Raw genomic sequence first — 141,150 nt, forward strand, 5'->3', positions numbered from 1 at the left:
ATGACGATGCCTTCCAGAAACATGACAGGCACATCGAGAAATAGTGGAGGAGAGCCGGCCCCTGATGATCAAATAAGTGATGGCATGGATGGAGGATATGAGGAGGGAGATGGAGTTCATGCAGGATATAAAGAAGGAGAATGTGGAAGTTAGGAGAGAAAGCACAAAGGCAAGGAGGGTGGCGAATGAAGCCCTTTATGCCTAAAACGCGTTGTGACAATAGAACCTGGAAATGCAACAAAAGGCCAACCAAGCCCAAGCAACTCTCCAGGCTCAAGCGGAAAATCTCAGGCATTTGGAGGGGGAAGTCGCAGTGGAGTAGTCAAGGGATTTCAACCCTTCATGACGGCCATGTTGAACACGGAAGTGAACCTTTTGATCCCAAGGATACCACTATTCAACGGTTCATCAAACCCTAATCAACACCTAAAGAGTTTTTGTGTCTAGATGGTTATCATCGAAGGAACTAATCAAGTGAAGTGCAAGCTCTTTGTTGGAACCCTGACGATGTTTGTGTTGGATTAGTTTAGTGGATTTTCGGACAACTACATCGCACGCTTTGACCATTTTTCTTATGCTTTTGTTGCACAATTTGCGGCCAACAAGGAGAAAACACTACTGACGGTCAACCTTTTCGATGTACCTAAGCAGTCGGGGTAATCTTTAAAGGAGTTCCTAACGAGATTCAATGGGGTGGTCGTCTGAGTGACCAATCCGAATGAAAGGATGGTTATGACAACTTTTTGCAAGGGATTGCGACTAGGGCTATTCGATGAGTCACTAGTCCGTCAACAGCCAGACACTATGACAAACATTCACTCTCGAGCGCGTTCCTTTGTTTAGGATTGAGCACTAAGCCCTATTGAAAAGATTTCCTAAGACCTCGAGGGAACTGCTAAGAGACATAGGAGGAGGATGTAGAGGTCATGACCAGACAAGACACATACGAAGGAAGAAATCCTTGACCCAATACCCTTGACCATGCCACAAGAGCAAATGTTGAGGGAGGTTGCAATGAAGGAAAATAGGGAAGACACATTCTTGACCAAGTCAGCTAAAGGGGACCCACATGGAGACAAAGGAAATAATTTTGTTATCACTGATCCAGAAATGATGGGGCAAAGGAAAGGAATGAGGAATCACAAGACTAGCACCAAACTAAGGGACTATGTAAGTAATTGAGCTAGTATATAAAGAATAATTGATAGTATTGTTATTTTTATGCAAGTTGTGAGAATTATCTCGATTCTATTCTCTCTCTCATACTGTCTCATTCCCGGAATTTGCATCCGGAGAACTCAAGCTGAAAGTGAGTTTTAATTTCAATCAATATAGGTACTATTTTCCATCTCATCATTTTTGTTCATTACATAGGTGTACAATACAAACCTAATAATATATCCTGCGCAACCGAATAATAATTGGGCCCTGACCGAACTAAATGGTGTGAATTTCACAAGACTTACGAGCATGATTCTAAAAATGTTTTGCTTTGATTCACCAGATCAAATATCTCATTAAGAAGGGGCCTTTGGCATGTATGCTCCGCCTCCACCTCCGCTAACCAATAGAACTTCATCGGCACTGGCTCACCAACAGGGATCCCATTTGCTTATAATAAAGATGAGACATATACCTATTGGTGGAATGATAAAGGATATTGGGTACCTCTTATGAAGAAAATCACGAGTCTTTATAACAACACCTTTGTACACTTGCATACTTGGTACGGAGTTGACAAGATCAAATGTATAAGCATCTGTTCTTAAGTATCCAATTATGATGGAAGACCTTGTTGGATTCATGCTTGAGGATCGTCAATAGTTACAAATAATTCTATATCACAAAATTAGTTATTTATCATAATGTAAAATATAATTTATATACTTAAATTTTTTATTATTATTAATTTTAGTTACAATATATATTGATATATCTAATAGTATTATTTATTATAAATTTTAATTATATCAAATAAATATTTATATTGGACAAACTAAAATATTAATTCAAATTCTCTTATATCATATTTTTTTAATTATATATTTGTATTTCTTATAAAAAAATTAAAAATATTCAAAAGAGATAAAAATAAGATATATTCAATTTTTTCTATTAAAAAAATTTATTCATTTTTTCTAAGTTGTAACTAAAACTGAAAAATAATTGAATTTAAAATAAAATAAATAAATAAAAAGTAAAAACAAAGAAACGGTAAAGTAAGAAAAAAGATAAGATTGAAGAGAAATATATAGAGTATATGCGTGTGTGTACATATGATAATTTTCTTGAATAAAATAGTAATATATTATTATATAGGGAGCGGAAAGGAAAAAAGCGAAATAGAGAGAGATATTGGAGTTGGAGCCCAGTAGTATTTTTGTAATTTTGTGTTGTCTGACGGTGGCTGGTAGTATCCGAGTCGGAGTCCGAGTCGACTCGCTGCGATCTCATACACTCATTCCTTCTCTCCGACCCACAAAATCAAACCTATTTTTTTTTTGTTGCTTTTGCTTTGTTGTGTTCTCTTCGGAAGCGGAATCGATCAATCCCTCACCTCATTGCTGAGATCTGCAAACTGGCTATGGACTACGAACCCTACGACAGTAGCGGTAACCCCTCTCTCCTTTTCCAGTTCCACTTAGGGATAGGGTTTCTCTCTCTCTCTCTCTTTCTTTCTTTCTTCAATTCCTTAGGTTTTTTTTTCTCTTTCTTCCGAATCGAAACTCTTTCGGAGAAATTAACGAAACCACAACAACTTACTGCCATGGATTCGTTCCACAGTTTTGTTTCTTTCTTTGTGTTTTCTCTGTGTGTTCGGTTTTCTTCAATAAATCGCTACTGAGATAAGCTCTTATTTTGGTTCTTGCTCGTTTGCCTGCTGTGACCTAACATTGGGGGGGGGGGGGGCTAATTGAAAAAACGAAAGGACACTATGCTTTGAGTTTTGACTTCTATGAATTGAATGTTTTGTGCTCACAAGATCCTCGCTTGTCTCTTTTTCGCACTGTTCTTTTGAATGGTTTACAGTGATATTAACCAACTTTGAATTCAAGTTCAGAATGATACCATGTGTGAATGCGTTCTTTAATGGGTCAACTGCTTGAATTAATGCATTGGAATAATTCGTACATGGTGAGAAGTTGGTGGTTTCTGCTATTAAGTTTTCCCCATTAGCAAAAGCAAAAGCAACATCTATTTGATTGTTTTGCTGTGTTGGTTGTGTTGTGTTGTGCTGTTACTACTGCGACTTTGTATGCAGAGAAGTATTAGTTACAATGTGTTTCCTGGGCATGAGTTTGATTTTTCTCCAGTACTGAAAAATATAGGTGTTGTTGAATGGTGATATTTGCTTCACAGATTCAAGGTTTGGACTTGGTTGTAATGATTGCAGGAACTGATGATGACCTTCCACCAACCCATCAAAATAGAATTTCCAGGGGAGGAGGAGGACGTCTGGCTGGGAATGGGAGATCTGCTGTTGCTTCAATTCCTTACCCAAGGATGTACGGTGAAATTGATATGGAGACCCAAATTCATCAGCTTGAGCAAGAAGCATACAGTTCAGTTCTAAGAGCTTTTAAAGCTCAAGCCGATGCCATTACTTGGGTATGTTTTATATCTTGTTTCATCAAATATAGTATTTTTGAATTCTTTTATTAGGTGTAAGTGACTGCTACTTGACATGTATTTTCTTCAGGAGAAAGAAAGTTTGATTACAGAGCTGAGAAAAGAACTTAGATTGTCAAATGAGGAGCACAGAGAACTTCTAGGTCGGGTTAATGCAGATGATGTGATACGGAGGATAAGGTCTGATAAAATAGTGAAGCAAGGTTTTTTGTTGGTCTATCTGTGTTTTCGAAATGAGTTTGTCATGACTTTCCACGTATGCACTGTTATTATGTTGTTAATAAATGCTTTGCTTGATAATGATAACAGGGAATGGAGACAGGCAGGTGGCCATCAGCCTGGTGTACTTAGTACTGGTCAAGGTCTTCATGATTCAATTCCCAGTCCCACAGTCTCTGCTTCTCGCAAAAAGCAGAAGATTACACCATCTGTACCACCATCACGATCTTTTGGTGGGCCTTCTCCTCCTTTTCACCCCCAAACAGTGACTGCGCCCCACCAACCATCTTCTTCTGCAGCGAAACGAGGATCTGCTCCTGGGTCAAAGGGAAAGAAGCACAAACCTGTAAGTTGGTTGTATATATACTTTGGAGTGCTCTTCTTTTCTTTGTTTATATGTTCGCTGAATTTAGGTTTGGCAAGCTTATTGTGTTTTGTTCTTTCATTTCCAGGGTCAAATATTACCTGGTGTCTCTTCAATGAAGCAGTATCCTTCATCAGGACCAGGTGGAAGGAATCAAGTATCTAATAGAGCTGTCATGGGTGAGCATGCTGAGGGAGCATCATTTGATTCGTTGGTTGGTAGGAGAGTGCGGACAAGGTGGCCTGACGACAATAACTTCTATGAAGCTGTTATCACGAACTACAATCCAGCCGATGTATTTACTGCCCTGAAATACTTAGGAATTTGTTTTCCATTAATATGTAGCTTAAGTGTTTACTTTTATTCCTAACTTTTCAGGGACGACATAATTTGGTCTATGACATGGGGAGTGCAAATGAAACATGGGAATGGGTTAATCTATCAGAGGTATATCTGTCCTCCTTTTGGTGGTAACTCATTTAATCTGCCGATTGATTATTTTTTAAAACTTGTTGGTACTTTTTAAGTTTTTTATAACACTTGATATAAGATGCATGATGAATGTTACATAAATTGGAGTATTTTTTGTGTTTTAAACATTGAGTATTTTTATTCCTTGCTATTGTGGCTGCTATATGGTCCACTATACTGTATAGTTAAAGAGTGTAAAAATGCTGGTTGGCTGCAATAGGTTGAAAACTTAACGAAAACCCAAATAGAGGGCAATAGTAGAGGGTAGCTGTACTGTATTGAAGAAGATTTGTGAAAATCCCAAGGCTATGTTTTGGACTGTGGATAGCTAATGATCGGTGGAATGGAATGAACTTATGAACTAAAATTTCTATACCATTGTTTGGATAGTTTGTGATAAAGTGTAGTGAAGTTTCTATTTCATTGTTTGGGAAGTGGATGGGAATGGTAATCCTTATTTTTATTATTACTATTAGTGTTATTGCTTTTATTATACCATTGCTTCTTACCCTCAAATTGGGTGAAAGAAAAATAGGAGGATTGGATGTAGTGAGAATGCAGTACATTCCATTAGGTTCCATTTCATTTCATCCCAACACTTCAAACAATGACAACTAATATCATTCCATACCATTCATCCTAACATTTCATTTCATTTTTTCCCCATCAATTCAAACATGAGCTAGAGACTTAAAACATCCAATTTGGGTCTTCCAGGTGCACTTTACCCTTTTAATAAGGGTAATTTAGGGTTTTCATCCATTCACTGACCAACATGTCTGCTATAGCAGCTATTCTATATACGTGATCTGTCCAAAAAAAAAAAAAAATTCTATATACGTGATGGATGCTACACTGAAACAGCATGAGACATCCATCTAGGATTGAGGACTCTGCTTTTCTACAGTATTTTTTTTTTCTTATCAAGACTTCTATCTTTAATTTGGCAGTTCAGGTGTGTTTGGCTAGACTGAAATTCCAGCACTTAATTCATTGCTGAATTTATAGTGAAGACATAATGACATATTAAGAACCAAATTTGTTATCTTTAGAAATATTTTCATTTTAAATGCTGAAATTGTGTTTGATGGAAATTATGAGTGGTTAATATAATGAAATAGGAAACAGGAATATACCAAATGCTGAGTGGACAGAAACAAACTATTTTAATTTGGTTTGATTTTGGTAAGATGGAAGGATTGATCTTCCTATGTATTTTCAACATTTAATAAAATCTAGAACATGGTTTTGAAAAATTTAGTCTTGCTGTTGATATGTTTAACACTTGTTAATATATTGTTTTTACTAATTCAGATGCAGTATTTTAACTGCAGATATCTCCTGAAGATATTCAGTGGGTAGGTGAGGATCCTGGAATCAATCATCGTGGGGGTTTTGGGGGCCCTGGTCATGGGATGAATAGGTCTGTTGGACGAGATGGTGTTCCAGGAGCTGGAAGAGGTAGAGGAGCTGCAAAGGGGCAATCCAGAAAAGATTTTTTGTCATCACAAAATGGCCTAGGAAAGAAGGTGCATGATGATATACAAATACTTCACACAGACACACTAATCAAGGAGGTAATAGAAAACAGTTCAATCAGGAAATTCATTTATTTAGATAGTTTGATCTTTGATAGCTTAAATTGATAGCTTAAATTGATAAAGCAATAAAATATAATGCCAAGCCCTAATCACATACAATATAGCAATTCACTTGCTGTGTCAGACAAAAGTTTCCTACAGAGTATTCTCTTTCTGCAAACTGCAACACCTTCTGCCTAATTACAAATATCTGCTATCAGTTATTTTCTATGAATAACTTCAAAGAGGCAGTTTTTAATTCTAATACAGAACTAATATGGAACAGTTAATGCAAGATAAGTTATTTTCTATCACATTCTAAAAATACATGACTTCTCATTAGAGTTATTTATTAGTTCCTTTCAATCCTTTATTCAATATATTAAGTTTCTGGCGAACTTGACAGGTGGAGAGGGTATTCAGTGCAAATCACCCTGATCCCCTTGAAGTTGAGAAAGCAAAGAAAGTATTGAAGGTAAGGGGACAATTAGATTTTGCCATTATATGTACTTAAAGCTATTGACTTATTTAATTTTCCTGCAAATGCAATGTATATGCCTGATCTTTATTTCATTTAATGCAGGATCATGAGCAGGCTCTTATTGATGCAATTGCAAAACTTAATGATCTTTCTGACGGTGAAAGTGGTACATCTCAGTTTCAGTATCTCATTGCAGTACTTCTGATTTTTGTCCTTTCCTAAATAGCCCTCTAAATGGTAGTAATTAATTGTGGGTAGCTGTGTGGAGTTGTCGACTCCAAAATTGCTACAGTGGTATAGCAGATCTTAGGGTGTCCGTTCCACCAAATGCAGCTTCTAGAACGAAAATACTTAGAAAAATGTGAAAAACACAACTAAGAATCCTAATAGGTTTATATTTAGTACCATAAACAAATGAACAACATTGATGAACTTTCAATACTCCGAAAAAATCCATCATGTTATCATAACCAAATAAGTGTCTGTTTAGATTAACTTATTTTGATGAAATAATATATTTTTTTCTAAGCTTCCTAAGCATCTTTTGGAGAAAAGGAAAAACCCCAAAAAACCAATACCAAACATGAAAGAGTATCACTAAAGGATGGTGATTTGAATTTCCAAAAGAAAAGGACAATGATGCCTTTTTCTTTGTTGAATAAATTTTCAATTTAAAAAATGTGATGTTTGGCATTCTTGTGTAGATCTTGTTTGTAGGAATTTGGGGTTGTAACAACCTTGCCTATGTGGCAAGGAGGGTAGGAAAGACAGGAAACTGTAGAAGCAAAAACAAAAATGGAGGAAAAACCGGAAACGTAGGGGGAGAACATCCATCCGATGATTAGATTTTTTGGGGGCTCTGGGCAGGGAGGTTTGCAGACCCTCAATGATCTACACTCTTTTGTTTTATTGTTTTGTGAATGATTCTGACCTCTAGTTGAGCTTTATCCCTATTTCTCTGAAATAGAAATCATAGTTTCCACCAAATATTTTATTACACAAGATAGGCCACATTTGGGCACCTTATGAGTTATGAGCACCTCAAAATGAACGAGGGATAATGCTTTTTCATAAAGCTGCTGTCAAAACAGGGCTAAACAGCCATAGTGGGACTTGTCCGTAGAAGAGCAGGCATGGCTGGAAAAAGGGCACAGATGGGCTTGATTAAAAGATGTCTGGGCTGTGGGGTTTCTCTTTCTCCTTGTCAGAGGGCATAGATTTTTCCTGTTTGCTGTAGTGGGCTGTTTGTTTATAAGATCCTGGGCATCTAATGCTTATGCCATGATGGCAAGATATGATGTCTCACCTGTGGCTTCCAGAGGCTATGGTGCAATGTGTCTTAACATCATGAATCATTGCAATTAATCACTCTGCTCTAAATTAAATAGAGGGGACATTATTTTGGTATTGAATACATGCCTATTTGATTGCCCATTCATAAATAAATTGGAAGGTACAAGTACAACACTGCATTTCTGAGCTTGCAATTTGATTTGATTTTCACTTGGAATGTTCGCTTAGAATGGTTAGTCTGTCCTGTTAGAGATGTTGACAAGTATAAAATTAGTTTGTTAACAGATGTCTAAGGACGTATCGACTGACGACATGAAAATAGGAAGGCCTGTGGTAATGTAGTGTGATGTAAAGTTTTTATTTTCACTTCATTATGTAGTAGGAGTGCTCAAAATTTATTTCTGGATTTGTAAACGCATTTCTCTTCACCTTCAATTGTTCTACATCAGTGTGGTGATTTTCATTTCAAACTTCCCTCCTTCCCATGTGCCATCTCAAACAAGCGTGGCTCAGTGGTAATAAAATTGAGGTGAGGATATGCAATGGCATGTGATAGTATGATACAGGGTAGAAAATGAAAGCATGGCATACTACACCCAATTTTCTACCATTTTGGCATACACAATCTTGTTATTATTGATCTGAGACGTCCACCTTTTTGCAGTATCGATGTTTCTTAGGATGGTTGGTTCTTTTAAAAAAATAAATGAAAGTAATGTCAATAAAACATAAAACAAATGCGTTTTACAACATTCTGTACTATTCAAATTAAACAGAGTGATCAATTCTGGAATCATCTCTCGTTTATCAAACCAACCTTGATGTTCTTATTGTTTATACAGATGGGGCTGGCCACCATTTCTCACATGCTCAATCAATGGATCGAGAGTGATGAGGACCTGTTACTTTGTACAATGAGCAGAGGAGGCATTATGATAGCATAATTCTGGAAAGGGTGTATTTCTCTTGTATTATCACATAAAGATTATTACCCTCTCTAACAGTTTATAGCTGTAGGCATGGTTCTTGTGGATTAGGCATTATGTAGGATGGCAAATATTGTAGTTTGGTAATAATTATTTATTTCGGTTTGAAAGATGACCCAGGACCAGCTGATGATACTTGTATAATTCTGTTTCATTAGTGATTAATGTGTGGTAGAGTATAAATTCTTGTATTTGATGTCACAAATTGGTGTCCACTCCTCAAGTATGTTTCCAATTGACCTATGAATCCTAATGTGAAAAAATGACGTTCTTTTCTTTGGAGTGGGGGGACGCTTGGTAGGATCCGGATCCTCTACATTCCCATGGTGCAGTTGCAAATAAATCTAACCATCAAATTTTGTAAAATTTAATTTTAAATGTTAAATTAAACAGTGTGAAATTAGTAGTATTGATAAATGAGAACAGAGTGTGAAGTTAAAGTAGATCGTATGTTCTTTAAAAAAAAAGTAGGTTATATGTAGTCATTAATGAGAAAATTAATGTTTGATATTTTAATACTTGTGTAATAAATATCAATTGTTGATAATTTTTTCATTCACGATTTGCATTACGTAGTATTTATTTATTTTTCTTTCTTTTATCTAAAGTAAGATATTCACTCCAAAGGATCTGATCTTTACTTTTTAATCCACTTAGAACCATTGATATGGTAATTGTCAATTTGTAATACATACAAATGTATACGAAATGAATAATCCGTAATACATACAAGGTATTCTAGATTACTCAATTTAGAATTATGAGTTTTGAATTCGATCTTGACTTCTATTCTCTACTTTTATTTCACAATGGTCATGTTCTTCAACTCCTTCCATCTTGCTGGACTTCCGCCACCACAAGAAGGTGTGATGCAGTGAAGAGAAAGATGGAGAGAAGAAGAGGGTGAGGTGGATGGTTTTCGCCGACTACATCACAATAACGCTATTTCTAGTAGGAACACAAAATATAATTTTACATTTTAGAATAAACATTCCGGGGAAAAAAAAAAGGAACTGCAGGAAATAACATGAAAAATGCAGAAAGCAATAGCTGTGACTTTGAAGAGGAAAGTCACCATAACTTGTTCTTAATTTTTTATTAAGTTATTATTACTATCATAAAAAATTTATTAAGTTGTTAGCAACTTATTTAAGTTTATTCTTTTTACACAAAAAGAAACTTATTTAAGTTAATATCTACTTATATAAATCACTAATTAAGTTGTCAACTTATACAAAAATAAGGGGATGTCACAGTGACTATCTTTATTCAAGGTCACTGAAATATTTGTGTTCAATTTATCAAAGTTTTCAAATCTTATGGTTGATTCAACCAATTCAATTCGATTTACGGGCTAAATGGGTTTCAAAATTATTGTTTTATTCTTTCATAAGCTAATTTGACTTGACTGAACCTACGTAGGTTGAGGATTTGAGGCGAGTTAACCCGGTATAGTCGAGCCAACCTGTGTTAACCTTTGTTTTCTAAGGTTTTAATTTTAAATATTTTAATGGTTTTAATTTTCTAATATTTTTATGTTATTTTAATGGTTAACACAAAGTGGTAGTGAGTTCCTTAATCAAGTGGTACAAGATCAAATCCTGACTTTGTGTATGAAATAAATTGTTTGTGTTAAAAGAGAAATATTCATAGGACCATTGGCACAGCACATAATGTCAGTTAGTAGCGTACGTAGTTATGCCAGTTAACAGTAGCGTTTGGTAGCAACGTGCCTATATTTGGCGTCAATTCACGTCCACACAAAAGCTACTTCTTGTTGTAGCTTCCAAATTCACCTATAAGTGTTGCTTGGAAACTTATTATGAAGGGAAGAATCAGGTTAATTTGGAATGTAGAAGCAGTAATTAATAGTTTCTGAAAAATTACATCTAAATTGTGGAAAATAGCATCCAAAACATGATAGTAAAAGACTCACGTTTTAGCTTTCTGTCATTACAAATTCCACTCACACTACAAGTCTGACCAAGCATCTGCTATTGGCTTCTTCTTTGAAATACATTATTGATCAATGGCCTCTGTGCAGATCATGTGTTCATGTACTAGCCATGGTCAACATGAGGGTTCCATAAGATATAGTAAAAAGAAATTGTATTCAGTTAGAGTAGTTCTTCCAAATTTAGAGGAAGCTGAGTGTTAGTAGCTGGTGGGGGCATTGGTGGTGGCCTAGTTTTGGCACTGGCTGCAAAGCATAAAGGGTATGAAGTGAAGGTATTTGAGAAGGATGTAAGTACTTTCAGAGGGGAAGGTAGGCACCGTGGCCCAATTCAGCCCTTGAGTGGTGCTCTTGCTGTGTTGGAAGCCATTGACCAGAGTGTTGCAAGGCAGATAATGGAGGATGGTAGTGTCACTGCCAATAGGACTAATGGCCTTGCTAATGGTGTATCTGGGGACCGGTAAGTTATTAAGTTTGCTTTTGCTCTCTCTCTCCATATATGAAGCAATGATATGTCTCATGTTTGATGTTAGATACTTCTTGTCAAATTAAAAAAAAAATCTTCTTGGACACATAAAAGTTACTTTTAAAAAGATGAACATACCATCAAATTATTTTTGTTATGTTACTCATTTGATTTCATTAGAATTACTCGTCTTTTTGACCATTGGATTAAAAGACAGATGAAAAATAATTTTTTAAAGTTACTTTAGAGTAACTTAATCCCTCTATTTCTCTATCTATATTTGTGTATTATATCCCACTATCCTATATTTAGACATTGATAGTCTCAGAAATCAGAATGTCTATATCAGAATCAATGCAATGCATAATAGATTACTCTAATTAATTTGTGTTTGAATATATGATTGAAAGAAAATATTGTACTGTAACTCATAACTGACAAGACTTTAAGTATATATTACGATCATGAGTGTAAGGAAAAGTGAAAAATTGTAGTATTATGATTTTCCTAATCGAGGTTACAAGCTGTTTATACAAGAAAAGGGAGTTGCTGACTCAGCTAGAAAACCAACTAACTAATGCAACAGAATCTTCACTGTTCTAATTGAAGCTAACTAAAAACTAGTTATTCTATCCTAATGGGTACTTATTAACTGAGTCTTCCAAGGCTTGTAGTTAAAGAAGTCTTTTGATGTCTTGGTTTCTTCCAATTTATTGTATTTTCCTTATGGCATTCATGGAAGGTATATAAATTGTCTTGGTTACTTATTAACGGACGTTTGAAGCAAAATGAAGTTTGCAGAAGCATCCAGACCATTCCTTTTGCAAAACTAAGTTTGTACACCATTAGATTTACTTTGGAATTTGTGCACCGCATTTGAACTGAAATCCAAACATACACCTAGTTGTTTTGTTTCTTCTCCTTGCTTTTGCCATTAAATTTATTCTGTTTGTTTTCTTAGGTGCGTTCGAAACTGTTTGGGAGGCAAGAAGCAAAGTACTCGGGTTACACATGCTACAGTGGAATAACAAACTATGTGCTTCCATATATTGATGCTATTGGGTAGGTATTTCACTCCCAAATAACATGTTAGGAAAATGTTATAACTTATAAACTATTCCACTATTTAAAGTTTCTGTTTTGGTGATTGAACTTGAAGGTACAAGGTTTTCTTGGGCTTGAACCAGTACTTTGTTGCTTCAGATGTTAGCCAAGGGAAGAAGAGGCTTTTGGATCTCTCTTTGGTAATTGGTGCAATGAAGTGATTGCACTCATATCAGAAACACTAGAGCACATGATTCTGCAGAGGGATATATGTGACAGAGGCATGATCAACACTTGGGGAATTGGGAGAGTGACTTTGTTAGGTGATGCGGCACATCCAATGCAACCTAATCAAAGCATCTTCTAGAGTTTGGGATAGATGAAATAAGTGCTCTACATTTATTTAAAATGACATAAAAATCAGAGATTCCTTTAGCACAACTATTAAAAGTGTCAACCATGGTCTTGCAATCAACTTCAAAGCAAACATTCTGCATCTAGTTGTCATTGATTTAAGTCATAGCTTGATAGCACAAGCTTCAGCTTCATTAGATGTAGGAAGACCTTATTCCATAATGATTAATGTAAAATATAATATTATTCTCCTCATTCCATAATAAATGTTGTTTCAAGTTTTTTTACAAATTCCACTCACACAAGCATCTGCTAATGACTTCTTCTACCAATCCGTTATTGATCAATGGCTTCTGTGCAAAATCCTGTGTGCATGCACTAGTCAGGTTCAACTCCAGGGTTCAATTAGATATAGATATGATTATGGATACCCCCATCACCATGACAAGATCAGTAAGCAAAAGTATTATTCTGTCAGAGTAGTTGAAAGTGGGAATGAGGTGGTTCTTCCAAATTTAGAGGAAGAGAAGAAGAAGAAACTGAGAGTGTTGGTGGATGGTGGGGGCATTGGTGGCCTTGTTTTGGCTCTGGCTGCAAAGCACAGAGGGTATGAAGTGAAGGTATTTGAGAAGGATTTAAGTGCTGTTAGAGGAGAAGGTAGGCACCGTGGCCCAATTCAACTCTTGAGCATTGCCCTTGCTGTGTTGGAAGCCATCGATCAGAGGGTTGCAAGGCAGATAATGGAGGCAGGCCGTGTTACTGGCAATAGGACTAATGGCCTTGCTGATGGTCTATCTTGAGAGTGGCATGTTATTGTCATGTTTGCTTTTAATTTCCTACTTTTTTGTCACTTGTTGGTATTCTTTGTTTTAAGCAGAACATGAAACTTCAAAAAGAAAAAAAAAATGGTATATACTACATTAATATAGGACACAAGACCTGACCCAAAGGTAAAACAACTAAAGTTTAAGCTTGTTGACTAAAAGGTGTCATATATCACTCTTTTCTTTAGAGTAAAGAAAATATCTCTCAATTTTTACATTAAGCCTCATTTTCTATTGGGTCGGCCTGATAGGACAAAACTTGGAAGAAACTGCCCAATTGAATCTGCTGATGAAATTTACTTCTTGAACATTCATTGACAGAGTGAAACATCATCAAGGAACGGAGTAATTGTTGACAACAAGTTTCAGCTAGGCAGAACTTAAGCAAAAAACATATATGTGCACAAATACATGTCTAGTTAATTGAGAAAAAAATAGCCACCCATCTCAAACTTGATTAATTATTATATGTACGCTTGTTCAGTTTGAAGGAGATATGAATCCACCTTGTGAGTGGGATAAAGCTGTTTGAGATGATTAAATATCAGTTCTTCACATGCTTTATCAGTTTCCGTGACCAAATCAACTTGAGCCTTTTGAAGACTTGTAGTTGAAGAAGTCTTTTGTACTGTAACACATATACCTGACATTAATTATGGGGACTTGTTAGTTGTTATGTTAACTGAGCCTTTTGAAGACTTTTAGTTGAAAGTCTTTTGTGAGGTCTTGGATTTTATTGCAATTTTCTGTATATTGCGTATTTCCAATATGGAAGGTGCTGGGTTAAGGGGATTTGATATATAAAAATTGTGTTTTGATTGTCACTCTCTTTTTCTTTTTTCACTTCAGGTTCAGTGTGTTTGATCTTTTCACTCCTGCTTCAAGGAAAAGGCTTCCTCTTACCCTAGTCATATGTAGAATGGCACTGCAAGATATATTAGTGAATGCAGTTGGTTCCAACATACTTAGAAACAAATCTAAAGTTGTGGATTTTATTCAGGAGCCTAGCAAGGTTTGAGTTTCTCTGCACAACTAATTTCCGATTTCTTAAGACTTATGTTAGTGGTTTTCTATTTTTAATGATGTTTTCATTCACATCAGATTAGAGTGATCCTTGAAAATGGAGAGCACCATGATGGTGATATTTTAATAGGAGCAGATGGAATATGGTCAGAAGTAAAATATATCATCCTTCCCTTCTAGTTTTATTTACAAATGAGTTCCTTCTTTTCCTTGCTTTTGCCATTCAATCTATTATGTTTTGTTTTCTTAGGTGCGTTCGAAACTCTTTGGGCGGCAAGAAGCAAATTACTCGGGTTTGACATGCTATAGGTGGTGGGAATTGGAGTAGGTGGTTACCAGGTAGAGGTGGCTTTAGAGGTAGAAGTTTTCGGGGTAGAGGAGAACACGCTGGTTTTGGTTCGACAATATAAATCGCTTAGACTGCATCTATTTTTAATATGATTGGTATGCATATCAACAAAAAACAACAATGTTCAGTCAATAGGTTTCAGGCAAAGCAGTGTTCAGTTAATTAATGTAGTGTTGCAGTGTTTAATCAATAAAAAACATGTAAATTAATGTAGTGTTGCAGTGTTTAATCAATAAAAAACATGTAAAATGTATTTTTTTTCTTTTATTCATTTAAAAGAAATAGTACAGTAGAATCTTGTTTAAATTTTTTTATTCCAATAAAATTATGATTTCCTTGTGGTGAGGGGGTGTCACAAAAAATAATAACAAAAAAAAAAACTTAAACAATAGACCATAGATTCTATTGTGATAAAGGGGTGTCAAAAAAATAACAATGGAATTGTGATTTTATTATTATGTCTGAGGCGATAAAAAAATATATAATAACATCATGATTTTGTAGTATAATATACAATGAAATCACGATTTCTTTGTGACAAGGGGTGCAAATTTGGTTATGCAATGAAATTATGATTCCATTGTGTATTTTATTCAACGAAATCATGATTTCAAGGAAAGGATATTTTTAGAATAAAAAAAACAAAAAACTTTTGGCCCCTTGAAAACGGCCAAAAGCAATTTCAATGGAGCCAATAACTACCCCCTAAAATAAAAGGGGCATTACTATTGGCCCTTACCAGCAAAGAACAATTATCAAAATAGTTTTCCTCACTCACCTAAAATATTAACTCTTACAATTATCAAAATAGTTTTCCTCACTCACCTAAAATATTAACTCTTTCCTTTTCATTCCCTTTCCTTTCTTTATTCATCATTCTCCTCTCCCTCTTTCCTCTTTCCCCTCTCTTCACTTGTTGGTGAAGGGTTTTTTTTGTAAACACAATGAAATCATGATTCCAATGTTTTTGGATTTACAATCAAATCACGATTCCATTGAATAACACATTTGTAACACAACAAAGTTGAGATTCCATTGTGTTACAAATTCGACCCTTATGTAACACAATAAAATTGTGATTTCATTGTGTAATAATTCATCTAACACAATAGGATCATGATTGAATTTGTCAATGGAAATCACTTTGTGCAGGTATACATTATCCACCAAAGATACCATTTATTTTTGTAAGCTAATATTGATTTATTTGCTAACTTTGTCTTTTGTATGATATTGTAGCTTTTTTAAGGGATAATTATCTCTTGCCTTCCATTGTACAACTATGGAGAAAGATATTACACACCCGAAGTTCATTCTTAGCAAAAGCCTTGCATGAGACACATTCAAGTTTTCAACTCAATACAATTTCAATTAGCTAGAAGATCTCAATATGTAATAAACCTTTCTAAGGATTGAAATAATTTTAAATGTTCAATGTGTATCCAATTAATTTTATGGATATGTATCTCAATATGTACTATATAGTAGACATTTTTATGAAATTTCATTTAATCATTAAGCTTTTTCTCTCCCTGTGAACACTACTTCTCTGTTTATTTTTTCACAACAAAATACACAATAAAATCAGGATTGAATGCATAATGAAATTTACCTCTAAAGTCACCTCTGTCTAAGCCACCACTATCATTCTTACCAATAGGTAGCTTAGACAAATGTAGCTTTAGAGGTAATGGAGAACACAAATCGAGATTTTGTGATTCATTTTCTTTTTTATTCAATTTTTAAAAAAATAATAGAATAGAATCCCAATTTCATTGATTAAGTTTTTTTTTATTACAACGAAATCATGATTCTATTGTAATGAGGGGGGTGCCAACAAAAATAACAACGAAATCTCGATTCCATTATGATAAAAAAACTTAAACAATAGAATTGTGATTCTGTTATGATAAGGGGGGTGCCAAAACAAATAATAACAAAATGTTGTGATAAAAAAAACTTATACAACAAAATTTTGTTTTCGTTGAGATAAGGAAGTGCCAAAAAACATAACAATGAAACCATGATTTCATTACTGTGTCTAAGGCAAAAAAATATACAATAGAATCGTGATTTCATTTATAATATATAATGAAATTACGATTCCATTGTGAGAAAGAGAGACAAATTTGATTATGTAGTGAAAGTATCATTCTATAATACATTTTATTCAATAAAATTGTGAAAGAACATTATTCAATAGGACCAATAACAACCCCAATAAAAATATACTAGCTTTGGGCCCAATTAGAGGGAGAGTCCAATAGTCCATATGCTTGCTTTCGGATCTGAAGCCCAGTTATTTTAGGGTTGGAAAGAATGCAGTGCGGCGCGGCGAGTGGCTTACATATAAGTTATAACGACAAAGGGTGTAAGCGAAACACCCATTCAACATTTTCTCTGTCTATCTCTCGTTGTAGCGTAGCGCAGCAGGTATGTTCCCAACCATTTCCTGCGTTCTGTTCTGCTCTGTTCGGTTATGATAGATCCGTTAGTGTTTTCTCTTCCGTTTTGCTTTTCTTATGAATGAATGAATGCATGCTTATATTTTGAGTGAATTTGACAGTTGAATTTGGAAAACAAGATGTCTCACCGCAAGTTCGAGCACCCGAGACACGGTTCCCTTGGCTTTCTCCCAAGGAAGCGAGCTTCTCGTCATCGCGGAAAGGGTGATCCTCTTTTTTTTGTTTTGTTTTGTTCGTTTCTGTTGTTTACTTTCAGATTTAAATGATGTTGTTAAGGGTTTTCTTTTCAGATCTAAAAACATTTAAACTGATTTGTTCGTTCGAAAGTTTTTTTTTTATTCGTGTTATCGTCACTTCCTTGTGTTGAGTGAATGAAATTGCTTCCGTAAAAAAAGTGACTAATCAAGGCTGGAATCTCAGAAACGGCTCGTCTTGCCAAAATCCTATCAAAGGTTTTTGGAATGGAAAACATATGAGCTCGAGAATTGGCATACATTTTGCCATAGGCCTTTGGTTTGGAAGCATTTCTTCATCACTACCGGGATTTGGCACTGACACGTGGAAATTTTAACAGTTTTTTCTATTTAATTCACTGAATTGAATTTTGTAGCAGGATTTATACGAGTTTGCAGTATTCATCCTATACTATAGAATTTTTTTAAATATTATTGAGGTTTTTAAGTTTCGGGTGGTCGTTTGAAATATTGATTTTGAATTATATTGATATGTGTTAATGATTTATGCACTGAAACTTGGAAATTAAACAGTTTTGTCTATTTAATTTATTGAATTGAATATTGTAACAGGATTGATTCATGTTTTAAGTACCCTTCAATCTTCATGAAGTATTTAAATTTTTTATGATATTATTGATCTATTTAAGTTTTGGGTTTTGTTTGCAATGTTTATTTTGAATTAAATTGATTTGGGTTAAGATTTTTTTAAGTGGTGATTTATTTTTGGACTTTTTAATTCTAAAAGTACTTTGTAATAAAAAACTTGTATAAATTATCCAACTTAATCAATTTGGGCGTTGAATCAGTTTGGAATCAAATATGTTAAACATAAATTAATCCAAACATATTGCAATGAGTTATGATTTTATTCCCTTTGGGGGTAGGGCTTTGCAATTCACAGACACAAACACATGTTTTTGGTTTGTGTGTTCTGTATTTTTGTATTCATTAACATGTAATTTCTTTACTGTGTAATTACATAATCCCAACAATTATATTTGTTGTTGATTGTCTTTGGTGGGGTTTGTCAATTTTATAAATATTATTTCTTAACGGATGGTACACCATCTCTAAAATACACTATTGTTTTTCTTCTACCTTTGTACAAGGTAAGCACTTGTAAGGGTTTTAACTTTTAAAAATCATGCTGTCTAATTCCTCAGTCTGTATACCCTACACTGCATGAAATAAGCTTCCGTCAATATGTTATGTTTGATAATTCTTGTGACATGTCTTTCAATTTGCTACTGCAGTGAAGGCTTTCCCAAAAGACAATCCTAGTCAACCATGCAGGTTGACTGCCTTTGTGGGCTACAAAGCTGGAATGACCCACATTGTTAGAGAGGTTGAGAAACCTGGATCAAGTAAGCATGATTTTTTTTTAATTCCCTGAAGGTGGGAAGAGACAATTGTATTTGCATTGAATTGTTTAACTATAGCTTTGGAAAAGAAGATTTACAAGTGTGCTAGTAAAAGTCCTAGTGATTAGACTTGATCCAAACTCTGTTATTTATGCTCTCACTTATCTTGGGTAGTTTGCTTTCATGTATGTAAATGACTTTGTTGTAATTTTTTGTATTACTAATGTCTCTTAGGAAATCTTAGATTTCTGAGTATTTTTCTTGTTTCAATGTGAAGATGGTAAACTATTTTAAGTTGAAAGTATCTAAGTTGTAGGTGTTTTGTATGTTTTAAACATAGTGAAATCAACTTCCAATGATTTTTTCTCAATTTATTTTTTTGTATAATTTAGGTTTTAATCTTTCACTTATCTATATTCCATGACCAGCAAATTACATGTATCTAATATTTGAGATGCCTTCTATAAGGATGTTGTTGATTTCCTGTTTTAGCATTCTTTTTAATATCTCCATCTGATCAATTCTTGGGCTATTATTTTCTTTTACCTTTGTGGCTTGTATGTTTCTTGCTTTGTACGTGATAACATTTTATGCTGTTTGTAGAGCTTCACAAGAAAGAGACATGTGAAGCTGTTACTATCATTGAAACTCCTCCATTGGTTGTTGTTGGAGTTGTGGGATATGTTAAGACACCTCGTGGCCTTCGCACACTCAATACTATTTGGGCTCAGCATCTAAGTGAAGAAGTCAAGAGACGATTTTACAAAAACTGGTGCAAATCAAAAAAGAAGGCCTTTACCAAATATTCAAAAAAATATGAAACCGAGGAGGGAAAGAAAGATATTGAATCTCAGCTCGAGAAATTGAAGAAGTATGCAACTGTCATTCGTGTTCTGGCTCATACTCAGGTAAAGGAATTGTTTGGATTGGATTTTATTTAAGTTTGTTTTTCTTTCTGTAACTTTTGAATTGATTAGTTGGTAGTTTTTCTAGCCAGGCATAGTGAAGCATAGCACAGAATGTGTCTCTTTGCCACCATGCAAGCTTGGTTCTGGTTCATACATCTGACGATATAATTTTTTAGTCTTATAGTGTTCCAATATATTAAATATAGTCCGTGTTCAGTTTTGTTATGTTAATATAATGGTTTCGTGGTATTAAATTGTTTTTCTTTGTTTTCTGAAGATAAGGAAGTTGAAGGGTCTGAAACAGAAGAAAGCACATTTGATGGAGATCCAAGTTAATGGTGGGACAGTAGACCAGAAGGTGGACTATGCATACAGCTTCTTCGAGAAGCAAATCCCAGTGGATGCTGTTTTCCAAAAAGATGAGATGATAGATATCATTGGTGTGACTAAGGGTAAAGGTTATGAAGGTGTTGTAACTCGTTGGGGTGTCACTCGCCTTCCTCGCAAGACTCACAGAGGTCTAAGGAAGGTTGCTTGCATTGGAGCTTGGCACCCTGCTCGTGTTTCTTTCACTGTTGCCAGGGCTGGTCAGAATGGATATCATCATCGCACCGAGCTGAATAAAAAGATCTACAAGGTTGCAAAGGCAGATCAAGAGTCACATTCAGCCATCACTGAATTTGACAGGTACAGGTGTTTTTTTGTTTCTATTTTGGTGATTATTATATCAGATTGTGCAGTATTTGATCATCTTGTTTGCTAATGACAGGACTGAGAAGGATATTACTCCTATGGGTGGGTTCCCTCATTATGGGGTGGTGAAGGATGATTATATTATGGTGAAGGGATGCTGTGTTGGACCGAAGAAGCGGGTTATCACTCTTCGTCAGTCGCTTCTCAAGCAGACATCTCGGGTGGCTCTGGAAGAGATCAAGCTCAAGTTCATCGACACCTCCTCCAAGTTTGGACATGGCCGCTTCCAGACCACTCAGGAGAAACACAAGTTTTATGGTCGCTTGAAGGCTTAAATTCTTGTTTTCCGGATAACTTGTGCGATGAAAATTTTTGCAGCAAAACAAGACATTTTAGTGGTGTTTTTTGTTGAGTCAGACAATGGGTACAACACATTCGCAGAGTTGTGTTTCTTTTAGTTTGTGCTTTGAACAGTTGTATTTTTTCCCCTCTTTTATTATAATATCAACTAATTTATTATGGCTAATATTGCATTCATTTTCTTTTTTAAATTTCTATTTGATCAAATGGTGGAGTGGTACATGTGTAAGCAGCTATATATCAGAATTTCATTGTGCCCATGGTTTAAACAACCAAACTATTAAAATTTGTTTGTATTTTAAATCCAGTTTATATTGTTTTTGAAAATGGTTTAAATTTTTTGAACCAGTTTGAAATCAGTGTGAAAGCCGGCTTGGTTTTAAAATTGATTTTAATCAATCAGTCTTCTAACGCAGTGAACAACATATGGATTCGTTAAATGAAAGAAAGAGAATTTTAAACACTTGTTCGCATCATGGTAAGTTTGACTGTGCATAAGCTCTTGAAGGTTGGTTCGGAACGTTGAAATTCTATTGAACACTGAACAAGGCAACCTCCTTCAAATAAGTGTGAAATGAAACCTGGGAGGGAGACCCCAAAGTTAATAATTAACTTCGACCAAAAATATAAATAAATTAAGAAGTATAGTTTTTATTCAAAATTATAGCATTTTTATATTTAATAATATTAAAAAAAATAGTTTCTTCTATAAAATAAGTTAATTTTTTCCCTCAACATGTGCTTCTATACAAACTCTACCAAACTCAAACAAATTTTTATAAAATAAAGAATATTTTAATAGTGATGCTCTATTTCTCAAGTTGATGTAATTCATATAATAATAATAATTATAAAAGTCATTAAATTTATGTATATATTTATTTGTGATGGTATGATGATGAAAGTCTTTGCCTTTATTACTTATTAGTGTATATATTATTTATAGACGTAAAATATATATTTTAGTCTCTTAAATTTAAAATAAGTTTATTTAATATAAAATATATAAATTTAATTTTTCAAAGTGTACTCATACGAACATAATAAATAATTAGAAGATATACAATTTTTCATTTGAATTGTTGTTATTATATCAAACTATACAATTCATTCTGCATCTACTTATTCTACTAAAATTTTGTTTTGTTCTTATTTTAATAATTTACAAAAATTAATGAAGAAATATTTAATATTTCAAACAAACATCAAATCTATGTGTTATATATTTTTTTTTTCGTAATCATCTGATTCAGCTCTAACAAATTGGAAGACTAGTAAAACATTATTTTTGCTAAAAATAAAATTCAGATATGTATATACATTATACTTAGAGAAAGTGATATATTATATAAAAATATTGAAAGAAAAATCTTGCTCCGGCGGTTCATTTGATTTGAGAGTTGGGAGTTGAATCCTCTCTGATTCGATGACGACCCGAATCGCGCCCGGTGTGGGAGCCAATTTGTTGGGTCAACATGCCGCCGAGAGGAATCAAGATGCCACTGCTTATGTCGGAAATCTCGACCCTCAGGTAACTATTCTTTCTCCGCACTCTTCATTTCTTTATTGTCACTTCTCCTAAGTTCTAGGGTTTCTGCTGCAGATATGTGAGGAGTTACTATGGGAGTTGTTTGTTCAGGCTGGTCCTGTCGGTAATTTCTTTTTCTCTTTTCTTTCTTTCTTTCATTTTATGTTTCCTACAAACTCTTACTTTCATTTCTCTCAGTTAATGTCTATGTTCCCAAGGATAGAGTCACCAACCAACACCAGGGTTATGGTTTCGTTGAATTCCGCAGTGAAGAAGATGCTGACTATGTATGCTACTCTTCTATTCTCTTTCCATCTCACTCTCTAACCCTAACTAACACATTCTCTCCATTTTCTGCAGGCCATCAAGGTGCTTAACATGATTAAGCTTTATGGCAAACCCATCCGTGTCAATAAGGTATGAAATTGTTCTTGTTCCTGTGTTTGCTTCCCTTCTGAATTCAATTTTTATTTTCTTCCTTTTTAATATTTTTTGCATGTGTCATCCAAAGTATTAATCAAAACAAACAGCCATTTACCGATTCATGATTGCCGTGAATCTCCATGACCACTTCTTCTTGAGGGATGTTAGTTCTCTTGTATCTCAGTACTCGATGCTTATGCATAGCCTTAGAATGGGATTATCTTTCTCCTTCCACTTAAGGGATGCATGCAAGAATGACAATGCGTGCCATGCAATTTTGTTACATAACCATTATAGTGCCACCATAACACTATAATGTGGCATTTTTCGACACCTCTGCCGTAGGCAATTTGTGAAGGGAGGCTCGCTATGGCGTGCTTATGTGACAGAATTCTGGCATTCTGCCTTTGATAACCTTGGTGCTAGGTAGTATTGAACTTTTATTTTACCAACCCATATCGTATGCAATTCCCAGATAATCATTCTTTATAATTGAATCTCTCTTATTTTTTGCATAGTGATTATTCTTTTCATATCTGTATTTTGTTTGTACAAACTATGTAGTACTCTGTTCAATTTCTGCTATATTTCTTCCTTGTAGTAATGTAGTTGTATCAACACCCTTGTCACTTGATTAACAAAACATTTAGTTTTCATGCTGTTTGATGGATTTTATGATTTTTTGGTTCTAGGCATCCCAAGATAAAAAGAGCCTGGATGTTGGTGCAAATCTTTTCATTGGCAATCTTGATCCTGTAAGTAACCAAATTATGCAAGTGTTAATCAGACTCATGCAGTTATGCATTGAATTCAAGACTTAAACATGAGTGTTCCTAATGTTGTTGCAGGATGTAGACGAGAAGCTCTTGTATGATACTTTCAGTGCATTTGGAGTTATTGTTACTAATCCAAAGGTTTTTCTCTTTAAATATTATATATCTAATTTCATCATGTTTGTGTCACTTAAGTAACAGTATCCAGCTAGTAGCAGTTGCTAATACTTTTCATGCTTTGCCATTTTCTTATCTCTCTATATTAGCATTTACCGATTTTTGTTTAAAAATGTTTGGTATCAAGCCAATGACAATTAAAAATAACCACCACCTGAAAGGATTCATTTCACTCAACATTATGTATATGATCTGATATTCAAGGCTTTTTGTTGCAGATCATGAGAGATCCTGAGACAGGAAATTCCCGTGGTTTTGGCTTCATTAGCTATGATTCATTTGAGGCATCTGATTCAGCCATTGAGGTATGCCTCAGTCTAGTGTTTGAGTCATTTGTAGGAATATAGTGTGAGGCCAACCTTTCATTCTTTTGTTATACTTATTCAGCACATGTGGATCTTGAATTGGAACTAACTCACTAAAATATATAAACACTCCAGAACAAATAATAATATATATGGGTTGGCAATCATTTATAAAATCTTAAACTCATTGACCAGCTTGTGGTGTATGTAGTCTTGGATTCATTTGTAGAAAGCATTGTTGGGAGGGTTTCACCCTCTAGGGCTTGACTGTACCTTGAGAGATTTGTGTCTCTTTTACCGTATGGGAGAATACTATAGGAAACCAAAAAGAGAAAAAAATCCATTGGGGCTATATAAGATCCTGTATTATAAAGTGTAACATCAATACCCAAAAGGAAATATTTACAACTGTTTTCATGTTTCATGCCATAAACAAATGGTAACAATAAGATAGCAAACTATATATTGAATCCATCGAAATTCAAGGTTCCAATAGTTAATATCTGACTTCCTCATCAATGCTTCATGATTTGTTGGTATCATTGCATCAACGGTAGCTTTCTAATATTTCCTGTTTGAAATTCTAATATTTCTTGTCTTCTCTAATTCAAACGGATCAAAATGAAAAGAAACATGGTGTAGTTTAATCTTGCAGAAGAGGGAACAACATGAGGGAAAAGTCACAGACTGTTTTTTGTCTGCATCTTGAAACTGAAATAGGGAACAACCCCATCACTAGTGAAGAGTTTAAAGAAATTAAAAGTTAGATAATTTTGTATTTTCATTTGTATTACATACCATGTTTATTTTTACTTTTTGGTGTAATGTGGGGCAAAGCCCAAAGGAAAAAGACTACTCAAAGCTACAGTTAGAAACCCCATTACTTAATTTTTTATGCCGATGTAGTTTTTCAAGGAATATAACTTTAGGAGATCTTCTAATCTATGTAGGACAGGGTTGTGTGACCAGAAGCACAAACCCTTTGTATATTCAAATGCTGTAATGCCCCTTCTAAAGAATGAAGACTATTGGGAAGCATGCTTATATTGTTCTGTTAACTCTTAAGGTTAAATTGGATGGAAGGGTTGAAGTTGACATTATTAATGTTAAATTAAAGTAATATAATTTAATAAATTAGGATGGAAAAATCAGCCCAAGTTATAAATGAGGGAGTTTTATTTTTTATTAATGTATTTGTGAAAATAAATTTATCTGTTTCAATTTTGTTGTCTGGGTATTCAAATCATTCGTAATAGTAGAATATAAAAGCATTCCCACGCCACTGATATTGAATTTTTCTATATTTTGTAGGCAATGAATGGACAATATCTTTGCAATCGTCAAATTACAGTGTCATATGCTTATAAGAAAGACACTAAGGGTGAACGGCATGGTACCCCAGCAGGTGAGGTCCTTTCTTGCTACTAGTACTATCTACTTTTTGGGATTAATTCATGCATATTGTTTGTTTTTGTAGTATCTGGCTATCTGCTAATATTTCTTCTATGGTGCAGAAAGAGTTTTGGCTGCAAGTAATCCAACTACACAGAAGAGCAGGCCTCATACTTTATTTGCCAGTGGACCTCCAACACTTCCCAGTGCTCCTCAGGCTAATGGGGTTGCTCCAGTGCCTCCCCGACCCTTTGTTAATGGGGTTGCTCCTGCTGCAATTCCTACCCTCCGTCCACCACCCCCTCAGGCTGCTGCATTCCAGCCTATGCCGGTGCCTGGACAACCAGCGTGGCATCAGCAACAGCCAGGTCAAACAATGTTATCACCCGCGATGCCACCACCTCAAATCCAGCAGTTCAGGCCACCTCACCCTGGTATGCAGCAGATGCCACCACCTCCACAAGCTCCACCCAGGCCTCTTCCTCCACCATCAGTAATGGCAAGTCAGCCACCACCTGTTTGGCGACCACCACCCCCTCAGCAGCAGGGTGGACGGCCTTTGCCATACCCTCAGTCTGCAATGCTGCCTCCACCACCTCCCCAGTAACCCTGTTATGCCACCGCCTTTGAATTGGTGGAATGCAAATCGTATGGAATGTTTCTGATCTGAATATCGGGATTTTTGCCCATTTATTGTTAATTTGTATTGCGTTATATTTGTGAACTAGTGTAGATTGTAATATGAACATCCTAGAGAGTCAACAATCATAAAATTATCCCTGCCTAGAAAAGAGAGACTTTTGAGTTTTGGCTTTACCGCATGATATCCTCATTTTATCATGTTTTCTTGTACGTCGGCCTCTAGATTGGTAGGTTGCCCTCTGAGATGCACAAGATAATTGATGTGTTCAGGACGAAACAACCAAATGCCTATAATGGAGATTATTGAGTTGCAGACTTTAAGTTCTTGTCATAGACAGGGCATTGATACGGGAAACATTAAATTAATGTGCATGGCTAATTTTGGCAATGTCAGTATGTAATAAGCATGCATGAATAGTTTTAAGAAAAAGAAAAAAATTTATTACTTTTTCCTTGGATAGATATTTTTCTAAATTTTCAGAAGTGTGTTTATTTATTATTTCTATTTATTATTTATAAAGGCATTAGAAACCTTCTTTGAAGAGTATGTCTATCAATTGTATAGAAAATAAGTGAAGAGAAATAGGATGGAAAAATGTGTTCTAACTTTTGGATGAAGAGAGAAAATAGAGAATTTTATTTTTGAAAAAGTGAGATTCACGAAAAGTTATTTCCCGTCAAGTAAAGAGAAAGGAGAAAAAATAATTGAGGTCATAACTTTGATTTTATGTATTATGTTTAATTTGTCAATTATTGTATTAAAAGTTGTCTAATACTCCCTCCAATCAATTTTTATAAGAATTTTACACAAACATTTTTCTTATAAAAAGGACTGGAGTTAGGATCATGCATTTTTTAGGGATGACACTATATAAATACTTATTATTTAGTAGTGTAATAGTAGTAGTATTTAATTGACTTGGTTTTAACATGGTGTGATACGATACACAATTTTGATCTTTGTTATTTTATTGGAAATTTAAATGATGAAAGTTTCTTCATTATTTATATTTAATAGTTGAAAAAATGTCGTTATTAGTTGATTTTTTTAGCTTTTCTTTCTTCAATTTTTTAATATTTTATTTAGGTCTGTAAGGTTAATCCGTCAACCAGTAGCGAGCCAATATAGGGCAGAAGCATACCACATATTTCACAAGCTCATTTATTTTTTGAGCTAACCTAACCAAAGCCAACCTTGTGGGTTGAAGGGGTGACGACTCAAGGCCTAGGGATTGAAGAGTCCAAAAGAAAAAATAATTACTATTATATCATTCATTCTCTTAACTTCTGAACATGAATAATTTCTTAAGTTTCCAAAACTCAATGATTAAAACTTTCAATATCTTTGATTTTTAATCTTGCTAATCATTGAGCTAATAAGTCACATGGTTAACTTCCGATTTTTTATATGTAGTAAAAAGTTTGATGATTGTTCATTATAGTTATAAGAATTCATTACCTATCCTATTACTTTTTTTTAAGGAGAAGAGTTTTAAGATATAAAATATAATTTATGCATCTTTTATATGATAAAGAAAGTTTTGGTGCCATTTTCCCCACCAAAATTAGAGACACTTCAGACAATTCGTTTTTATGTTATATTTATATCTCACAATAAAAAGAAGAAAATAGTGTGATGTAAGCATACTGTTGCAAACATATCAATCAAATCACTATTATAAGCTCCTTAATGGAAAAGAGAGATATCCTGATGATTTGCTGTAATATCCTCTCATCCATTGAATAAAAATTGGCTAACACCACACAAAATGCTTAAAATGTTTGTTTATTCTTTTATACATACCAATTGCTTAAAGAGACAGAAATTTTTCTATGAAAAGCAAATTGTAGCTTTCTATAAACTGGGAACATTCGGGCAATATGACTTACATCTCCTTACATAAAAGACCTTCATCTTGACCTCCTTCTGCGATCATTTGTAACTTGTCTTGAAGTTGAAACACGAGTGCTTCCTCTGCGAGATGAAGAAGGGTCCAATGTACTAGTCTCAGTCTGTATGTTATTATCTGTTGTCTGAATTTCTGAGCCAATATTAGCAGTGGTGTCAACATTCCTACTAAAAGGAGATGTAGAAGCTGCAGGTGTGGAATCAGTTGCAGCAACATTCCCATTATGAGTTGAACTTGTATTGACACCATTTGTCTGGTGATTATGAAAATATGACTCAAGGTCCTCAACTAATCTTTCAGCAGAATCCATCGCAGAATTTAATGCTGATGAAAGGGATGAAAATGAAGCAGCTCCTTGCACTAACAAGGTTGAAATTGGAGTCTGAGAGGAACCAGTACCTCGATCATTGCTTGATGGCGGGCGAGATTGAGCGAGCAAACCATTATTCCTATCAGTTGCAGCATTGGGGTTTTGTGACTGAACTCGAGCTCCTAACCCACCAATAAGGTGATGAAACCGCCGGATATTTAGGATTACAGAAGAAGATGCTCCCTGACTTATTAGCTGCTGCCTAAAACTCTCAATTCTGGGTGCAGCGGGTCGAGGAGGAATTCTCAAACCAGCTCCTTTCAATCCTGACTCACAACTGCCATCGGCACTTGAATTGCCATAAATCGGAAAAATGCCAGTTTCAGTGACCTCTCCTTTACAAACAGGGCATTCCCTTGCATTTGAATAGACAATTTGCACCTGATAGAAGCATGGCCAACAAAACAAATGACCACAGCAGGTCAACACAGGATCTCTTGCCCTGTCTAAACATATATTGCAATCATAGAAATTTCCAGTGCTTCCCCCTTCCTTATTGGCATCTGTTTCAATCCTCCCCAATGCCTTAGCTACTAAATGGGCACCTTTCCTTTTGAACCCTCTCCCACTTTCAACGACTCTTTCCTCAACTTCCCGGCTCGGCATTTCTTCTTCACGAGCATCAGCTAGCGCGCTGGTTTGTCCAGTAGAGTTGGTTATTTGGATTGGAGTGTGAAACAGCGGCCAACTCGAATACTGCCTGGTTCTGGAAGTTATCGCTTCAAGGCGCCTAATACGGTCCTGCACATGTTCATGGGCAGATTCTAGTTCTTCCAACAAAGAATCAAATTCATCTGGAGAAGCGTGAGTTGGATCCGATGGCTCCTGATTCAAATCAAGCTCCATTATACATACACCTTGAGTTCTTTTTTCAAATTATGCAATCAACAACAATTCATATGCATCAAGACCCTAATACAATTTTGAAAAACAAAATAAAAAATCAAATTCAGATGCTCATGGATTCAAATAAACATAAACAGTTATTCTCCGACATAAAATACTCAGTTCCTGACTTGCTCAAACTAGAGGAACCTCTTATTCTCCATTTCTCAATCACCCAAAAATTTATATTCCACTAAGTCTTAAACATATACAGTTCATTTTTCATGTTTATGCAATCAACCACATTTCACATATACCCTGAGTTCTTTTTCCAAGTTTATGCCATCAACCACATTTCATATGTATCAAGAGCCTAATTCAAATCTTGAAAAATAAAAACAATAAAAAAATAAACTCAGATATGCTCGTGGATTGAAATAAACACATACAGTTATTCACCAACATCAAAAACACTAGAAAAATATATTATTCTCAACTTCTCATATACCCAACAATTCATTTTGCACTAATTCTTTGACATAAGTGACTTTGAACGAAATGCAAAAATTCATGACCCAAAACAATGATAATAACGGTAAACTAAACTGAATCGGAAGAGGAAAAACTCTAATTGAATAAAAATTGTGAATGAAAACAGAAAAGTGAAATTGAGTGAAAAGGGGTAAGGAATTACCATTGATATGAGGATGTTGTTTCGTTGAATTTGGGTGAATCGATGATGAAACACGTTGGGGTTTATTTGTATGATTCCAAAGCGCCATTCACATAATAAACATGGGAAGAAGACATACCTAATCGCTAGGTTCTCTAAAGTTTTGATTTTGCAATTTGCAATACACTTTCAGTTTTGCTTCTTTCCCCCTTGTTAAATACAAGAAGGAGCATTTAATACAACCTAAGCAACAAAAAAGTATTTTTCTTTGGTCTAATTATAAACAATAATCGATTTAATATCCTTAATTTGTTATTAATTCTATATATTAAATACTCACTCATTCAACTTTAAGAATTAACATTAAATTAGACTATTGCTTCACTTATAATATTTAAATTTAAGAATACTTTTAAAATAAAATTTAAATTTATAATAATATTAAATGTCGTCATTATTTTTTTTGGTGTTGATGATTTATATTAAGTTATTTTGAATAAAAGTAGTATTAGATCTTTAAAAAAAGTATTACTTTATTTTTTCATATTGTTAATTCAACAAAGTATTAATTTTTATTAATTATTTTTATTATATTTTCACCTAGTCAAAGGAGAAGGTATTAAATGAGAATAAATTACCCAGTATTTAAATTTATGATCATATTAAATGTGATCGTTACTTTTCTTGATGTTGATGATTTATATTAAGTTACTTTGAATGAAAGTAGTATAGATCTTGAAAAAAAGTATTGCTTTATTTTTTCACACTGTTAATTCAACAAAGTATTAATTTTTATTAATTATTTTTATTATATTTTTACCTAGTCAAAGGAGAAGGTATTAAATGAGAATAAATTACCGAGTATTTAAATTTATGATAATATTAAATGTTATCATTACTTTTCTTGATGTTGATGATTTATATTACGTTACTTTGAACAAAGGTAGTATTAGATTTTAAAAAAGAGTATTGTATTATTTCTTTCACATTGTTAATTCAAAAAAGTATTAATTTTTATTAATTATTTCTATTATATTTTCACCAAGTCAAATGAGAAGGTATTAAATGAGAATCAATGATTGAGTATTTAAATTTATGATAATATTCAATGTGATCATTATTTTTCTTGATGTTGATGATCTATATTAGGTTACTTTGAACAAAGATAATATTAGATTTTGAAAAAGAGTATTGCTTTATTTTTTTCACATTGTTAATTCAACAAAGTATTAATTTTTATTAATTATTTTTATTATATTTTCACCTAGTCAAAGGAGAATGTATTAAATGAGAATAAATTATGAGTATTTAAATTTATGATAATATTCAATGTGATTATTAATTTTTTTGATGTTGATGATTTATATTACGTTACTTTGAACAAAGATAATATTAGATTTTGAAAAAGAGTATTGCTTTATTTTTTTCACATTGTTAATTCAACAAAGTATTAATTTTTATTAATTATTTTTATTATATTTTTACCTAGTCAAAGGAAAAGGTATTAAATGAGAATAAATTACCGAGTATTTAAATTTATGATAATATTCAATGTGATCATTACTTTTCTTTTTAATGTTTATAATTTATATTACGTTACTTTGAAGGTAGTATTAGATTTTGAAAAAGAATATTGCTTTATTTTTTTCACATTGTTAATTCAACAAAGTATTAATTTTTATTAATTATTTATATTATATTTTCACTTAGTAAAAGGAGAAGATATTAAATGGGAATAGATTATCGAGTATTTAAATTTATGATAATATTAAATGTGATCATTACTTTTCTTTATGTTGATGATTTATATTACGTCACTTTGAACGAAGGTAGTATTAGATTTTGAAAAAAAGTATTGTTTTACTTTTTCACATTTAAAAAAAAATTATTTGTTAATTCAACAAAGTATTAATTTTTATTATATTTTCACCTAGTCAAAGGAGAAGGTATTAAATGGGAACAAATTACCAAGTATTTCAATCAAAATGATTTATCTTAAATGATTATATTTAAAGACAATTTCTCATGCAATTTTTCATAACACATATATAAGTAAAAAAAGATCTTGTATGTTCGACTTAAAGCAAATGTAATTGATTTTCTTATTTAATGTTATCATTAATAAAATATCATTCATTTAATTCTAATTATATTTTCAATGAATCCTTTTTATTCATGACAAATAGTTTCAATGAATGCCATTTTAAAAATAACCTTATTTTTTTACTTAAGAGTAGGAAACTTAAATAATATCAACTAACTTATTAGTTATTTTTACTTATACATGAACCAGGAAGAAATATTACAACCCATAATCTATGTTACTTCCTCATGTCCTATCTATAAGACTCAACGAGTTTGTTCCTTTTATAAGATATGAATTCATAATGCTCTTTACATTAATTATTTTTAAACAAAAATATTTATAGTTAGTAGAGATTATAATGACAAACAATAAAAGTGAGAGAAATGATATTATTAGACAATGGTAGTTTTAGAAAAAAGAATATGATCTTGAACATATTTCTTATTATCAACTAAACTAATCACTCTCCTTAATCTAACTAAATTAAGTAATTGAGTCTTATAAATAGAACCGAAAAGAGTAATATTTAATATAAAATTTTATTATGCAAATTATTCAAATAAATCTCTAAAAGCACTTAACAATTGGTATCTAAATTTTGTCCTTAATAATTTTTCATAACTATAACTATTTAATAACATTATTATTTCTCAAGCAATTTTAAGGGATATGCATTTTAAAAAGAGAGAAGTTTGACTTTTCTATTTCTATATTTGTATTTATCTTTAAACTCCGTATAAAAGCTTTAAGTTTAACTATGGTTTTAATTTTTAAATTTTGGGTAATTTCGTTTTTTGTTTTCTAAATTTAAAATTAATCTTTTTAGTGCTTGTAATTTGAAAAAAAGAAAACTTGTTTTAGTGTTTCTGTTCAAACATCAAAATGAATACTTTTGAAAGGAAAACACATATGGGATAGGATATTTGATAATAAGAATGCAAAATCAAAGTGGGTTGGTTACCTTGTAATCAACTTGTAATTTGTTAGTTATGTAAGTGAAATTGCTAACAACGTTTAGGATAAAGGGACCAAATCAAGTTTTTTTTTAAATACAGGACAAAAGATCAACTTTAAATTTAGAGGACAAAAAATATATTTAGGCCAAAGCTTTAACATAACTGTTAATTTGATACTCGTTCTTGTAAGCATTAAAGAGAAGCACTAAAAGCATGACTCTTGAATTGGCGACTTTCGAGCATTCAAAATAAATACCCAATGACATCCTGTCAACAAGTGTATGATGAAGTTTCAATGAAAACAAAACCAACAACTAAAAACACCATCAACAAGTCAAGCCAAAGTAAAAAATAGAAGATAGAAGTATGAGATCTGAAATATATCACACACAAGACCAAGATTAAAGAGCCAAGGTCTATGTCAAGGTTCAAGACCAAGATTAAAGAGCCAAGGTCTAAGTCAATATGTCACACACAAAATGTCCTCAGAACCTTGAAAACTCAAATTTGGACCTGGTGGTGTTAGAAACTTGAGTATGAGATATGGAACTAAAGCCCTAGCAACCAAAAATCGAGTCTCAAACGGAACTTGAGTTTTACTAGCTGGACTCAAGTCCCAGATGATAAACTCAAATTTCACGAGTTTGACAACCCAAAATAGAAGATTTTTCCTTGTTTTTCAAAAGTAATTTTTCTATAATTAATTGGATTAATGGGATTTCAAAAATGGGAAGTTTTCTATGACATAATATATCTATTTCTAAGAAAATATGAGCTTGTTTTGCCTAAGAAGAAAATCAGATCTTTAAAGATAAATGTAGAGAGGTATTTCCTAAAACAAGCAACTTTTCAAATAAGAGATAAATATAAAGCGAATCAAAGATAGATTTAAAATATATCTCAGATAATTCTGATCTTAATCTATCTTTTGAAAAGTCCAAGTCAATACATACTATAAATAGGTGTCTTATTCATAGAAAAATAGAGAAGTTGTATGCCAAATAGCTTGGATAATTGATGTGTCTAGAGTGAGAAAAAGAGAATGCTGAGTTCTTAAGTGAGTTGTTAGTCACAACAAGTTGTCACTCAAGGATTAGACCTTGAGGGGTTGTCTCAGAACTAAGTGTAGGGTTTACAAAGGGGTGTCCTTGGAAGGGTAGTCAAAGATGCAACATAATCAGCTTTGTCTTTGTAATGACTATACTTAGTGGAAAATCTCAAGTTGCAACTTGAGTACTGGGTGTAGGTTGGATTGACTAAACCGGTATAATATGTGATTGCCAAAATAGTTTTCACTTAACAATTAATTTTTCCTTGTTGATTTTGTGTAGTTAGGAAAAATATATGAAAGATTCTAATTAAGAGGGCAACTAACTATAATTCCAAAAAAATAAATAAACAATATACACCAAAAGAATAAATGAATATCATATTTACAAAAAGAATAAATTAAAAACGAACTAATCATATTATAAAACTAACATATTTACCTCAAGTAAAACATTAAATATTATAGAAACTAAAATTATAAAAGTAAACCAAAGCAAAAAATTATTTAACAAAACTTTTATATATATATATATATATATATATATATATGTATATATATATATATATATATATATTTTTTATAGTATATATTATGCTTCGAATTCACTACGAAACACTGTCAAAATTTAGTTTCAATATATGTGCATTGTTTCGCTGTTAAACATGGGAATTTGAAATCCACACAAGTGAATTATAGTGACAAATTCCATAGCCATTGCTCACTTCTATGATTTTGTTCATATCATAGGTGGGACACTCAACACTTACATGATTGGGAAAGTTTCCCTTCAAACACCCACTTCTACACATGTAATCTTTGACAACATTTTTTTTTACCTAATACTTAATAAAATATTGCTAAAAATATTTGGTAACATTAAAAAAATATGGTCAAATTACAAATAAATGTTACTCACATGTTTTGGTGATATTTTATCAGATGTTGTGCATAACTTGTGTTGCTAAAACCTTTTAGTGACATTTTTTTGACTTTAACAACATAGGCAATACATAACATTTGATTATATGTCACAAAAAATATTAGTAACATTTATTTATAATTTAATGATATTTTTTGAATGTTGCCAAAGACTTTTATCAATATTTTATTAAATGTTAGATAAAAAAAAATGTTGCTAAAGGTCACATATGTAGTAGTGATCCAAGAATGAAACTAAGAGGAGACTTATGAGATTGAGAACTGTAATGTGAAGGTAGCAGCCACACTGTTGTAGGGAGTTGTCACACCCATGTGGCATCTACTTCTTTCATTGCAAGAACTTCATGGTTTCCATGCTAAGATAGATTCCTACAACCAAAAGCACACCAAAAAGCGTAACAACGTACTAAAAGGAAAAACTCAGAGATTATGCATGAATATAAACATAAATCACCATGAAATGCATCCAATCTAAGTATGAAAAGTAAGCAAAAGATAGAAAGAAATGCAACGCATCAACATGTTAGACAAATAATCTTTATAACTTTCGTATGTATTTATTTATTTATTTATTTTTGTTGTACATACATTAATTAGTAATACAATAGGTAAGTTAATTTTTTTAATGATCCGGATTTGGAATAGATATAGATATTAGTAATAGAGATAGTTATGTGTTGACAGTAATTTGGTGAGGAATTAAAAGTTAGTAACAAGAAGTTTTTTAAACTTTCACCTACTTGTTTGTTTTATATGGAGAGACTTTATACATAATTATTTTGACTCTTTGTAAACTTTCATCATTTATCATAGTTCTAATAATTAATCTAGGTCACTTAGAACCCACTACACATAGCCTCACACACATAATGGGCTTGGAACCTTGAAAACTCAAATTTGGGCCTGGTGGTGTTGGAAACTTGAGTTTGAGATTTGAGACTAAGTCCTGGCAACCAAAACTAACTTGAACTTTGGTGACCAAAATCAAGTCCTAGATGGGAAGCTCAAGTTTCACGAGTTTGGCAACCCAAATTTGAATATTTTTCCTTATTTTTCAAAAGTAATCTTTCCATAATTAATTGGACCAATGAGATTTCAAAAATGGAAAGTTTTCTATGTCATTATCTATCTATTTATAAGAAAACATGAGCTTGTTTTGCATAGGAATATAATCTTATCTTTAAAGATAAATGTAGTAGAGATATTTCCTAAAACAAACAACTTTTCAAATAAGAGATAAATATAAAGCAAATCAAAGATAAGTTTGAAATATATCTTAGATAAATCTAACCTTAATCTATTTTTTGAAAGCCCATGTCAATACATACTATAAATAAATGTCTTATTCATTGAACTTAGTGCACTTGAGTAGACACATAAAATATAGAGAAGCTCAACTAAAAGTTATAGTATCCAAGCCTAGAAAAATACAAAAACTATGTGCCAAATAGCTGGAATCGTTGATGTGTGTCTAGAGTGCGAAAAAAAGAATGCTAGGTTCTTAAGTGAGTCATTAGTCATAGTTAGCAAGTTGTCACTCAAGTGTTAGATCTTGAGGGTTTGTCTGAGAACTAGGGCATCCTAGTTAGGTTGCTTGTTGACTAGGTGTAGGGTTTAGAGAGGGGTGCCCTTGGAAGGGTAGTTGAAGATACACATATAATTAGCTTGGTCTCTGTAGTTGTTGTACTTAATTGAAAATCTCAAGTTGCAACTTAAGTACAAGATATAAGTTGGGTTGACTGAACCAATATAATCTATGATTAGCAAAATACTTTCAACTAAACAATTGTTTCTTCTTGATTTTGGGTAGTTAGCGGAAAACATGGAAGATTCTAACTTAGAGGACATCAAACATCAATTAAAAAAAAAGAGTTTCTATAGTACATCAACCAATTATATTAAGTCTTTCTTGATTTTGATATTGTTGATTTTTTAACCAATAATAATTAAGTTACATTATCTCTTTATTTTAATATTTAGTAATAATTTTATTATATATTTCAAAATTAAAATACATTTTTTAAAATCAACTTTCTAATCTAACTAAACGAAACCTCAATTCAAAAATCTCAAGCAACAAACATCATTCAAATCAAATTTAAATGATGCTAGAGTTAAAAATTGTGTAAAATTGGAGACAGTGGCATTGAAGGCGACATCGATTGTCAGAGATGTCATCAATCATTAGAGGGTCATGGGAGAGGGACGGGAGTGTTCTGTTATGCTAAGGAAGGGTTTATTAATGGCAAAATGGTCAATCCCTGTTAAGTGATAAATATTAAAATAAATTAAAATACAAGAAAGACTTAATATAATTGGTTACTTTTTCTTTGACCACTAAACACAAATTTACCGTCTTCACCACCTTAGTCTATGCCTTATCTGATAGTCTATATGATGCTTCCAATTCACCACGAAACACTATCAAAATTTAGTTTCAATATATGTGCATTGTATCTATGAGTATTATGCATAACATGGGAGTTTGAAATCCACATAAGTGAATTTTCTAGTGACCAAGATATTAAGTTCAATATCTCCATATTTAAAAGAAACTAGAATACATTTTTGGTAGGGGTGACAAATTGGATTTGTCTGCCTCGACACCAACCCGCTAAACACGGACCAACATGTTTCGCTCCGCATTTCATATATAGATTTAAAGTGTCAGTCCATCCCATTTTTATTGGATTGGTTTGTAAAATATTAATAAAAAATAAATTATAAATATATTTTAATTGATTTTACCTTTTATAAATAATAAATACATACTAAAAAAATCGAAAGTATTACTTTAAATTTTGAATAATAATTTATTTAGACAAAAAATAAACAAATTAATAATATATATATATATATACCAAAATAGATACTAAATCATTTTTTAATAGAAAAAGATTTGACGGGTTGATCCACCCCACTTTTCTCTCAACTTGTTTATAGCATGCCAAAACCGAACAAATTGATGGATTTAAAATTCGAACTTGGCCAGAAAAAAAAAGGCCAAAACGGGTTGGCCGGACAAGTCCAACCCATTTTGTCACCCCTAAATTTTGGACTTTCAAAACAAATGCTTTTACATAAAAAAGATTTGTTAAAGAAACTAAATGTTTTGTATCTACACATTCAATAAATATATGTTTAATAAAAACTACATAAATAAGTGTATTTAAATGAATTAAGTTAGTGTAATACTACATGTTTTGGATTTATGAAATGAGACTTTTTACATGGAGAATTACTATTACCATTTATTAAAGAAATTTTAATTAATAGACCTCTTTTTAATAAAAACTACAAATGTCAACATATATAAAGAACAATATTTGTGCAAGGTTACGCATATTTGGAGTCACAAATGAGATATTTTTTGCATAGAGAAAAAATGGTCAAAGAAACTAATTTTATAGCGATTAATCCCTCATCGATCACCTACTTTTAATCAATTTTATGGTGCTAACTAATCATCACTACTAGAAAATATGCTTTTAAGATTGATTTTTTAGCACTTTCAACATTGCCTATTAATCGATGTTGAAACTACTGGCATTAAAAGTATCAACGCTAATATTGGTTTTTAAAAAACCGATGTTAAACTAAACTACACAACATTAATTTTCTAAAAAAACTGATGTTGTCAGTAAACCACAACATCAGTTCTTAGGAAAATCGAAGTTGTTTTGTGGCAAACAACATCATTTTTTCTAAAAATTGATGTTGTTTTGCGCAACAACAATGATTTTTCTAAAAATCGGTGTTTGTTTTGGAATTTTTCTTAATATCGTGCCTATTTTTTTAATTACCAACTATAATTATACATAACACAACTTGTCATTCAAAGTTGTGAACACTTTAAAAAAACATAAGTCATAGTTGAAAAGAAGTAAATGGAAACTTAATGTAATAAAATTAAAATATTCTATATGTTATATAATAAACTATTTATCCACAAAACGATAAGTTGACAAAAAGATTCATAGCAGAAACATTTCAAGCATCATTTCCTACGAAATATACCACCAAGAGTTATAAACAAAAATTTACAGATATTAGTATAGTATAATATATTTAAATTACAAACAAATCCAAAATAAAACAAAGTTAGATGTTGCATCTAGGAACTCAAATATAATTTGAGTTTTAGCTTCCAAATTTTGTGATTGTGCAAAAGTCTTCTATTCATAACCAATTTTTGTAAACTTCCTCCAATGATTATAAACAATCCTGCATTCCGTAATCTCTTCCAAATTTAGATGGGTGAATCCCACACATTTCATAAATGAGTATATGATGTTTGACACATCCTGAAATTAACATTAAGTTCATTTTAGATATGTATATGATTTTAAAATTTGATGAACATAAGTGCTTTTGTACTAATTATATATAATGTTGAGTTACTCATCAAATTGCTGCAAGTCACTTTGTACCCATTCAGCAGGACTTTAAAAGTGATTGACTTAGAAATTTGGTGGTATAAGGAGTGTCATTTAGGATAAGCTTTTGGTCCAGAGTTGCTTTTGAAGATGGTCAGGAAGAAAATACTCTGTCCGAAATGGGTCATTGTAACTTGATGATTTCCTGTGAATCCATAGAAATCTTTGAGTTCTGTCCATCCAATCAGTATAGTTGGGTTCACTAGATGTTGGTTGTATGTAACAAAGTGCATGTTGCTATTATTGTCTAGCAGATGCCAAGTATGCTCTAGTTGATCCTTCCATCTTACTTACAACAAAGGACCTACTCACTTCACCATAAGGATACATTTAAAGTAAATTAATACAAGCAATACCGATCTTTTATATAATGTTATGTTTCTTTGAGAATAGTCTTGAAATTCCTAACCTGATCCTTAATATAAACTGTGTTGAACATTTCCTTTGATTTTCCATCATTGTCTTAGCCATTTCATTCCAATTCTTTTTATCTTTATTCATCGTTTCTAAACTCCATTTACAATATAAAAGTTACTATTAATCCACAACATTTATTTTGCCTTAAATTTGTTCAGTCAACAACTATTAATCCAACATTGTATAGTCTCTAATCTAAAATTATCCTTTGGCTTAAAAGCTAGAACTACTTAAAAATAAATATGCATGTCTACCTACTAGTAGTAAACCAAGAGATATGAGATTGATCTAGTGCATGCCATGAAGTTGAAAGACACAATGTATATATCCATTTTTGAAAATCAAGAATGATATTCCTTTTGTCAAAGTATCATTTTTTTGCGTCAAGTTAAAAACCCTAACATCATCTTGGGTCTATGACAATTTAACATGGATATCTGCTTTCATATAATTTGATTATATAAGAAAATTCATTATTATTCACGTATACACATTTTTATTCATTATTTTTTTGTCTCTCTAATCGTATCAACTATTGGAAAAAAAAATTGGGGGCCTAAGGTTGTGATAGAATTCTCACACTAGCAAAAAGTCTCATTATAAGAACACAAACAAGACACATAATATAAGATTAACTACAAATTTGACTGCTTTATCATTTCTGGAAAATAAACAAAACATAGAATTCTCTTATTGGCACAAATTCCATATGAAATAGTATATTCAAAGTTTCAAATTGTTAGTATTTGTAGTCATTAAAGCATAACATAACTAGAAAATAAAACCTGAGGTCCAACAAGGATTATCTCTAACGACGTTGGTGAGGTGCTGAGAATATGAGGTTGAGTGAGGAATCACGAGGTCTAGCGGCGACACAACAGTGCGACAACAGTGAGGAAGTTTGGCGTTGCATCACGAGTGACGAATGCTGGAGTGTTATGTGGAAGATAGGTGAAGAGAAAGAGAATGGAGGTGCGAGAGGCAATGACGACATGGAGACGGAGAGGCACTAGGAAACGTTGTAGTGCCAGTGGTGAGGGAGTTTTAGTGCCACGAGTGCGAAAGCGAGAGATTTCAAGTGAGAGTCAGAAAGACAAAGTGAGGAAGCTTGAGGGTTTTCAGTGCAAAAAAATTATCATAAAAGATCTCATAACATCGACTTTTAAATAAAATCGATGTTAATGAAGTAACTCAACATCGTTGTTGAGTTTTCCCTATGTTCTTCTAATAACATTATTTTTTCTTCTTCAGAAAATCGATGTTAACACGAGTCTGCTAACATCGACTTTTTAAAAACTGATGTTAAAGAACTCATGTTAACATTGATTTTTAAAAAATCTATGTTAATGAATTCATCTTAACATCAATTTTCTAAAAAATTGATGTTAACAAACTCATGGTATTTATGAGTATGTTATTGCATTTTTGTTAACATTGATTTTTATCAAAAATTGATGTTAATGATGTCAAAACCATTATTTATAGTAGTACATGATGAAACGAAACAACGATGGAAACGAAAAAAATTGCCATCACAACTTAGAAGATAGTTTGGATTATTCGTTTGTTATTCATCATAAGGACGAAATGAAATCACAAATCGAATTCAAACGATATATATATGTTGGAGAATACACAGTGTCAATTTTGCGGGTAATATATTAAGATAGAAATATCCATAAAGAAGAAAACAAACATTACAGATCCAACAGTTTACGTACTCCAAATGAATTTATGGTAGGATATCCTTGAGTAACTTGATCAAGGAAGAAAGGCCACCCAAGAAGTTATGATAAATGACATCGTTTGATCTTGGAGCGATTTCTGGTAGGTTCCCAGGAGGAGAGAGAAACCCAAGGGGATGCTGGAGTACTTGTTGATGTAGTCCTCGGTGGAGCCGCTATTGTATGGATTATCATATCGATCAAAGAGCACAGTAATTTCGTAACAAAGAAATCCAGGGAAGTTATTATCATTCGATCCTTATTGAAATAATTATCACCTTTCCTATTAATTTTTCTATACAAAAGAACACAATATCCTCTTTGGCTTGGACTATCATCTCTTTGGCATTCCAATTTGATTGAAAATCAATAGGTATATTAATTTAATCCAACATTCCTTCATTATAATATCATCACATGATTCTGAATGGCGATAAATAAATATGCATGTCTCGTTGATATCTTTGAAGCTGTACGCTGCCTTGGCTTTTTGTTGAATCAAAATTCAAATAAAAAAAGGATATTATTTCGACATTATCTTACACATCCAGGAAATTTCTTGTAGTATCAGGATGAACAATACATTTTAAAGTACACGCATTATCTCAATATCACCTGTACTTTAATCTTTTATTTGGAGATTATGAGAACGGTCATATTCTAAAAGTATCTAGTTCAAGTTTTGATGAGAACAAGTACACATCTAGCACAAGAGAAATTTCTCAAAGACCACACACCGAGCAACAAAATCTATGTGATATCCAAGCCAGGCACCGAGCTCGGTGACAAGAGCACACAACTCGAAGACCCACCAACGCACGAATATCATACGCTTCCTCTCAAGGCAAAGCCGGATTAAACTGACCCTTCTCAACACCGAAAAAGGTTCAATCTATAATATTATGCTGACAAACTAATTTGAGGATATTATTATATCTCGTTGCTTATGGGAAGCTTTCCAATGGTATGATAAGACTATCAAGTTTAGAGCACTAGCTAGTACTGGGCAAGGTCAAGGCCATTTCTAAAGCCATTTTTAATTGAAGCTTTGGGACCTGAACAAAATCAACTCTTCTAGTTTTCCATATTATGCTTATATCTTAACTTTCAAAAACAATAAAAAAGAACTCCACAAAATTATTTTCTATATTGAAGCTTATGTCCGTCTCCACTCCTCGGAATTTAAAAGTTGTTCTATCATACACATGACTAGCAACATGCATGTGTTGCTTTACCCCTAAAAACTCCCCTAATTTCCAGCACACAACTATACAAAGAAGAGATCAACCATTCAGGCAAGTGCTTTCCTATGTTGAATCTTGGTTTGATTCACATGTAATTACCAATTTACAGTTTTTATATACTGCGAAATTCGTTAAGCCCATGTAATGGGGCACATTTGCATCTCCATAAACTTATGTTTTCACATTCGTTAGGCTCATGTAATTGTCACTTTTACACAATTAATATATTTGAAAAACATAAAAGGTTAATTTTAAAAAATAAATATACCATCAATTTAAATATTTTATTATATATTACTCATATTTCATTTAATTAAAATATCTTTGCTTGTGTGTATACGTAGTGTTCCTGTATTTTATATTTTAGGCATTAATCGTATCAAAATATTTGTGTCCGCGTCATCTCCAGCGAGAAATTAAGCACGACATGTTGTGCAGACTATAGAGTAATAGAGATCATGCCGATGGAAGATGAAATGGTTGCTGCACCTCATTGCTTTGCAAAGGTACGTGGGAGGATTATTATACGCCACCTTTCCTTTGCATACATTAAAAAGTTGTTTCTGAATTCGAATAGGTAACCAATCCGTCACCAATAAGGCGCAAGAGCTTGCTCTCGATTTCATATTTTAACATGATTGTAATTATTTATTTCCTCTTAATTTGTTTCATTTAATGTACAAAGTTGGCAAATTGTGGGACAACATGTATATGATGTTTTGAACGAGTATCCACGTTTGCATGTAACTCATGGCCGGAAGGTACCATTTCAAGACCAAAATTTTTACTGATTTTTCAAGAGATCTAATTGTTATAATACTTTTTAATAAGACTAAAATGAAGAAAAAAACTTAGAAAGATCAAAATTGAAAAATCGAGAATTTATATGGACTAAAATTAAATAAAAAATAACTTAATTATATAATTAGTCTCTTAATCATGATTAAAATTCTGATTGAATCTCTCAATTATTAAAAATTTTAATTGATAATTTTAATTAAGTCCCTCAATTATTACAAAGCTCAATCAAATTCTTAAATTTTTTAAAAACACTACAATCCTATCATTTTCATAAGCTTTGTTAGTTTAAAAGCTGACAAAAATGATATAATTGTAGTTACACTAAAAAAAGTAAAATGGGCCAAAATAGACCGGTCTGATGGGCAACCGAGCCTAACTGGATTTCAAAAAATAAGACCCATATAGAATATGAGTTGACCTAGACCATTTTTCATGCTTGACCCAATCGATTGGGTTAGTTCATCCATTTTGCCAACTCTACTAGTGAGTGACCTTGGGTTGGGTTTTAGAGTTTTGCATGTTTTGGGGGTAGATTCAAGCAATAAGGGCAAAAATGTGGAGGTTGTTACGAAACTAGATGAAGAGGACACCATAAAGCACAATGGCATTGGAGGGGTTGAGGGGGTGGAGGGAGAGAAGTGGTGGATGAGATCTCATCGGTTGATTTTTCCTTTCATCCAATCTCTTTGCAATGTAAGGGTTTTGGATGAGTGGCAGTGAAAAGAGGATGGGAAGAGTAGGGAGAAGAAGGAGATAAATTGGAGAGGAGAGGAGGAGAGGATTGAGCAACCGACTCCCAAATAGGTTTGGGCCTTTTGATTTTTAACAAATGAAATAATTATACCACAATGGAGAGAGAAAGTCAACTAGGTTTTCTTTTTATATATTTTGTACGTTTTTAGTCACCAAAAATCATATTTTAAGATTAAATTATCGAATATCATAGGTTTGGTTAACAACATTTTGACGAAAGGACTAAAAATATATTTCTCGACATTGAGGGACTAAAAAAATAGACTTCGTATTTGAGGAACTAAAGACATATTCAAACCTAAAAACAAAACAAAAAATGAGATTATGAACAAAAGAGAGGAACAAACCATGATCAAGGACGGAGAACAAACCTTGATCGAAGACAAGAAACAAAGACAATGAAAAATGAAGAGAGAGGAACACGAGGTAGAAAGATTGGGATGGGTGGTTGCAAAAAGAAAGTGTGGACCATGAGTGTAATTTTCAAAATTCCATGAATGTATTTTTGTCCAATAAAAAATGAGATAACTTTCCAAAAAGTTGAAATTGGGATAAACTCAAAATTCTAGCTTATGTGGCTTTTACAAAAGCTGAAAATCTTGTCCATCCAAACACTGCTTCTAAACAGAAAATAACTTATGCCAATAGAGAAGCTCCTAAAAGTCATTTTAGAGTGTATTCAAATAGGCTTTAACACCACTAGTCACGAGGTAGACCACAACTTTAGAATCACATTCTAACCAAAATTTAAGAATGTCTGCAGCCCTAGCAATTTCAAGAGCTAATAACACCCCATCATGACATTGATGACCCAAATTCTGCATAAATCCCAGGATCCATTCCCCCCATGTCCCCCCTAGAAACCTCCAGCACAAGTAGCACGCTAATTTAATAAGCCTCTCACTGATTGGAGAGATTAATCTCTAACTACAAACTGTGGAGGACCAAAACTGGCATTTCATCAATAATTTTTGCGTGCAATAGGATAGAATAGAATAGAATGTTACAAGTACTATATCATACTCGCTTAATTAATATACTAGAACACGAGATGTCCCAATCACACCTCTATGATTGAAAATAAAAAGGAGACAACAAGCAGTTTATGTAGTACAAAAATTTACACACTAAATTTAAAGAGCAGATCAGAAAGTCTCGGCAGGTAGAAAAATTCGACCATCAGCAGAAACACCATAAAAACCAAGTTAGATTGATGCCTATGGTAACATAGAGCAAAAGAATTCATAAAAGTAGTAGGAGCATAAAGGTTGGCTGAAACAAATGGAGTTGAAGGACATTGTTATTATTATTAAATGACTCACTTTGACAGAATATGAAAAAGGAAAAGGGACGGCTAGTATCTGACAGCAACTTGAAAGGGAGTTTAGCAGAACAAGATTGCCTCTCAGTCCATATTATTATTTTGTTTCTGACAGTACTTCAAACAGTTAGTCTGCGACACTAATTCAAGCATAATTATTTTCTGATAGGAATAAGATTAACTCGATGAAAATCAGTCACTTGTGAAGACATGCTACTGCTAGGATATCCTTGAGGAACTTGATGAAGGAACAAAGGCCACCCAAGAAGTTGTGATCAATGACACCGTTTCCGTCCACCACGTGTGCAAAGTCAACGAGTTTGACCAGAGGGTTGGTAGCTTTCCCTTTCCCTAGATCCTTCTCGTACACCACAAGAACAGAACAAGAATAGAAGTGATACACCGTCTGAACCTCGAACCAGTCCTTGAGCTTCTGCAAGCGCTCCAAAACGGCGCCGTAGACCTCCGTTGCGAAAGCGCAATCGGGATGATGATCATCATGGTTGATATTATTAGAGGAAACGAACTTGTTGAGAACAAGTGCAACACCATGGGCGGATAGACACTGGAGAGATTTCCTGGTAGGTTCCCAGGAGGAGATAGAGTCCTTGACTCCCGAGATTCTGAAACCCAAGGGCAAGCTAGAGGACTCTCTGTCCTTCTTCAGGCACTTGCAGATGTAGTCCTCGGAGTCTCCCAGGTGCCAGGTTCTGGAGCCGATCTTTACGTCCATGACGGAGGGTTTGGAGTAGCCGCAGAGGAGGTCCTCCAGGACCAGGTGAGGGTGGGGACCGGAGCCGTCGGAGGCGTCCAGGAGGCGGGTGCCGTGAAAGGCGGGGAAGAAGGAGCGGATGGAGTAGTCGTGGGCGGCGGCGGCGAGAGAGGTGTAAAAGGAGAGTTCGGTGGAGCCGCGGGTGTCGTCGTCTTTGTTGGTCTGGAGGGGCTTGTAGAATTTTCCAAAATCGTCGACGAGTGGGCCCAGGATTCCGTCCTTGGCCTTGTGCCCGGCCACCTGGTGCTCCGGGATCTTGAGCATTTTTATAATGGAATAGTGTGAAATTCAGAATGGCAAGTAGATCTAATATATATAACTGCAATTGAAATCACGGATGCGGCCACAACAGACCTAAGAATGAACGGAAGCACGTGAGTTAGGCAGAGTTAGCCTTACACAAAGCAATGCAAGTTTTGCGCCAAGCCTAAACTTGGTCTCAATCAATTTTCGCTTTTCACTTTGCAAAACTAAATTTATTTTTTAATTTCTGTATAATATTTTCAACTGAAATCTAAATATACACTCATTTGATCATAGGATGGTATAATACAAGACAAGTGCCTAGCCTCCCACTTCCAGCTACACTCTTTTCAACTTTATCTCTATGATTAGTTGGAATTTGGTGAATTTCACTTATTATTAATATTTTTTTCTCATGATTTAAACATAAGATTTATCAAAATTGATAATTTTTAATCAAATGTAAGAAAGAAAGTAAAATTAACACAACCAAAATACTAATAAAAAAATAAAATTTGCCCAACAAAAAAGAAAAAAAAATTATTTACCGATAGTATATAAAATTAGTCTTATACCGTCATCATCAAATCATAAGGCTGATTTTATTAGTTATAATGTCATAATGCACAAGCATTAAGCTTACAAAAAATTATTAATTAAATTACACCATATTACAAATATATTCTAATTAAATTGTTTAAATAATTCGGCTGATTGATTGAAAATGCGAATAAATTCTTTATGTTCATTTTATCTGATAATCTAATGGCAATTATCATTGATATGTCTCTTTGGTTTGATTTGAATTGTGGCTGAATTTTGGCTACTTTTGTGCCATTAGGATGCGAGGAGGACATCCACCATGATTTCTTAAAGTTATGAACTGAAATACGGTATTTTACTGTCTTGTGCTTGTAACCAAAGTAAAAGTTAATTGAGACAAACGAACCAACCAGATTGATTTTTTTTTTTTTTATACCTTTAGAGACTATTTTAGAATTTTATTTATTCGGGGACTTACTTGACACTACTCTACACTTTTAAGAATAACATAGTGTGTTTATTCCATTCCAAAATTTGTGAAAGCTGAAGGCCAAAAGCAATGAGGCAACATTAATCACACCAGTCTACATGGGGTGTTTGCGGGTAAGTGACTCATAAATTTGAATTAATCTAAATAAATTTAAACAGTTTTGAGTTGAATATTTTTTTATGTTTGGATCAGATTCAATGTAAATCATTTACAAACATATTAATTTTGATTGAATTTAATTTTTCTTAAAAAAATATTAAGAAACTAATGCATTCAAATTTAATTAAATTAGATAATAAGTTTTGTGATACCTAACCTAAACCAACTTGTTTAAGTCCCTAAATCTAAAAGGTATTGCATGGTGGACTTAAATAATTTGTATAACTTGTTCTAGGATGATAGAACTGGATGCGCCACTTTGGATGCCATCCTTGGATTGGTGGCTTGTCATGTAATAATGCTCCGAGACCTTCAACGTTATAGCATTACACAACATTGTTGACCAAGAAGAAGCATTTCTCATCATTGAATAAATAACTAGTTATATACCCACACGTTGTGCGGATTTTAATTTTTTAATATTATAATTAGTAATTTAAAAGAAAAAGTGATAGAGAGACATGTAAAAAAATTGGTACAACAAATTAAAATAGAAAAATCTATTTAATGATATACATAAACTATCATTTGAGAAAAATAAACGGTACTATTATAAATTACTAAAACATATAAAAAATATGATTATCTTTATTTTTAAAAGGGGAAATGTATTTTATTTTCAAGAACTAATTAATTTTTTTCAATTTTTTTTATGATAAAAAGAAAAAATTTGTTTAACTATACTTTTGTTCAGTTTTAACTATGAATAACATAAACTTCAATCTTCTTATACAAAAAGATAAAATATTCACCACTAGTGTATAGATAAACTAACATTGGATTATTTCAGCTTAACTAGAAGTTTCGAGCTTTGAATATGTAGTTGGATTAAAATATTTAAGAATAATTTTAAACTCTATTTATATTAAAACATGTTTTCAATAATTCTTAAAATATCTCTAATATTATTTTTAATATGATTACTTAAATGATAAGAAAATGATGAAAAAGATGATAATTATATGCACACCATTTAAAAAATGTTAATTCAACTATTATTTTCTCTCCTATTGAAGAAAGATCAGACATTTTTTTGTATAATAGGGGAAATGACTTTTGTGAAGGAAATGGAAGAAATTTTGCAGCAAATTTTGAGATTAGCCTAATCAGGGGACTACAAGTAAAATGATATAAAAAAAAATAGGAGAGATATGCATTAATCACTTATATACCAAGAATAAGTAATCATACATGGGGTAATGTTAATGAATGAAATTAACCACGTATATACCAAGGAAGTATGAGTTGGAGACATATTTTCAGGGATAAATTGCTAATGAGGCTGCTGATTTGCTTGCAAAGCATGGGTTGGCTATGAGTTCCAACATGAAGACTTTTGATGTGGTTCCTTCATATATTTCTTCAGTTTTAGCAGCTGATGCTGCTTGTAATTTTCGTTCTAGAGTTGGTTAGTGTTCTGTGTTTTGGGGCTTAGCCCTTTTTGATCAACAAAACAAAAATGAATGAAATTAAAATTAGGAAGGTAAAAAGACAGTTTTTTATTTTAAAAAAAATCATTAAAAAAAGTTAAAACTTAAAATGACACAGTTTTGTTGACGTGGCAAATTATACTTGAAGAGTAGCTAAGGTGAATTTGACTAGGGCGATGGATACTTGACAGTCCAAAGCCATACAATATTTTTCCAGTTCCTGCACCAGCCATGCACAATGATCTCTACAATGCAACTTTATACTACGCATCATGCTCGATTTCTCAGCTATCCATAGAACCACGGCATTTAACTGTTATGTTATTGAAACAGAGTCTAAGTTGACTGTATAAATAAAACAGAACCTAGCATTTAACTGTAATGTTATTGAAACCAGAGTCTAAGTTCGACTGTATAAATAAAACCTTCTTTCTAAATGTCTATAATTTTGGGATACATAGATAGAGGGAAAGAAGTAAAAGCACGAAACCCTGGATTTCAAGGGCGAAGGGAGGATATAAAAATATAAGAAAAAGACAACAAAACTACAAAAATAGGAAATAAGACTATGAGAAGAGTATTTAACCAACACAAAGTCATATGGTTGAATATCATGAGCACGATGTTAAAAAAACCAATTTTTTTAAGAACAAAGACCTGTGATTTTCAGCGGCATACCGCATACAATAGTTATAGTATCACAAACCATAGTTCCTCTCAAGAGGAATCAAACATGGACTTGGTGTTTAAGACCTATGTACAATTGATATCCTTAGGGTAGCAACACAACAGATCCCATGGTCTTCTGATTCTCCAAGTCTTCATGTGCTTTTGCTGCCTCAGACAATGGGTAAGTCCGATTAGCCCACACCTTTAAGACTCCAGAAGCAACCTTGGCAAACACCTCTCAAGCAGCCTCCAATAGCTCATCCCGAGTGACATTATAATGCTTTAAAGTGAACAAGGACTTTGTAGCCAGGGATGATAATGGAACTGAATCAGGTGTACCTGATGACTGCCCAAAACTTACCATGTAACCTCGAGGCTTCAAGCAAGCCAAAGATCCCAGTACAAATTACAGCATATACATCGTTAAGGATTTTTCTGACAAATACTCATGAAATTTTGAAATGATAAAATTAGGAAAAACTGAAATCACAAATCTCAACAAATGAAAAAAAAATGCTTTAACCTCGCCGATATCAGTGAGGTCATAATCAATGAAGTAAGCTAATGAGTATGGTCCTAGATATTACATTAATCAGACAATAACCATAGAACTTTAGTAACCTTGGAACTTCAGGGCTCTAGTCTACTGATTAGAATCTATTACTTATCAACTCTTGCCCTCTGGGTTTGCCCATCAACATTACGTGTGTTTGTAACTAATAATATTGATATATACAAATACTCACTTTGACATCATCACATTTCTAGCAAAGCCAATTGAGAAAACCAATACTAAAGGATGAAACACTATGAATTCATTTCTAAATGAGAAAAGTATTTAATTTGACTTCTTTAATAGGGTGTGGGAATTCAATAATAAATGTTGAGTTTATCATCTAAGATCTGGTTGGTTTTTGTTGATGTTATAGTTTTAAGTAATTATCAATGTAGGATCAACTGATCCACAAATCTATTTACATTTCTGGACACTTAATTATCATAAGCGAAGGAGAACTTCATGAATGAGAAAAATGAACTACTGATGGAATACTCAATCATTTGATTTTGAAATTCTATATAGGAATAATATAACAGGTACTACCTCGAAGGTATCCTTTCCCACAGAATCATAGACTACTTTATATCAATTTAAATTGCATCGATTCTATTTATTATTTATAAGAATTAATTTGATTGAATAAAAAATCAAGAATTCTAAAGTAAATTCAGATTTATATAAAAAAAATCAAAATTAGTGTCATTACTATTACTTACTGATCAATAAAAATATCTACAAAAAGTAAAAAGAAAAGAGAAGGAAAAACTTCATTTTTCTATGGCTGCAAAATGTGTTTTTTTTTTCGTTCTTAAATAATTTTAAACAATACTTTGAAAAGTAAAATAAACACTTTTAAGTCCTAAAAAATGTATTATCTAAAGCCCTTTAAAGATAAAAAATAAAAGAAACATATTTTACAACGATTAAATATCTAAAACACTTTAAGAAAATAAAAAAAATTTAAATTGGAGAAAAGAAAAAAGTATTTAAGCCAAATATTAATTAATGTTTTGGTAACAGTAAGAGAATATGGTACCTGGAGTGTAAGGTAAGGAGGGGACTTTATAAACCCCAGTGCGAAAGTAGACATCAATGAAATTAACCCCAACAGCTTTGTTCCTCACACGGCTCTCCGATTTCCACATCCTCCCACTTCAGAACCTGTCACTCATCAATTCCACAATTCAGTGTTCAAAGAGCAAAGGACTATGTGAGTGAGTGAGTGAGTGAGTGAGTGAAATAAAAAAAGAAACCTCAGGGTCGCCAAGTGGTAAACTCTGATAGCTTTCACCATGCTTGTAGTTGCCGATGATAACGAAGCTTTCGTGGTGGTTGCAAAGAAAATGAACAGAAGAGTTCACTGTACTAGTGTACTACTGCTTTGGAACGCCATCATATAGAAAAGGGAAAAGGATAATAAAATGATATAACATTAAATACTATTACATTTTTTAAATTTATAAGTAAATTTTCAATAAAAATAAAAAAAGTAACACCGACAATAGACTTAAATATTTTTTGGTTTCCAGAAGTTAATGTTTTTTTTCAATCCTTATAAATTCATTTTTTTTTTAATTTTAGTTCTCGAAAATTGAAGTTTTTTCAATTTCGATTTCAGTAAGATTTATTGTTAATTTTAAGTTTTGTGTTTTTTTAATTTTAATTCCTATGAATCAAGAAAATATTATTAAAGAATTTATAATAACTCATATATCCTTACTTAATCGGTTGAGTTAAACCCTTGGAAAATAAAAATACTAACTTACATTGATAAAAACATATTTAGCACTGATATTAAATGGTCATAGTGGAATTTATTAATAAATAATACTATTTTTTTTTATGAAAAGTGGGCGCTTAAGAGTATTTATTATGCATAATTGCTTAAAGGAATTACTTATCTTAAATTTATGAGTCCTATAATGTCATATAAATAAATAAAAATTACACAAATTTATTTCAATACTAAAGTTATTAGAGTGAATACTTAACTTAAGTCAGATTAAATTTTATAATAAAAAATGATTTTAAATTTTCTCAAGTCATAGACAAAAAATCAACCTTATTTTCATTAGGACAATTTTGAATTTTCTCAAGAAGAAAAGTGTGCACTATTTGTTAGAATCCATGGTTCAAAGGAGTGAAAAGAAAGAAAAAAAATATAAAACTAAAAAATGGTATTTATTCAAAATGAGAAAATCATTTCACGAGTATATTGTGGCTTATATAGCCAATTTTAATAGCACTAATAATAACACATTGATTTTTTTAATCAGAAAACAAATACAAAATTATATCATGTAAATGCAGCAAGTTAGCATTACTTTTTCATGGTTACACCTTTCTTTTTTTTTTACATAAATATGTTATTTATGACTTGATTACTAAGGTAGTTTACGTTATAGCTATTAAGACTATGAGTTGCTGTTCATTATGCGTCCCATACAAATCGAATGGCCAAACACAAAAGACACCCTCCTAATCCATTGAGAAACGTCATTCTCAGGTTTGCAAAGTGTTTGTGAAACATATACTAAGTAGTTAGTGTTGGCTGTTCATATTGTGGCAACTTATGTTGTACTAGGCAGTTCCCCCTATGTCTCGTTAATTGAATGAGATCACATTAACGAAAAGTAAAAACACACCTTTTGATATAACGGTTTGAGATTGAGACCCATGGTAATTTTACTCTAGACTGTTGCATGCCTACATTTAGCTTTGTTACCTCACGATCTATTAAATAATTTTGATTTTTTTGGCTCTCAAATGGCAGTTGGATTATAAAAGTGGAGAAAATAGTACGAATGCAGATTGGATTGATGGGGGGGGTCAACACCAATGAACTTCAAGAACAAGGAGAGCCCTGCTTCTATATTACACCTCCAACTCTCTTTCTCTCTCCATTTCACTTCCAGTTAGAAACTAAACTTCGTCGACCATCTTACAGTTCACACGGCCATTTCACTAGGTATGAGATACTATTCACAATTTACAATTTACAAACACGTGCTGCAGCTACCTTATTGTGTTCATATTTGATAAATGATAACAGTAACATGCAGGATATGAAAAAGACAACAAAACAAATAGTTATGTAGGAAATATGTCAAGATACTAAGATGAGAAAAGTACTCTTTAACCAAAGTCAACAGAGAAATCATTATTTAAGTACAATGATTCATGGTAAACAACATACATTAGCAATATCATTCATAATAAAGAGTTCTTTTCAAGAGGAAGCAAACAAGGACTTGGTGTATAACACATACACAACTGAGAGTCTTAGGGTATCAACACAACAGATCCTGATGTCTTTCGATTCTCCAGGTCTTCGTGTGCTTTTGCAGCCTCAGACAATGGGTAAGTATGATTAACACGGACCTTCAACACACCAGAAGCAACGTTAGCAAACACCTCTCCAGCAGCCTCCAACAGCTCATCCCGAGTGACAACATATTGCATTAGACTAGGCCTAGTCAAGAAAAGGGATTTTGCAGCCAGGGAAGATAATGGAACCGGATCAGGTGAACCAGATGACTGCCCAAAACTTACCATGTAGCCCCTAAGCTTCAAGCATGCCAAAGATCCCTGGACAAATCACAGCACACCACAGACCTTATTAAGAACTTTTCTCATAGCACTCTTAAATTTTGGTTTGATGAAAATAAAAACCCTGAAATATAGTAACCCAAAGTTTGATTTTCTAAATTGAAACTAAAAATCCTGACAAAAAGCTTTTATTAGGCAGAAATTAGTTTGATAATCATCAATGAAGTTGCTAAGTTTGCTTTTACACTGTATTAATCTGAGTAACACTTAAACTTTGGGTCTCCAATCTATAGAATAAAAAATCCACAGCCTATCAAGTCTTGACCTCTGAGTTTACCCATTAATAGGAAGTATCATAATCAGTCTTGACAAATGCAATTATCTCCTTTCACATTATCACACGACTTGCAAAGTCATTGAGCAACCAAATGATAAATGCAACATATGAATTTCTAAATTAGAAAGAAGTTTTATGTAGAGTTCTTCATTAGGATCTATGAGTTCATAGGTTGATGAGGAACAATAATCATTATATCTAGGATCTAGTTGATGTTCGTCGATGTTTAGTTTTAATTAATGATCAATATAGGATAAATTGAATTATAACTTATAAACCTGATCATATTTCTAGATGCCCAATTGTCATCACAGAAGAAACAAGTAAAGAATAAAAAAGTAACCAACTTCCAATGGATCATACAACCATTCATGACAGAATATTAATTTTGGCTCAAAAAGCTTTTTATTCTCCGTTGTGTATACCATTTTCTGTTTTAGTCCCTACAAATAAGAGTGTTTGCTTTTGGTTCTCGTTATTTGATTCTAGTTCCCATAAATATACTATTTGGTCCATTATCCATGATGAATTAATCCTTGCAAAATAAAATTGATGTCATATTTTAGGGACTAAAGTCAATATAACAAGCATATTATAAGAACTAATTCAACATGGACCAAATAATATAGGGATTAAAAATTTAAAAACAAACGAGGACCAAAGGCAAAAAATGCTATTTTTTTTAGGGATTAAAATCAATAAGAAGCTTTTGTAGGGACTAAAACCAAGGTTGTATATTTTAAGGACTAAAATACTATTTAAGCCTAATAATTTTATTTTTCCACTCAATTACCAATTATCTAATTTTGAAATTTTATTTGGGTGTAGAATAGCATAGAATAAGTACTACCTCAAATGTATCCTTTCCTACAGAATCATAGACTACTTCAACTCCATTGCCAGATGTAATTTCATTGACACGGGCAACAAAATCCTCTTCTTTGTAGATTATAACATGATGACAGCCATCCTCCTTGGCTTGAGCTGCCTTCTCTTTATTGGATACAGTTCCTATAACAGTTGCACCAAGAGCATTTGCCCACTGACACAATAGGGATCCAACTCCGCCAGCTGCTGCATGGACAAGAATTGTATGACCGGGTTCAACCTGTAAAATGATATGTACATGAGTGATGAGTCTGTTAATTGTCAAGCTAGGGACAAATTATGAGAAAATGCATTGGTTTCAGGATAAAGCATGAATTCACCAGTTAATATACTATAGTCCACTACAGAAACAGATGATACTGAAGTAATAGGCCAGAGAAAGCTATAAGTTCTAGTGAAGAAAAAGAACACTAATGGAAGAAAGCAGAGCAGATGGAGGAAGACAACACTAGCTACTGAACATTGGAGATATAAAACCATTCTTGGGCCACCATTAAGCTTTTAGGATAGTTGATCCTTGACAAAATACCAGAGTTAACAATCCTTGCCTGCCCTATTCATCATTTTAAATCAACACAAGGTAATGTGGTATGTTCATCGTCTACATTTCAGGCCCAAGGGCTCTTATGTGAGGCAGCATATTAGAGTTATAAACAATGATTGGGCCAATACCATACAGCTTAAATTTTTCGGAGAGTTGGTCCTTGACATGCTTATACCATGACCACATTAAAATTTTACCTTGATAAACAAGCTTAAATAAGTATTCATTTGAGTAGACAATCTAAAATATGATAAACGCAGTTTGGACCATCACTTCAATAAGTAGTTAATGCAATCATGAGATTTTAGATAAAATAAACTGATGAGTGCTTGGATGAAAACAAATACTGCAATAGCTGTTTTAAGCTTTCACAAAGGATTGTTTGTATAGCTTCAATTTCTAGCTTTTAAAGCCAAGCCCATAACTGCTTAACTGTATACATGGGCCTCAAAAGCTGTTTTAATATGCTCATTCAGATGGAACAAAAATGCTTCACGAGTAATTACTTATTGCCACAGATAAGCCCAACTAAGCTTATCAAAACAAAGACTAGATATATGAACTAACAGAGAACTAAATAACCCAAAGCTAATTAATAGTTATTCAATAACTAAAATCGATATTCTAAGTTCTAATTAACATCTGCTACATATGCTAATCAGTCTAGTCTAGTATGCTAACAGAAGTAAAAGAAAAAGGCAAATGGCTTCAGCTAAAATGATTGTAACATCATAGTACATTGCCTGGAAACAGCGCCGAAGCAAAAACTGAGTTGTCATGCCCTTGAGAATGATGGATGCTGCAACAGCTGGGTCAATTGACGAAGGAACAGGGACTACTTTATTTGCAGGAAGTATCTGCTCTTCAGCATATGAACCCATTGGTTGACCTGCATAAGCTACAAGATCTCCAACCTGCCTACCAGTGAGTCCAGCACCCACAGCTGTCACAACCCCAACAGCTTCCATACCTGCCAGCCATATTAAAAGGGGCAAAGAATTCAGCACATTCTACATTGGGATTCGACTTACTGTCCATTTGGAAAACACAAAATCAAATTTTCCACTGTGACACACACTCCAATGTAAAATTTATAGCTGAGATTAATTCGAACATTTATCACAATTACATTCAATGGTTTAAAAAAATGAAGACTTATTAACATTAAATGAAAAGTTATGAAAGTCATCATCAGTGCATGTATTCAATAGTAGATGAAGTAATTCTAGAGCTTAAAATGTATGAAGCAATGAAAAACCAGTGTTAAATTATAGTAAGAGAATTCAAACAGCTTGGTGAAATTTTCGAAGAGTCATTTGATATATATTGATAAGAGGTGTAATAGAGTCATTGATTCATATCACATGGCTTCACTTAACACCTATGAAGCATGAAAATCTCTCTTGTTCAAAGTGTCGCCGTGTCAGAGACGTTTCTGACACCGGCACACCTGGACACCTTTTTGACACTTCTTATTAAGTGTCTGGTTCAAAAATTACTTTTTGTTGGCTTGAACACTTAAGCTGTCACATTTACACAACTAATACACTTGAAAAAATATAGAAGGTTGGTTTAAAAAGATTTTGAGACAATTACACAAATAATTCATGAATCCATGCTTCATAGCTTAACACTTAACAGTGTAAGCCTTTGAGACAATTGGTTCTTAAGTCTTAACACGGTATTGATGCCTCATGCCTTAGTTGTTCTTAAATGTACAGTATATTAGTCGGTCCAGAAGGAACAGCAGCGGTAGACACGCACGATAGCGAAGATCAATCCATCTCAATTACAAAAAAACATTACCTTGCATCCATAAAGTGACATAATAAAGGGTTTGAAAGCAAATGGATACACGGAATGAGTGGGAATTGGCATTGTGCAATGGCAAGGGTCGTCTAGCCAATAATACAACATGAATTTAGTTACAGTTAAAGTGAGAAATGTAAGTGGGGAACCTGGAGTGAAGGGAAAAGAAGGGGCTTTGTAAACTCCTTTGCGAAAGTAGACATCAATGAAATTAACCCCAATGGCTTTGTTCCTCACACGGACCTCGCCTTCTTTTGGATCTCCAATTTCCACATCCTCCCACTTCAGAACCTGATCAACAATTGTAAATAATGAGTAAAACAAAGATGAGTATGTGAAAGAGAAGAGAAATGAATTGATTTACTTACTTGAGGGCCACCGAGTTCGTGAACTCTGATTGCCTTCACCATGTCTGATGAATAGGAAACCTTCGTTGTGAATGTGAGTGCTGCTCTGTCTCTGGTCAAAGGTAAGGAAGAAGAAGATGAAGAGGTGAGAGGTTGGGAATAATTGAAGAGTAGACAGAGACCAGGATTCTGGACTCTCAATAACCTCGAAAATGACATTTGTTTTCGCTTTTCTATTGTTTGTTTGTCGGGCAAAAATGTGGCGAGGATTTTCTATGCCAAATTTTGGCCCATTTTTTTCTTAACACGTTGTGCCATTTGATTTTCATTTACAATTTACAATAACTTTAATTTTTAAGAGTTAGATGTCATGCACTAACCCTAAGCAATTTTATACTCTCTCATGAGAGTTATATGTTACACTGCTCCTAAAATCTACCATTAAAACTATATCAAAAAGTTGAAGAGAATAAGTTAAATTTTATATTTCTTTTTCATTGCTTGAATTTTTCATACATAAATGCATTTATATAATCCTAATTGATATCATTCAATGAATATTAATTACCCATGTGTCACCATCACATTATTTTAAACAAATAAAATAAACACTACCATATAAATATTAAATATTTACTCCCATCTAATATAATCTTTTAACCACCTTAATTTTATTTGGGCCCCGCCATGCCCATCCTAACAAAGACTAAAAATTGAATTTTGAGAATTTTAGAATAAAAAAATTCATATTTTACCTTTTTCGTTTTCCAAAAATATTTAGTGTCAGTAATTTATTGCATGAGGGTACCAGTGATGGAACAGTTGGAAAATTTCATAACTAATTACTAAATAAGATGTAAAGTAGTAAGGAATGACTTTGCATTCTTTTAAGCTATTTTTTCCCCATGAAAATGACTAATAAAAAATATTTACCATTCACCAACTTTTCTAATGATTAATGATTAAAAGAATATACTATATAAAGGAATTAATGTAGAAAATCAAGTTTGAGATGACAAGTTGAAAGGATATACTCTACAAAGAAAATAATGTTTAGAAAATAGAAAATAAATTAATGTGTATTGTTTAAAATTTTACCGTGACACCGAACTTATTTTCTTAATTAATGTGTATTGATTTGAGTTTTGTAAATAGAAAAAAATGATTGAGAGCGAAAGATGAAGATTAATCATCGATAAAACATGGAGATATTTTGTATTAATAATATAATAATAAAAAAATATTAATAGAAAAAAGAAAAAAAATATACAGAGTTAAACAAAAAAAGATGAGCATTTTTTTCTTTAAACACATTGTTGTTGAAAAGCAAAAACTGTTCCATTTGTACACATTATGTTCATAAAGCTAAGTTATATGAACAAGTCTAACTTTATTGTACTTCAATAACTAAGCATGCAATAGGGCTTTCTTGGCATCTCTGTGTTGTTGAACGATCAAAACTGAGCCATGAATATCAAAGTCTGAAGAGGCCAAGACATCACCAACTGTTCCAAGTTCTGGACACTCTTCCCAGTCACTCATCCCAATTGTCAATGAACTCTGTCCTCTACCACCTTTTCCTACTATAAACAAAGAGTACATGTCCCCTATCTCTTTCAGAGATTCCACTGTCTGTGCACCATCCTTCACAAACTTCTCCACATACCCTATTTGGCCAGAAGTCACGTACCTGTTGTAGAAATCAACCATGAAGGTGTTGTCAATCTCATTCACCGTCTCCTCCCCAGACAATGACATCAAGATCTCTTTGTCCTCAGATTCTCCACTCTCAATAATTTCATTCTGTGATGAGGAACTCAACAGAAATCTAATGATTGTCAAGTTGACACGCGGACTCCCTGAAATGCGTAGGCTCCACGCAATAGCCTCGCGGTCGTCAGGGCCACCAAAGAAAAGTGTTGCAACATTTTGTATGGCTTCAGATGCTACTAGTTGTGAGAAGCCTGGTACCCTTGCAAGTCCTCTTTCTACTATGATACCAACTGAACAAGGGGCATGTCTTAGCACCTTCTGGTTAGTGATCCTTATACCCTCTTTCCCACTTTCTAATTTCCCATCAATGCGTTGGTGCTTGTGGAAGGGGAGTAGAATTATGGACACTTGGAGATCTTCTGCTTCATTGCACACATCTTCATACAAAGATGGGAAAGGAGATACTGCCCTTCTTTGTTGGACTAGAATCTTTGTTTCTGCAGTGAAGTTATCCAAAGCATTGTTAATTTCCACCACATCATTGCCTCCATAGTCCTCGTCGTCGCTAAGGTCAGCATTTTCTTTCTCATGGTATAACAGGTTGGACTTGATCTTCTTCACAAGCTCTATTAGGTGCATTAAGTAAGTGGTAGATGGTGATACTCTAGAGCCATGTATCGCTAGTACTGTGGCAAGTATGGCAGATACCTGACGAGGGTCATACACACAAGCCAGAATTCGAAGCTCGTCCTCCATTTGCTGTGGCTCAATTGCTGTATGGTTGTTTGCAAACATTTTTTCTTCCCCTCTTACTAGAAAAGCCACAATTACTCCTGATATTATTGTGTTAAGTACTATTGATACCAACAAAACATTGTACGCCTCTGAATCAAAAGTCTGTAAATCAACACAAGAGCCATTGAGTTAGTATACCAATTTGAGATTCCTATTCTGATTAATGATCTGTTTGGATTGACTTTGCCTTAAATACTCGAAGGAAAAAAAGAAGGTAAAATGAATTAAGCTTCTCCATAAGCTAATATCAACTTATGCACCTTAACTGTTGGACAAGTTAATCAAACATAGCTCCTACAGAAGTTAAGTGCGTAAGTTGATTTTAGCTAATGCTATAAACTTAATTCAATTTACTTTCTTATTTTCTTCTTCTATAAGTACTTATGGAGAGAAGTTTATCCAAATACTGTCTAATTCAACCAAGTCAAGAAATATACTCACAATTACTTGCTTTGCTGCTGCACCTATGAATAGAAGATCAGCATAACCTCTAGTGTTCAATATGAAGCCAAGAAAAATTCCTTCACTAGTAGGAATTTTAAGGTAGCGGCAAACTATAAGAGTACCACCAAGCTTGCTTCCAATGCTCAACAATATCAATATGGCCATATTGATTGCCCTCTCCAGGCTCTTGAAGACATTTATCAGATCACACTGTAAGCCTAAGTACCCAAAATATACTGGAAGTACAAAGTTGTAAATAGAATAACCAAGTTTATGCAGCAATGTTCTAGCTGTTTTACCTTCCTTAGGAAACAACAAACCAATGATGAAACAACTAATAATACTGTTGTAACCCCAAATTTCTATTATCATTGAGCAAGTTAGGAGCAGGAGCAGAATGAGCATCAACTCAGGAGCCTTGAGGTACTTCTGGTTTGTATTTCTTGTGTTTAACCAAACGGCTAAGTACCTGTTTATGATAACCACCAAGGCAGTAATTACAAGGCAACCGAAACCAGCAGAAATGTGATTTGGTTTTCTCCAGTTAACCATCACATTGAACAACAACAAGCACCCCATTTCTGTTATCAATGCAGAAGAAACTGCGATTCGCCCCACATCTGATGCTGCAAACCTTAACTCTGCTGCCAAACGAATCACCATAGGCGAGCTTGTGTATGACACCACTAGCATAATGATCATACAAAAATAATACAAGGGGGCATTGTCAATGGTGTTTAGCTGTTGATGCAAGTAAAATGAGACAGATAGACCAAACACACCACCCATTATTGCACCACCACAGGCTACTAAGCTGACTATACGTAGATTGCGCATGGTGTAGTGAATATTCATCTCCAACCCAAATAAAAACATGAAATGTATGCGACAGAAGTAGCTCACAACTTCATAGTAATTTATTGAACTGGCAGGAAAGAATGTAGCCTTTATATACTCTATATGTGACATTGGACCTAGCACTAACCCAGCCTGTTGAACAATTAATGCAACAAGAGTTAATAATGAAACTTCAATTCAATACAAATAATTTAGAAAAAGAAAAAGAAAAACATCATTATTCATTAACAAAATTAAGGTGATTGATTATTGATTATTACCAGAATTTGTGCAATTGGTCCAGGTTGGCCCACTGTCCTAAACACAACGTTGAAGACGTGTGACACAACAAGAATGCAGGACACTTGCATGCCCATTGAGCTTAGGGGGTTAACCAGATCATTGTTACAGAACATGGAGTGAGTGGCATCCATTGTGTTTCCTGTGTTTTGTCAAAACTCAAAACAATATTTAATAGGAATCAAACTTAGAGAAGCAATTGATATGAGTTTTTCTATGTTCTAACAATTTTTTTGCATAAGGGGGGTGATGAATTCAGTGTTTCAGATCCTAAATTATTGGTAGAAGACACGTAACAAAACATAGGCCCCGTTTACTTTTTCTTCCTTTACTTTAGCGGATGCTAACAATTAATTATTATTTTTGACATAAGTCAAAATAAATTATTTCTTTAGCCACTGTGATCATTATAAATTACATCAAGTAATCTATTATAATTAGAACTAACTGGAGAACCAAAGCAATAACTTGCATTGCAACCGATAGCAGACACAAAGAACCCGACGTAAAATAAAAATAAAAAATATTTTATAATTTGAGTTTGTTCCTTGAAAAAATCGTCAACGTTAAACCATTTAAATATATTGACTACAGCCCTTGATCGAATCAACTATTATTAGTTATTAATAAATTCAGTAACAAATTGTATTTTCTGCGGCAATTTTATGGATTTATTTTTGGATCATACTATTAGAGTTTCATCTTGAAATACAAAATGTATAGCAATTTTTTTACGTAAACAAAAATGAATTTTTTTCATATGATTACAAAAATTAAAATTTAGTAATTAGTAGTATGACCTACTTTTTCATGTTAAACTTTGACCTTAAGATTGTTAGTACAACTCGTGATGCGTTATTCCAGTGTTTGAGGTTCCTAGAAATAATCTATTCAGCTCAGACATTAACATTAAGCATTGATATCATTTTCTAGGTTGTTTGTAAAGAAATTAATTAACGGGAGTGTGATTTCTTCACTGGCAGTGGCGGCTACCAAGTGTAATGACTTTTATTTCCCAGAATTTTGAAAAGAAGCATAAAAGGATCTGTACATTGTTTTTGTTTAACACTTCATAAGGAAAAAAGGGGTAATTTGAATTTGTGTGTCCAGAAAATCATAATTCATAACGTAGTTGAATAGCATTACAAAAGCATAATGCTATTAATAGCTTATCATATTTCACAGGTCAGTCAATAATGATGAAATAGGTCATTGTTGAAAGAAATCATAATTCCCCTCCAAATTAGCATTTATCAACGTGATTGAAAGCTTATCTAATAAAAAATGCAAGTGACTGGGATGAAGATTGAATGAGAAGTTTATAGGTTAAGTTAAACAATTCAACACAAGGTAACGATTTTTTATGTAAACAACAACAACAACAACTGCTACTGATACTTCTGAAGAAAACATTTTTTACAAACTCATTAAACTCAATCAAGCATGCGAACTAAAACCACAAAGAATATCAGGACAAAATAAATATTCTTAGATAGACAAATAAAAAAGAAATAACCTAGAACTGCGAGCATAGGAAACAGTAGTTACAAAGTGAATGAAGTTTCAAACAATGATGAACTGAACATGGAAGGGCGAGGTGGCACAGAAACTGTTATCACGCCCTCAAGCATTTGGGTAACCTTCTTCATGGACTCAATAAATATTTTGAGGTTTTATGTCACAATGAATGATCTGAGTGCTGCACTTTCATGCAAATATGTGAGATCTCTTGCAATTCCCAACGCAATTTGCACTCTTTGGTACCAATGAGGCCTTGAGATCCCAAAGAGAAAGCTAGACAAGGAGCCATTGCGCATGTACTCATACACCAGAAGAGGATGCTCCCCTTCATCACATTAACCAAGTTCCTGTGGTGGGTTTGTCCAATCACATTCACTTCTGTTTTGAACTCCTTCTGACCTTCTGGCACCTCCTTATCTAGCCTCTTCACAGCAACATACCTGCTTGTGTCTGATGTCAACACCCCTCTATATACCGTTCCAAAAGCACCATGACCCAACATTTGTTTGAACCCCGTGGTTGCTTCTTCAAGCTCCTTGTATGTAAAATATCTTATGGTTGTAGCTGACAATTTTGGATTAATCAAAGGCCTCTTGTGGTAGAAAATGAAACAAGGCAACAAATAGAAGCACATTGAGGAAAACTGAGCTCCCAAGCACTATTGATATGACAAGCACAAGTGTAGTTTGTTCTCTCCCACTCTTGTCCAAATCTCTTTTAGGTACGTTGACAAGAGCTATTCTAGTAACATTAGGGTGCTTCCTTCCATTGCTCAAAGGATACTTCTTCTTCCAACATTGTCCCTCACCATATATGGCTACAGCACAAAAGCAATCCTCAAGGCACTTTTGTTTACACATATCCTTGTCCATTGCAATTCCAACCAACTTGTCATAATCAGAGAGGGGTCAGTTCAAATTTCGATACTCTTTGAAATCTACAAGATCCTTATTCTGCTCCCACCCGTCTTTGTTGCAGCTAGGCAGGGGAATATCTGGTCTACAACCTGTGAGATTGTCGTGTTCGAAAGGGGAATAATGATCCGGGCACTCACACTCAGGCTTCCCATTGATGGTAATGCAGTAGCTGTTATAACTTATGAAGCACGGACACCCCAGCCCCTTGCCGTCAAGGAAAGGCAAATATCTTGCGGATACTGCTGCACCACACTCCACCGCCCCAAACTGCGGCTATCAGCAACTGTGTTCTCATCTATATATGAAGCATAGATACAATACAACCATACAATTATTCTTAAATTTTGTAAGATAAGAATCTAGATATGTATAAAACATAATAAATATATATAATTGCAATTCTAAGAATCCAAATTAAGAACATGGTTCTTGGACTTTACTGATACATGTCAGTTACAGTGAAGCAAATGAGCATGGTGCTTCATATAGTCTGAAAAGCCCATCAGGATCAGTTCTGACCGTGTACAAGAACTCTTCTTCTGATCCACCGTTTAGGACTTCACTAATCAATTTTTATGTACATGTGTCCAGGTTCATCAAAGTAGAGCTGTGATTCCGTTCCGAAAGTATGCTTCAGGTCTTGGAGTTTTGTCATAGTAAAGAACCAAATTGCCATCTGGCTGCCAATCATAAAAACTTGTGTGAGATTGACGGGCTCTGAAGCTTTTAGGCTTAGCCAGATTCTAACCAGGCAACATGATACTGAGGCAATAGTGTTATGTTCTGGACGTTGCCACATCCTATGGCCCTTGTGATTGTACACTGCAATTCCTTTGCTTGTCAGGTTCGCTGTGGAACCTGCAGGTTTTGCATACCATATTGGCAAACCAAACAGCAAGCACGGGGATAAGGTCCTGCTTCTCGAATAAAACACTCCCGAAGGTGAAGTCCATGGAGTGATTAGAGAGGAATTTAATCGTACATCACAGTTTGACTTTGAAGTAATAACGCTAAACACAGATGGGAGAATAGGAATGGAGTAAAGTTGAGGAGGCCATTGCTGCGCTCTAATAGCCTTGTCATTCATCAAACAACCTTTATAGCAGGATACATACATACACATTGTCATATTCTCATAGGTACGGACTTGTTCTAGCAACTAGCACAATAACTAACTATTAAGAGTTTAAATCAAAACTTACTAGCAATTAGTTGCTAAGAATCTACCTGGACTTGATCAAAAACACAACATCTTAAATTTACTTTTAATTACCTATTTATCGCACACATACTTATTAATGTGTTACTTAAGTGATTTGGTACTCTTGACAAAATTCCAACATAGACTCCTTGACTTGTTCAATCCTTTCATGAGTCACTTTCAAAGTGTCTCATATCTTCTTGGCAGTTTCACAATCTACCACTTATTATACTAAAAATTGCTTGATGCATACATAAGGAAGTACGAAGTACTTTGCTCTGGAGATTTGAAGATATCTTTGCTTTTCTTTTGAAGTTCATTTTATCTTTCGGCTTTACTTCTGATTCTCCTTCAAAAGTCTTTATTGTGGGAATTTATAAACCTTCTTGGAAAATGCCTCACATGTTTACATCTTAAGACCCCATGAAATACTACACTCTATAGGGCATTATCGTAACTACACCTAAATGTTTAGGAACGTGTAAATTTTAAAACAAACTAATCAGAGTTCATTAGGTGAATATTATAAACATGATTAAAGGTTCTTAATCTAACGGCTTTTAAATTCTCAATACAACAATTACAAAACATATAATGGTGTTGTGGAAAGTTACATCAAATACTCTCATGAAGGCATGGACATATGAAACTAAGCTATGTCCTTCCAGTTTGTGACCTCGAGCTCCATCAGCAAGCACTCCCACCTATATCTTGAAAAAAAAAATAAAGGAATGAGGCATAATGTCTTGGTGAATGCTCTAAGGAATCTGCAGATATTCGACTCTTCTACCCAAGCAACCATGTTATTTATCTCATGGCTTTACCCTCCCAGGTCTCTACCAAATCAGTTATTCAAATGGTCGGATCTTCACCTCTCAATTGGTAGTACTTCTCGTAGACTCCTCTCTCATTCTCACCACTGTTATAAGTTTAACTCTCATTATTATCTTAGGATACTTTTTTACCACAACCCCTCTAGTTGGCTAAACTATTCTTGCTGAGACTTTACCAAATTTCTTTCCTCTTATACTTAGAGTTATCCACTATGATCTAAGACTACTAAAGCTTTAAGATATATACACTCAACTTATGGCATTCCATTCCTCAACTCTCCTTTTACATTAAATTAGGACTTACTGGCCTTCTGCTGTTTTCTTATTCATGACCATCATTTTCCAACTAGTACCTTACAACACTATTATAAGCTATAATCCCTCTCATACCCCTAAGGTACCATAAGGCATTCTCAATTGATGACACACATCTTTCGTCTAATTACTAGACATACATCACATTCTCTATCAAATTAAACTAGAATAATACAAGTTCGTAACATGATCAATTATTCACAATATAGAGATCTCATCAATTCACTTCTCACATTCTCATCCAATATATTAACAATCATGAAATAGAAATATGTTTTACTCATAATTGATTTATAATATATGATTTCACTCATTACCCTATAACGGAATGCATATGCATGTCATGCTCCTCAATCTGTAGTTTATGCTCGTGTCGTAGTGGTACACACACTTATTATCAAGTAGTTCTATAGTACATGTTTAGCAATAAATAAGTGCCACCAACATATTGAAGTCTCTGTTTATTCACTAAAAAGAATCATAAAAATTTATCTTTTAGGAATATATAAACTTATAGTATTTAAGAATAAATAATTTCAATTATAAAAGTTCTAGTGAGAAAGGATGAAGTTCTCCCCATCGAAATGAATATATTTTTCATCAAATTGATTTAAAAATTGATAATTCATACTTGATATTGATTATTGATAACAAGTTAATTTAATCAAGTAATTCGATTAACCTCTTCGAGATATATATATATATATATATATATATATATATATATATATATATATATATATTAAAACTTTGCAAAGAAAGAAGAACTATATTTTAAATAACAGTACTTTTAAGAGTTATTCTTCAAAAAGAACATTTTTAAAGAGGTCATTTTTAAATTTTTTAACAATTTATCTTTTTTAATCTATCATTTTTAACTTTATTTTTAAATTTAATTTAATAATTTTAAAATTATTAATAATTAAAAATAACCCTATCATATAATATAATTTTTTATCGTAAATCTAAAATATAATATATTTATTTAAAATATTAATTTGTTAAAAAAATTAATTATAATATAATTTCAAAAATATTTATTTATTAGTTATACAAAATAAATATTAATCTTATATGATAAAAGAATAGTATAAGTATATGATATGACAAAAAAAAGTACCGTTATACTAGTTTGGAGCTACGTTAAGTTGATCCTCGGACTTGGTCAGAGCAGTCCCATTCCTATCTCTGTCAGCTGTTTTTGCTGCCGTCTTTTCTCAAACTTCTCTCTCTCAATAGCAGCAAGGTAAACTTTGATCTGATTCTCTTCTCTCTCTAATTCATTACGGGAATATATAAGGTTTTTCGATCTCTTCCTTTTTTCATCAGATTCTCTTGTTTGCTTTTCGTTTTTTTCAACCCCTAGAGTAGAGGCCTCATCGATTCTCTTCTTTGCCTTTTACTACACAGACTATTTATTGTTGGTGTAATTTCACCAAATTATTTATAAAAGATTTTTGTGTTTGATTGATGATTTTGTTTTTCAACAAATCGATGATCTGTCGTGTCCAAACTTGTCTTTTATGCAGGATCAAGTGAAAACTGATTATTTTCCATTGAGTTTGATTTAGTTCTTAGCTTCTGCTTCGATGCCTTCAATCATGTCACCTCAGTGGCAAGACAAGGCTGCTGGTTTCTTTTCTTCCTCTGGTATTGCTGCGCTTTTCTCTTTTTTTTTTTTATTATTTACTTTGCTACTGTTTGAATAGGGAAATGTTTCTAGGACACCCAATATGCTGAGGTTTTAAATATTGATCACAGTCACGTTGCTGTTTCGTCGTGTTTGTTGATATCGCAGCAAATCACAAATAAATGCGGCCGATATGATTCTAATTGTGGTCACCGACGGTTAAAAGGCCTTGATGTTGTGGCCCAAATCACGGTTGCGGACCGTTTTTTAAAACCTTAAGTCACTTAGAGAGAGAATAAAACAATATAGAAAAGTGATAGATGTAATAGGTATTTGATGTGACAAGAAGAGGGATAGAGACAATTGAAAGGTGTCAATGGAGTGTCCAAGTATCACTACTCTTTTGAATAAAATTCTCCATAAGCACTTACAAAAAAAGAAATTAATAGGAAGATAAAATGAATTAAGCTTCTCCCATAAGTTAAATTAGCTTATGCATGAGTTAAATCAGCTTCTGGAGAAGCTAAATGAGATAAACTTCTATAAATTAGCTTATGCATAAGCTAATTTTAACTTATGAGAGAAACTTAATTCATTTTATTTTCCTATAAGTGCTTATTGCGAAATTAATCCAAATAAAGCCTTTCCGGTCTCTGTTTGTTCCAATATGAGTTTGATGTAGGGGTCAAGCTTAAAGAAGCGAAGGAGTCAGCAGGAACATTCGTTGGTGAGGTCACAAAGGATACAAAGAGTAATGTGGCTGAAGTGGCAGGACGAGTTGGATCGATGGTGAAGAGTCGGTGGGCACTTCTTCAACAGCCATCCACAAGACATGCTGTGCAGGATCGTTTCATATCAGCTGCTGCTACAACTGGTACACTCCTGAGGAGAGGCTTCTCAGGGACAAAGGATAAGGTGGTTGTGGGAAAGTCCAAGGTTGAAGAGGTAATGTAGTTGATAAATTATTTGAGATTGTGATGGATAACTTTTTAGAAAGGGATAAATGGGTAATGAATAGGTTTCATAGTTTTCTCCATTTTGTTCACAAAATTTTGAAAACAAGCAACAGAATGAGCCCTATGTGGCATTTTTGGAAATGATAGCAAAAATGTATCAACTAAAAATGGAAACGAAAAAAAAAAATAAGCACTGTCTTATTCTGGGGATTTTATTTGGGTAAAGGAGGTGCCTTATCCAAAGTGATTCTGGATTATATAATTCTGTCAGTTGTATGTTGGATAGCCTGTGGTTGGGTTGTAGGTTGTTTAAGACTGTTATTCTGGACTTGGTAAATGGATTTTTCTTTTTCTTTTTTTTTTGGTTTTTGTCTCTTGTATCCTTTTCCTTTTTCTATATCTTATCTGCTAGTCAAATGCCACATTATCATTCACAATGTATTTTTGCTGCACCAGTTTGATGCTGATATTCTTTACTTGTCTTTCTGATTTACCATCATGTTCATTTGTTTCAGGTGGCAAAAATAACAGCACAAAAAAGTAAGACTATCTTGACAGATATTGAAAGATGGCAAAAAGTAAATGACATTGGGCTTAACTTTGACCTATTTTTTTACCCTATACATCATCTGCAAAATTCTTACTATAATTTTCTTTTGCAGGGAGTTGCAAGCACTGATGGTAAGTTTCTCAAACTACATGACTGAGAAAGAGAACAGTTCTTTTCATACACACCACAGTCTTTTGCGGGCTATGTAGAATTACTTCCATTGTTCCTGCTGGACATATTGGGATGAATTCCGTTTTGATACTTTAATTATTAGTTGATTATTAAGTTATATAGCAGTGTAGCATTCTTTGTTTGTATGCAGGTTTTTACTTGATATTTAAAATTTGTTTCCTGCCTAATGCCTGTATAATGGTACTTAATTATTCACTTATCTTTACCCCAGTATTTGGAGTTCCTATTGAGGTTACTGTGCAAAGGCAAGATTGCTGCAAACCTATTCCTCAGATATTAATCAATTGTGCAGATTATCTTATAGTTTCAGGTAGCTGTTTCTAGAGTAAGGCTCCACGTCCATGGATCAGTTTATGTTTTATTTTGATCCAATAGTAATTTCATTATATTTAATTTGAGCAGGATTGAACTCGCCACATCTTTTTAAATCTGAAGGGGGGATAAAAAGGTTATTCACCAGTTGGTTTCCCTATACAACCAAGGTAATTCAATCATTCTTTCAGTAATGGGTATGTTTTTATTATATTTGGATGATGATATACTTGCTACTATTATTGCATGTTGCAGATTCTACTGCTTCAGTACCAGAAGGAACAACTCCTGTTGATGTAGCAGCTCTTGTAAAATATTATCTTGCTAGCCTTCCTGAGCCACTAACCACATTAGAGCTTTATAATGAGATTAGAGGTGCTCGATCCAGTATATATTCCATGAGAAACATACTCAAGAGGCTTTCCAGTGTAAACTACATGACTCTGGAGTTTATAACAGCACTTCTACTCCGTGTTAGCCAGAAGTCACTTCTCAATAAGGTAGGAGTCTTCTCTGCATGGTTTAGTCGAAGTAGGGATGGGTGGGTGGGAGATTGGGTTTCATATGCCTGATGAGCACTTATATTTGTTCATTGAATCTATGCATTTCATTTGTTGTTTTGTTAACGTCATTATCATTTGAAGTTGTTGATTTCCTTTATGATATTTAATTTGTGTCCATATATTAAACCTTGCATTTAACTAAAAGGCATTGCTTTTGACAGTTGAGTTTTTTTTTTTTTTCTTCATTAGCGATCTATAACCCTTTTTTTTTTATTTTCTAAAATTTGTTTTTAGACCCCAACTTACCTTCATATTCTTATTCTGGGTATTCTTAAGTTTGGTTTTTAATTTTGTTGTTTGGTCAATAAATTGTTCAATAGTTCACTAGGTAAATGGAGCATACTGTTGTCCAATATACTTATATTGGAATGATAAATTTTATTATTCATAATGGAACAAGAGTAATCATCAGGGTAAACTATCCACATAGTAAAACAAGAAAAGAAAAAAGATAGAATATGAAAAAGAATAGTCAGCAAAATTCTGGAACCCTTTTTGGCTTTGAATGTCTATCAAAGGTATTGCCTAAAAGAGGAGGTCTAGCCTTTAAAATTGAACATTTATCAGAGGCTTCTAATCGGCCATATTTTTGGCTCTTTAGTTTCTATAAGGAAAAGAGGCACTGAATGCTTTGTGGGTGTGTGCTTAATCAGCTAGTATGAAGTGTATTTGGCTACAGCAAAATGCCAGTCTTTTCACTTTTCAGTTAGTGTATTTTATATTTTTATATTCTTTGGGATAAGATTGTTTCCTAGCTTATTTTGGGCTTTCTGCTGAGGGTTATGTTTGACTTTGTTGTATGATTTGGAGAAGGATTGGAGAGCTTAAATATTTATGTTTCTGTACTTCTTGCTTACTTCTTGAAGGATTTGCTGTGGTCAGTTTCTTGTTCTTTTCTCCTTTTCTAATATTTTTTTCTTCTGCTAATATCACTATTTTCTCCTCTTAATCTAAAAGTAGAAAGGAAACAGCAATATTTTCGTAGATGCATACCTTGCTTTGTTATAGTTAGCTTCTTTCCTCTGTCCCTGCAATATGATCATTTTCATGCTTGCTATTTTTGGTTTCCCATCACTTGGGTGACCATAAAAGCAATGTCATAGTCATTACTTGCTTGTTACTACATACAAATTGGATTTGAGTAGCATGCTCAACATTGTTGATTTTCTCTAGATGGATGCTCGGTGCCTTGCTATGGAAATGGCACCTGTTATTATGTGGCAAAAGGAACGGACACCTGAATTTTATCATCAATATTGGAATCAGATGTCGAAAAGTCCTTCCAAAAAGAGTGTGGATCCACCACCTGGTTCATATACTGCCTGGGACATGCTTGCTGGTAGGCAAAATGATGCTAAAACACGTAAATTTTTTAAGATAACCAAATTAACTTAAAATATAAATTTATTATTGACTATGGCCAAAAGGATGATAACCATGTGGGACATTCCATGAAATCATAATGTAGTCTCTTGGGCAATGGTTATTTTCTAAGTCAAAATGTTCAATGTGCAATAATCTTCACTAAGCATAAGCTTTTATATTGGCCATGTGAAGAGAGGACCAATAAAAGGCCTAATAAGAGGAGTTGATTGCATGAGAGATAACTAGTTGAATAGGGATAGAGTAAGACCATGGGTTAGTCTTCTTTTGTTCCTTGGATTTATATTTCTAGTAATCTTGTTTCTTTAAGAATCTCAATTTTTGAAAATGTTGTAAATATGTTTGGTATGCCTGAATATTCTTAAGGTTAGACAACGTTTCATGGGTATCCAAACTTCAAATCTTGGATTTCCACTTCCTCCCTTGGGAATGTTTTGTTGGGAAATATGGTTTTAAAAAACACCCAGGAATATTAATTTACTGGAAATCTTTTTTAAAAATTCACACCTAACATAGAAAGCTAAGAATAGTGGAAAACTCAATCTCCCTACCAGGCTACCACACACCCCGTAAGAGAAACCATTGAAAATTAATGACCTAAGTTTCGTCTGCAGAAAATAATGCAGATTATAGATTTGTAGGATTCGTGCTGATTGGATTCTTTTCTTGTTTCTTTTGCTGCAGATGATGGTGAAGCCATAGATGCATCATCTCCTATTCCTTTGGATGATGGCACGCCAGTAGACTTTGGTGCAATTGAGGTTGTTCAGTTGCTCATAGAACATCATAATGCAATTTTCACAGATGCAAATGAGACAGTCTGGAAATGAATTGCTTTATTCCTTGTCCTGTATTTATTGGTTGACTTGGATATATTGGACTTGGAATAATTTTTTTACCAATCCAGTCATGAAGATCATTATTAGCAGCTATATTTGAAGTTATCCACAATCATCACGCTGCAGAAAGATGTTGGATATTATTGGTCCAGTTTTAGTGATAATCCCTATCTGATTTTGGATGTCTTGTGCTTATAGGGAAGCGACCAATTTACTTCATAAAGGGGGTAAAAACAGTGACAGTATTGTACAGCTATTAGCCGATTATGTATTGCTTACAGAAATACTTGTCACTAATGTGCTGTGTTATTGTGGTCTTTCGCTTGGATTGATAATGCGATCTTTGTTTATAGTTTACGTAGAGTCATGTATTCATATTCATATAAGGGTCACTTGGTACACCTACTAGTAGAATTTGTCATTTATATCTTGTCCCTGTTTGCAAGAATGCTACGAAAAGGGGTGGAGTGAGCTTGATTGGAGGAGCTACCCAAGTAGATGCTATGATTTTTTTCTTTCAAACTTGGATATTTATAATTTATATTTTACTCTTAGGACCTTAGAATTCAGTGTACTCCCAGTGCCTAATTACTGGAGGATCTTAAAGGCTATTCTGTTCGTATTGCAAATCAATAGGACCGAGAGTATAAAGAAATAAAAGATTCTAAAGACTGTTCCATGTCATGTGTGGTATAACCTGAGGAACACCGATTAGCTTTAATTTGCTATTTAGTTTTTGGTTGATAAAACGAAGTATATATAAAATACAAATACAAAATATAATAAATATGGGAAATACTCAAATGTGCAGGCATTAAGTTTCTCAACTAATTAGATATTGTGCAGCTTGAGTTTTTCCTTGATCAAATCAAGTAACCTGATATAAGTTCATACATTGGCAAATTGGAAACGCGAGTTACAACAATCTAGTATTGACTACATATCAAATGGATGGATGGTACATGTAAACTAGGAGCAAAATGATATCACTGGGCATGACAGTCTAATTAAAAATAAACAGTTCATTGATCTGACGAGGTTGGAATGTGCTCAAAGTATTCAAAAATCTCGCTCGGGAAGTCCTTGAAAAAGCCATTTGAACTTGCACTTTGAGAATTTCCTTCCAATCCAAAAGTTGGCAACCTGGTCCCAAGCTTCTGGCTGCTGCATACACATTCTGAACATTTTTTCTCCTTGAACCCGTCAACAAAAATTGGATCAAAGGGCTCAGGAACAAGGTCCTGGCACTCTGGGAACAGTGGACAGTCCATCAGTGGATCAGGTTCAGGGAGTAGAGGGAAGTTGTACCCTAATGAAGACTCAAACGATGGTACTGTGTGAAGTGGGGTGGCCTCAACCTCAACTGCACTCAGGTAATCATTTTCCAATTGTTGATAGTTTGGTTTTATCAAATCTGGTAGGTTGATCATCTCGAACACTTGAGTGTTTCCCATATAGGAAGTAGAGTAAGATAGAATTTCCTCCACCTGATTGGAACTGCAAGGAGGAACCTGAAATAGACATAGTCACCAAGTTCATGAATTTGTGATCTTTTATGTATTTAATTAATCTTTTCTAAAAGATATAAAAAAAACTTACTACAACAAAATTGTTGAGACATCTAACTTTAAGATAGAACATTTTTCACTTTCCCATTATTTGTAAATTACTGTTGAATGAATATTGGACAACTATGAGTTTATGTTTGGTTTTCTGATTGGGAAGTTTCAAACTTAGTTTAGAGAGTAAATTCATTTTGATGACATGTTTGGTTACCTTCAAAATTACATTTGAACATAAAAAAATTTACTTGAAAACTTAGTTATGTAGAAGACTTGGGTTGTTTTTGCAAACTCAGTTTGATTCAAACTTAAGTTTATAAACTTTAATCCAAACATACATTCAGATTTCAAAAGCGTGTTTTTAAATTTGATTTATCAAAATAAAATAGAGTTATCCGATCTTCATCCAATGGTTACAAAACACTGGATCCATTTCCTCCTACCACTTAATTGTAAGGACTCCCCTAAAACCTAGGTCTCAGGTATCCTTTTATGTTAGACATTGTCTCTAGTAAAGGGTATAGAATGTATAGACACTTGCGCTGGCACACAATATGTTGAAAGTAAAAGGATAATCATGAACCTCACCATTTCTTCCACTTGATTAATATGAGTTTTTCCGTTGTTTTTGTGCGGCTTTGACGTAGGTGGCTTCTGCAACATCCTCTCCAACCTTTTCCTCCTACTGCTCCAGAAGTTTTTCACATCATTGTCGGTTCTCCCTTGCAAATACGTTGCAATTTTGGCCCATTTGTTCCCAAACTGTGCCTGCAATTCTACCACCAACCTTTCCTCCTCTGCTGTAAACTTGCATCCTCTACACATTACAATATTTCGTTATAAAAATTAAGAAACAATCAAAATTAGAAGTAGTAGTAGTACAAACACCAACGATCAGATCGACAAATGTTAGTTTATTAGAATGATAAATTTAGTAAAATAGAGAGGATCCAACCCACCATCTTATCATAGTAACCGAAGTATATACGTACTAAATTTATTATCTTCACATGTTCTTAAAAAACAACAACATAGGATAACACAAGAAATTAAAATGAACGTGCGTTAGTTGCACATAAACATAATTAATTAAAAAGGTGACAGATAGAATGAATGAATTACGTCTTCAAGTTGGGTCTAAGTTTGTTAACCCATCTAAGGCGACAAGATTTTCCTGTTCTGGACAACAAGCCTTTGGATCGAATGGAGCTCCATTCCCGAGGACCATATTTGCTGACGTGTCTCAACAGCACCTCATCTTCATCACTACTCCATGGTCCCTTCTTTATCTCTAGTAACTCTCTTTCCATCATTTCAATTTCAGTAATATGCCTCTTCCTTCGTTCAACCCACCATTTTCATCTATATATCGATTCCTATGGAAAATTTGAAATGGATGGTACGTACTTTTGCTCCTGTGTGGTTAGACTCATGGGTACGCCATGCACCTGCGCACGCGAGAAACGTTACGATGTTTGTTTTCTCATGTTTGTGGCGTGGCAGCAGGTGGATTGATTTGTGTTTTGATCTACGTGGACGCAATGCAGAGGATTGTTGCTCCCCACTTTGCACTTCTGACGGTTTTGACGGTTAGTGGGGAACATGCACAACCCGCCATTTCTTCTCGTTTGAATTAAGATTAAAATTTAAGTTAAAACCATTCATAAATACTATTAACTTGTTGGTCAGAATGTTACTTAAAGAACAAATCCTACAGAAATTGATCATCAATACAATATTATAATTTTTTTATACTATTATCAAATCATAAATTATTAAATGTGATAAAAAAATATTTTTATAATAATTAATTAAAATTATAACATTTTAATAATTACTTAAAACTTTATATGAAGAATAAATTTTAATTGATTAATTAATTGTGTTAAAATCCTTACATTGTATATGAAAGTTAATTTATTTTTATACATAGAAATGATCATCACTGAGTTGTTTATAATATCTGATGAATCATCTTTAACCAATTAAGCTTTTTAATATATATATATATATATATATATATATATATATATATATATATATATATATATATATTGATAATATAAATATTTTTTTATACATATAATTTAATTACAAATCTTCATATATGATTTTTTTTATACTTTTATAATAATTACTTTCAAAGTTATATCAAGAATGATATCTTCAATTTAATTTATGTGCTTGGTATAAAATTCTTTTATACTAGCAATCAATCAAAATTTATGATAGGTATAAAATTTAAAATAATTAGTGTAAAATTAATAAATTTATCATATATGTTACTTGTGATTAGGTGGTGGTATAAATGTGATCATATGTTATAACCTCAATGTGATCATTATACACCAAAACAAGATGATGATAAACGTGATGATAAACAAAATGTTAATAAATATTTTAAGAATTTTATGTGTAAAAGTCTTCACAACTCAATAAATAAGAAATTATGGTAGATGTAACGATTAAGATAATTATGATAAGATTTAATAAAAATTATTATTATTATATATAATAATTTGTATTTGGATAACCAATATAAAAAGTTCTGCATTGTCATATATATATATATAAAGTAGAGTGTATAGACAATATTCATTGTTAATGTTAACTTATAGATATATCTTTTAAGGTATATATATTAAAAAAAATTGAAAAATTTAAATAAATAATATATGAATGGATAAGATAAAGGATTTTTAGTCTATTATTCAATTATAAATTATTATGTATGATAAATTTATTAACTTTTATTCATAACACCTTAAAAGTCATAAAATAAATAATAATGTAAAAACATTTAAGTTGATTGTACATATCTATTAAACTTCATATTTTAAAATGAAAATAAAGTTATTTTACTTCAAAAATAAATTATTAATCTATGTGAATAGAGTAGTTGGTTTCTTTAAATAAAGTTAAGATATAAAAAATAACTTCATATATAATCTGATTATATATATAGAAACAAAAATTTAGAACATGATTTTATACTAATTATTAATATTTTATATCTGTGGGGAGGAAAAATGATATTTTCTCCTATGGTGTGTTTGGAGTAGTAATAATGTCATGTTGTTTGACTTTGGTTTGCTTGAAGAATCTTAGAAAACCGCTAGACACGAACTTATCAGTGGCGGAATACATACATGATCCTATTTAGAGGTAAGGGATAAGTTTATCACAATTGAGGTTAGAATGAACACATGAAGGGATCTTTAGACGATCAAATTGGAGTTTATTTTAGGATGTATATTGTATTATAATTCTTTTTGTATGATTATAATTACGAGATTGTTGTGTTTGACGGGTCAATTGAAATCCTGATGCGAATTGATTGATAAAATTGAGTGCTCTTGGTGTTTTTTGTGTTTTTGAACATATGATTTTGATTTTGATATGATTATGTGAAATTGTTTAGGGGTTTTACTCCCCATGTTGTGAGAAGCATTTTTGTATAATTCGTTTGCGTTTTAGAGAAGATTTACTAGATTAGTGTGATAAATTGTTATATTGGGATCATGAAATTGTGATTGAGATTTTGAGTAAGTGATAAATTGAATATGTGATGAATTGTAAGATACATGTGTGCATTGAGTTGGGAGCTATGAACCGTATAATCACACAACTGTAAGATCATTTAAGGGCGACAAGTTAATGCGAAACGAGTATTATGATGAAATTCACTATGGGAACCTGACGAGTTTAATCATATTGAGGCGCGACGAGTTAAAATCATTTTGAGAAAAATTAAGAAGTCATGTGTTTTGTACAGTTCATAGATAAAGTCTGTGTGTTAAAATGTTTTTTGAGTTGGAGCTGAATCAGGAAGAAGAAACCCTGGCAGACTCTTCAAAGTCTATGCCTTAGGGGGTAAATACATTTGGTTTGAGTGTTCTTTTAAGCCTATGTCAATTCCACATGGTTGGAGCATTCTTGCAAAACAGCGGGACCCTAGTTGGTCTCCCTATGATTTTACCTAATGAGAGTGACTTTACTTACTTTTCAATGTGTGGTTTGTCTTGTCATGTACGCCTGAGTGTCTGACGAGATTTTTCACTGACATGTATATTTGTTGCATAATGCTTGTGTATTGATTGATATTGATTGGTGGAGTGATATTGTGTTTTGATCCTTGAGTACGTGAATGATGTGAAAATATGTTAGACGAGTAGTGTTGAGATGTGATGTTACGTGATAAGTGATAGGATGACGTGAATTGTGTTTAAGTTAAGTTTTATTTCATTTATATGATATGTATATATATGTTGTCTTGTTTTTCTCTATTAGGAATATGAATGTGATAACTCATTTCCCGTGTACTGTTTGTGTTTGGATCATGTGATGATCTCGAACTTTATGATCATGAAAACAGATGGTTAGGTGGATAACTTTTAAAAAAATTCGTTCTAAAAGAAACTAGGACACAATGCTATGATAGGATGTGATATTGGAACATGAGTTTCTATATTAATTGTATGAAGTTCTAGACATGTAATTTTTATCATTTTTGTTTCACATGTTGAGTCTTTAGTTCATTCTCTAGAGTTTTGGATGATTTTGTTTTGAGCTGAATATGTTTTCATACCCTTAATTGATAAGTTTTTAATTTGGTGATAAACGTGAATATGAGTCTATTACCCACGTAAACTCCTTTATGTTTATTGAATAAAATTATTTTATGTAATTTCATATTTTCATGTATTTTATTATATAAATATGATATCAGAATAGAGGGTATCACAACATATTTCATATAGACTCTGATATCACATAAAAACATAAGCAGTATATTGTCTCCAAAATCCAAATGCCATTCAAATAGCTACTCATCCAATATCAACCATGGTACCAGCATATTGAAGTGAATTATCACTATATTTGTCAAGTTGTAGATACTACTTGGGTCATTTATCTTTCACATGTTTCCACAACTTTGCAAATGGCTGATATGTCTACCAAGTCTCTCCCTAGACAATTTCATCAGTTTCTTGTTCACAAATTGATGCTTCTTGATTAACCAGCATCAATTTGAGGGGGGATGTTACCATATAAAACTCTAACTCATTTTGTACAGATGTTTCTTTTGGGATTGAATGGTTGTAAGTATTACATATTTACTGCAACTGTGTATTCCTCTCCACAAGCACATTTTACCACATGGCGAATTTGCTGTAGAATCAGAGGCATATCCATGAGTGCAAGGGAAACAATTAGAGGAAAATTAAAACATAGGTTTGATTTTTATATAAGATACTGATAAATTTAATTGAATATTGTCTCTTGATTATTCCTATTTGATAGCGACACCATGCTATTTCCAGATAACTATTTTAAGTACCTTGTAAAATTTTCCTGTGGATTTAACTTATTTTACCTCGAGTTTCTCAACTTGTTTCTCTAGAGATTGCAAGTATTCAGCTTCTCCTGCTTTGTCTGAAATAAGGGCTGTACATTCCTCTTCAAGAGCAGTTATATCTGCTGCTTTTAGCTCAGGCTAGCATAGCTCATTCATTAGAATAAAATAATTTACAAAATCATTGATTAAAAGCCACAAATTTATTGCTTGTCCAACTAAGAGGAGAAAAGAAAGTAGCTTGCAATCAAAGATCTAATGTAAAACAATATACAGGGAAATACATATATATAAAATGGAAATGTTTTCCACTCAACCATCCTAATAGAGGAAAATTATGATAATCACAAAATTCTTAATAATTCTTTCAGAATAACAAACTAACAACCAACCTTAAACTCATTTTCTCTGCACTTCACATCCTCAATAGCCCGTTTTATCTAGAGACAAAAAAGAAATAATAGTAAGTAGCAAATAAAGTATACAGAAAATATAAATATATTAGTGTATTATAGATCTAAATCTTCCCATTCATATTATACTGAATTTTAGTTTCTAGAATGAATGAAATGTTTCATTATATGCTATAAAAAAAATTACACAAACCAAAAATAACTTAAACAACCATAAACTTGAGTTATTTATACTTCACAACCTAAAAATGATGCAGATAACTGACCTTGTTGTTCTCTGTAAGAACTTTGGCTTTCAGAGCAAGAATCCCATCAAGGGTTGCTTTAGCATTATCCAATTCAATTATTAAATCCTTCCTTACATCACTCCCCTGTCAAACAAAGATAAATTACCAGATTCCAACTTCATGTAATATACATTGATGAAAGTAGTCTACCATGTTATCCATGACAAGGTTACCATCTGCACCATCCTTCCCTGCAAGTTAAAATTATGAAAAGAAAGCTAGGATATCAAATTTAGTTTTACAAAATGGATTATAAAATGTCTGCAAGTTTAATAGCAAAAAATAAAAAATGGACTTTTGATTCAGTGTTCAGCCTTGACAAAACCAAGGTACTCATTACAGATTTTGTTACAGTGAGCATTCACGGGGTGATTTTAGTTGAACTCAGACGGCTGTGCCAAATTCCCCTGGTTCTCAATTTGAGAAATTAAATCAAGCCATGCTATCTTAATTCTCATGGAACCAGTCCAACAATGCAACAGACAGTCATAACTCAAATGCCTCTTAAAATACATAAACATTGTATTGATCATTCATTGCTATTAAATTCGTGATAAGTTATTTGAAATGGTTATTACTCTCTTTTTTTAATTTAGCTTTGATGAATGGAAGCAAAGAAATAGATCCTCCTGAAATCGTTGGCAGAGTTTAAGGAGTCATTTTAAGTAAGACTGTGTGTAAAACATCACACTAAAGTTTAGAGCCATGCCTTCAACTTTACTTCGTTGCCCAGCAGCCTTTTCTGTAACCTGCATAAATTCAAATGGAAGTGACAAGGAAAGACTTGTCACAAAAGTAGATAAATTAAATAAATAAAACCTGAGAATCAGAGGAAGTTTTCTTTGCTTTATTCTTCCTTTTAGTCAATAATTTATTGGACAAAGTTATATTATTTCCCAGTAAACAATTAAGCTCAAGAAGTTTTTTCAAATGCATACCAAGGAGTGAAGGACTCTTATTTTCAGAGGAACTAAAGGATATATATGGGTATTCCTGATAAACGGTTTAAAGTTATTCGTACGAATAAGAAAAGGCATACCAAATCACGCTTTTTCCGTTCCCTGCTAATCTTTTTAGAATTGTTCCATTCCTGCCAAAGATTTATTTTCAGTACAAAGTCGCAACAAACTGAATGAAAGAACGCGCATGAAAAATGAAAGCAGAGCTGGTAACAGGATAGAATTAATGGGACAAGGATGCTGGAAAAATAGATTTACTCAGTGAATAAAAAGTAATCCCTCCGGATTTGAATATAATTAAAAATAAACTAACATCATGGGAATCAAAAGAATCATAGGAAATAAAATCTGAATTAAATAAATAATATTTTTGGGATGATTTCATTAAGGAAAATGCTAATTAGTGCCTTAATGAATTAAAAATGGAATGTTTTTTTTTTTTTGCTGAAGTGGAAAGTTTTCCATTGGAAGTGTAGCAGTGCATTTTCTATTTAATAAAAACTTTTTGATTTATTTGCACACTTTACCTCACCCTACAACCTGAAACACCCAAATGGAACTCTATTTAGAGTAGTTGATTGTCTTGTTCAGGGGTGTAGTGTAATTTTGAGTCAAAAACAGAGAAGCCATTCTTCCATGCAGAACATGTATGTATTTCAAATGGAATTATTTCCCAAACACAACAACCGCTCTGATGTCAACATTTGTTGCTAATTGTTCTCTTGTTCACAGATATCACTTCCTGCATTGAGCCTGCGCTCCAAAGGTCACACACCAATAAAACAAAGAAGAATGAAAGCAAACCTGTTGCTTCTGTAATTTGGCATTCATGTCCTCCGCAACCTTGTTATAGTAGGCTCTGAAAGAGTAAAACAATTTAGATGAATACCCATCAAATGTGCAAGATTATTCTCCCAGTATCTTCAGTTACCTCTTCTCTGAAAGTTTGGCAGCTAACCCAACTCTCTCTTGCTGAATAAGCTCCAAAGTCTGTTATCGAGCATCAAGGACAACAACACAGCTCAAGGCATCAAATATGGAGTGTGTGTGTCAAAACAAGAAACAAGGTCTAAATTCTTCATAACCAATCCTAAAGCCCCATATAGATTTATCAAGTTTTCACCTCACATCCCCACATTAACTCTAGACTTAATCTGGAAAGCGCAACTTTCAATTTAAAATTATTTTTACTACTTTGTTGCAAGTATACATTTCTAGCAACCACATTTGAGTTTTGTGTACAAAGTTAATGCATGCAAGTGTAACGGGGTATCACTTAACATGTAGATGAAATAAAATTTATGCAGGCATAACATTATCACTAGTAGTACAATAATAACAAATTAACAATGAACATATCACGCTTTCCACTAGAGCAAGACCATTGATCACAACGGAGAAAAGACTAAAGAGGTAGTTCAATTATAAAAAAATGTGTTCGAATGCATTCACATTTAAGCTGCAGTGGTCAGTTTGAAATTACAGATGCAAAGTTTCATGCTATGGAACCAATTGAATTAGACCTGGGAGAGTTTGGTTGTGTCAGACTCCAAAGTGGCAATCCTTTTCTGTTTATCCAATATCTTTGAGCAAATCTCACCCTTTGCCGCCTTCATCTTTTCGGTGTCTTCATTGAGTTTCGTAATTCCAGATTTTGCTGCACATTTAAAAAGCATGGCCATAGGTCCTTCAGTTCAGAGTTTATAAATAAGAGTAAATAATGTATGTAATGACACTAAAAAAAACATTATCCCGTCATCCAATCGTACTTTTATCAACTTATAAACATATCTATACTTAATCACACACTAAAACAAATTTCTATTCAATGATACATTCATGTGTATAAATGATTTATGAATAAATTTAAATTTAAATCTCCTTAAAATGAAATTTAATTTTAATATGCACTAGTAGTTAGCTTAAAAATCATGTCATCAATGATTTTTTATTGACTGAAAAAGTGCATAGAAATTAAAATCAATAAATAAAATAACATGAAAACTTAAAGGCAAGAGCTGACCAAATTGGAAGTCGTTTTCCAAAGTGCGAATGTTGGTCAATTGCATTTCCTCTTCGACCGAAATCTTCGCCGCTTCATCCTCCACATCTGAATTCATGTTCAGTTATTTTGCGTTTTCAGAATTCAGATCGATTGAAAATTTTAAATAAAGAGGCTGTGAAATGAACTCGCAAGTACCGTTCATTTGAAAGCGCAGAGCCTTCATGTGCTGCAAGTACTCCTCCATCTTCCTCCACGATCAGAGAAACGAATTTCGCGCTGAAAAGAAAACCGTTTATATAAGCGTTTTTGGAGGGGAAAGGGTGTTTATAGCATTTTCGGATTAAGTTATTTAATGAAAATCATTTTTATTTTTATTTTTTAACACATATATTAGCATAATTGTGAAATTAATCATCAAATTAAAAATGATAGTTAGTGAAAACTTTTTTCATGATTCCGACCTCACTTTTCAAGTATAATTTACTTCGAGAGAGAATATACTTTTAATTTGATCAATTACTGTGAAAAAAATTCCAACTTCTGAGGTTTTATATAAAAATTGCAAACCCATCCTTTATTTTGATTTGTTCCTATAAAAAAATATATTGCGTTAATTTAAAAGGGTAAATAGTTATATTACAAATATGTATTCATTTAAAATGTTTACTAGTCATTGATAATTAATAACCTCGCGAGGTTTTGGTTCCAGTAGAAAATTTTCCTTTCCCACAAAACAATTATTCTATTACCAAATAATTAAAATATGATAGTTAAGTTCATCAGGTTTTAACTCTAACAAAAGAAAAATAGAATAATCACCAAACACGGAAATCAAAATGCGTATCCTATATTTTTAAGAAATGACGCATCGTATCCATGCATCATAGAGTCTATTGCTTTCGTATAGTGAGAAAGTGTGAATGCTGCCTCAACTGATCGGAATGGTGATTTCCTCCATTCAGAGTTTAACAATAAACTTGAAAACAACAATTTTTTGAATTGGAAAGAACATTTTGTGCTTTGTCCATTCCTTTCATTGCTCACTCCTTTTATATTCAACTCAACCCAATAAACCAGTGTAAGAAAAGTACAGAACATACACATCTCTCGGCATCTAAGTAAAGCACTCCCATCAGCGTTACATAATAAAAAAAACACACACACACATTGTATGTAGCTCATTTCTTGGTTTTATCAAGAACTTCAATGTATCTCTTTGGAACTCCATATTGTTCAATCAAATGCCTAGCTAAGTCATCGATAACTCCTCCTTGAACCAAAACCTCATGCCCTTTCTTACCTGCAAACAAATGCTTTAGAATTTTAGATAGATAATATAATAAACTTATAGTATCATTTTATTATTTTTAACTAGAAAGTCAGAACCATGAATGTTGAAGGGTGTAGTCGTCACATCTTCCCCAATCCATTTTCCAACCAAAATTTTGATGAAATAAACAAGGAAATGTATACACTCGCTGTTAGTTCACCTTATTCCTACTCTGCTAACACAGAAGGATGAAAAGAATATGTAAGAGCAAATAAAAGAACATTAAGATTTTACCCAAGCAAACCTAATCCCTGGTTTTGTGTTGAGTTTGTTACATTCAGAAGGAAACTGACACATTTATCAAAATAGACCTATGAACTCAGAAGAGATCATAATGGTCAGTGGTCACACTTACTGCACAAGCTCCCCCACAAATACCATATTAAATCAGCTTAGTTTCCCATGCAAGCCTAATCCCTGGTTTTGTGTTGAGTTTGTTACATTGAGAAGGAAACTGACATTTATCAAAATAGATCTATAAACTCAAAAGAGATCATAGTGGTCAGTGGTCACACTTACTGCATAAGCTCCCCCCACAAGTACCATTACTAAATCAGTTTAGTTTCCCATATGAGCCTTTACTATCTACCCTCCAATAGCCAACTTCGGCTTGCAACAGAAAATAAATACCCTCAAACTGTCATTTTTCTTTATTTACAAGAATCCATATGATAATGAGTAATGAAATATATAGAATTAAATATACCCACCTGGGATTACAAAGCAAATACAGACCGTACCACTTCAATGATTTTAATATTATTTATGATACATGAGAATCCACACAACCAGGTTTTAGGGAAAACGCACTTTGCAATAGTTCCCCAATCAATTATATTTTTCATATTAATCAAAATTCAATTTGTTTCTTTATAAATAAATAAATCCTTTGGTGGTATAATTCCTTTATTTCCTTGTTTCCTCATTATTCATTAGTATGTTAGCTCATACATATTACCATTAAAATGTTTGTTAATGTGAAAAAGAATGACTATCTGACTTATCAGAAGGCAAGACCAACATAAAGAAAAGTAAGAAGATCTAACAGCTGGGGACTATACATCAGAGATTTGATATCTTTTCTCTTTCCACCTTTGAGACCAAAATGTAGTTTTATAATTTCAGGTATCGGCATTTTATCAACCACGGAGAGATAAAACCAAAATATATATTCTATATGAATGCTGAAGACTAAACAACAGAAATTTGATGTCTTTCCCTTTCCACCTTTGAGACCAAAATGTAGTTCTATATTCTCTATTATCAACCATGGAAAGATAAAATCAAAACATATATTCTATATGAATGCAGATATATTAATCAGACACCACAATATGAGATTGGGTTTAAACAAAGAAAAACAACATGTAGCAGACATTAGGAACAAAGACATTCATATGCTCGTAAGTCCCATATTTCTTGAGGATAACAAAGCGCACGCCAAAATAAAACTTGTAATTTCAATGCAACCAAGAAATACCTGGTAGTTCTGCAACAGTGGTACTGCAAGCAAACTTCTTCTGCAGTTCTGATGCCAATGCTTCAGCATCTATAAGAAAAGATTCCATACCAGAGAGTTTGGTTACCTTCTTGTTGCCTTGCCGGCGTTCTGTCAATAACTGAATTGTTTTAAGTGCACCTTTACAAACTACAGATTCATTCCCTCTTGTCACAACATGGTGAGGCTGCATACGGCTCACAAATGTTGATCCTAAATCCTTCTTGTGAATTTCTGTAGGATATGTTGTTCCTTTTTTAATAGCCCCCTTGAACAGTGCATCACATAATATTACATCAAGAACCACAACGGATTTATTTGTTGGTTTCACAAGATTTTCTTTTTCAACATATTTGAAGACAATATCAGTAGCTTCAGAAGCACTAAAAAGTTTCCCCGTGTCAGCTCCTACAGGTGAAAATATGGAATTGACATGTACACTTGGCTTGTAGATTTCAGCCACTTCAAGAGTTTTGGATGAACGAATTTCATTGGCAGACTGAACACTGTGTTGCTCACTTTTCTCCACTCGCCTTTTTTCAGGCTTAAAGGATGAATAATCAGCATGTTTTCGGTTTACTGAAAATAGCATTACTTCCTCTTTGTGCTTATCTTCTTTCACTGATATCTGTACAAATATGAATATATATGAAAAAAGAATCAGAAACAGCATTGCAGAAAGTTTTACTCGTAGAAGACAAATGATCAAAAGGACCACACAGTAAAAATTGAAAACATCAATACATTTTGTTCATGATAAAATAGACATATAATTATCATGCATAATTTAGTCTTGTGTTTGCCCCATGATGCAACTTATTTCACAAGAATACATGGATAAACTTTCACTATCTTAGAATGTGGGTTTAGGCCTAATTGCCCCTCACTGAAATATACTATCTTGGTCATATCTCTAGCCAATGTGGGATTTGGATTTTTTCCAATACAACCCTTTATGCCCAACACTTTTAGGCTTGGTGCATGGATAACAAGGTTAGTGGTCCTTTAAATGGATCTAGGATAGGCTCTAATACCAACTTAGAATGTGGGTTTGAACCTAACTCAACCCCAAAAGTTAATTCATAGGGTGAAGGTTGCTCCCCACTTATATACTATATCTTGGCACTATCTCTAGCCGATATGGTATTTGAGTTTTTCCCAAAACACCCCCTCACATCCAAGCACTTTTGGACTTGGTGGATGTTCCGTTAATGGATCTAGGATAGACTCTGATACTATCTTAGAAAATGGATTTTGGCCCACTCAACCCCAACAACTAGCTCATAGGGTGAGGGTTGCTCCTCACTTAAATATTCTATCTTGGTCGTATTTGAGACTTGGGTTTTTCCTAATAAACTACATTAATAGTCTTGAAAATTTCCAATGCCTAGTCAACCTTGAATACATTAAAAAGGCAACATTATAAGAAACATCCCAAATTGAGAATCATTCCTTGAGTTGATTTCAGCAGAGATCCCTTTCAAAAGCAATTCATTCACCAAAAACTTCAAAAAAAAAAGCTTGTAAGACAGGAAAATTTAGAATGTTGAATCCCCATTTTTCTATCCAATCTTTTCTCATGGTCAGTGTTGTTAAATAGCGGCCATGGCGGAATGGTGTGGCAGAGTTTTTGCCAACCGCCAAAGGCAGTTTATGAAGGAAAACCCACCATAAGGTGCAATGGCATGCTTATATGGCGGATTTTCGGCCTTCTGCCATGTTCCGCCATCCAACATTAATAACACTGCTCATGGTCATAAATTTGGATAATGCTGATTGTTATATATACTTCCAATTAATATTTGCATCTCCTATCTCCATTCCAATTCTTCATGAAACAAATCTACAACAGAAAAATGTTGTCAAACTTATTTCTTTACCATAGTGCCTCAGCTTACATATCTAACATGCTAAGAGGTTACTCATCTAAAGAGATAAAAAAAGTGTCAGAATGCTTCGTTAAAGAGTGCATCCTGACAGAAGAAAACATAAGGGCAATGCACTCTGGCAGAGACCTACTTCGGCACATTCTAGATTCTAATTTTATAATTCATTTAACAATTTAAGGATTTTCCAGTCAATATCAGCAAGCTTCTGTTACTATTATACTCATCCAAGTAAAAAGAAAGCAGTAGCCGACAAACCAAGCCAGAGGTGGATTTTGCTTGTAACCACTTTGATAACTTTTTGTAGGAAGATTTCTTGATATTTAAAGTGATTCCTGAAGGCCTACATGGCAATACATGGTTTGACCTGCAATGCCCAAAAACATAATTATTAGATTCCTGAAGTCAGTTGGTATATTATTATTTAATACAAACTGAAATGAATTTAAGTCCGAAAAAAATGTTGAATACAAATGACAAAGCACTTGAATAATCACCAAATATATTATGCTGTCCTCAAATGACAATAACTTGATTAAATGGAAAGTTATTTATTATAACTTAATTGAAATAGTTTTCTTTCACACACTAACACTTTTGACCCTCGGCTAAAATCTTTTCAAATAGATATTCACTGTTTATTTCTTCAGCACTGATGCCCAGAGCTAAATTTTCAAATTTAGCTTAAATTCCCTGCTCAGAATAAAAATTGAGATCTTGAAAAATCACTACCAAGTTTTCATGATCTCATCCAATTGAAAGTGAACTCCACAGAGATCATATTTTGGTGCCATTGTTAAATCTCTAAGCTACACTACTTAATTGTCAACTGAAATTCATGGTTTGCTAGATTCTTTGGCCAATCTATTTCAAATGGTTCAACTAGGTCAACCAAGAGAAAAAGAGGGAGAAAATTCCACCATAGCGTGCTTCCAGGCAAGGGAAGGTCTTTGTCCTTCACTGTTGTGTGCAAAGCTTGTAGAAGGCACTTATCTAACAAGGAATCTACATCTGCAGTTGATAGAGTCAGTTGGTCATCTTGGTCATTAGCAGAGACAGTATCCGGTAACTTCAAATCAGCCACGCCTTCAGTTACTTCAGCTGTGGTATCATTTTCATCGCCATTTGGTGTTGCCAATGCAGGGGCAGAATCAGTTTGCAACTCATTTACATCCAGAGATTCCTCCGATCCATCACTTTTTGGGTTTTTCTGCTGATCAATTGATGTCTCACCAGCAACCTCAGTCAAATCAGAATCATGAGAAGCTTGTAACAAAGAAGGATCCTCAAAGACAACATCTTCGAAAAAACCTGCATTAGGCACGCAACGGCCCTCGGCAGTTTCCCTGCAAATCCAATGAGGCAGATTGATTCAATTTGTTTACTTGTACTGAATAAAAGGATCACCAGGCAGTCTCTAGCTAAACTTGCCAAAGCAAATCACGATAGCAATGAGTTATTCTCAGTGCCTTTCCACGTAATCCAGCTTTTAATGCTTCAGCGCTGCTCATTGTGGTACTCCCAACCTTCAAGAGAAGCAATGAATTTTGAGCTGACATGCAACCTATGGAAATTTTGATGATAGAAACAAATACAAATTTTAAAGGCAAATGCTAACCAGTGCCCTTGGTTAGCAAGACCCAATATTAAATAGTGCATGCACTGACAATGTAAAGCATTTTTTATATTGCCATCAAATCCAACCACAAACAGCCATCTATAGTAAGTTTGTTAACTTTTACAATAGCTCCCTTAAAAACCTGACGATTGGTTTCTGATTGGTTAACAATATAAATTTGTCTTTACGTTGACAATGCATAGAAATTAAACTCGATACAATACGAAGAAGCAATGTGCGTTACGTACTGCGATGGGAGCAGGATTTCCAGGTACCTTGGCGGCCCAAGGTTCCCCAGCCCGAAAGGAAGGAAGACCATCAGGAGGCACAATTATACCAGGGAACATCAAGTCTGCTCCTCCGATAACGAACCGGGATACCTCGCCACCCTTCAGCACGAAAACTGGCAGTAGCTCAGGGACCATCCACAGTGCATAAACTGCATCCAATCATCTTACTAATTATTATTAGAACTCAGTCATAATTTTTTAGCAAAAAGAAATGGAAGCAAAACCTGTAGGAAAAATGTCTGAGCCGCGGCCATCAACATCGAAAAACATTGGAAAGCCTCCCTCCACAGCATATACATGGACGCGGTTTTGAAGCTTGGCTACTGTAATCTCAGCCTGTTTAATTCTTCAGTGTGTGTGTATATGAAAACAAAGAAACATGAATGAATCGATGAGTTATTTACCTTGGGAGGAAGCAAGGCATCTAAGTCGGAATCAGAAACCCTTTGGAATTTTTGCTTAATGCTTCGTCTCAGCTTCTTCCTGTCCGCACCAGACAACCTCTGGTGAGATTTCGCCTCCACCGCCTTCTTAAACATTCTCTCACTCACTTCTCTTCTGTCTTCTGTGCATCAGAGGACACGCTAAGTTTTCCCCATTGTTTTTTTATTTTTCTTTGCTTATTTTGTTTCTGAACATGTAATGCCATATGAAAATACACAATTAAATTTAGTATTTGTCAAAATGATAGTGAATCTGGTCATCTCTATTTGCCGTGACATGTTTGTCATATAATTTATTTTTTATACAAAATTTTGTCCTATTAAACAGCACAACTAATATATTTAATAGTATATTGTGATATTACAATTTGAAAACATATGCGACAAAATTTCGTTAATAAACTTCTAAATTAAATTAAGTCTAAAAAAAATACTCATTTTATATAACATATAAATAATTTTTTTACATTTATTAAATAATATTATAGTTAAATTAGATTGATGAATAATTTTTTTAAAAAATTATAATTATAATTATACTTTTAATTTATAAAAAATACTCACCTTCTTTAAAATCATTTTTTAACATTATAATTTTTTAAATGATGAATCAATACAAAAATACAGGAACATTGTCTTGAAAAGTGTCGGATTTTGATTGTGGAATGTTAGTTGGAATGTATTTGTTTGTTTACGTGAGAATTATGGGATACTGGAAGCAGGAGCAACACCATTGCCTTATTAATTTCCTCACAAGACCTAAATTGAAGGTTTATGACTCATCTGGTGAGGTCTTAGCTATTCTGTCCAGAACAGTTATCCATTTGAAAGATCACATCTATTACTTTAAAGCATTCCAAAGAGTCTATGCTTCACCAAGACATGGAATAATTTTGCAAGAAATTGCAGCTGTGAATCTACCCAAACTGTTCGAAAGCAAGCACCCATAGCAGTGCAGTTCTCTCCTCAGAATAAAAGGAAGCATCGATGTTAAATTTAAAATTATCTTCTTGTGGGGGAGACCAGCGATCTTGAAGTATCCTTTGCTGCGGTTGGTTTATGTCACGATCTAAATTTTTCGCTTTGGACCAGTCTTGGATAAACATGTCTCCGTCATGATGAACCACCGTGGTGTCAGTAACCGAATTCTCCTCCAACATAGGCTCCATAGCAGCTCTCTCCTTTGATATGGCTTCTGTTGAGTCTATCATTTTGAAAAGTAATTCCGCAAACGCAACATCAGAATTTTGTATTTGAGATTTATGTGGCTGCAACACTCCAAGTTCATCAGCACACACATTTACATCACCTTATTGAGCAATCTACTCCACGACTACGTAAGTTTACTCTAGTTGGGAGACATCCTCTACAAGCACGCCACAAAAACATCTTCACCCTTGGAGCAGGGACATTAAGTTTCCATATGGAATTCCAATCACCAGACACCGCAAGAGAATCAACATTAACCAGCCTTTGCATAATCATATAATATAAGCAGAAAATTTAATACTTTTATAATATTTTTATAATAAAAGTAAATTAATAGTAACACTTTAATGTATACTTTTTTTATTCTATTCAAAAGTTATCTTAATTGTTTCAACTTAGAATTAATTTTAGATGCATAATCAATTTCATAAAATGAAATCAAACATCTAAAAATATACTAAAATCATGTATGATGTTTCCAAATAGTTTTGAAATTTAGTTTCCAAATGTTAAAATCAAGAGAAAAAGAATTATACACTAGTATAAAATTTTTTATAAAATCATCAGATCACACCTAATTATATATAATAAGTTTGTTAATTTTTAAGAAAATTATTAAATTTAATTAAAATAATAATTTAGGATTAAATGACACTAATACATAAGTATTATTAAACTCTAAAATCAAACCCACTTACAAAGTAAAGAGAAAAAATGGGATGGAATTGAGAGTGAAACAGAATTCAACAATATTTGAGCAAACATTTAAATTTTAATTATAGTAAATTTTTTACTAAAAATATATATATAAAAACAAAATAAAATCACATCCATGGAGGAGATATGAAATTTCTAAAATCGGGAGATAAATTAAAACAATCTAGGCCAAGATCATTAATAACATATTCAATGGTATTTATATAAGCAATCCCCTTTATGTCACATCAGTTTTTAATTAATTAATTTTTTCGTCTATGAATGTTTTTATTAATAAGTTGCTTAACTTGTAAATATTCTATTTCTTTCTTCTATATTTAATACAAAGTTAAACAACTCATAAATAATAATTGCTTATATAATTCTTTTCAATTTTAAACCATTTAAAATCACATATAACATAAAATAATCTATTTTTTTTCAAACAACCCATTAAGCTCTTATTGTATATGCTCTAAGTTAGTTAATAAAGCATAAACAGAAAAATAGAGATGATTAGTAATTAGAGCAATCAATATAGGTCAAGATTATCAATTTATGTAAGTTTAGAAAGTTAGAAACAAGAACAGTAAGCTAGTTTTCTGCATTTATGGAAAATTAGAGATTTCATCACTTCAACATGGCAAGCAAAAGATACTTCATCCAGTTCTTTTTATAAAATCAAATTGACTAATTCATCACGATTTAAAAAAAAAAATAGTTATGTTATGGAGATCATGTCGACTTTCCCTATTAACCCCAAGCTAAAATTAAGCTACCTAAGGAATATGAAACTTAAAAGGTAAAATCCGCACCAGCACTCAACGTGAAATTAGAATAACAACCAGACTCAAGTAATTGGATACCCAAACGCACACGGCCGCAAGACCTTACAAGGGAACCTAATGGATTAAGTGACTTTTCCTGCCAAATACAACTATAAATATGAGAATTTTTATCATGTATGGATAACATCACTCATTCATTATTCTTTCATACACATTCTGACTTGATCATTGTAATCCTTGCAGGTGCTACCGCCAGATTTGCTTGTCGTGGACCATCATGAATCACGGTAGATTTGCTCAGAATCCTCTTCCTTGTTGCATCTTACAACAAGTTAAATATTTTTCCCCTAAGATTTTTTAGTATCAAGATGTTTATAACAACTCATATATTCTATTCAAGTTAAACTTTATTAGTTCACAATAACTTCCATTTAGTTAGTGTTTTTAAATTTATCCTAAATTTATATATTTTTTCAAAATTACTCTTAATATTAAAGAAAGATACTTCTTTTATTTTTTAAAAATATTTTTATTACTTTAATCTCTATCATCATTAATGTATTTATTACTTCAATTTTATTACTATGCATGTAATTAGTCAAAGGTTCTTAAAATACTCTTTATACAATAAAAAGTTTGATTCTCAAGATTATCTCCATCTCTATATATAAAATTATTTTAACTAATTCACATCCTATAAAAAAATAATTTAATTAATCACATTAAATTTATCAATTATTTATATTATTTTTTGAAAATTATCTTCATTTCTCTCTTCACTTAATTAATTCTCACCATTGAGTAATTAATGTTCGGAGAAAGAATATTGCAATTAATTAAGAATATTATAGGATAGAAATAATTAATGCACTGAATTTTTAGAAGATAATCTTATAAAGAGGGACAAAAACTAAAATGAAAAAAGTCTTATCCATAGGAACGGAGGTACATATGCGTAGGGGCTAAACCAAATATTTTGAATGTAGAGACTAAAACAAAGACTATACAGGTATAGAGATCTAACAAGTAATTAAACTTAAATCAATTAATCAAAACAGTCTAGGACAGTATAAATGCAATTTTACCGCCATTGCAAAACATCGAAAGTCTGCTATAAAATGCAGAATACACAACATATACGAACTTGTGTTCACAAAAAATTATTTAACAACGCAGACTCAATCGTTGTTCCTTTTGCCGGGATCTCAAAACAGCAAAAAGGATGACAACTAATGTCAATTGCCTCATTGCTTCATAAGTTTGTGCTCTTCTCCAAATTTGATATAGCTATGTACAACAATCTAACAGGTTAAACACTTTCGAACAGAACTCGGCGCTCCAATAGTTCTGATAAAACACCCCTCATTTTGTCAACAGAAACAGGTTTCAATATAAGGCCATCCATACCAACCCTCATACAGTTCTCTTTTGTTACCTTTTTGGTGTTTCCAGTAAGAGCAACTATCAGTGGTCTATCTTGATGCTTCGTAAACTTCTCATGTATACGGACTGCAAGTTCATAACCATCTAACCCTGTACAAACATCCATGAAGACCACTTCATGTTCCAGAGAAACAACACGCAGACATTCTTCACTTGAGCTTGCAGTTGTTACATCACATCCTAAATGCATAAGAAGTCCTTTTGTTACTGTCCTGCTAACCCTACAGTACAAGTTTCACAATCAGTTATAAGTAAACAACCTAAGTTTGCTTTTGTATGCTATCCCAAAATTCTAATGTTTTACTTAGTAAGTAAATGATATAGAAACATATATCAGAACAGAAGGTACAAAAATAAAGCCTATGCAACTGACCCATTGTCATCCATGACAAGAACTTTGAGCCCAGCAAAGTTTGTAGATCCATGATTTCCTGGTACTTTAGGTACAAAAGGTAGCTTAAATTCATTTGATCGGTCTGGGATTCCAAGTTTTACAATAAAAGTGACTGTACATCCTTTACCAATACCTTCGCTTTCAACCCAAATATGCCCTTCCATAAGATTTACGAACCTGCTCACAATTTAAGAAAACAGTACATAATCAACTGAAAAATCTCAAATAGGAATTCTAAAAAGAACCTGATTCCAATTTTGCAATGTTCCAAGGAATAGCATATAAATAACTGTGCTTCACATCCTAGTTAAGACAGTAAACATACAAGAATATAGTACCTCCTACAAATTGCCAGGCCAAGTCCACTTCCAGCAGGATTTCTTGTTAATGATTGGTTTTGTGCAAACTTAGTGAATAACTTCGGGATATCTTGTGGATTAATTCCTGATCCTGAATCTTTTACCTATGATGAGTAAAAAATTAAATTCCATCATTGTAGTCAGATAACAGAGGACACAATACCACAAGGAAGAAGATTATTAACTAAGCTTGAAGAAACAAACCTGTACTCGCAAATAAAAGTGGTTATCACTTGGCACTGGAAGAAAGTCAGGAATTCTAGCATCTCTAAAGGATTCAGGCTTTGCAACGAAAGCAGTGATGGAAATGCAACCCTCTTTTGAGAACTTCACAGCATTACCAACAACATTCAGAATAGTTTGCATGAGACGTTTTTCATCACCAATGGCATACATTGGCAAATCTGAGGCTACATGTGAAGTGAGTGATAACTTTTTAACAGATGCAACAGGCTTAATCAAGTTAAGGACCTGCAATCAGGATAACAGATCAACATCAAGCTTTTAAAGAAACTCAAGATCATTAGCTAGAAGTCGGACTAATATGATTAAATATCAGGATTTGGCATGAAATTTCACCTCTCTGAACAAAGAATGGAGGTTAAATGTTGCTGCTTCAAGTTGAAGACTGCCATCTTCAAGCCGTGAAAGATCCAAAACGTCATTGATGAGGGTAGCCAACAAATTGCTGCTTTTCAATATTGTCTCCACCATCAGTCGTTGCTCAGCTGTCAAATCTGTTTCCTGTAGTAATGAAGAGAGTGCAATAACTGCATGCATGGGAGTTCTCATCTCATGGTTCATAACTGCCAAAAAGTCATTACGAGCACGAATTGCAGTTTCTGCTTCTCTTCTTGCTAGATCTAATGCAACATTCTGCTCGATGAGCTGATCCCTTGCCCTCATTGACTCTTCTAAGATTGCAGCATGTGAAAGAGCAACAGCTACCTAATGTAGGAGACAATTGTCATGGGTAATTTGAAGGTATATTCAAATGATCGACTAATGCAGTACAAATACTGATGGTTCCCACAAACATATTTTTATGTCCAATGTTTCACTATGCCATAGAACATCATTTAATAATTAAATCAACAGCCACCACCAGCTTTTTATAATGAATTAGGTTGGGTTAGCTACAGAATAATTTAGAAATATAATATAAAACCGTTCATGTGTATTCACCTAACTGCTAAAGGTTTTGGGAGAGTTAGTTCATTACATGGTATCAGAATCTCTTTACTATGAGTAGTCTAGAGTTCAATCCTTGCTGTGCAATCATATTTAAGATAAAAAAATAGGCACAAGGTAGTTGGGTCTGTGCATTGTCCATGCTTCAAGCCCAAAGGGCTCGTGAGAAGGGGCGTGTTAAAAATATAATAGAAAACCATTAACATGCCTTCACCTAACAGCTAAAGCTTATGGGAGAGTTGGCTCATGACAGAATCAATCAATGACATTAGGCTATTTAAAAAAATTAGTTCAATTACCATACCTGTTCAACATTGAAAGGTGGTACACATTCATCTAAATTTAGAAAACAAACACAACTTGCAATCCATCTTTAGGAAGTTAATTTACAATTCAATTCACAAAACTATGTTGTTTACATGGAACAGACAGAATAAAGTTCATTTTTTAATAAATGTATCAAAAATCACTTTATATTTGCAAGAAAGAAAGAATTTAGTCATTTATAAAAATGAATAAACATAACACATTGAACAGAGAACCATACATGAAAATACAATCTATCAAAAACCTTACACTCATCTATTAGAAATAGTAACATAAAAATATTTTAAAAAAAATCACTTTGTCACAATTCAAAAATCTAGAAACATAGCTAAAAAGTAATGAATGACAAATATATCTATGTAAAATAATTGGGACTAATAGAAAGACATGTAAGATGGAAATGAAATGTGCTAGAAAGGCAACTGAATAAAATGGAATATTGCTAACCTGGTCAGCAACTACCTCAACCAGTTCTAACTCGTGCACATGCCATTGTCTAGCACTATCTGATGGAAGCATCAAAACCATCAAAGCATAACTTCTTGTTGAAACCTCAGGCCAATCATATATTTGGAAATTAGAAAGATGTAGGAGAGGAACTCGAACAGCTACTACTGCCCCAGGCATGTATTTTCCAGCATAAGGTCGTAATCTAGCAACTGGACAATTAGGTGAAATTTTTACTGCCCTGTTGCTACTAAATACTTGATTGATAACAGGAAGATGAATGGGTACTGTGTATCCAACTGGGTTCTGCTGTCGCAATGTGTAAGAGAGTTGAAGCTCCAAACCAGTTCGTGTTGGCATCCATAACGCACATTCCTCTAGTGCCAAAGTTCTACCTAATTCAACAAGAGTCGTTTTCAATATTGTGTGTCTATCAAGAGTGCTTCTAATCTCATGAGTCAACATCCTAACATGTCGACCAGTTTCTTCTTGTGTGCGAATCAGGCCCATTTCTCTATCAAGCTCTGCAGCCTTGTTCTTCAAAAATAATTCCCTAGTTTTAACACTTAATAAATCAGGAATAATATGTACCAGCATGAGGGCAGTTGCACATGATACCACAGCAGTTAAAACCTTAGCAGTGGTCATTACAACAGCCACAGTTCTTGAATGAATTCTAAAGGTCCATAAATTAATTAGATGTGTTGCTCCACATAAAACTATAAAAGCACCAAACTGAACAAGGACCCATCTATATGGAAATACTGCTGATTTCTTAACAAAGTAGATAAGCTCCAAAGGGATTGAGAAATAAGCAAGGGCAATGAAGAAATCAGAGATATATTGGTATTTCATCAATAAGTCATCAGCTGGCACTTGTGGGTCAATACAATTGCAGGATTCCATAGTGATTGAACCACCTCAGGCAATTTTTCCTTTTTCACATAACTACATCAAAAGATGGAAAAGTCAAGCATCAGATAGAAGGGAATGGAACAGACGAAAACAACAAACTAGATGGAAAAGTTGTGCATAATCCAAGTTTTAATCCCAAAGGGCTCTTGTGTGAGGGGCCTTTCAGAGATGCAATATAAAACCATTCAAGTTCACTTAATAGTATAAGCTTTTAGGATAGTTGATTCATGACAGAGTACTACTGGTTATACTACATTAAAAGTTTCAAGTCTTCTTAAAACAGAAAATGATATTTTATGAGAGAAGACAAACTGAAACAAGGGGAGGATAAAATATCCTCCAAAACAAATTAAAAATTCAGCAAAGCTGTCCAGCTCTCCAGCCTCTCTCCATATGATAAATGAAAACTCCCTCAAAAGAACCACAGGAGAACAAGATAGAGGCTAGAAGACAATCTCATTCCAAAACAAGTTCTGAAACATAAAGATGCAATCATTCCTCACCAACTGAATACACCATATAACTGCATATATTTCACACTGCTGAAAACTTTCAACCTCCTTGGCTTTACCAAATGAAAGAATTTCTTGAGGCTTAGGATCATGGTAGTTGAATTGGAACACAAAATATGTATCGGAAAGCCTATGTATCGAATCGTATCATGAATCACAAGATTTATGATCAATAAAATAAGCCCAAATTCATGATGAATAATATAACTCTAGATCATTTTAACATAGAGAAAGATATGAGAAATGAAAACAAATATATTTTAATTAATACAACTCTAGGCTACTGTTGGGATTTTTAGTTTAAAATGCAGCCTAAGACATAACACCGATACTCACTCAGAGCTTCTAGATAACCACTTGTTAAGCTTTGTTTTCCTTATTTATGACTATAAGAATAGCAAAGGAAAAATTTAATTTCTCTTATTCTTTTTTAATGACAGCCACTGGTTTATAGACAGAATTAGTCCCAAAGAGGAAACTAAATCTGCCACAATCAGGGAGAAAAATTAGAGATTAATAAATCATCTATCACCTATGATCTGATCATAATTCAAATTTATTACAATATCAAATCAAGACATAAATTAAGAAATGATTCCTAAGGACAAACACGCAACAATAACAACGTTGTGAACATTATATGCAAAGATCCTAAGAAGGCAATATAGTAGAGTCAAATATGTGGTGCAGAACTCATAACAATGTATGAAGCAGGGCCCATGTATTTGATAAAGCTTATACGTCAGACATAGTCTCCTGGCATAAACTAAAATGGAGCATAAATGCAACATGGAACCATCTGTGAATGAAAAATGGAACAAAAGTTGTGTATTCCTGTGCATAGAAAAGGCATGAAGGCAATCCTATCCCACAATGAATGTAAACGAAGAGATAGAGAGTTCAAACAATGGTCTTCCTCAGCATAAAAGGGATGCCCTCTGAAGGACACACCTTGCCCTTGGGACAATTAAGAACAACAAACAGGTTATCCAGATTGAATCGACCACCTAGCTCTTAAACACATGTGGTAACCCTTAAGAAAATTAAAGCAAATTATAAAATATAATATAGTCGTTGTGAATGAAACTCACATGGATGGAAAAGCAGGACAAGAGCAGAACAGAGAGAGAGAGAGAGGAAAAGAAATGAAAAGCAGCAGAGCAAGTTGATTATTATATTCTTATTCCTATGGTATGTATGGCGGTCAAGTTCAATGAATTGCGTTGTGTGGAAGGGGAGCTTACCAAATATGATGTAGACAGATCTCTGCAAGTCGCAAACAGTCAAGCCTCGCCTCTCTTTCCTAATTCTCAAATATATCTTTCCTTTTTCTAATTTTACTGCACCACCACCTCTAATTCAATTTTACATTAATACTGTAAATATCAAATCAAAAGTTGAACCGACAAAACTTTCAAGACAACAAAATATAAAAAATGTTGTTACAAAACAAAATTTAATAAAATATATAACAGTATATTTCTATAAAAAAAATTATCTTTAAATAAATTTAATTATTCTAAAAGGGAGGTATTGAAAAAAAAATTGGTTAAAGAATAGAAATATTATAAACCAAATTTAGTAAAAAAATATGCAATTATAAATCATTTTAGAATTAGGCTAAATTAAATTTTTTTCCTCCTATAATTTTTAATTCCTAATTTTAGTTTCTTTATTTTTAATTTCATTCAATTTTTAAAATTACTTAATTTTAGTCTCGTTGGCTATTGATCATTGTTTAGTTGATTATGTGTTATTTTCATACTAATGTGAACAAATGATGTGATACTTATGTGGATTAAAGATGTGGTAAAATAATTTATAATTTAAAAATATTAAGAACCAGTAATAATGAGACTAAAACACTAGTACCTACCAATGGGGTTGGATTTAGAGAAGGGATTAGTCTTTCACAACATAGTGAAACAAGGTTTAAATCTCCACTTCGAGGAGAGACACCCATATTTAGTGTCTGACGTGCTTCAATTAGGATTGCCTTTAAAGGAAGAGACATATGAGAAAAAAAAAAAAACACTAGTCCCTTACTGTTGTTTTTACAACCTAAACCACTATTCAAACTCATGATATTTAGGTCTTGAGGATTGGTTTTTGTTGCGTAGAAGGGGGTGTGCATAGGAAAAAATTAGGATTATAGAATGTCATAATTGGATTATAGAACTATGTTAGGAAATTCACATTTTTTGAGGATTGATGATGTGTGACAGTGAGGATTCATAGTATAGAATGTCTAATCCAGCTTATGAAACTCTAGATGGGTTCTTAAGCATTTTGCTAAGAAAATGGCTAATTTATAACAAAGATCGGACTTGTGATACTAAATTGACTTGATGTATAGTGCATATATCACATTACATATGAGTAGACACGTAAGTTCAGGATGCTTAATTTGTTTTCTATCATTCGCAATAAAATTGTTTCGAGTCATTCTCCTAGACTTCACAAATGGTCCTTCCAGCAATCACTCTGTTTTGTCTTGCCCTTTAAAATTTGAAGGTAACCTCTATGATTTTTTTAATATACATGCTTAAAAATAATTTTTTCTCTATTTTAATAAAGTGCAAACACCATTTCAAGTGGATAACCACGTAGACTCAAAATTACAGAAAATCACACACTTCCGGACTTTATTTGCACAATAGGGCAATTACCTTGCATGTCACAAATAGGCCTAATTTGACCTCATTTAGCAAAGAGAAGTTGTTGAAAATTTTGTCTAGATTAAAACAACACCAATTGCATGAAAAAAGGGTAGATTTTGAGATAAGTTCATAACATTGAGACTGGTTTAAATAACTCCATTTTTTAGCCAGTGTCTCTTTCATTGTGGCTCAAATTTTCGAATTTGAAGCTTGTCTAAAAGTTTTGAAAAAATTGGACAAAGTATCCTTTGTATTTGAAACTCTCCCAAAGGAAAAAGAAAGCAAAAGAAGAATTAAAAATGTGCATGCAAGCAGCTCTCAAGACAAGTTTCACCAAAACAATTTTTTTTTCTAGAAAACCTAGTTTCTCTTCAAAGTAAAATTTTGTGAAAGAAAGATAAATGGAGGTCATTACAGCCATGGTTACCTCCTCCCAAATATAACCAAGGGTTGAGTCCATAAAAAAGAACTCCCCACTTATCCAAGGTGATCTCACCCGAAAATTAGAAGAGGAAAGGTGAGGGCAAGCTTTCCTTTTGCTCTAACACTTGGCACCAACAAGAATGCAAGGTACAAAGTTTTGCTTCTCCACCTTCTTGTGCTCACAACCAGACCAGCTATGGAGGAAGGTAGATGGGTTTTTTTGTTCTCTTTGGTGAGAGTGGCTGAATGTATGAGAGATAATTGATAGAATGGATAGCCCACCAAGTTTGAATTGTAAAAAAAAAGTGTGAGTGTTTGTGGGGTGTAGGGGTGGCCATGGGTTTGTGGTGAGGGAGAAAGTGAGTTATTTCTAAGTGTCTCTCTTCATGTGATAGTACATGTGTCCCTTAAGGTGTGACTTGGAGAGAGTTCAATTGTGTAATTTTACATTGTTTAATTTTACTGTGATGAGATTAAACTTTATAAAACTTTAGCCATAAAATAAAATATAATGCTAGTTGATAAATTATAATTTTATCTGTAAAAATTTATTTACATGTAAAATTTCCCTAGTACTAAATTGTTGAAGAAACTTAGAACTCAAGTAATTTAATCAATTGTTAAACAAGACAATTAACTCACATAAAAATCAATCATTTTAAAATAACTCTACAAACAATTAATTGTAAAGAACACTAACATACAATTATTCAAATAGAATAAATATCTACACATATACTTGAGTTGTAATTTTTAGGGTTTCCCTAATAAGGAAAGTAAAGTTATTGTGGGCGAGATATAAAAGTAACTTCTTGTTTAAAGGATAAATCACAAGATATTAGTGAAGGTGAATTGGTGTAGTAAGTGAATATAAGGGATAAGTCAGAGGTAAGAGTTTATGATCAACAAATATAGACCCAACCATAAAAGTTATAGAATTTGATAAATACCCAATAAGGGCACACTTTCCTTTTCCATTCTATTTTTTTTTTAATCTTTTAGGGCTTAGGAGGCATTCTCACTTTTTCCTTTCATGAAGCTCAAAGCCCTTTTTTTCTCCTCTTTTCACAAAAACCCTTATTTTCTCATGTTCTCCTCCACCCACTAGGAGTTCTCTCAAGAATGAGACCTAGCCTTCCTTCAAGGCAAGTGTTCTTTCTTTCTTCTTCATTGAGCTTGTGACTCCTTGGATGGAGAGTTCTCTTTCTATCCTTTTTCTTCTTTCATGAGATGACCCATAATGGGAAATTGTACAAGCTCTCATTTGTGTTATTTTGGGTGGCGTCTTCATGGATCTTGGTGAAGTTTAAGGCCAAATCTATCTAGCCATAAGGAGTCTATAAACATCTTCTCAGGAGGAGCGCCTACTGATGAGTTTTTTCCTGAGAGATGTATGGGGTTATTGCTTTCAAAGGTAGTGTGTGAGCACAACAAGTTGTTGTGTGAGTTGAGTAGCATGTAATACTAAGGATTTGAAGCCTGGAGAGATTTTTAGAAAAAATGTTTAGGTAGATAAGTTGCAGAGGCTTAAAGAATACTAAGGTGAAATTTAAAAAGGTTTTTTAAAAGAATACTCAGGAGAAACTTGAAGAGGCTAGGAGAATAATGGGTGTAGAAGCCTGTGAAGGCTTCAAGAAAAAAACAATATCATGATTGGTGCTTGTGTTAGTGAAAATTCTACAAGTGTAGAGATTAGATTTAACCCAAGATTGTGGGTGAACCTGCGTAGTTCATGTGTGTGTTTTGTCTTTCTTATTAGTTTTAATTTGTTGCTTTTGCATCTTTATTTTGAGAAACTTAATTTTAAAAAGATTATATCTTTGATATAAAATTATTAGAAAATTTCTCAAAGTGTTTTCAAATTCCATAAACAACTCCTACTTATATGCTTAAAAGATAAAACTAGATTCGACCTATCCTGTGTATAACATTTCTTGAGTAGCTTCTAAAGCAGTATACAACAATATTTTTGTATGTTTCTTTTACTAAAAAAACTATTTTATAGAGAGTACTATAAAAAAAATAATTGTTCTCAACAAAGGTTATTGAAGTCAAAACTTTGATATATCTTTAAACTTCAAAAGTTGGATATTCTTTTACAGAAAAAGCCAATGGAAAGAGATTTTTTAGAAAGTAATCTTTTCACCTTTTTTATACTGTCGGAAAGAAAAAAAAAACATAAAATACCGTGTGAAACCCATTACTTTATAGATATGTTCAATTTAGATTAAAAACGGTTGAAAGCTTGTCTTTGTGTTAATAAAATATCAATTTACCTTTATTTTTACAAACTTTATTTTTTAATTAGGAATATTTATGTTATTGTACAAGACATTTTTCTTTCTTTTTTCTTTTTACATAAATAACCAAGATAAAAGAAAAATTTTATAATTTTTATTTGAGTACATAGTTACTTTTGTCCCTAAATGTATAATTTACTAACAAATGCATTCCTGAAAAATAAAAATACAAAATTTAATCTTTAAAAGTATAAAAGTGTGATAAATATATTTGGTCATTAACTTTTGTTCGTCATCGTTAATAAAATAATCTATGTGGCATAGAGGAACGACTTTATCATCTCTAATTGTTAACATATGGACATAATAGTCACATATAATATTTTTTTGATTTTTCGTCTTCCCACTCTTAATAATGTAAATAGTCACTTTTGTTCTTGAATGTGTAATTCGCTGACAAATACGTTCCTAAAAGATAAAAATATAAAATTTAGTCCCAAAAAATGTACAAAGTGCGACAAATATATCCAAAAGTTAACTTTTGTCCATCACCGTTGATAAAATAGTCAAGATTCGAAGAAGTGAAATATGAAATATATTTATCTTTTATTTATAATAGATTGTGACTAATTATTATAATTTGAAAAAATTTGTAATGGTTGGTATATTGTTACAATATTTATTTTGAATAATTTCTATTGTGATAGATAAATTATGATTGATAATCAATATTATCGTTATTATTATATTTATTTGAAATTATGTTTGGCAATATATTTTTATAAGTGATTATTTTAATATTATGCTTGTAACGATAAAAAATGATAAAAATTTATCTTAAAATTATATTTTACCCTTAATAATAATTTATTGACATTTTGGTCATATAAGATGTATTGACATTTAGGTTCAAAACAAAATTATTGACATTTTCCTCCCATAAAAAACATTAACATTTTTGTCGAATAAAAAATGATTGACATTTATGTGCAAGAATGATATCTTACTAATATTTTCGTCCAATCTAGTCTCATGACCACATTAACAATCATTTTAGTGATAAATTCGTCTCTTTATGTCACATAAATTATTTTATTAACAGTAACAGACGAAATTTGACAATCGAATATATTTATTACATTTTTTATATTTTTGAGAAATAAATTTCATATTTTCTTTAAGAAGATATTTATCAGCGATTTACAAATTCAAAAATAAATGTGAGTATTTATGCTTTTTATTTTTTATTTTCTCTCCTACTTGCAAGCTAAAACTTGTCACTTTTTCTTTCCTTTTCTTCCTTTTGATGTACTTTTTTCCCCGAAAACAAACGCATCCTACTAGTGTTTCCCAACAAGAAAAGGACTAAATTGCAAAAATAATAAGATACCGACTCTTCCAGAAAAAACGCATCCTGCAACATGATTTGGACACGGGTTTTGGATCTGTCTGGCCATGACCCATGAGTCATGAGAGGGAAGCAAAAGCCTTAAATTAAATGGGCAAGTTGCAAAAAAAATATTTATCATTTCATTCCTATAAAGTGAGTAATCGTGTCCTGTCAGTAGATATTCCAAAAATGATTTTTCATTAAAATTAAAAACAATTACTTTATCCTCCTCCAAACTCCAAAGTGAGTAACCATATATAGCCACCCTCTCTCCTCCGATCACTCTCCACTCCAGTGTGGAAAATCAAAACAAGGTGCCATCTTTGTTTGTTATACATGACCATGGCCATGCCCCTGTTTCTGATGTTCCTTCTTCTGCACATAGCTTGGGTGGCATCGTCGGATCTCCGACCTGGGTTTTACTCAAAAACATGTCCAAAAGCGGAACTCATAGTCCGAGATGTGATGAAGAAGGCCCTTATGAGGGAACCCAGAAGTGTTGCCTCTGTTATGCGCTTCCAGTTCCATGATTGCTTTGTCAACGTACGTACTAGTAATTTGATTTTATTTAGTATCTTTAATTTAATTTTACTTTTACTCTTTTGTGAAGGGGTGTGATGGTTCTATGTTGCTTGATGATACACCAACGATGCTGGGGGAGAAATTGGCCCTCTCAAATATAAATTCGCTGAGATCGTATGAAGTTGTCGATCAAGTGAAGGAAGCGCTCGAGAAGGACTGCCCCGGAGTGGTTTCCTGTGCTGACATCATAATTATGGCATCTAGAGATGCTGTCTCTCTGGTTCCTTCCTTCCTTCAATTTCTTTTCTTCTCACCCTAAATTGCACTCTCTCTATCTCCACCACTAAATAATTTCTAAATTAGCTATTTTAATTTAATCATACTTAGAAAATACATGACAACTTTATCATACATTTTAAGTACAATATTAAGTAAATTTACACTGTTATAAAGGTTAATAAATTTGTCTTACAAACGCGTAAGTAGAAGAAAGTACTGCTATAAAAAAAACCTTTTATATTATTAATATATTTTAATTAAATTATTTGTTTAAACTTAATAATACTGTGCAACATATATAAAAATAAAATAATTTTTTTATATGAAGCTTGGAATGCAAAAGGACAGTAGCAATAGGCTAGTCACCCCAACTATTTTGACACCCCTAGACTACCACTCAGCACCTCGAATAACATTAAAATAAAAGAGAGAAAAAACCAACAAAGCACGGAGGAATTAGACCAAAACTCATAATAACTAATAACCAAGAAATGGGTTAGCAAAACCTACAACTAGGTATATGATCTGTTCTGAAAGAAGTCTTCCAAAATAAAAGACGGATCAAGATCCCACACCAACTAAAAAGAGAACACGAGTTAGCCCCAAAATTAGCCAACTTGCCTGCGTAAGAATCTCCTAAAATTAAAAAATTCCTACCTAGCTTAATAAGTATCTTAAGTATTTTGTGAAGAAAACATGAAATGAAAAATTAAATGTATTTCTTACTTTTCAAAAAGTTTAGTAAAAATAATATATTACTTTAAGACAATATAGAATTATTTCCATAATTACTATTTCCATTTATTTTTATTTTTCTACCTTTAAAAGAAAAAATATACAATGTATTATAGGTTAGACCAAAATAAATAATAGAGATGATATTAGGACGTTAAAATTAATTTTAACATAAACGAGGATATATATTACAGTTTTTAATCTATGTAAAAAAAATATTCTAAATGAATAGTAGATAATAAGAATGGCAGTAAAAAAAGTAGATAATAAGAATGGAAAGTATATGCAGGTTAAATGCAGTTTCATATTTATTTAAAGTGTATCTGATACTATTTTAAATCATATATTAATGCCATGTAGTAGTAGCATTCTTCGGTTTCTTTTCATATGTAATTTTGTGTAATTGCACAAGGATTAAGTAAACAATTAATGAGTCAACCAGGTCCACTGCACATGTATTATGGCAAATTTGAACGAAATTCAATTTTAAATACCACTTTTTTCCCCTTAGAATTTAATGTGATGTAATGTTAGCGCAAATGTTTGTACGAGCATTTATTGTGGTGTTACTGCATCATTAAATGGATTAATTATTAACATATTAAATGCATTGACAGTTTAATTTTTTAAAACATTAACAACTCATTATAATTAAATCAATTTATATTTGAGATTGTTAAGTGGTCTTCTTTATTTGGGGATTCTGAATTTGGAATTAAGCCTTTTGATTATTTCTCATTTTAACAACTAATTCATAATTAAGAATGGAGGAATGCTGTTGTACTCTCTCTCTCGAAAATTCTATATTTGATTAGAATTTATTAGAAAATATTAATTTTGGTAGGTTTTACTTTTCATTTAATATAAATTAAGAGAGAATTATTAAATGAGAAACAAAACATAATAAAAAACATAATAAAAATAGTGATTTCTAATAAATTTTAACCAATATAGAGTTTTAGAAAGAGAATGTCATAAGCATTTTTCTTAAGAATGTTAAAGATGATGCTTGGATTGAATGTTTTTTGTTTTCTATTTTCAAATAAAACATAAAATAAGTGTAAAAATATGTTTGTTTGAAATTTAGAAAATATTTTCTCTAAAAATATTTTCAAAAATAGAATTAAAACTGAAAACAAATCATCGTTTTGAGCTTATTTTGAAGAAGTGAAAACGCAGTGATACCTTGAGTATTTTCTTCTCAATACATGTTTTCTAAATCTTAAAAAATTAAAATGAATTTTTTTCAGAAAATAAAAAAAAAAAAAAAGCCTTTTGGTGGTAATTCTATATGCTAAATGTTTTTTACTTGCATTGCAGACAGGTGGACCTGAGTGGGAGGTGAGGTTGGGAAGATTGGACAGCTTGAGTGCTAATCAAGAAGACTCAAACAACATCATGCCAAGCCCAAGAGCCAACGCAAGCTCTCTTATTGATCTCTTCCAGAAATATAACCTTACTGTGAAAGACCTAGTAGCACTCTCAGGATCTCACTCTATTGGCCAAGGTCGTTGTTTCTCCGTCATGTTTAGGCTATACAATCAATCTGGAACTGGAAGGCCTGACCCTGCCATTGACCCTAGCTATAGACAATACCTTAACAGGCTATGTCCACTGGATGTTGACCAAAATGTCACAGGGAACCTTGATTCCACGCCTCTCGTCTTTGATAACCAATATTTCAAGGACTTGGCTGCTAGGAGGGGCTTTCTCAATTCTGATCAAACACTCTTCACATTCCCCCACACAAGGGAGTTTGTGAGGTTATTTAGTAGACGCAAAACTGAGTTTTTCAAGGCATTTGTGGAAGGAATGTTGAAAATGGGTGACTTGCAGTCTGGTCGACCTGGGGAAGTTAGGACTAACTGCAGGCTCGTCAATGCTCGCCCGATTAATTTGCTGCTTCAGTCTCCACACAACATGGAGAGTAACGATAAATAAATAAAAAATAAATGCGTGTCTCTTCATATTATATGTTATCCAAATATGAAACGAAATATTTTCACTTCCAAATTCAAATGTTTAAGAGTGTTATCAAAAGAATCGTATTTGAAAAATTAAATGCAGCCTATTTCACTTCTAAATTCTTCTTCCAAACATGTAAAAATTACATAAGTCCTCGAGTTACAACCAAAAGCTGAAAGTCAACTTCAACAGTTATAAAAACAAAGTCTCTGCCTCTTAGGCATTTCAGTTCTCCGATATGATAGCTAACGAGCAAGATAGAGGTAGAGATCGTTTCTTCACCCACAAACAATTTCTATTATGCTAGTCGTACATAGTGGAATTCAAATCCTTGGTACAGAAGTTACTTCATGACAGCCTTTATTATTTTCAACCCAGTCACAGTAATCAGGACTTTTCTGAATACACTTTGCCTGATGCCCTAAGAATGAAGTATGATGCGAGGACAAAAAAATCAAAAATATTAATCCAAATTTTGCAAAATCACTATAGACTAAGCAACATACAACAAAACCTTTACAAAGAGTAGCCGTCCCTTAAAACATGTTGCCTGGCAAGATTTTTTGAAATCTCCCTTCACAAGCACTCAACACAGGATGTTGCATAAAATGTACAATCTCAACAGTAACTCACCCTAATACATGAACAACAATAGATGCAAGCTATCACAACAAATCCAAAAGGGGTGGCTGCTCAGCATGTGACTTGGTATGAGAGGACCGAGTGGTTGAAGCAGCTCCCCTCCCTCTTCCTCGTCCTCTACCCACAGTGGTTGAAGGGGGTGGTGCAAGTTTAGGTGCAATTTGTTCATTCTTGTTGGAAGAAAATATTGATCCAAGATCTGTTGCTGTTGACTGAACATTATTATATGAAACATTCGATGCTGGAAAAGCTTGGCTTTGTTTTAGGAACCCAAGAGATTTCTGTTGTCCAAGGCCACCAGTATTCAGGCTACCCGTTGTTGAACTAGCACTCCTTGAGTTCAAACTAATGGACTCGGCAGAACTTTGGGAATTAACAGGCCAACTGTTGCTAGTTTGGGGAGCCATATTGCTTGAAGTGCTTGTCATTGAATTAAACCCAACTTTGTTTAGTGGCATTCCTAAAGTACCATTGTTGGATATTCCAGATCCACCTGATACTGAGCCATTAGGATGCGGAGGCCAATCAGCAAAAGGATCATCAGATTCAAGATTAGATGTGGATGAAGTTCCTGCTGCTATTGTCTGCCTTTCAGTATCACCAAATTGTGGGGTAACACCAGAAGATGCACGAGGTGGCCATTCTACATCCACTGACGGACATGACTTGGCTGTTTGCTTAGCAGATAAAGCCGCTAAGGACAAATGCTTTTGTAAAGATGTTACTTGATCCACAGGGTTGCCTGCCATAGATTGACTGGTTGCATCAATAGAATTCTGGATCGAAGAGGCAGTGCCCTTTGGTTTGGGACCCCAATCTTCATCCCAAGAGCTGTTTTTTGTTGAAGCAGGTACAGAGCTGCTGCTTGTCCGCGTGGCTTCAGATTGAAGGCCATTAACCACGGGAGATAGTTTTATCTCTGGCGTTCCAGAATCAGTCACAGCCACTCCTCGCTTCTCTTCTATTTTGCTGTACAGAGCACAAAGTTCAAAAAAAAAATTAAAGAGAAGTTTGTCAGAGATTAAGGACAATGAGGAAGACAGATAACAAAAAATAGAGGGGCTTAATTTTTTTTAAAAAAGAAAATATTACTGGAGCATATCCTTGACAAAGAGCATATATTTGGCAAACTGTTGAACATTCAATTGTTGAGCAGTCAGCAGGGGTATAAGCAATGGAAGAACATGCTCAGCTACAAATTCTACTCCATACTGAAGAGGAGAAAAAAAAAGACAAGTATGATTCCAAATACTATTTAGCAACAACTCCAAATATCGTTGATCATAGCAGTCAATAATATAAAAAACTGTGATTTATGTCAGGCTCATCATTTGAAATTTACCTGCTTGAAAATAGAATTTGCAACCCCTAGGGTACACATAAGGGTTGGAGGGGAGCGGTCAACAGCAGTACAGCGTTGAATAGTTTGCAAGATGTCCAAGACAGCATGTTTATCAAGTTGATTAACCATGTCTCCTAGGCACAACAGCGCATTGACTCTAACCTGTCAAACCAAATAGAAAAATACAGACAACAGGTTTGAATATAAGGTGACAACATTGTCAAACTAAAAGGTCCTACCTAAGATTGAAGAGGAAGAAAAGAAAAACATGATTTTATAACATGAAAGGTAACACCCTACCTATTATATAAAATTATATTCAAGAACACACACACATATTAAATAACACAAATAAGCCATAACAATAACAAAATTACAATCACATCTAGCATTTAAGTATGTTCTATGCATAATAGATACAAGTTTGTAAGGACTATGTACAAGCCTTTGTAACGATACAAAGGGTCCTAACCCCAAAAGACAAGCCTTGTAAGAAAACAAAGGGCTTTTAACCTATCAAGGATAAGCCTTATAACAAAACAAAGGTTTCTTAAACAGCTAAGTTAATTGTTACAACTCTCAACATTAATATGAGGAAAAAAATGAGATTAAGTGGCAGAAACAGGGGAGCCACAAAAGCATCACTCATAGACCAGCATAGCTCAAAATTTTAATACCCAAAAACAGATTAGCATGCTCAGAAACCAGAATGCAACAACAGAGGAAGGTTGCAGTCACAGAATCCAACCAAAAATAGTACATTCAGAAATCATTCATACAGAAACAAAGGCACCAGAAATCAGTCACCTCTCACATCCCAGAACCCATCCAGTGTACAAGATCATAGTTGAGCTTCAAAAACACAGTAGCAGCAAGGGTTCAAAGAAGTAGAAGCCACACCACTAACTCAGCAAGGGTTTGAAGAATGAAGCTTAAACCTCACACAGATGTTTATAATGCAACTTGAAATAAGATAATAACAACAGTATTGCCAATGGAATGTTCACATGTTAAATGGAGGAAATATGTGGAATATGCAAAAATATGATATGAAACTTTGAAAAGAGCTGATAACTACCATTTGATTTACCAATAATAAGGATCTAATTATTCTGACTAAATTAGGTTTGGATGCAAAAAAGACACCACATATATGTCAACCTGAGGCATTGCAAATAAAGATAAAATCTCAAACAAAACATACCGTCGCAACTGTTGTTTTAAGTGCTAATCCATGAACACGGGGCAAAACCACTTGTTTCACGAGCTGAAAGGAAAAACCCAAAAAAAAATGAAACATAATAGATATCTTACTTCAATACTAAACATTTGAGTTGATTTTTTTTTAAAAAAAAGTGTCAAGGATTATGGGCTGAACAACATTAGGGCCATATAATAATATAAGCCTCAAGGGGGAAATAAGGTGACAATTAGTATAGTAGGAATATTCATTTTATTATTATTGGGCTTTGGCCTGGGCTTGTACTAGTAGGACTAGCACTTGACTTAACTCACCTAAGTAGTAGCATATTAGGTGCATTAAGTTATTGTATTTGAACTTATCAATCTCATAATACATTGTTAGTTGTTATTCTCTATTTCTCTTTTTCCATGTCCAAACCATAAAGTTTCGAAGTCCCCAAAAGTTGAAACAATAGTAATAACATGTGATACAGATTCAATGGCAAACATGTGATAGTTTAAAAGAACTCAAGCCTACTCAATAATTAGAAAATAGCACTCACCTGGGCATCTAGTTGTTTGACAAGGGATACAGATTTTTTCAGGACCTCTTCTTGCAAACGAGCATCAGTATCATCATAGGCCCGAACAATCATTGGAAGAACATGTGAAACTAAATGTTCTTGACTAGTCTAAGAATAATAAATGGAAAAATAAGTAGCGAATAAACATAGTCACTAGATACAGAGATTTTTCAATCATCAAAATAAAGAAACTGATATAAACTCTCAACTACCTTGTTTATTATAAGCTCAGCATGCTTCACAAGCAGTAATAGTGTCTCACCAGCAGCAGAACTAAGGACAGGGACAAGGGCTGGAAGTGTTGATTGCTCAAAATCATTCTTGTCCTGAAAAATAAATGATTTTTTCCATTTTGTGTTAATGAATTTCTTTTTCATCAAAAATAAAAAAAATAAAATAGCAATCCATTGTGCACTTATGTAAATCTGGTTTACTGATGATACACTGCCCTTACTTATCACAAACCGAAAACAGATCAACTGTCGCAACTTGCAACTAAATATTAACTCATTTCACCATAACAGACCAAATCATTCATTTCCTAAACTATAGATCAAGATAAAGAAAAGAACAAATGGTTTGCATCTAAATAAAGCAAGGAGACACATGCAAATAAAAAGAACAAACGGTTTGTAATCACATAGTTAATATTTTCACTTGGTTTAATAAGCAAATTATGCCATTAATTTTAAGATATATTGATAGAGTAGGCAAAAAAAACTAGTACTATGAAATTAAATGACAAATGATGTATATTTTCAATATAGTGGTGGATTTTGTGAAATATTCACCCTACAAAACAATATTTCTTGGTGCAATATTGATTTTTAATTACAATGCCGTCAGCACGAGCACTAATTTAGGTATTCTATGGAAGTGAAGAAAAGAAAGAGATATTAGTACCTGAGACTCTGCAATGGTTAGAACCATTGGTAAAATCATTGGCTGTATCACCACATTCCTAAGCTCTGCACAAAGTGGTGGAAGGACCTGTATGAATTATATTTGTCCAAATTACATTCACGACAATAGTGAAAAAAACATAACTCAAAATTCAGGAGAATTCAGAGTCAAGAAGTAATAACATTTAAACACATATTTGGGAAAACAGCATAGCATGAGTTTAACACGTGCAATATAAATTCAAAATCCATGAAAGATTGAGAGACCGTATTGGCTATCGAAGTTATAGGACACAAGACAAAGTAATAGACAGAGCAAGAGTATCCTGACTTATACATGCTAGCACGAGTGTACAAATTATGTATGCTGGGAGAAAGACCTGACATAAAATTGACTAGCAGAAGTGAAAACACATAAATTTCATAACCAAACAGCATAGAGCATACCTTATATCGCAATACGCGCGAATCAAAATCTTTCCACATATCTGACAATGCTTTTAAGAACTCTGACTTCTGCATGTTATCTCTTTCCTGAAGGAAAGGAAGACACATCATCAAGAACTTCAACTCTAAAATTTGCATGTTAACATTTCGTAATGCTAAAAGGCTAAACTAGAAAAATCTTACAAGCATGTGATCAAGGAAGCGTAGAGCACGCAACCTAGTGTCATGCCTAAAAAATGGTGAGCCTGCAAATATGAGAAGCATATATACTGTCAAGATTATGACCATCTAAAAGCTCCAACTACCAGCAGAGACACTATATTAATTGCAATGTTCAATGGTAACCGGTTGATTATGAGTTACTTAATCCTGAAGAATTACACATGCAATCCTAATCAAAAACACTTCATGGGTTAATGACTGTCATATAAGTTTTACATAATCAAAGTTAAACTAAAACACCATTTTGAGTCACCCTTGTAGCATGAGATATTAAGAAATCTTAATAAATTTATAAATTGGAGTTTTGATCTCATACGAATTGTCACAACCCTTTTCATTTTTTACAAAAAATGCTGCAGCTGCAGTTGTTAGGTGAGTTTGTGGTTTATCAAAAGATCTTGATTGTTATTTAAGGAGGTTTGAAACCACTTTCCATTAATCAAATTGTGTTAACCTAATTTCTTGATACACAATAAGCGTAGAGAAACACTTCAATTGACATTTGACAATATAGAGTTTAGGTCAAAAGGTGAAAAAAGAGAAAGGAGGCTCTTGATAATATTCTGAAATAGATATTAGTCCGATACCATAGTTATCAATCCCTAATAGTAGAACAATAATGAACAGCCCCAAAAATGCTATAGCAGGTACTAGGAATGGATGCCATCTGATAAACAGAACCAGCGACCAAGAATCATAAAATGGACTTTCTCCCTTTCCCAGGTATTTGAGAGACCTGGCTCCCTCCCTCAATTCCTATTCCAAGTCTAAAATCTGCTCACTATCTATACTGTCCTTTTCACCAAACCTTAAACACAATGTTTTAAGAAACCCATAGGCCTGCTGATTAAAGATTTCATCACCATGCCCCCCCCCCCCAAATGTTTTAAAAATTGGTCCGGCCAACAAACCGGTCAAGGCACTCAGTTAATGGGTCAATGGTCAAATCGGAGTCTCATTGGTCATAATACTGGTTTGACCCGGTATATATTAAAAATTATAAAAAAATAATATAACTAAGTAATTAACATAATTTAATCATTCAATACTCTAAATTTAAAATGGTTGTAATTATAAAGTACCTAATATCCCAAATAACAACCAATATTCGTGTCAATACAAGTCCATAAACAAGTTCCAAACACAAACAAACTTCCAATGTCTTATAAATAAGCATAAGTTCACAAAAGAAAACATAGAAAAGGTACATAACTTTTTTTATTAAAAAAAAGCACTCGGTTCAACCAAAATTCACTCCAGTTCAACCAAAGACTCACCCGGTTCAACCAAATACCCACTCCATTTCAACCCATGTCACAGTGATTCTAATACATTTCCAATCCTTGTAGTGAACCGAACCAGTGTGACCACTGGGTTTGGTCAGACCGGCCGGTTCATAAAACGCTGCCACCCGCCCCACCCCCCCACCCGCCCAATTGTATGCAAGACCAAGATCCACTTTCACATGTAACTATTTTGGAAGATCAGCAGCTCCCATTTGCTCAACCTTGTCTGAGAAACCCCCATTTGTTTAGTAATTGATTCTTCTTATTGATTCTTTGGGCATAATCTATCATCTAGGGTGTAACTTTAAGTTAGACCTAAACACTTCCCTCAACATGTTCAAGAAGATTCCTCAAAAGATACTCTGGATCTGTATGACACAAGGGTCCTACATAGCTGCAACAAGCTCAAATGATGGTAGTTGAATCGGGATTAAAATTGTAAATCGGAAGGCCCAATTTCTGAATTGCAAATCGTAAGATCTGTGATCAATAATAAATCAGAGCATATACAAACTAACAAGACATATTAAAGCACATTCATGATCAATAACTATAAAAATAACTCTAAAATCATGAGATGCACGAGTTCTGTTAAAATTTGCTATAACTAAAATTAAAAATTAAAATAAATATTCTGCTATTAAATTTATTATATATTAATTATTTGAAGTTGAAAACTATAACAGATTTTACAATGTTTTATAATAGATTTTATGATAAAAAGATACTAAGCAGTAAGTAAGAGAAAAACAATTCACATCAATTATTATTTTTTATTTGATACTAGACAATACTTAAATATCACGCCAATAATAAAGATTAAAACTTAAAAGTTAAAAATGATTGTCCTAAGTTGAAAGTCGAAACACAGTCTATGACTTGCAACTAAAAGACAAAAGTTGCTAAAGTAAAAACAAAAATACAATACATTGTCGTTTAGGGTTAGGCCGGTTAGGGCTGTGATTCTGATCATCTCTTTTCTCTGAACAGCTAGATGCAAGTGCAGCCATGAGTGGAACAGAAGTTAGGATAGCAGTGCAGCGTGACTTGCCCACTCCGCTTAAGCCAGGCATAATGGCCCTTTGAGGAGCAGCAGGGTGCCGCAACTCCTTAGGCCTAACAGATCCTACGCAATAATCGTGTAATTTTTCACTAGATTACAATTCAGGTCTGATTCATGCAATTCAAGCGCCGAAACGATTAGCTCACTGATTCATATCACAAGCTGCTCAAACCGTATCATATCACAGATCGTGCAATACTGATAACTACGGCTCAAATTAAGTCCTATCAATGGTTTTTGATACCATGCTGATATTATAGGATTACAGTTTGGGTGGGAAAGGAGGAAAATAAAGGAGACTCACAATAATATTCTGAATGAATGATATATAAGATTGATATTTAATGTGATATAATACAAAGTTACAACTATTTACACTAGTTTACTAGTGCACTACTAGCAGCACTAGCCTAGATCAATTAAACTACTAACGGGTCTAATGTTCTAACTTCTAAGTTCAAACTATAATGTTCGAACTTCTAAAAGTTCAAACACCTCCTAAAATTTCCAGTCAAGGTACTCAAAAGTCATCTGAAATGTAGAATGATTAATTGGTGTCATGTCTGACATGATCAAGACCTTCCTCTTCAGATCTGACACCAAATTTTTTAATTGATGAACACCTATTAAAATTTCATTTACAAGGAACTCCCCAAGAAAACTATTTAACTATTTTGATGTCATGCCTTTTTTCATTTAAGAAATGTACTGTTTCTCCAGGCTATCTTTACCTGTAAAATCCATTGCTGTTGGCCTTGAAGACTCATTTGGAGAAAGCATCCTTTGCAAGTCAGGAACCAGTTCTGATGGGATAGATGAGAATGCGTCACTGGATAAGTAAGTCAAGGTATTCATGTACTGCATAAGTACAAAACCAAAATTTCTTATTACCTTCAAATGACTAAAATAAAATAGCCTACATTGTTGTTATCAAGTAATGAAACTGATCACTTTCACCTCTTTCTGTTTAAATACATAAGAAGTATATGCCAAAAATGAAAGAGAACCATTTTTTTCATGGTAGCATACAATTACACGGATGGCATATAGTGAAATTTATTCAATCATTAACAAAAACATATTCTCTCTTTTAGAGACAAGACACATGCAACCATCACTGAATCTCCAATCAGAAAATTCGAAAAGAACATTGACAACTTTAAAATCAATGCAACTTAATTTAAGTATTGCTAGCATTGAATTTGATTATTGAGCTGAAGTAGTATGTTAGTACTTATATATTGAAAATGACACCTAGAATACTAGCTTATGTCGCTAACTAGTTTAGCTACTAACAAACAACCTAATGGCAATTAGCAAGAGAATCTTTCCTTTTTTTTTTTTGGGGGGGGGGGGGGGGTCAACACTAGATTTAATTTGGGCCACAATAAACCTCTGTCCACAAGTTGTGCTAAATTATGTTTCTTTTATTCATTTATTTCAGATATCACAACCAGTTTTTGGAAAGGGTAAAAAAAGAAGGATTTGTATGTACCATCTTCACATTGTTGTGGCAGTCAAACAAAGGCTTGCGGGCAATTAAATGGTAGGCAAGGCATCCAATACTGAAAATATCAGATGAGCACCCAGCCGAAGACACAGTGCTCCTCACCAGCTCAGGAGCAGTGTAATTAAGTGATGGCTGAAGTGGCAAAATAGAGTCCTCAACATCATATTCCTGTACAGCAGTCAAAGTGAAATATGATACAGGTCATTTAAGCAAAACTTACTTTGCTCCTGAGGATGAGAATAAGATACAGACATAAAATAGTATAGTTTTTCATTTAGGAATGATAACTTTATTTGGCCTTTCTTATAAATCATAGTTTAGATCCAGATATTACAAATATAATCTAGAAAATCATATGCCACAAGGCAAAACTATAGACAATCATGTACCAGGAAGAATAATTGCACAGGTATGATTACAAAATGCAGAGACGTCTGCTAGCAGAAGTATATAAGTTTGCTAGAAGCAGAAATTTGTGTCTAAGAATAATCAAAGGAAGAAATATTGAGATCCTGATGAAGAAGAAACATATAACATATACAAAACATATAACATAATACAAGATTATATGATTGGTAATATAACACTGAATTGATCAAATAGATATAAAAATATTTAGAGATGAGTTAATATTATAAAAAAATATATATGTGCATCATATTACAGTATTTAACATGTCAAGTGAACAAATTTAATGTAGTTTTTTTTTTTGGTCAGCACAAATTTAATGTAGTAATTCTTAATCTTATCAATTTTTCCACTCACAGCATAATGGAAGGGTTGCAGATTAGATGAGTCACCAGAAGTCTGAGTAGCAGAAACTGCAAAACCAAATCCAGCCAGTTTCCAAGCTCCACTCAAGGTGATCAGAATGTTCTGCAAAGTATAAATTTGTATTCAATGAGCCAATCTTAAATTTCACAACGGTGAAATAGAAAAGGATGAGTGTGACAGGTTAACTATCAACCCAATAAGTAATCTGTATCAACAGTGATTGGTGCAAAATGAAACTTCAGCAAGAATTTCAAAGAGCCAAAAATATTTTTTCAATTACGAAACTATGAAAGTAACATTTAGAAATACATAGATGCCACTAACTGGCACAAGGCTTTGAGAAACAGTCCAAAACCACGATATCAGACATGTCAAGGTTTTTGCGGTATTCACAACCACAACACAACTGCAATTTTGACTGCAACAACCACATTTGCCCGATAATATTAAGAAACATGATGAAACCACAACCACAATTTAAAACCTTGCACTAACATTATTTATTTGTCAGAATTTCTTTTATAAAAAAGAAGTGTCATAATAAAAAGAAGGCTTAATTGCAGTTTTTGCCCCCAAAGGTTTACAATGTTGCAAATTTTGCCCACATGTAGAAAAACCGCCACAATTAATGAAAAAAATTATAAATTGTCTTAGTTGTGGCAGTTTAAAGGAAAAACCGCCATGAAATATATTAATTGTGGCGACTTCTCTACGTGGGAGCATAACATGCGATATTTTGTAAATTGGGAGGCAAAATTTGCAACATTGCAAAACTTGGGGGCAAAAATTTGCAATTAAATCTAGAAAGAATTAAGGGGGAAATAATTAAGTCAAAGCAAGATTTTGGCGGCAGTATCAAGACTTTTTGGGCATCACCTCGGGTGTTATGCTACATGGGGGCATCAAGATTTTGGCGCCACATTTCCCGTAATATCATAAAAACTACAACCATTGTGGCAATTTAAAACCTTGAGTCTAAGTAATGTGAAAGATTATCACCTCGGGTGATATAGATCGATGAATAAGATGAGCATGGTTGTGGAGAAAGTCGAGGGATTCTGCTATCTGAAGTAAACCATGCTTTACCTCCAAAATTCCCATTTCCTGCAAAGCATAGGCTCTTTCATGAGAAACTTACTATCATTTGACTAACAAATTTCAATTGCAAGGTATTTATTTGACATTTTCCTAAATTCAGGGACTACTGTGACACCACTTGACAAATTGAAGGACTAAAAGATCAAGTGGAACTAGTAGATCACGTAAGAAAACGAAAGGATATAATAGGGAATTGAAAAAAAAGGGTACCATTCCCCTGAGATCTTTAGGAAGATTAAGAATATTGTCGACAATGCCAAGAGTATTGGCAGCGGAAGCAAACAAGGGTTCGGTGACCATAGCCATAGCATTCTTGCTCTCGTCGAGGGCCTGGACGACGTGAACGACACCGGGATGCCTGAGGCGGACGAGCTTGGAGGCATCCATCCGAATCAAATCTAGAAAGGAATCCTCAGCGGCCTTGGTGAGGCCCGCGCGCATTCGGGCCTCGGAAAGAGTGCGCTTGTCCAAGACCCACACACACACCACCGGATACTGGTGCTGCCGCGAGGGATCACGGGACCGGCCCGAATAGAGCCTCCAGGCGAGCCCGGGCCCCGCGGAGCCGATCTGGTCGAGCAGCTCGTAGTCCTGAAGTGCCTTCGGGCCCGTCACCTCCTGCACCGTCGTCTGCACTGTCTTCTCGATCACCGCCGCGGTCTTCGCCAATGCTTGGGTTAGGGTTTTCATATTCAGCGACATTTTTGGACGTCAGGAGTCAAGGCACAGCTCCCTCCAATTGAATTGAGATTTTGAAGATGGATTTCAGATTCAGACTGACTGTGCCCCGATCACGATCACGTCACGGCAATTTCCACTCTCTCTCTCTCTCCTCTCTTTCTCTCTTTATATTTCTCCGATCTTACAAGTCACCTCCTCTTCTCTATCCCCTCTTCTCATGTAGCTTCGCCCGTTTGGTTTTACTAGTCAATTTTGTCCTCCTTCCTTGTCTGTTTCTCCAACAAAATTCTCCCATTAACCCTTCTAATGTTTTATTACAAATATTACCATAAATAAATCTAAAATCTTAAAAAAATGTTTAACCCATAGAATAAAAGTATTATTAATTTAAAAAGGAAACTTTAAATTTATTCTTAAAAAAGATGATTTCATGTCTCCATAATTTGCCAAATAATCTAAATATTCGTAAGACTCTAAGATTAATAGTTGAATTGTTAACAATGTTTCATCTTTAGATAAATTATGATGAATGTTAATGGATTCAATGGAGGTTGTTATCAGAATATATCATCAATTAACGTCAAGTATTGTATTATGCATGAGTATGAGTATGTGAAGTTTCATTCTAACATTATAAAGACATTGATCATCTTCGTATGTCATATATATTTGTGTGTCACCTATTATGTTTTCTTGTATTATTTAAGTATGAATTGTTACTCTTACCCCTTTGTTTGTTTGGGTGAGTGTTGTACCTACATAGTGTATCAAGGTCTTTTCCTCTTCATATCTTTAATAGTGTGTAATATTTATTTTCAATCTTTATTCTCTTGAGTTTCTAAAAGGTGAGATATTTGTAAAAGATATTTCGACGCTTGAGTCAAAAGACTAATTTAATAATAAATGAGCATGATAAATGATGGTGAACAATTGATTTACCTTAAAGAATCTAATCCTTTTATATGTACCTTAATAAGCCATTGAAACTCTTTGTGCTAAAGACATTGAATCCTTTTATAGTCAAACAAAAAAAAGGCAACGACAACAAGGCCAAACAATAAAAAGCACAATAATTTTGAGGATGGTGTCTAACTCAAAAGATGAGATAATATAGTCTTTAAAATAAACACAACAGAACAAATAAAAAAAATGGAAAATTCTATTAACAAAAATGAAGTGCTACATACTCTACCAATTTTCAACACACTTTTTTATTAGTTAAAATTGAATCTTTTTAGTTTGCAAATGAACTCAGCCAGTAAAGTATAAAGTGTACATATTTAGTGAAATCTACATAAATTTCACCAAATAAGAAAGTGTACTAAAACTAAGTAGAATTTAAATTTTATTCACTCAGCCATCATCATTGGGGTAATCGCCATCATCATTGGGTGGGGTGGGACATAATAACTCAGCCTTTGAGGGAAGAGGGACTGGGAGTTTGTAAAGCTAAAGAAATGAATACAACTCTCTTAGGGAAACATGTGTGGTCTCTATTGCATGATCAACATAAGCCTTGGGTTCGGATGTTAACACACAAGTAATAGAAGGAGGATAATGTTTTCCTTACAAAGGAGTATAAGGGTTGCTACTACACATGGGCCTCAATTATAAAGGTGGCTTACATCCTAGAACCTGGTTTCAAATTCAGAGTTGGGAGAGGAGAGACTTTTGTTTGGTATGACAGGTGGAGTTTGGTGGGACATATATGTTCCATGATTGACTATGTCCATCATCAGGATGCCCACTTGAAGCTAAAAGGCCTTTATCAAGATGACGAATGGCAATGGGATTGGTTGGCAACAGTGTTAACTCAGGAGGTCAGGGAGGAGTTCATGTCACTTTATTTGTGTCCTACTACGGAGGACTTTATTATTTGGGATGCTTCCTCTGATGGTTGTTACACGACTAAAATTGCTTACCAATGACTCACTTCTCAAGCCATGTATCCCTTGGTGGCTCTACAAGCAACGGATCCTGGATGCGGTCCATCAACATCCCTCAGCATATAAAATTCTTCTTGTGGCTCACTAGCCATAAGAGTTTTCCCACAAATACTTTTCTAACCTTTAGACATTTGTCTACTGATGAGTTTTGTTGCAGGTGTCTTGATCAAGAAGAGACAATCCTTCACATTCTCCGCGATAGCCAAAAAGCTCAACAAGTTTGGCATTTTTTTCATCATGCTCTACAAGTGGATTTTATGGAGCAAGACAGTGCAACTTGGCTCCAACATCATATGGCACTAGCCCAAAAGTTTCGTTGTTTGCTATCACTTGCTGGTTCATTTGGAGGTGTTGCAATTCCTTCGTCTTCAATAGTGAAGACTGGCAAAATTGGCATCTTTTTTCTCAAGTTTTTGCTACACTCGACATTGGTACGCGTCAACGGCGTGGAGGCAATATGGACAACTCAATTATCTATATTTCATGGAGTCTGCCATCACCGAATTTCTTGAAGTTAAACATTGATGGTTCTTCTCTTGGGAATTCGGGCAAAGCAGGCTTCAGAGGAGTAATTAGGAACACAACTAGTGAAAGGGTAATAGGTTTCTACGGATCATGTGGGGTTACTACATCCCTTCGTGCAGAACTCTTTGCATTGGTTCATGGCGTTAAACTCGCATGGCCCCTGGGTGCACATCATATTATATGTGAAACAGATTCAAAAAAGTCGCTTTAATTTGGAGCTTATCAATCTCGGAGTGCATTCATGTCATCCATATGCAGCTCTCATTATAGAAATTCGTTCCTTTAAGCAACTACCATGGAATATCCAATTCTCTAACACTTTTCGTGAAGGAAACAAGATAACTGACTGGTTAGCAAAGCAAGGTGGCAGCTTTAGCTTCCTACATGAGGGTAAAGGTTGGCCAAGTTGTTTTGTCGCTAGATTTCAGTTATATATTTGATTTATTTAATGCATCAATATTCTAATATAAATATATTATAATAGGGAAAAATTTTGTTTGAGGGCGAGCCCTGTGCAGCGGTAAAGTTGTGCCTTGGTGACCTGTTGGTCATGGGTTCAAATCCGGAAACAGTCTCTTTGCATATGCAAGGGTAAGGCTGCGTACAATATCCCTCCCCCATACCTTCGCATAGCGAAGAGCCTCTGGGCAATGGGGTACGCTAGTTTAGGGAAAAATTTTGTTTGGCATACTACTGAAACTTGCTTCTATTGATGGAGAGCAGCAAAAAAGTGATTTCTGGCTTCAGGTAGGGCAAGATGTGCATCCAGATTAAAATATGCAGTGTGTGCGTATAATCATACACAAATGCTTGCAAATTCATGTCCTCAATATAAGTTTGCGACCTTGTAGTGCATGTGGCTCTATGGTGAAGTATCATGTATTTTCTTCTTTATGTCATTGAGTTCCACAATTCGGGTTGCGAGATATGCTCTAATCTGAATGAATATTGAAAAAATGCATATCAAAAATAAATTTAGTAATGTTGTATTTTGACAACAAAAATCAATAATAAAGAAGGTATGACATGATATGATTCGACCACCTTAAATCACGAAAAAAATAAACTTAATCATCAATTTTGCCTCCAAATTATTTTAAAAGATTAGAGCATGATATGCTCTAATAATGAGTATTGAAAAAATGCATAGCCATGATAAATTTAGTAATGTTATATTTTGACAACAAAAATTAATAATAAAAAAGGCATGATATGATTAGACCACCTTAGAAGTACATATCGTTCTTCAATAAGAGAAGCTGATACCGAAATACAACATCTGATGAAGCTTCTCGAACGTGATCAATACATTCATTGGCATAGATTAAAGGATGAAGTTGTGGTGCGTGATCTGTTTTGGTGTCACCCAGATGCAGTAAAGTTATGCAATGCATGTCATCTGGTGTTTTTTTATAGATAGTACCTACAAAACAAAAAGGTACAGACTCTCACTACTTGACTTTGTTGGGGTGACACCAACGACGATGACATTCTCTGCTGAGTTTGCATATCTGGAGGGTGAGCGTGTTAATAATATTGTATGAACTTTGGAATAGTTTCGAGGTCTATTTTTAAGAAATGATCGTCTTCCTGTTGTTATTGTCACTGACAGAGACCTAGCACTGATGGATGCAGTGAAAACTGTATTCTCGGAGTGTACAAACTTGTTGTGCAGGTTTCACATCGATAAGAATGTCAAGGCGAAGTGCAAATCTTTAATCAGTAAAAAAAAATGCCTGAGACTATGTGATGGATAACTGGGGTACTTTGGTTGATTGTCCGTTTGAACAAGAATTCATTGAGTCCTTTCAGAAGTTTCAAATTGCTTGTTCACCTTGGCCAATGTTCGTTGACTATGTTAACGACACATGGATTATCCCCCACAAGGAAAAATCTATTACAGTCTGGACGAATAAGGTCATGCACCTAGGCAACACAATAACAAACAAGTATTAAAATCTTATTTTTTCTAGTAAGGATTATTAATAAATGGTATTTAATTGTTGTATATTTTTCATGTTTGTTGTGTATTTTAAATGTAGGGTTGAATCAGCTTATTGGGCTCTAAAAAGAGTATCACAAATTAGCCTTGAAGACCTGTGTAGTGTTTGGGATGCCATGAACAACATGATCACGCTGCAACACGTTGAAATTAAAGCATCCTTTGAAACCAGTATGCATGTGACTCGACATGTATTTAAAAAAAACCTTATACAAGAGGCTTGTTGGAATGGTTTCAAGGAATGCTTTAAATGAGATTGCTGGCGAGGTTGAGCGTCTACGTTATCTCGGCAATGATCCCTCTTCTTGTGGTTGTGTGATGAAAAGCACGCTCGGTCTTCTTTGTGCATGTGAGCTTTCTAGATATACTGTTGGCAGCATCCCAGTGGATTTAGTCCATATGTTCTGGAGGAGACTTTGCTTTTCAGACCAAGGGTTATGTGAGGCTGAAGTCAGCATCAAGGAAGAGATTGAGACCATATCTAAAAGATTTGAGGAACTTGATGTGTGTGGCAAACTAACTCTCAAGAGTAAACTTCGAGATATTGCATACCCTGATCATAACTCTATGTGCCATCCTCCGTCAAAGGTCAACACTAAAGGCGCACCGAAGAAACCGATGAAAAGAAGTCAAAGATCCACAAAGCGTGATCCATCTTATTGGGTGTATGTTGATGCTTTTCATTCTGTTCAAAGCAGCAACTCTTCAGTGAAACGTAGTGCATCATCTTCTGAACCGCCGAAGCCAACAAGGATCATCCCGATGTTGGATCAATTTGTGCCATTTATACAGGATTTCATTCACAAAGCATGACATTTTTTTCTCTTAGAAGTCCACCACCACTCGATTCTTCTGTGCACCACATGATATGTGTCGATCATGTCTTTGGAAATCATTTTGTTCAGGTACATTGAAGGTAGTTAGTCTAAGAATTATGCAATCACTTCCCTGGTTCATTAGAGTTAATAATGTTTGTTCACGCACAACAGGTTTATTTGAAAGACCGTTGTCCTTTACCACCTTTAGTGTTGTTGTGGTCAACCAATTGTTATTCTCAGGCAAAGCAGTGGACAACTCCATATATTAGTAGAATGCAGCAGTACACAAGCTTGATGTTATTCAAAAGAGACTATGTCGACCTAAATGAAGACTAAACATACATTGTTTATCTAATTGTATTCATTATGCGATATAATTTGTTGTAAGCCATTAAAGGATAATTATTAAGTACTCGTTACATTAAGAAAAAACATTAGTTGGTGCAAACAAAATCAATTACGCATGTATGATACATCGTTGTCATAATTGACAACACATAATGATATGCATGCGTACTAAAGTTTGAGCGTGACACGACATTGACTTAGTAGGAAACATAAACACGAAACATGTTCACGCGTGTTCTTTTGTAAAAAAAAGTGAAGCAATCTGTCGGTGAGAACCATGCATATATATGAGACACGGCAAACGCTAATAAATCACACATTATCTTGCTTTCACATAATCTCCCAATTGATCCACAAAGTATGACATTTTTAGGAGAAACTAGCAGTCAGACGATTGTCAACTCAAGGTTAGGTTTCATTTTTCCAAATGGATCGATTATTCACAATGATAGTGGGGTTTACTTCCAAACTTCCACTCCGGTGCCCATTCGAGTACCAAATAGCTGTGATTTTGCAAGCCTAAAAACCAGAATACACAATACCCTTCAGCTAATCGACAAACAATTTTTGGATGAAATTCACTACCGCCAACCATTCACCCATACAGGTAACCAAATTCTCTTTCAATGTATGTAATTGATAAATGATGACGATGTCAACACAATGTTAATGTGTAATGATCAATTTTCATGTGTTGGTCCGATTGAGTTATTATACATCGTTGGAAGAACACCAGATGAAGTAATAAACTTACTTGAACGCACTATGACCCCTACTCATGACGCGCTCTTGTATTACAATGGGAGATGGAACATGCCACCCCAGAAAAAATTTGTAGGATGCGCGTTCACAAGAAAAAATCCAAAGAAATTTGAAATTCCTTCAGGATGTACCCTCGATGAACTGAAGGATTTGATAAAGCAAGTTGCACCTAAAGGGATTCCCCCTCATGGAATTCACGATTCACAAGCGGTAAGACGATTGTTTTTTCGACAATCAGGACATTTTGAGTATTCAGATAAAGTTATAAAATATGAAATTAATGAGCTGAAAACCAACAATGAAGTGCTGAAAGTGTTAGTACAGTCTAACCATTAGAAAAAATATAGGTCAATAGAAATTTTAACTATTTTTACTAAACATGGTATGGAATTCGAAGACGATGTGGATGCCAGTCCACTAAATGAATGAATGCAACATTGTTGTTTTTGTTTTTTATATAACTTTTATCTGTTTGTTTATAGCATGTATGAATTCCATAATAAAATTGAAGGGTGGAAAATTTTTTTCTTAATTTCGCGCTTGTTTTTTTGAGGTGTTATTCGGTGGAACCGGCTGACGATATTATTTTTTTGGAATTTTTTGACGTCCAAACATGCGAAGTAGCACCCCTTGAATGTCTTAGGGGACTCATGCATAATTTAAAAAAAAAACCCCCAAATATGGGTACTTGAACATGTGTGAAGGCTCCAAATCCTTTTTTTTAAATTTCGTGCTTGTTTTTTGAGGTGTTATTCAGTGGAACCGGCAGACGATATTATTTTTATTGGCTTCTTTCACGTCCAAACATAAGAAATAACGCCCCTCGAATGTCTTAGGCGACTCGCGCATAATTTTAAAAAACCCCGAACATGGGTACTTGAACATGTGTGAAGGCTCCAAATCCTATTTTTTTTTAATTTCGTGCTTGTTTTTTGAGGTGTTATTCGGTGGAAACGACTGACAATATTATTTTTTTTGCTTCTTTGACGTCCAAATATGAGAAATAGCGCCCCTCGAATGTCTTAGGCAACTCGCGCATAATTTTAGAAAAACCCCGAACATGGGTACTTGAACATGTCTAAAGGCTCCAAATCCTCTTTTTTTAAATATCGTGCTTATGTTTTGAGGTGTTATTTAGTCAAACCGGCAGACAATATTAATTTTTTTGGCTTCTTTGACGTCCAAACATGAGAAATAGCGCTCCTCGAATGTCTCAGGCGACTCTCGCATAATTTTAAAAAACCACCGAACATGAGTACTTGAACATGTGTGAAGGCTCAAAATCCTTTTTTTTTAAAATTTCGTGCTTGTTTTTTGAGGTGTTATTCGGTGGAACCAATTGACGATATTATTTTTTCTTACTTCTCTGACGTCCAAACATGAGAAATACCGCCCCTTGAATGTCTTGGGCAACTCGCGCATAATTTAAAAAAAAACCCGAACATGGGTACTTGAACATGTGTGAAGGCTCCAAATCCTTTTTTTTTTTTAATTTCGTGCTTGTTTTTTGAGGTGTTATTCGGTGGAACCAGTTGACAATATTAATTTTTTTTGGCTTCTTTGATGTCCAAACATGAGAAATAGCGCCCCTCGAATGTCTTAAGCAACTCGCGCATAATTTTAAAAAACCCCGAAAATGGGTACTTGAACATGTGTGAAGGCTCCAAATCCTTTTATTTTAATTTCGTGCTTTTTTTTTGAGGTGTTATTCGATGGAACCGGCTGACGATATTATTTTTATTGGCTTCTTTGACGTATAAACATGAGAAATAGCACCCCTCGAATGTCTTAGGCGACTCGCGCATAATTTTAAAAAAACCCCCGAACATGGGTACTTGAACATGTGTGAAGGCTCCAAATCCTATTTTTTTAATTTCGTGCTTGTTTTTCGAGGTGTTATTCGGTGGAACCGGCTGACGATATTATTATTTTTGGCTTCTTTGACGTCCAAACATGAAAAATTGCTCCCCTCAAATGTCTTAGGCGACTCGTGCATAATTTTAAAAAAATCCCGAACAAGGGTACATGAACATGTGTGAAGGCTCCAAATCACTTTTTTTTTTTAATTTCGTGCTTATTTTTTGAGGTGTTATTCAGTGGAATCGACTGACGATATTATTTTTTTTTGGCTTCATTGGCATCCAAGCATGAGAAATAGCGCCCCTCGAATGTCCTAGGCGACTCGCGCGCAATTTTATAAAAATCCCGAACATGGGTACTTAAACATGTGCGAAAGCTCCAAATCCTATTTTTTTTTTTAATTTCATGCCTTTTTTTGAGGTGTTACTCGGTGGAACCAGCTGACGATATTATTTTTTTTTTGCTTCCTTGACGTTCAAACATGAGAAATAGCGCTCGTCAAATATCATAGGCGACTCGCGCATAATTTTTAAAAAACCCCGAACATGAATATTTGAACATGTGTGAATGCTCCAAATCCTATTTTTTTTTAATTTCGTGCGTATTTTTCGAGGTGTTATTCGGTGGAACCGGCTGAAGATATTATTTTTTTTCGCTTCTTTGACGTCCAAACATGAGAAATAGTGCCCCTCAAATGTCTTAGGCGACTCGCGCATAGTTTTAAAAAAAAACCCCGAACATGGATACTTGAACATGTGCGAAGGCTCCAAATCCTATTTTTTTAAATTTCGTGCTTATTTTTTGAGATGTTATTCGGTGGAACCGGCTGACGATATTATTATTTTTTTGCTTCTTTGACTTCCAAACATAAGAAATAGCGCCCCTCAAATGTCTTAGGCAACTCACGCATAATTTTATAAAAACCCCGAACACAGGTACTTGAACATGTGTGAAGGCTCGAAATCTTTTTTTTTTAATTTCGTGCTTGTTTTTTGAGGTGTTATTCAGTGGAACCGGCTGACGATATTATTTTTTTTGGCTTCTTTCACGTCCAAACATGAGAAATAACGCCCCTCGAATGTCTTAGGCGACTCGCGCATAACTTTTAAAAAACCCCAAACATGGGTACTTAAACATGTGTGAAGGCTCCAAATCCTATTTTTTTTTAATTTCGTGCTTGTTTTTTGAGGTGTTATTCGGTGGAAACGGCTGACGATATTATTTTTTTTGCTTCTTTAATGTCCAAATATGAGAAATAGCGCCCCTTGAATGTCTTAGGCAACTCGCGCATAATTTTAAAAAAACCCCGAACATGGGTACTTGAACATGTCTGAAGGCTCCAAATCCTATTTTTTTAAATATCGTGCTTATGTTTTGAGGTGTTATTCAGTTGAACCGGCAGACGATATTATTTTTTTTTGCTTCTTTGATGTCCAAACATGAGAAATAGCGCCCCTCGAATGTCTTAGGCGACTCTCGCATAATTTTAAAAAGCCACCGAACATGAGTACTTGAACATGTGTGAAGGTTCAAAATCCTATTTTTTTTTTAATTTCGTGCTTATTTTTTGAGGTATTATTCGATGGAACCGGCTGACGATATTATTTTTTTTTGGCTTCTCGAACGTCCAAAATGAGATATACCGCCCTTCGAATGTCTTGGGCAACTCGCACATAATTTTACAAAAAATCTGAACATGGGTACTTGAACATGTGTGAAGGCTCCAAATCTTATTTTTTTTAATTTCGTGATTGTTTTTTGAGGTGTTATTCGGTAGAACCAGCTGACAATATTATTTTTTTTTGCTTCTTTGATGTCCAAACATGAGAAATAGCACCCCTATAATGTCTTAGGCAACTCGCGCATAATTTTAAAAAAACCCCAAACATTGTAACTCGAACATGTGTGAAGGCTCCAAATACTTTTTTTTAATTTTGTGCTTATTTTTTGAGGTGTTATTCGGGTGAACCGGCCGACGATATTATTTTTTTTTTGCTTCTTTGACGTCCAAACATGAGAAATAACGTCCCTCGAATGTCTTAGGTGACTTGCGCATAATTTTAAAAAAACCCCAAACATGGGTACTTGAACATGTGTGAAGGCTCCAAATCCTTTTTTTTTTTTTAATTTCGTGCTTATTTTTTGAGGTGTTATTCGGTGGAACCGGCTAACGATATTTTTTTTTTGCTTCTTTGACGTCCAAACATGAGAAATAGCGCCCCTCGATTGTCTTAGGCAACTCGCTCATAATTTAAAAAAAAAACCCCGAACATGGGTACTTGAACATGTGTGAAGGCTCCAAATCCTTTTTTTTTAATTTCGTACTTGTTTTTTGAGGTGTTATTCAGTGGAACCAGCTGACGATATTATTTTTTTTTGCTTCTTCGACGTCCAAACATAAGAATTAGCGCCCCTCGAATGTCTTAGACGACTCACGCATAATTTTAAAAAACCCCCGAACTTGGGTACTTGAACATGTGTGAAGGCTCCAATTTTTTTTTTAATTTCGTGCTTTTTTTTTTAGGTGTTATTCAGTTGAACCGGCTGACGATATTATTATTTTTGGCTTCTTTGACATCCAAACATGAGAAATAGCTCCCCTCAAATGTCTTCAGCGACTCGCGCATAATTTTTAAAAAAATCCCGAACAAGGTTACTTGAACATGTGTGAAGGCTCCAAATCTTTTTTTTTTAATTTCGTACTTATTTTTTGAGGTGTTATTCGGTGGAACCGACTGACGATATTATTTTTTTTTGGCTTCTTTGACATCCAAACATGTGAAATATCGCCCCTCGAATGTCCTAGGCGACTCGCGCGTAATTTTACAAAAATCTCGAACATGGGTACCTGAACATGTGTGAAAGCTCCAAATCCATTTTTTTTTAATTTCATGCTTGTTTTTTGAGGTGTTACTCGATGGAACCGGCTGACGATATTATTTTTTTTGGCTTCTTTGACGTTCAAACATGAGAAATAGCGCCCCTCGAATATCTTAGGTGACTCACGCATAATTTTAAAAAAACCCTGAACATGAATATTTGAACATGTGTGAAGGCTCCAAATCCTATTTTTTTTAATTTCGTGCTTGTTTTTTGAGGTGTTATTAGGCGGAACCGGCTAACGATATTATTTTTTTTTCGCTTCTTTCATGTCCAAACATGAGAAATAGTGTCTCTCAAATGTCTTAGGCGACTCGTGCATAATTTTAATAAAACCCCGAACAGGGGTACTTGAACATGTGTGAAGACTCCAAATCCTTTTTTTTTTTAATTTCATGCTTATTTTTTCAGATGTTATTCGGTGGAACCGGCTGATGATATTGTTTTCTTTGGCTTCTTTGATGTCCAAACATGAGAAATAGAGCCCCTCGAATGTCCTAAGCGACTCGCGCATAATTTTAAAAAAATCTCGAACATGGGTACTTTAACATGTGTGATGGCTCCAAATCCTATTTTTTTTAATTTCATGCTTGTTTTTTGAGGTGTTACTAGGTGGACCCGGCTGACGATATTATTTTTTTTGGCTTCTTTGATGTTCAAACATGAGAAATAGTTCCCCTCGAATATCTTAGGCGACTCGCGCATAATTTAAAAAAAAAACCCCAAACATGGATACTTGAACATGTGTGAAGGCTCCTAATCCTATTTTTTGTAATTTCGTGCTTGTTTTTTAAGGTGTTATTCGGTGGAACCGGCTGACGATATTATTTTTTTTGGCTTCTTTGACGTCCAAACATGAGAAATAGCGCCCCTCGAATATCTTAGGCGACTCGCGCATAATTTTAAGAAAGCCCCGAACAGGTGTGCTTGAATATGTGTGAAGGCTCCAAATCCTATTTTTTTTAATTTCGTGCTTATTTTTTGAGGTGTTATTCGGTGGAACCGGCTGACGATATTATTTTTTTTGGCTTCTTTGACATCCAAACATGAGAAATAGAGCCCCTCGAATGTCCTATGCGACTCGCGCATAATTTTAAAAAAATCTCGAACATGGGTACTTGAACATGTGTGAAGGCTCCAAATCCTATTTTTTTTTAATTTCATGCTTGTTTTTTGAGGTGTTACTCGGTGGAACCGGCTGACGATATAATTTTTATTGCTTCTTTAACGTTCAAAAATGAGAAATAGCGCCCCTCGAATATCGTCGGCGACTCGCGCATAATTTTAAAAAATACCCCGAACATGGATACTTGAACATGTGTGAAGGCTCCAAATCCTATTTTTTTAAAAATTTAGCTATGTTACTTTAAAACATAAACATTTAGCTATCTTATTTTTGAAAATTTATAATTTTAATCTCATTCTTATGAAGGAAAGTCATCATTTTCGGAATCGGAATCGATGTGTCACATAGAGTGCAAAAATAGTAAAGAAAACTATATTAAACAAAAAAGTGTAACAAATACAAAAAATGATGTCAACTACAAAACATAAAAAACATCACCAATGCTCCGTGCGCCATCTTTGTCGAGCCCTAACACTTCCATCTGCGTTGGCACCCCCCTGGCGATCTCAGGAAATCTTGCATGATATCATGTAACTTTGTTCCTGCAGTGACCATCCTAAGGTTGAGCACATGCTTCAACCTTTCTGCGATCGCCTCATAGCCTTCGTAATCATCTTGTGACAGTCATAAAAAACATTTATTACAAAATTTAAAATAAATAACAATTCATCAAACATTAAACACGCAAACAATCTTACCATTGCATGTCGAGGGGGGTCAAATGCCACTGGAACCTGTGGGATGTCCGGTTGCATGTAGTCCTCATGGTCTGGGGCAGGTGCATGTCTGGGTTGGTCACTTGTCTGGGTCGGTATCATGAATAGGTGAGATATCTAGAAAAACCATTCCATGTAATCCGCATATACCTGCCCAGACACTACACAAAGGTCACCCACAACTACTACGTGGTCCGAGAAATGGATCCACCTGTCATCTATATCATCATATGAGAACGAAGCGCTAACAGACGGTGGAGGGATGCTCTGAATGTACCCAAATTGGTGTAGCACTTTCTCCGGTCGAATTGTGACCACCGTAGGACCCCATCTCAGCTGACCTTGGAACGATAAAATCAGCTCAAACCCCCTAACCCCTCGATGGTCACTGTAAGGCAACCAACACACGTCTGTGACCGTCAAAGCATCACAACGTACACGATACGATGCTCCTGTAATTCCCTTCCTATGAGCCTTCATCGTCAGCCACCGGGAGGCACGAGGGGACGTCTCCTCATACGCATCATTGGTGACACACTGATGCACACTCGGAAAATTCTCATAGATCCAGCACTACAAAAAAAAATTAGGTTAACATAACATAAAAACATGTTTAGATCATAATCCAATGTAACATATTAACAACACAAAATTTACCTGTAATAAAGTAAGGTACCCCCCAATCTGTCGTGTTGTGGTCCTAGAAGTTTCATCTAATTGGTCATACATATGAACCAGGGCCGCAGCTCCCCAGGCATAGCCCCCACTCTGACCCAGGTCGCGAAAAGCCTCTAGATGCACCACATGAACATTTGTTGCACTCTTGTTAGAAAAAAGAGTGCAACCAACCAGGTGCAGGAGATAAGCACGAGCTGCTATATCGTCGTGTCTGGCATCTCATCTCATAGATCTCCCGAACCCATGAGAGGTGTACATATGCCCCACGCGCTCATACTGTCTCGGCTCTAGCCTCCTCACCAGACACCTCGAGCAACTCCATCAACAAAAATACCGCCTTGTCCACGGAAAGAGCCTCGAAGCTGTGGAAGGCACCACCGATAGGGAGATGGAGGAGTGTCGACACATCATCTAGTGTGATCGTCAACTCTCCTACTGGAAGGTGGAAGGTGTTGATCTCCCTGTGCCACCTCTCCACAAATGTGGATATAAGTTTAGGATCGTCGGTTACAACTAAACACTCAATCAATGGACTTAATCTTGTGGCGACAACCAGCCCTTCAATCGCAGGCACTGACCTCCCAATTAACTCCACCTTCCTCACGTGCGACACCAACTTCAACTCAAGACGCTCCTGAATTGAAGTACAAATCATTCGAAATACACAAATATAAAAAAAATTTAATGACAAACAAATCAAGAAGAAAAAAGTAAGAAATTATAATACCTGTCCAGTCCAAATGGCATGTGCGACATGCTCCGCAAATGAAGTCAGAACTGATGGGTCACGGGACCCACCAGGGAATCCTTCATCAGCATGTGACCCCTCAGCACCATCAGCACCTAAGTCCTTTGCAACAGTCGCATCTATGTCCGCAGTCATCTGAGGCACATCTTCACTCCTCTGAACAACATCGTCAGTCATATGAGGGACATCCTCAGTCACCTGAGGAACATCCTCCGCCATATAAGGAACATCCTCAGTCACCTGAGGAACACCCTCATCAACCGTAATATGTACTCGTCACCTACGGGCTGATGCAATAGGCCTACGCCTCTGGGGAACATCGACTGCATCATGCTCATCCTGTCTACCTCTGCCTATAATCCTAGCTAAAGCACGACCTAAACCTCGTGTTCTAACCATGATCTGCAAATCATGAAGAACACGTATTTTTTTGGGTCAAATAAACTATTCATATAATTAAAAACCTACATATATTTACATAAATCTTCAGCCTTACGTTATAACCCCTAGTCACACTACCCTAAGCATTGTTGACTACCCTAAACTAAACCTTACACACTCACCCACTAAACATATATCTTACACTCAACTAGGTCCTAACCCTAATACCAAATTTTTTATGCAAATACAAAAAAACAAAATTTTAACCTAATATATAATATTTAATTAATTTTTTTAACTTACCACCATGAAATCATAAATATTTGAATTATTATAAATCAAAATTTATATTAAAAAAATAACTTTATTTATATAAAACAAGAAAAGCAAAACTAAGTTCGGAAAAAATTATTCCTTCTCCCGGAAGAACCTTCTTTCGGTAGAACGTTTTGTTATGCCGAAAGAATTTTCTTCCGGAGAAGCTACCGGAACAAGTTCTTTCGGTAGTTTTACCGAAAGAACTTTCCTTCGGTAGAACGTTTTGTTACACCAGAAGAAGGTTCTTTCGGAGAAGCTATCAGACCAAGTTCTTCCGGTAGAACGTTTTGTTGTACCAGAAAAACTTGTTTCGATTCCGGTAGCTTCTCCGGAAGAACCTTGTTCCGGTAACTTCACCGGAAGAATCTTTTGTTCTACCGGAAGAACCTTCTTCCGGAAAGTTCTTCCGGTAGCTTTATCGGAAGAACCTTCTTCCAATACAACAAAGCGTTCTACCAGAAGAATGTTCTTCCGGTAAAGATATCAAAAGAACTTGTTCCGATAGCGTCTCCGGAAGAACTTTTCTTCTACCGGAATACCCTTCTTCCGGAGAAGCTACCGGAAGAACTTCTGTCGATAATGTCGGAATGGTTGCTCTTCGCCATTTTTAGGCGATTTTCAGGTCTTCTACCTTAAAGTCATCATCTCCTAAACTAACTAAACAGTTAACCTATGAGAGGAAGGGAGATAGGGATTACTAACCTCGACGACAGAAACACAACAACGGCCCCACGAAAGCTTCGCAACAACGCAACAATGACAAATGGAAGGTGCGGAGGAAGAAGAAACGAAGCAAGAAGAAAGAAGGCATAAAGGTGGGGAAGAAAACAAAGGCAAGCGCGTTTTCTTTTTAAATTTTAACTTAAGGGCATTTTTATCATTTCATAAAATTGTTAGGTGCACCAACAATATTGCTGGATACACCTAGCATGTCCCAAGAACAAGGCATTCAGGCTAGATCGATTTTGTGCCAACTAACTTAAATTGAGGGCCCAAAAAAACATGATAAATGTATCTTTGTTAAGATTTTCTTTCCACACCCAAAAATACACTTATGTATATGAAATATAAATCGATAATCCGTATGAATTATATCAATTCGTATAAATTATATGAATTAATGATTCTTAGCCTATACGACCAATCAGTATCACCTAAATTTTTATTAAATTAATTATTTTTATTTAAAATTTATATACGTAAAAAAATATTATTAAATCAAAATTAATTATTACAAAATTTATTAGACTAGTTGATTAGAGCGTTCTAATCATCACACAAAGGTTACATATTCATATGTTTGTTATTACAATACAAATCATATAATAAAAAATACAAAAAAAAAACATAAAATCACTTTGATACACATAATACCTGATAAAACCATCTAATTACTAGGAACAAGAAAAGCCTACAACACGCATAATTTAAGTATTTAATAACAGATCCGTTACTCTTTTTTTTAGGCAAAATTATAAAAGTGAGACCAAAAGAAAGTTAGAAAAGCATACCCCCTCCAAAGAAAGCAACACAACAAATACAAGAAAAAATGTTAATCGCTAGAGTAATCATCATCACCACCCTCTTCATGATCAGCAACAACTTTCTCTATAAACCGTTTGCGGACTCCTTCAATGATAGCCTCATTTCCATTATGGCCATCATTAAGTACAGGATCTGATTGGCACAACACTAATGCAACACCTGATATTCCAGAACATGCAAAGAATTCAATGTATTAGAAAACAAGGGAACAGGTTTAGAAAAGTATTACTATTACTACTACGCAACTTTGTAAGAAATTAAAAAGGTAAGGGAAGGATTGCCATGAGAGATGAACAAATCTAATTAAGGGGCACAAGTTCAGCTAAATAAGGGAAAAATTAACAATGGCTACACTGCTTCTGATCTTATAAACTTTACGCATAGAAAATTAGACATGGAATAGTTACAAGTTTGATTAGCAGGGCAGCAATGAGATGGTTACATTTTTTTTCCATTTACATGTCAAGAGGCATGGAGGCTAGAAGAGCCAAAAACTAACATAGTCCAACATTGAGTATAATATTGTATTTAGAGTATTTTTGGCCTACTTCTTTTATTACTTGAAAGCTATTTTTTTAATTTTTAATTTGAAGCTAAAAATAAGAACTTAAAAAAAATAGTTGTTTGTTTGCTTCTTTTTTAAAAAAATTAAAAGTTTCTTTTAAGATAAAACTTGTTTGGTTAAAAAAAAATAAAGAACTTAGTTTTGTTTAAAACTGATTATCTGATCCAATGAAAAAGTACATTTATTTATAAATAAATAATAGTGTAAAATTAATTGAATTTACATAAACTTATTTTAATGATAGTAAAAATACTGAAATACAAATTTAAAACTTTTAATTTAAAACAAGTAAAAAAAAATTGCAATAATGTTAATATTGGAAGAGTTTAATCAAGAAATAAGGAAACAGACATGTCTCCATCTCTAAATTGATCTTGATCACTAGCCATTACCATATTGGTAAAGTTCTTTCATACAATTACAAACAAAGAAAAGAAAAACTTAGGGTATGTTTGCTTCTCTTCTCAGTTTTTATTTTTTTATTTAACAAACTGTGTTTTGAAACAATTCTACTTAACCTATCAATCAATTTATCATCTAAAGTCACTTAAGCTTTGACACTTATTTTCCAAATTCCATACCAAATGTTTTAAAAACTAAAAAACAGAAACAGACAGGAGATGCTTCTTTCCCTTTTCATTTCTCAATGGCAAGCAGATGGAGAGAAAAGAACTAGCATGAATTCACATCAAATGCAGAGAGAACGCAGAGAAGGAACATCCAAATGGAGCTCAGTGAGCTGCGTCGCAGACTTGCAGATAAGCACTTTCCATTCTCTGTCAAGACATTCTACCGAAATTTTCCCTTAGCTGCCTCACAGAATGTATTTATACCATTAGCTGCATTGCAGATAAGTTCATATGAGGAAGACAGTGAATTTGACAGATATGAGCTGTGAAATCCTTGGGTGGACAGAACCCAAACAGCAGTTTCTGGAAGACAATCCGGAAACGATAAACAGAGAAAGACAAGATTGTTTTTACCCATCAAACAAGTTTTTCTACTTTTCAGTTTCTGAAAACTAAAAACAATTTTTGAAAATGGAAATAAAACACGCCATTAGAGACTATAAATCACTATTTTTCATCTGTTTCATGCTCGATAAGTCTCACTTCCTTGATCTCCAAGCCGTTGTAAAAAACAAGGAGCAATCCTGCCAGCAAATCATTTTCCTCCCTCATTCTATATTCCTCACAACCCTCTGCAGGAACCTCCTTGCCTGCAACTTCACATAAAGCTTAAAGGTGCGTTGGCAAAGCCAAATAAATCAAGTCTATGCATCCACTTATCCATCTTTTCATGTTTTTCCTTCCTTTTGGCTCCCTCACTAGCAATTATGTTCTTGATTTCCTCACCAAAAAGTAAAAACAATGCAGAGCATAAAGCATGACCTTTGGTGATAAACCTCACAAGTCACAAGGCATTAAGAAAGCTCTCCGAGCATATATACCCACTATCCCACTCTTTCATAACCAACTCAATAACTGGTTATAGGCTTTCTCTCTCTCCTCAACTTCCTTTACAATAATTCTCTTTCTTCTAGTATAATATTTACCAAATTTTCTATCTATTCGGGCCTCCACACAGATTTATATTTTGGGACTTATTGGGATGCCCACTTGTTTATTTGAGAAAGGGAGTCATCCGGCTACTTACAAATCAGTTGAATTTACAGCTTAACTTTATCCATATTTCTGCAGTATAATATCCCTGCTTTTCGTCATACCATACCCACCAATGCTAGACACATCTTAAAAAATGTGAATTTCTATGTATATAGAAGTTTTTGGAAACCAAATTCAGCACCTTCTTCCTTAGTTAAATAAATTGTTAAAGCTTCCAGCAGGTAATTGAATTGTTCTCTGCTGGCGCAGAATGTATCATTTATACACAGAATCTTTCTTGTTTCTATAGCTAGTCATTCTACTCTACAAGAGCAATTCAACAAGATGTTCATAAAATATATTTGCCATGATGATCATAAAAAAATGACATACTTCTCGCCATGAATTAATGAACTGTAATTTCTTCAAAGTCTAAAGAAAAAAAATATGTCGAAGAATTAGGCTTGATACTCCTATTTATCATCATATTCCCTCATTTATTGCTTTCTATAATGTTTATGTACCTGGGACTTCATGTTCCTTCTCTATAGTGGTTATCATAAACCAATTATTCAAAACAAGTGGAATGACACCAAACAAGTCTGCAATGAATGGGGGGTAGAGTATGAGACATTGGAGTCCTAATGATACTGACATGGCTACCAAAAGCCAAGGATGGAGATGGATAGAGACAGGGAAAGGGCATAAGAGACCACAAATATACAAAACGTGAAAGAGAAATACCATTAAAGAGCACAATAAAGATAGAGAACAGAGTGTAAAACCAACCAAGGACATGGAATATGATGCCCGTAAGTTAAATCAACCAACAACATGAAAAAACATGGAAAACTCAGTATGATAGGTCTGAATCACACTACAACGACAGAGCAGTGGTGAGAGGGCTCCGATAACTAGGAGGTTATTTGCATAGCAGTGGGAGTCTAATGGTTGCGAAGTTTAGGTTTCTAAAATTTAGAAAGAAATCTGAAAAAAAGAGGGAGAT

The 141,150-nt window shown here is 33.8% G+C and overlaps 17 protein-coding genes, 1 long non-coding RNA gene and 1 pseudogene across 27 annotated transcripts in view; 6 read left to right on the top strand and 13 right to left on the bottom strand.

The window, feature by feature from the left end:
- The first annotated feature begins 2,343 nt into the window (after positions 1-2,343).
- Positions 2,344-9,271, top strand: LOC114379879 (protein EMSY-LIKE 3-like). Its single transcript, XM_028338677.1, has 10 exons — positions 2,344-2,612; positions 3,395-3,609; positions 3,701-3,810; positions 3,940-4,195; positions 4,302-4,508; positions 4,592-4,660; positions 6,019-6,261; positions 6,671-6,739; positions 6,848-6,911; positions 8,881-9,271. The coding sequence occupies exons 1-10, from the start codon at positions 2,585-2,587 to the stop codon at positions 8,928-8,930; spliced, it is 1,311 nt and encodes a 436-aa protein (XP_028194478.1). The 5' UTR covers positions 2,344-2,584; the 3' UTR covers positions 8,931-9,271.
- A 5,127-nt stretch (positions 9,272-14,398) lies between these two features.
- On the top strand, positions 14,399-15,242 carry LOC114378261 (zeaxanthin epoxidase, chloroplastic-like). 2 transcript variants are annotated; one of them, XM_028336828.1, is made up of 3 exons: positions 14,399-14,678; positions 14,768-14,842; positions 14,940-15,242. In XM_028336828.1, the coding sequence occupies exons 1-3, from the start codon at positions 14,586-14,588 to the stop codon at positions 15,015-15,017; spliced, it is 246 nt and encodes an 81-aa protein (XP_028192629.1). In that variant the 5' UTR covers positions 14,399-14,585; the 3' UTR covers positions 15,018-15,242. The 2 variants fall into 2 exon arrangements, 1 of the variants encoding a protein (XP_028192629.1); XR_003659286.1 differs by having other exon boundaries at positions 14,407-14,678; positions 14,768-14,835.
- A 2,111-nt stretch (positions 15,243-17,353) lies between these two features.
- Positions 17,354-21,227, top strand: LOC114380381 (60S ribosomal protein L3-like). Its single transcript, XM_028339400.1, has 6 exons — positions 17,354-17,471; positions 17,605-17,707; positions 18,993-19,103; positions 19,704-20,008; positions 20,286-20,695; positions 20,778-21,227. Exons 1-6 carry the CDS (start codon positions 17,358-17,360, stop codon positions 21,034-21,036), a joined length of 1,302 nt encoding a protein of 433 aa, XP_028195201.1. The 5' UTR covers positions 17,354-17,357; the 3' UTR covers positions 21,037-21,227.
- Positions 21,228-22,412: 1,185 nt separating this feature from the next.
- On the top strand, positions 22,413-26,622 carry LOC114380162 (splicing factor 3B subunit 4-like). The gene is made up of 9 exons (XM_028339109.1): positions 22,413-22,592; positions 22,665-22,713; positions 22,788-22,876; positions 22,950-23,006; positions 23,705-23,767; positions 23,861-23,926; positions 24,181-24,267; positions 25,579-25,672; positions 25,782-26,622. The coding sequence occupies exons 1-9, from the start codon at positions 22,488-22,490 to the stop codon at positions 26,264-26,266; spliced, it is 1,095 nt and encodes a 364-aa protein (XP_028194910.1). The 5' UTR covers positions 22,413-22,487; the 3' UTR covers positions 26,267-26,622.
- A 1,327-nt stretch (positions 26,623-27,949) lies between these two features.
- On the bottom strand, positions 27,950-30,325 carry LOC114377896. Of its 3 annotated transcripts, none has more exons than XM_028336366.1 (2): positions 30,101-30,325; positions 27,950-29,406 (listed from the first exon to the last, which is right to left on the bottom strand). In XM_028336366.1, exons 1-2 carry the CDS (start codon positions 30,101-30,103, stop codon positions 28,213-28,215), a joined length of 1,197 nt encoding a protein of 398 aa, XP_028192167.1. In that variant the 5' UTR covers positions 30,104-30,325; the 3' UTR covers positions 27,950-28,212. The 3 variants fall into 3 exon arrangements, with proteins under 3 accessions (XP_028192167.1, XP_028192166.1, XP_028192165.1); XM_028336365.1 differs by having other exon boundaries at positions 27,950-29,446; XM_028336364.1 differs by having other exon boundaries at positions 27,950-29,493.
- A 15,429-nt stretch (positions 30,326-45,754) lies between these two features.
- LOC114378283 (inositol polyphosphate multikinase beta) lies at positions 45,755-46,995 on the bottom strand. Its single transcript, XM_028336854.1, has one exon. It carries the CDS (start codon positions 46,841-46,843, stop codon positions 46,004-46,006), a length of 840 nt encoding a protein of 279 aa, XP_028192655.1. The 5' UTR covers positions 46,844-46,995; the 3' UTR covers positions 45,755-46,003.
- A 3,003-nt stretch (positions 46,996-49,998) lies between these two features.
- LOC114379856 lies at positions 49,999-52,076 on the bottom strand. The gene is made up of 3 exons (XR_003659618.1): positions 51,926-52,076; positions 51,709-51,833; positions 49,999-50,489 (listed from the first exon to the last, which is right to left on the bottom strand). It is a non-coding gene; the product is annotated as an uncharacterized LOC114379856 (long non-coding RNA).
- Positions 52,077-53,776: 1,700 nt separating this feature from the next.
- On the bottom strand, positions 53,777-58,401 carry LOC114379855 (quinone oxidoreductase 1-like). The gene is made up of 5 exons (XM_028338637.1): positions 58,168-58,401; positions 57,949-58,090; positions 56,734-56,960; positions 55,409-55,666; positions 53,777-54,260 (listed from the first exon to the last, which is right to left on the bottom strand). Exons 1-5 carry the CDS (start codon positions 58,363-58,365, stop codon positions 53,955-53,957), a joined length of 1,131 nt encoding a protein of 376 aa, XP_028194438.1. The 5' UTR covers positions 58,366-58,401; the 3' UTR covers positions 53,777-53,954.
- A 1,152-nt stretch (positions 58,402-59,553) lies between these two features.
- On the bottom strand, positions 59,554-62,369 carry LOC114379057 (cation/H(+) antiporter 1-like). The gene is made up of 3 exons (XM_028337609.1): positions 62,217-62,369; positions 61,092-62,088; positions 59,554-60,743 (listed from the first exon to the last, which is right to left on the bottom strand). The coding sequence occupies exons 1-3, from the start codon at positions 62,367-62,369 to the stop codon at positions 59,554-59,556; spliced, it is 2,340 nt and encodes a 779-aa protein (XP_028193410.1).
- A 6,242-nt stretch (positions 62,370-68,611) lies between these two features.
- On the top strand, positions 68,612-74,016 carry LOC114380220 (annotated as a pseudogene). The gene is made up of 9 exons (XR_003659692.1): positions 68,612-68,672; positions 69,335-69,597; positions 70,124-70,186; positions 70,271-70,289; positions 70,562-70,660; positions 70,753-70,832; positions 70,918-71,162; positions 72,399-72,564; positions 73,293-74,016. The product of XR_003659692.1 is annotated as an uncharacterized Rho GTPase-activating protein At5g61530-like (transcript).
- Positions 74,017-74,262: 246 nt separating this feature from the next.
- On the bottom strand, positions 74,263-75,868 carry LOC114380221 (probable transcription factor MYB58). The gene is made up of 2 exons (XM_028339216.1): positions 75,598-75,868; positions 74,263-74,958 (listed from the first exon to the last, which is right to left on the bottom strand). The coding sequence occupies exons 1-2, from the start codon at positions 75,832-75,834 to the stop codon at positions 74,470-74,472; spliced, it is 726 nt and encodes a 241-aa protein (XP_028195017.1). The 5' UTR covers positions 75,835-75,868; the 3' UTR covers positions 74,263-74,469.
- Positions 75,869-79,742: 3,874 nt separating this feature from the next.
- LOC114379169 lies at positions 79,743-84,338 on the bottom strand. Its single transcript, XM_028337770.1, has 12 exons — positions 84,225-84,338; positions 84,048-84,134; positions 83,548-83,681; positions 82,956-83,014; positions 82,829-82,883; positions 82,105-82,155; positions 81,775-81,814; positions 81,216-81,256; positions 81,045-81,149; positions 80,758-80,805; positions 80,387-80,506; positions 79,743-80,181 (listed from the first exon to the last, which is right to left on the bottom strand). Exons 1-12 carry the CDS (start codon positions 84,271-84,273, stop codon positions 80,119-80,121), a joined length of 852 nt encoding a protein of 283 aa, XP_028193571.1. The 5' UTR covers positions 84,274-84,338; the 3' UTR covers positions 79,743-80,118.
- Positions 84,339-84,933: 595 nt separating this feature from the next.
- Positions 84,934-91,299, bottom strand: LOC114380113 (eukaryotic translation initiation factor 2D-like). Of its 2 annotated transcripts, none has more exons than XM_028339047.1 (8): positions 91,056-91,299; positions 90,876-90,987; positions 90,610-90,800; positions 90,175-90,269; positions 89,664-90,089; positions 89,002-89,110; positions 86,840-87,485; positions 84,934-85,329 (listed from the first exon to the last, which is right to left on the bottom strand). In XM_028339047.1, exons 1-8 carry the CDS (start codon positions 91,188-91,190, stop codon positions 85,208-85,210), a joined length of 1,836 nt encoding a protein of 611 aa, XP_028194848.1. In that variant the 5' UTR covers positions 91,191-91,299; the 3' UTR covers positions 84,934-85,207. The 2 variants fall into 2 exon arrangements, with proteins under 2 accessions (XP_028194848.1, XP_028194849.1); XM_028339048.1 differs by having other exon boundaries at positions 90,876-90,974; positions 91,056-91,196.
- A 3,399-nt stretch (positions 91,300-94,698) lies between these two features.
- Positions 94,699-100,673, bottom strand: LOC114379222 (ethylene receptor-like). 4 transcript variants are annotated; one of them, XM_028337843.1, is made up of 7 exons: positions 97,949-100,415; positions 96,563-96,931; positions 96,188-96,454; positions 95,963-96,087; positions 95,758-95,801; positions 95,604-95,667; positions 94,699-95,451 (listed from the first exon to the last, which is right to left on the bottom strand). In XM_028337843.1, exons 1-7 carry the CDS (start codon positions 98,852-98,854, stop codon positions 95,097-95,099), a joined length of 2,130 nt encoding a protein of 709 aa, XP_028193644.1. In that variant the 5' UTR covers positions 98,855-100,415; the 3' UTR covers positions 94,699-95,096. The 4 variants fall into 4 exon arrangements, with proteins under 4 accessions (XP_028193644.1, XP_028193641.1, XP_028193643.1 ...); XM_028337842.1 differs by adding an exon at positions 100,620-100,673 and having other exon boundaries at positions 95,097-95,451; positions 95,604-95,801; positions 97,949-98,896; XM_028337841.1 differs by adding an exon at positions 100,467-100,592 and having other exon boundaries at positions 95,097-95,451; positions 95,604-95,801; positions 97,949-98,896.
- A 5,600-nt stretch (positions 100,674-106,273) lies between these two features.
- LOC114379869 (peroxidase 17-like) lies at positions 106,274-109,708 on the top strand. Its single transcript, XM_028338661.1, has 3 exons — positions 106,274-106,631; positions 106,699-106,890; positions 108,945-109,708. Exons 1-3 carry the CDS (start codon positions 106,425-106,427, stop codon positions 109,563-109,565), a joined length of 1,020 nt encoding a protein of 339 aa, XP_028194462.1. The 5' UTR covers positions 106,274-106,424; the 3' UTR covers positions 109,566-109,708.
- Positions 109,709-109,866: 158 nt separating this feature from the next.
- Positions 109,867-121,578, bottom strand: LOC114379868 (SCY1-like protein 2). The gene is made up of 14 exons (XM_028338659.1): positions 120,852-121,578; positions 120,543-120,647; positions 119,535-119,645; positions 118,755-118,937; positions 117,991-118,117; positions 114,872-114,933; positions 114,689-114,775; positions 114,243-114,329; positions 113,552-113,665; positions 113,319-113,447; positions 112,778-112,840; positions 111,574-111,735; positions 111,324-111,442; positions 109,867-111,200 (listed from the first exon to the last, which is right to left on the bottom strand). The coding sequence occupies exons 1-14, from the start codon at positions 121,341-121,343 to the stop codon at positions 110,255-110,257; spliced, it is 2,787 nt and encodes a 928-aa protein (XP_028194460.1). The 5' UTR covers positions 121,344-121,578; the 3' UTR covers positions 109,867-110,254.
- A 12,308-nt stretch (positions 121,579-133,886) lies between these two features.
- Positions 133,887-136,410, bottom strand: LOC114379617 (protein MAIN-LIKE 1-like). Its single transcript, XM_028338303.1, has 4 exons — positions 135,711-136,410; positions 134,963-135,617; positions 134,288-134,878; positions 133,887-134,203 (listed from the first exon to the last, which is right to left on the bottom strand). Exons 1-2 carry the CDS (start codon positions 135,948-135,950, stop codon positions 135,255-135,257), a joined length of 603 nt encoding a protein of 200 aa, XP_028194104.1. The 5' UTR covers positions 135,951-136,410; the 3' UTR covers positions 133,887-134,203; positions 134,288-134,878; positions 134,963-135,254.
- Positions 134,423-135,228, bottom strand: LOC114379058 (protein MAINTENANCE OF MERISTEMS-like). The gene is made up of 3 exons (XM_028337610.1): positions 135,225-135,228; positions 134,963-135,096; positions 134,423-134,878 (listed from the first exon to the last, which is right to left on the bottom strand). The coding sequence occupies exons 1-3, from the start codon at positions 135,226-135,228 to the stop codon at positions 134,423-134,425; spliced, it is 594 nt and encodes a 197-aa protein (XP_028193411.1).
- Positions 136,411-137,643: 1,233 nt separating the features above from the next.
- LOC114380471 (phosducin-like protein 3) overlaps positions 137,644-141,150 on the bottom strand; it is a 5,518-nt gene continuing 2,011 nt past the window's right edge. The window contains exon 4 of one of the 2 annotated variants that reach the window (XM_028339547.1): positions 137,644-138,134. In XM_028339547.1, coding sequence (XP_028195348.1) covers positions 137,983-138,134 — 152 coding nt within the window. In that variant the 3' untranslated portion in view covers positions 137,644-137,982. Of the gene's footprint in view, positions 138,135-138,865; positions 139,380-141,150 lie in introns of those variants that run through there. The other variant, XM_028339548.1, reaches the window with a different exon arrangement.

Source organism: Glycine soja, chromosome 12, assembly GCF_004193775.1.
Source record: "Glycine soja cultivar W05 chromosome 12, ASM419377v2, whole genome shotgun sequence".
NCBI classification, from domain to species: domain Eukaryota; kingdom Viridiplantae; phylum Streptophyta; class Magnoliopsida; order Fabales; family Fabaceae; genus Glycine; species Glycine soja.

Coding starts and splice junctions, on each gene's coding strand:
- LOC114380113 (XM_028339047.1), bottom strand. CDS start 91,190: ATGTTTAAGAAGGCGGTGGAGGCGAAATCTCACCAGAGGTTGTCTGGT. Junction 90,988..91,055: donor ATGCCTTGCTTCCTCCCAAG/GTAAATAACTCA, acceptor AGAATTAAACAG/GCTGAGATTACAGTAGCCAA. Junction 87,486..89,001: donor CAAAATCCACCTCTGGCTTG/GTTTGTCGGCTA, acceptor ATATTTGTACAG/ATATCAGTGAAAGAAGATAA.
- LOC114379855 (XM_028338637.1), bottom strand. CDS start 58,365: ATGTCATTTTCGAGGTTATTGAGAGTCCAGAATCCTGGTCTCTGTCTA. Junction 58,091..58,167: donor ACGAACTCGGTGGCCCTCAA/GTAAGTAAATCA, acceptor ATTGTTGATCAG/GTTCTGAAGTGGGAGGATGT. Junction 54,261..55,408: donor TAGGAAAGGATACATTTGAG/GTAGTACTTATT, acceptor TGATTTGTCCAG/GGATCTTTGGCATGCTTGAA.
- LOC114379879 (XM_028338677.1), top strand. CDS start 2,585: ATGGACTACGAACCCTACGACAGTAGCG. Junction 3,811..3,939: donor GATGTGATACGGAGGATAAG/GTCTGATAAAAT, acceptor TAATGATAACAG/GGAATGGAGACAGGCAGGTG. Junction 4,509..4,591: donor CGAACTACAATCCAGCCGAT/GTATTTACTGCC, acceptor CTAACTTTTCAG/GGACGACATAATTTGGTCTA.
- LOC114378283 (XM_028336854.1), bottom strand. CDS start 46,843: ATGCTCAAGATCCCGGAGCACCAGGTGGCCGGGCACAAGGCCAAGGAC.
- LOC114378261 (XM_028336828.1), top strand. CDS start 14,586: ATGGCACTGCAAGATATATTAGTGAATGCAGTTGGTTCCAACATACTT. Junction 14,679..14,767: donor TTATTCAGGAGCCTAGCAAG/GTTTGAGTTTCT, acceptor CATTCACATCAG/ATTAGAGTGATCCTTGAAAA. Junction 14,843..14,939: donor CAGATGGAATATGGTCAGAA/GTAAAATATATC, acceptor TTGTTTTCTTAG/GTGCGTTCGAAACTCTTTGG.
- LOC114379869 (XM_028338661.1), top strand. CDS start 106,425: ATGACCATGGCCATGCCCCTGTTTCTGATGTTCCTTCTTCTGCACATA. Junction 106,632..106,698: donor TCCATGATTGCTTTGTCAAC/GTACGTACTAGT, acceptor TCTTTTGTGAAG/GGGTGTGATGGTTCTATGTT. Junction 106,891..108,944: donor CTAGAGATGCTGTCTCTCTG/GTTCCTTCCTTC, acceptor CTTGCATTGCAG/ACAGGTGGACCTGAGTGGGA.
- LOC114380221 (XM_028339216.1), bottom strand. CDS start 75,834: ATGTGTAGAGGATGCAAGTTTACAGCAGAGGAGGAAAGGTTGGTGGTA. Junction 74,959..75,597: donor TTAATCAAGTGGAAGAAATG/GTGAGGTTCATG, acceptor TGTCTATTTCAG/GTTCCTCCTTGCAGTTCCAA.
- LOC114379058 (XM_028337610.1), bottom strand. Junction 134,879..134,962: donor GGTACCTTACTTTATTACAG/GTAAATTTTGTG, acceptor TTTTTTTTGTAG/TGCTGGATCTATGAGAATTT.
- LOC114379617 (XM_028338303.1), bottom strand. CDS start 135,950: ATGGCGGAGGATGTTCCTCAGGTGACTGAGGATGTCCCTCATATGACT. Junction 135,618..135,710: donor ATGCCATTTGGACTGGACAG/GTATTATAATTT, acceptor ACTTCAATTCAG/GAGCGTCTTGAGTTGAAGTT.
- LOC114380381 (XM_028339400.1), top strand. CDS start 17,358: ATGCAGTGCGGCGCGGCGAGTGGCTTACATATAAGTTATAACGACAAA. Junction 17,708..18,992: donor TTCTCGTCATCGCGGAAAGG/GTGATCCTCTTT, acceptor TTGCTACTGCAG/TGAAGGCTTTCCCAAAAGAC. Junction 20,696..20,777: donor GCCATCACTGAATTTGACAG/GTACAGGTGTTT, acceptor TGCTAATGACAG/GACTGAGAAGGATATTACTC.
- LOC114379222 (XM_028337840.1), bottom strand. CDS start 98,854: ATGGAATCCTGCAATTGTATTGACCCACAAGTGCCAGCTGATGACTTA. Junction 95,802..95,962: donor GGCCTGGCAATTTGTAGGAG/GTACTATATTCT, acceptor AATTGTGAGCAG/GTTCGTAAATCTTATGGAAG. Junction 95,452..95,603: donor CTTGTCATGGATGACAATGG/GTCAGTTGCATA, acceptor CTTGTACTGTAG/GGTTAGCAGGACAGTAACAA.
- LOC114379169 (XM_028337770.1), bottom strand. CDS start 84,273: ATGGAGGAGTACTTGCAGCACATGAAGGCTCTGCGCTTTCAAATGAAC. Junction 83,015..83,547: donor ACACAACCAAACTCTCCCAG/GTCTAATTCAAT, acceptor GCTCGATAACAG/ACTTTGGAGCTTATTCAGCA. Junction 81,815..82,104: donor AACGGAAAAAGCGTGATTTG/GTATGCCTTTTC, acceptor GAATTTATGCAG/GTTACAGAAAAGGCTGCTGG.
- LOC114380162 (XM_028339109.1), top strand. CDS start 22,488: ATGACGACCCGAATCGCGCCCGGTGTGGGAGCCAATTTGTTGGGTCAA. Junction 22,714..22,787: donor TGTTCAGGCTGGTCCTGTCG/GTAATTTCTTTT, acceptor CATTTCTCTCAG/TTAATGTCTATGTTCCCAAG. Junction 22,877..22,949: donor GTGAAGAAGATGCTGACTAT/GTATGCTACTCT, acceptor CATTTTCTGCAG/GCCATCAAGGTGCTTAACAT.
- LOC114379868 (XM_028338659.1), bottom strand. CDS start 121,343: ATGTCGCTGAATATGAAAACCCTAACCCAAGCATTGGCGAAGACCGCG. Junction 113,448..113,551: donor CTGAGCTTATAATAAACAAG/GTAGTTGAGAGT, acceptor TATTATTCTTAG/ACTAGTCAAGAACATTTAGT. Junction 111,443..111,573: donor CAAATTCTATTTTCAAGCAG/GTAAATTTCAAA, acceptor TCTCCTCTTCAG/TATGGAGTAGAATTTGTAGC.
- LOC114379057 (XM_028337609.1), bottom strand. CDS start 62,369: ATGGATGCCACTCACTCCATGTTCTGTAACAATGATCTGGTTAACCCC. Junction 62,089..62,216: donor GACCAATTGCACAAATTCTG/GTAATAATCAAT, acceptor ATTGTTCAACAG/GCTGGGTTAGTGCTAGGTCC. Junction 60,744..61,091: donor AGCAAAGCAAGTAATTGTGA/GTATATTTCTTG, acceptor CTTTTGATTCAG/AGGCGTACAATGTTTTGTTG.
- LOC114377896 (XM_028336365.1), bottom strand. CDS start 29,427: ATGGAGCTTGATTTGAATCAGGAGCCATCGGATCCAACTCACGCTTCT.